At 35.0% G+C, this 143746-nt stretch overlaps 14 protein-coding genes and 1 pseudogene across 20 annotated transcripts; 6 read left to right on the top strand and 9 right to left on the bottom strand.

Annotated features, from left to right (window-relative positions):
- Positions 1-10060: 10060 nt before the first annotated feature.
- Positions 10061-11774, bottom strand: LOC140818222 (uncharacterized; annotated as a pseudogene).
- A 5932-nt stretch (positions 11775-17706) lies between these two features.
- LOC140818389 (uncharacterized) lies at positions 17707-20755 on the bottom strand. The gene is made up of 3 exons (XM_073178324.1): positions 20192-20755; positions 19105-19289; positions 17707-18379 (listed from the first exon to the last, which is right to left on the bottom strand). The coding sequence occupies exons 1-3, from the start codon at positions 20676-20678 to the stop codon at positions 17840-17842; spliced, it is 1212 nt and encodes a 403-aa protein (XP_073034425.1). The 5' UTR covers positions 20679-20755; the 3' UTR covers positions 17707-17839.
- Positions 20756-22038: 1283 nt separating this feature from the next.
- Positions 22039-27956, bottom strand: LOC140818121 (putative clathrin assembly protein At5g35200). Its single transcript, XM_073177978.1, is given in 17 exon segments — positions 22039-22781; positions 22903-23021; positions 23439-23514; positions 23630-23770; positions 24259-24324; positions 24326-24337; positions 24430-24510; positions 24620-24685; positions 24763-24828; positions 24923-24973; positions 25100-25183; positions 25547-25647; positions 25732-25873; positions 26741-26838; positions 26939-27008; positions 27096-27215; positions 27752-27956. Coding segments are annotated over 16 exon segments (1662 nt in total). The 5' UTR covers positions 27195-27215; positions 27752-27956; the 3' UTR covers positions 22039-22391.
- Positions 27957-45134: 17178 nt separating this feature from the next.
- Positions 45135-45946, top strand: LOC140818715 (defensin Ec-AMP-D1-like). Its single transcript, XM_073178758.1, has 2 exons — positions 45135-45186; positions 45534-45946. Exons 1-2 carry the CDS (start codon positions 45135-45137, stop codon positions 45701-45703), a joined length of 222 nt encoding a protein of 73 aa, XP_073034859.1. The 3' UTR covers positions 45704-45946.
- Positions 45947-57279: 11333 nt separating this feature from the next.
- Positions 57280-67409, bottom strand: LOC140818623 (putative chloride channel-like protein CLC-g). 2 transcript variants are annotated; one of them, XM_073178651.1, is made up of 8 exons: positions 67161-67409; positions 66022-66222; positions 65558-65735; positions 63299-63561; positions 61465-61734; positions 60215-61343; positions 59383-59703; positions 57280-57768 (listed from the first exon to the last, which is right to left on the bottom strand). In XM_073178651.1, the coding sequence occupies exons 1-7, from the start codon at positions 67358-67360 to the stop codon at positions 59569-59571; spliced, it is 2376 nt and encodes a 791-aa protein (XP_073034752.1). In that variant the 5' UTR covers positions 67361-67409; the 3' UTR covers positions 57280-57768; positions 59383-59568. The 2 variants fall into 2 exon arrangements, with proteins under 2 accessions (XP_073034752.1, XP_073034753.1); XM_073178652.1 differs by having other exon boundaries at positions 59431-59703.
- A 2287-nt stretch (positions 67410-69696) lies between these two features.
- LOC140817751 (bifunctional purple acid phosphatase 26-like) lies at positions 69697-76790 on the bottom strand. 2 transcript variants are annotated; one of them, XM_073177522.1, is made up of 10 exons: positions 76633-76790; positions 75823-76029; positions 75127-75327; positions 74768-74879; positions 72799-73025; positions 71931-72069; positions 71105-71325; positions 70671-70792; positions 70401-70562; positions 69697-70059 (listed from the first exon to the last, which is right to left on the bottom strand). In XM_073177522.1, exons 2-10 carry the CDS (start codon positions 75994-75996, stop codon positions 69981-69983), a joined length of 1437 nt encoding a protein of 478 aa, XP_073033623.1. In that variant the 5' UTR covers positions 75997-76029; positions 76633-76790; the 3' UTR covers positions 69697-69980. The 2 variants fall into 2 exon arrangements, with proteins under 2 accessions (XP_073033623.1, XP_073033624.1); XM_073177523.1 differs by having other exon boundaries at positions 76641-76787.
- A 1235-nt stretch (positions 76791-78025) lies between these two features.
- LOC140818615 (uncharacterized) lies at positions 78026-79596 on the top strand. Of its 2 annotated transcripts, none has more exons than XR_012115009.1 (4): positions 78026-78214; positions 78825-78996; positions 79085-79415; positions 79511-79596. XR_012115009.1 is itself a non-coding variant. In XM_073178638.1 (4 exons), the coding sequence occupies exons 2-4, from the start codon at positions 78868-78870 to the stop codon at positions 79554-79556; spliced, it is 324 nt and encodes a 107-aa protein (XP_073034739.1). In that variant the 5' UTR covers positions 78031-78214; positions 78825-78867; the 3' UTR covers positions 79557-79596. The 2 variants fall into 2 exon arrangements, 1 of the variants encoding a protein (XP_073034739.1); XM_073178638.1 differs by having other exon boundaries at positions 78031-78214; positions 79267-79415.
- Positions 79597-82041: 2445 nt separating this feature from the next.
- On the top strand, positions 82042-83472 carry LOC140818442 (arogenate dehydrogenase 2, chloroplastic-like). Its single transcript, XM_073178397.1, has one exon. The coding sequence runs from the start codon at positions 82173-82175 to the stop codon at positions 83301-83303; it is 1131 nt and encodes a 376-aa protein (XP_073034498.1). The 5' UTR covers positions 82042-82172; the 3' UTR covers positions 83304-83472.
- A 5709-nt stretch (positions 83473-89181) lies between these two features.
- On the top strand, positions 89182-91194 carry LOC140818506 (triphosphate tunnel metalloenzyme 3-like). 2 transcript variants are annotated; one of them, XM_073178487.1, is made up of 2 exons: positions 89182-90276; positions 90884-91194. In XM_073178487.1, exons 1-2 carry the CDS (start codon positions 89672-89674, stop codon positions 90909-90911), a joined length of 633 nt encoding a protein of 210 aa, XP_073034588.1. In that variant the 5' UTR covers positions 89182-89671; the 3' UTR covers positions 90912-91194. The 2 variants fall into 2 exon arrangements, with proteins under 2 accessions (XP_073034588.1, XP_073034589.1); XM_073178488.1 differs by lacking the exon at positions 90884-91194 and adding an exon at positions 90625-90836.
- Positions 91195-93180: 1986 nt separating this feature from the next.
- Positions 93181-95338, bottom strand: LOC140818437 (uncharacterized). Its single transcript, XM_073178389.1, has 4 exons — positions 95180-95338; positions 94963-95088; positions 93834-93886; positions 93181-93752 (listed from the first exon to the last, which is right to left on the bottom strand). The coding sequence occupies exons 2-4, from the start codon at positions 95062-95064 to the stop codon at positions 93422-93424; spliced, it is 486 nt and encodes a 161-aa protein (XP_073034490.1). The 5' UTR covers positions 95065-95088; positions 95180-95338; the 3' UTR covers positions 93181-93421.
- Positions 95339-98438: 3100 nt separating this feature from the next.
- On the top strand, positions 98439-105097 carry LOC140818237 (protein S-acyltransferase 24-like). The gene is made up of 13 exons (XM_073178141.1): positions 98439-98867; positions 99680-99820; positions 100326-100438; positions 101222-101301; positions 101407-101570; positions 101874-102012; positions 102097-102196; positions 102925-102982; positions 103076-103153; positions 103257-103355; positions 103647-103725; positions 103835-103983; positions 104437-105097. The coding sequence occupies exons 1-13, from the start codon at positions 98604-98606 to the stop codon at positions 104869-104871; spliced, it is 1899 nt and encodes a 632-aa protein (XP_073034242.1). The 5' UTR covers positions 98439-98603; the 3' UTR covers positions 104872-105097.
- Positions 105098-107776: 2679 nt separating this feature from the next.
- On the bottom strand, positions 107777-112261 carry LOC140818236 (protein PHOX1-like). 2 transcript variants are annotated; one of them, XM_073178139.1, is made up of 4 exons: positions 112018-112261; positions 109168-111897; positions 108853-109083; positions 107777-108110 (listed from the first exon to the last, which is right to left on the bottom strand). In XM_073178139.1, the coding sequence occupies exons 2-3, from the start codon at positions 111233-111235 to the stop codon at positions 108935-108937; spliced, it is 2217 nt and encodes a 738-aa protein (XP_073034240.1). In that variant the 5' UTR covers positions 111236-111897; positions 112018-112261; the 3' UTR covers positions 107777-108110; positions 108853-108934. The 2 variants fall into 2 exon arrangements, with proteins under 2 accessions (XP_073034240.1, XP_073034241.1); XM_073178140.1 differs by having other exon boundaries at positions 107777-108092; positions 109168-112261.
- A 3913-nt stretch (positions 112262-116174) lies between these two features.
- Positions 116175-118567, top strand: LOC140818461 (protein ALP1-like). 2 transcript variants are annotated; one of them, XM_073178416.1, is made up of 2 exons: positions 116175-117638; positions 118341-118567. In XM_073178416.1, the coding sequence occupies exons 1-2, from the start codon at positions 116335-116337 to the stop codon at positions 118357-118359; spliced, it is 1323 nt and encodes a 440-aa protein (XP_073034517.1). In that variant the 5' UTR covers positions 116175-116334; the 3' UTR covers positions 118360-118567. The 2 variants fall into 2 exon arrangements, with proteins under 2 accessions (XP_073034517.1, XP_073034516.1); XM_073178415.1 differs by lacking the exon at positions 118341-118567 and adding an exon at positions 118046-118333.
- An 11364-nt stretch (positions 118568-129931) lies between these two features.
- On the bottom strand, positions 129932-130414 carry LOC140818712 (uncharacterized). The gene has a single exon (XM_073178756.1). It carries the CDS (start codon positions 130412-130414, stop codon positions 129932-129934), a length of 483 nt encoding a protein of 160 aa, XP_073034857.1.
- A 10335-nt stretch (positions 130415-140749) lies between these two features.
- On the bottom strand, positions 140750-142981 carry LOC140818711 (uncharacterized). Its single transcript, XM_073178755.1, has 6 exons — positions 142905-142981; positions 142664-142793; positions 142281-142574; positions 142076-142177; positions 141721-141994; positions 140750-140868 (listed from the first exon to the last, which is right to left on the bottom strand). The coding sequence occupies exons 1-6, from the start codon at positions 142979-142981 to the stop codon at positions 140855-140857; spliced, it is 891 nt and encodes a 296-aa protein (XP_073034856.1). The 3' UTR covers positions 140750-140854.
- Positions 142982-143746: the final 765 nt, after the last annotated feature.

Here is a 143746-nt window from a genome sequence, read left to right as displayed (position 1 = left end):
ATATATTTCTGGAACAGTTGACTTAGGCTTGTGGTACACCAAAGAAACAAACACCAATTTAGTGGGTTTTAGTGATGCTGATTGGGCAGGAAACCTAGATGATAGGAAGAGCACCACTGGTGGATGTTTGTATCTTGGTAACAATTTGGTGTCTTGGTACAGTAGAAAGCAAAATTGTGTGTCCTTGTCCACTGCTGAATCTGAGTATGTCGCAGCTGCTAGTTGCTGTTCACAACTTTTGTGGATGAATCAAATGGTTAAAGATTATGGATTTAACAGTGATACCCTAATTGTATACTGTGACAACTCAAGTGCAATTGATATTTCAAAAAACCCAGTACAACACTCTCGAACGAAACACATTGACATTAGACATCATTTTATTCGAGATTTGGTTGAGAAGGATATAATTCGAATGGAATTTATTAGAACTGAGAACCAAATGGCTGATATTTTTACAAAACCATTGGACTTTGAGAGATTTTCCAATCTTAGGAAGTCTCTCAGCTTGTGTGCACAATGATCACTCACGGATGTTGTCCACGGTGTTACAACACCGGTGGACAACACTCAGCATGCATGTGAATTTTATTTTTAGGATGCTAGACATATTACATTCATCCTGTTTTGTGTGAAGACTGTACAGGTGAAGGATACTAAATGGTAGGCTCTCAGTTATGAATCAACCTTTCTGTCAAACTTCCCTGAAGTCTGGAGTGTGCTCAAACTTAGTCATAAAACTGTGAAGATGTTCATGTACTACATGATCTTGTCCCATGCAGATAATGACTTCGAAAATTTTTTTTACAATAAGGTGAAAAACAGAAAAGAGGAAAAGAAAAAAATTGTTTAGAAGAAAATGGAAAAAGCTACCTAGAGGAGTCCTATGAAGACCGTTCTTCTAGAGTGAGAGCTACCACTTCTAAGTCAAAATACAGATGGAAAAAGCTACCTAGAGAAGTCCCATGAAGACCGTTCTTCTAGAGTGGGAGCTACCATGTCTGAATAAAAATGTTCAAGAAAGGTTGAGTCCAACTTGTGAGTGTTGCCAAGAGGTGTTGCCAACACCTGTGTACAGACTGATCACAGTTTGATCACATGTGTGTGCATTTCATTTTCAATCATATTTTAGGCATAAACTTAGGTCATTCATTCTGCTGTTTTGTGAATTAATCATGTCCAGCGGGGTACCTGTTTTTTTTTCATGACATTCGAAAAACACCCTAACCAACTTAATCTTGAATATTCTTGATTTCTAACTGATTGTGGGGTTAATTTGATGTGGCGTTTTGTTCTGACTGGTTTCTTGAAATAATGATTACACCGGTTCAGAAAAAGTTACCGTTGGGTGAGCGAAAACCTGATTCGGAAAGGGCTGTAGTCGCGGCTTAACAAAATATTACCGTTGGAGGGTAATGCTTAAATTCTTACGGGGGTATAGAGACTAGCTTTACTGTGTACTCTTTCCCTCACATTCTCAATATTTCGCATACCCTTGCTGTTCATTTGTTTTTCGCGCAAATCATTTGTGAAAATTTCTGTGCAGTTCGAAATCTTTCTACCACTGTGTCTCGTGATTTTGCTGATGGCTGGTTTTGATCCTCAAGATATAAGGAGTGAAATGGCTGCTAGTATGGGTGGTGAGTCGCCGAACACAACACCCTCCACCGAAGTTCATGTCGAGGGACAGGAAATTGTGGCTCTATCAGACGAACCAATGCCACTGAAAACTATCATCCCTGGGGAACCTGGGAATGAGATTTGTGTTGAGAATCCGCCAGATTTCGAAGCCCTCAACAGAGCATTTCCCCCTACCCCCATGCGCAGAAAGTCAAAGAGACAAGCAGGGTTCGACCCTGACTTTGTTCCAACCAAGAAACCACGGGCATCTACAACTTCTAATCTTCTGGACACCGATTTCTCATCGGGGGACGACTCCGATGATGCTGATTTTGAGTTGGTGGCTCGTCCCAGACCAACTGCTGCAGCAAAGGTATCAAGTTCCACCTCTGATACTGGAAAACAAACCCCCACTCAAAATCCCCGAATCCTGCTGGTGAAGGAACTTCCGAGAAGGCTGAAGAAGATGAACAATCTTTGGCGGAATTTCTTGCTCACTTTAAGGAAGAAAAGGCTGCCCAGAAACGAATTTTCAAGGAGGATGAGCCTGACTCAGAAATGCTGAAGGAATTTGAACAAAATCAACCTGGAGCTCCTGAAGATTCCTCTTCAACATCTGTATCTGATTTTGAATCTGAAGAACAGAATGATGAGGGTTCTGAAGATATTAGTTCAGAGGGGAATGAACCTTTCGAAGAAGAAGCTGCCCCTGATGCTGCCGGTGTTGAGGACGATGTTGACAACACCGAGGACCACACTGACTCTACTGACTATGACTTAAGTAAGTCCTTTTCCCCCAAATTTTATTCCGAGGATGCCTTGGTGTTGTGGCCACTATTTATTCAGAGAGAACTGATAGAAGAGAAAAATATTGATGTGAATGCTTATGGGCGATACAACCTGATTGAGTTCCTCAAGAACAGAAGGTTGCTATCCACGGTTACCACTGCTGTACCATACTGCCGCCGTGTGGTGCTGGAATTTTATTGTAATCTCCTGAAGAGTGTTGGAGTTGAGGACTCAGTGAAGTTTGGAAGAGTGTTTGTGCGGGATAGCATTTACAATTTCTCTCCGTCAGTAATCAATGCCTTCTATGACACTTCCGATGTTGAGGAAGCTGACGAGGAGCTTGACATACATTATGTCACCTCTGTACTCACAGGAGGTGTGATCGCCGTTTTCCCTGACTATCCCAAGAAGCTGAGTGCTGCTAATCTCACTTCTTTCTACTCTGTCCTACATAAGACCGCCATTTGGAATTGGACCCCTTCAACTAATTCCACCACAGTGACCAGATCTCAAGCCATGGTACTATTTAATATTGGCACTGGAAGGCCCTTCAATTTTGGTAAGTTGGTGTTCAGGACAACATTACTGTATGCTGAAGGGGATTTCAAGAAGACAAAGCTGCCATATCCCTCACTGATCTATGGAATCCTGGAGTCTCAAGGGTTCATTCGGGATATTGATGAAGATCTCTGCCCGGTTAAAGATTTCTTGAAGATTTCTCCTGTGTATTTTAAAGGCAATAGACAGATTGATCTGCCTTGGGTAAGTTCTAGTGTTGCTCCAGATGTTGGCCACACTGGAAACACAACATCGACGCCCCAGCCTGACCCTGCTGATACCTATGCGTCTCTCGCTGCTGGTCTACCTCCTGCACCTCCTCCTGGTTATGTTACATTAGCTGTCTCCTACATTCGAGCTCAAATTGACTATGGTCGTCAACAGATTGCTCATGCCAAGAAGACTATTGACTATTATGAAAATCAAATTGCAGACTATGAGCTTCTTCTTGCCACTAGCCTCCATTCTGGACAAAAAGGGGGAGAAGATGCTGCTTAAACCAGTGGAGCCCAAGATGATGATGATGGCAGTCATGATGAATGAGATTTTGAGTTTTTGTGTTCTTTTTTCTCTCTGGATGGTTCTTGTACCCCTTACCTTTTAGTTGTCTTTTTATTTTTTTGATTTGATCCTCTTGATTAATGAACAATTTCGGTGTTATGACTTGAATGTTGCAACATCTAACATACAACACTGGCTAATTGTTCAGGGGGAGTCACTGAGTTATCCATTCAGGGGGAGTTCAGCCTAATTACTCACTTGTGGGTTGTTTTGTCCAGAAAGGCAAAAAGGGGGAGATTGAAAGGAATTTTTATTCCTTGAAATACTTTCCATGATTATTGTTGATATTTTGCCTTTCTAGTTTTTGATATGATATTATAATGATATGATCTCACAATATCTTTAAGATATTATCCTTATTTTTAAAGAGTTTGTTTCCTAATGAAATTGCTCTTTTGTCTAGGTTAAATATGACTCCAAGCAACTAAACGTGGGCGGCGTGAGAGAGAGGATTATTAGAGAGCCAAAGGTGTTCGAGAAGAGTTCGGAGATCAAAGCTAGCTCGTACTGTTGTTGCCGAGAAGTGCTTGCATCCTATGACGCCAACACCTAATCATTATGTTGATTAGTGTGTTGTTCTTTTGAAGACCTTTTCTTTCTCGGTTAATGCATCCATTGTATACCGGTTATGCTTTGTCAGAAGTTTTGGATGCAATTTGTTACTCACCTTTACAAGGGAGTTGTTTACTTCTTTCACTAGTATTGATTTTTGTAAACTTACAAGTTTTTCTAGTGAATTATTTTGCCCTGAGGCATCGCACAAGTATTTTATACTTGTGCATAATTTATATCTCGTCTCTCTTATTATTATCGTTATTCCAACTACGTTTAGGTGTGTTAAACTTATAACTTCCGCTGCATGTTGTCGTGAGTGTTACAACACCTACGCACAACACCTATATTCTGAAACACACAACTCTCAACTCACACATACACTGTGGAAACAGAACTTTCAATATCCATAAATTTTTACGCCAATAAACAAACAATTATTGCTTCTTAACATATTATATCACATCAAGATCTTAAATTTTAATCTTACTTGCTGTCTTTGGAAACAAAGATTTAGAAACGGAATTTACAATATCCAATGCAAAAATGATGGAATTCAAGTTGACCAATGCTGAACTTATTCATAATTTATTGGAATAGGAACTCCCTTAGCTAGACAAGCGACTGAAAAAATGGCCTGTTGATGATCAGGCGGAAAATGACATGTGAAATTGAGTAAATGGAACAGAAATACAGGGTAATTGTTACGCTTGATTTTTTGAAAACGCGATAAAATATCATTATTTCTGATTTTTTTCGGGTTTGGAAGCATTGTTGAATGCTATTTGCCTCATAAACACATATAAACGGAAAATTGATTTCACTATGAAAAATCAAGGTTCTGAAAAGCGTGAAGCGCCAGAAGCGCAGATGTCAAGCTCCAAGCTTTTTAAGCTCAAGCGAGATTAGCACGAGCTTAAGCGTGAAAAAACTTTTTTTATCTTTAGTGTAATTGTAATTATCTCAAATCAATAAATAGATAAAATAATACATAAATATGATAAATTTAAGTCTTATATATTAATTATATATTTATAAAAACATAAAAATATCAAAATTACAATCTTTATTTGTTTTTGTAACTAGACTACATTAAAAATTGCTGAATATTTGTCAAATCATTGTCAGACATGCTTAATCATAATTAAAATTAAAAAATAAACATCTAAATTATAAACATAATTTATTATTTTAAAATAAAAAGACATACTTTCAAAATTTAAAAAAATTAAAAAATAAACAGATGTGATTAATTGTCTTAAGTACGCTTAATTAAACGCTTAATTCGGTCAAACTACATTTTGACAACTTTTTTCCGCATTTCTCCTAAGTGGGACGTTTTTGTCGAACTTCATGCTTAAACGTGCTTAAACAAAGCTTAAGCGTGATTAGGGATGACAACTTTCCCCACGGGTTTGGGGCCCCGCGGGGAAAACCCGAAACGGGATGGGGATCCCAGATTTTTTCGTTTTCGGGTTCGGGTTCAGAGATTTTTTTTAAATTCCCGATGTAATTCGGGGCGGGTATGAGATTACTATCCCCATCCTCGAAATCCGCAAACCTGCCCTAAAATAATATCAATAATAAAATAATAATATTATTAATATTAATAATATAATTATCATATTAATATTGTCATATTAATATTTTTGAAACGAGGATGAGGATGAGGATGAGGATGAGAAGTTGATCCCCGAAGTTTCGGGTTTGGGGATTCCCCGAACCCGAAAAAGCGGGGATCGGGGCGGGTATGGGGGTGGGGATGGAATTCGTGGATGGAGATGGTAATGTCAAACCCGCCTCCGCCCCGGCCCATTGCCATCCCAAAGCGTGCTGTTTAGAACACAGCGGAAGATAATAGCTTCCCTCCCGTAATGACAACGTTGACGCACAATTGTTTTTGAGTTAAAGGGCAACTAAAAAATCAACAATATTCACAAAAATCTACTGAAACATTCCCTAGTTTATTAATGGATATACCTCTGTCTCTTTAGCTATCTTGTCCGAAACGTATAAAATATTTCAGGGCAAGTACATGCACTGAGAGGATATGATAATGAATTAAGTTCCTCCGCCATGCATGGACTTTATACGATTATTTTACCTTGCCCCAGAACGAGTCGTGCATGAAAGGAATAAACCCCGAGTTTATTTTACCTTGTCATCGCTTAGCTTGCTGCTATAAGTTTGAATCAGAGTTTTAAGTGCGGACAGATCTTAATAGTCATAAACTGGAAAATAAATGCCTAAACAACCGAATCATGGACATATTTTTCATTTTCCGTTAAGTAAATGAAACATTTTTCATTTTCGGTCACGTAACTTGCACATTTTTTTCTCAAAAATCACGTTACAAATCACTGTTGAAATGTAAAGAACTGCTCAACCGTGTGCTCTATTAATTATCCCAACTAAAACAAATATATACCCGGTGTCTGTTTTTACGAAATATCGGCGATGCCGTGTTCCGGTTTCGGAGAGTGACAGGAGGAAACTGGGAAAAAGCTTTCATCAAGTCTGGCAGGCACCACAAATTCGATTGAGGGCAAAGACAAATCAAGTTCATGTGCCCTTGACGACCTAACATGGAAATGGTCCCATAAATGTACCATTTCGAATAATGCAATCTTGAATCATCTATTTTTTTTTTATGATGGGAAATAATCTGGTTTTTATGATGTTCGTCCCGAAAATCTCGTCCAAAAATCGGGACCTTATCAGATGAGCGGTTGGGTGGGGGAGATGTTTGTTTCAATGTGGAATTATAATTTCCCGTGATACCATCTCTATCTGGACATAGTTTGATAAACATGATATGATAAACATGTTATATATAATATAATGATAAGTTAAGGATAATAATAGGTAGGATATTATATTTAATGTTTGATATGATTTTAATAAGAGTATGTGATTAAATTTATAGATTAGATTATAATGACAAAACTAATCTTATCATAATAAATTTTATAATTTCAAAATTGTTGCTTAAGTTCATATTTCTTATATGTTCGTGCGTAGGGATGTAAATGAGCCGAGCTGTTCGCGAGTTTTTCGGAACTCGGCTCGTTAAAAAGCTCGTTCGGGCTCGTTCGTTAAGCTTATCGAGCCGAGCCGAGCCCGAGCCTTATTTTGGGCTCGACAATTTTGTTGAGTCGAGCTTGAGATTAATGATGTTCGGCTCGTTAGCTTGTGAACATGTTCGATAATAGGTTCGTGAGCTCAAAATTGAGCTCGGCTCGTTAGCTGGCTCGTGAGCTTGAGCTCGAGCTCGGCTCGTTTAAGTGGTTCACGAGCTCGGGTTCGAGCTCGGCTATTTAGGTAGATCGTGAGCTCGAGCTCGGTAAGTGGTACGAGCTCGGTCGAGCTCGGCTCGTTTAGGTAGATCGTGAGCTCGAGCTCGAGCTCGGCTCGTTTAAGTGGTTCACGAGCTCGGGTTCGAGCTCGGTTCGTTTAGGTAGATCGTGAGCTCGAATTTGAGATAATTAATGAGTTATAATATTAAAATAATTATGTATGATAAATAATAATAAATTAAAAATCTATACATATTATAAAAGTGTGAATTAAGGTCAAAGTTTTTCTATTGTGTATTGTCAACTTTGTCCTTAGTTTGTACATACAGAAAAAATTTAGTAAGGATGTTTTTGTCAAATCAGTTATTATGATAAGGACAAAATTGTCAAACTACATTTATGTTAGATAATGATCAAGTTGCCAAAAAAAGCTGAAACTTTAAAATTCTTTGATTTTTATTTTCTTGTAAATGAATAGAACAAAGTTTTTTCACAAAAAATATTAATTTGAAAAGATTGAAAACCCAAAATATATTGGTTTTATTTGCTTATAGATGAAGTGAAAAAGAATTTTTTCACAAAAAACTTAATTTGTAAATTTTTTCACAAAAAAGTTAATTTGTAGAAAATTAAAATAATAAAATTCTTTTGTTTTATTTTCTTGTAAATAAAATGAAAATATTTTTTCCACAAAAACTTAATTTGTATAATGATATGATGTTAAATATCTTTTATTTTACTTTTTGGGATATGAGCTTCTCAAATATAAGTTATTAGGTTGGATTCTAATAAAATTATATCAAAAATATATGTTTACGCTCATAATATCTAATTAAAATTTATAAAGCAACTACATGTATCATATTCAATCTTACTTGTATTGATGATAGTACGTACCCACTTTACCATTCTGACTTAGGGGAGTAGGTTTCAAATTTGAGACTTACTAAAGATGCTTATCTCCCACTTTTCCTATAAAATGAATCGTAATAACAAAATTGAACACAAATCAATTAACTTTTCTCATATATGCGTGAATTTTTCCCCTATGAAATAACGAGGACCGCGTTTATTCAAATAGGCTAAGTTGAATGAAAACAATTGTTCATTCGACTTGTTTTCCCCCTTTTTTGCAAGCAAGCGCACAACCAGTGTTATGATAACAATTATTTTTCTTCCAACATAACATATCATTTATGCACTACATAATTAAAAAAAAATCGACATAGCTCCACTTGTATAACGAAGATGTATTTTTATAAAGATGGATATAAGTAAATCAATTATAGATTTATGTAATCTGAAATGACAAATCTTTGAAGGTAAATTTTTAAAATTATTATGAATAAATATTTACAAAAATTATTCATTATTGCTCAATATTTCTCTTTATGAGTTATGATTGATAATAAGAAATATCAAATTTATTTGTTTTTATTTGCTTGTAGATGAAGTGAACATATATTTTTCACAAAATATTAAATTGAATATGATTTGTTTTATTTTGTAAATCTATAATCCTTTATCATGTTGAATTCTTATTTGGTTGCTGGGTTTAATTAAGTTGTTTTTTTTTTCTTATTTGATCATTAGAAAAAGGAACCGATCCCAAAGAAACTTATTTAATTAAGTTTTTTTTTCTTATTTGTTAACGAGCCGAGCCCGAGCTCGCTTAACGAGCTTGTTTAACGAGCCGAACCCGAGCCAGGCTCATTAAACAAGATAAACGAGCCATTAACGAGCCGAGCTCGAGCCAAGCCCGAGCTTCATAAATTCCGAACGAGCCGAGCCCGAGCTTCAAACCCGAGGCTCGTAACGAGCTCGAGCAGAGCCCGAGCCGAGAAAATAATGAAACGAGCCGAGCCCGAGCCAGCTACTGCTCGGCTCGGCTCATTTACATCCCTATTCGTGCGCCGACAATACTTATATGATTTATTTATTTTACTTAATTTTATATATTATATAAATATGATAATTGAACCCTTGATTTTGTCGGTCAAGTCAAATATCAATTTTTAAGGTTAATTGAGTGATACTAATAATTTTATTGAGATTTATAAAAATCATTTATATAATTATATCGAGTTCATTTATATAATTATCATATTATATAATATATAAAAATAAATAAAAAAATTTATTTGATTTTAATTTTATATTAAGGTCGAAAGACCGAGGCTTTTTACAAAAGGAAACTTTAATATTTGAAAATCATTTATATAATTATCTCAAGTTCAAAACACCATTATTTTGATAATATATAAAAATAAATAAAAAAATTTGATAGGGTTTATGATTTTTATATATCGAGGACAATTAAGTCATTTGTAATGTTTTTATCATTAAATTAAAATTATCACATCTCATAAAATAGATATTTTATTTTTGTATAAAATTATTTAATATCATGAGCTTTCTAAAAAGATACCAAACATGAGATAAAGAGGACTATTAATCAATCTTTCTTATCCAGTGTACCAAACTATACCTTAATTGATAGTTAACGTATAACAGGAATATGTGTAATAATTAAATATTTTGTAGTAATATTCGATCTCAACCGTGATAGTTATTTTAAAAAAAGACTATAAATTCAATTCATATAATAATATATGTGGTCGGTGCTAAGTAAAATTTTTGAAATATATTAAAAATATAGTTATATCATACATACTAAAGAAATCTGGAAGCATACATCAATATTATTGTAACACAGTAGGAAACTTAAGTACAGGAAGTAAGAAAGCACGCATTATATTTAATTGCATCCTTGGACTATATATATTATATATATATATGATTATATATATGATAAATACATATTGAGTTTACAGAATGAAATAAATATTGGTGTCGAAAATTAATGGCAAACTACTTATAATTATTAAACTGGACATGCTCTCATGTCTATTAGTTGCCTTCATCCTTCAATTTGCAGTAAAACCTGCATAGTCAGAAAAAGAAATATCGTATTATGACCCTTTTCTTCATCATCAATCTGCGAATAATCAATATTTGTGTGTGTGTGTGTGTGTGTAGGAAAGTCACATTTTTTAAATATAAATCAGACATGGTATGTCTTGTCCGAAATCATGAGTCGTTTGGATGGAGAGAATAACAAGAAACTCATATTTTATGATCAAAATATAGCTTTCTTTACTTCTATTAAATATCATGAGAAAATTCCAAAAATCGTCCTGTAATGTAATGTGACCTAGATTAGGTTCGGTCCTCTAATTAGTTACAATTAGATCTTACTAGAATGAGTTGTTTTTTTCTTGAATATTTTGTTTAATTTTTTTGGAACACTGGCATGATGTTGGAAATGGTAGAATATTCGGCATCAATGTCAGGACGCTAAAAAAAATCGGCCTAAATATGGGGAAAAACAATCATTATATCGAAAACTAAAATTTGACAAATTAGATGACCAAGCGTTTGTGTCCGTCAACTTATATATAGGAAGCTGGAAGACTTTAGAATTTTTCCTGAATCGGCTTAGTTAATTAAAACTTATGAACTACTCAAATGCTTTTTTAGCTTTGGATGTTGTATGTATGGTGTTCTAAAGATATCCACATGCTTTGAAAAAATGAAATGCTAATAGAAGTAGGGGGTGGGGGGGGGGGGGGGGGGGTGGATTGGGGGCACGAGAACATACTTAGACAGCGCAAGTGTAGCCGGGAGGTGGTGTCTTGCCGCAAGTGACGAGTAGTTGAAGCGCCACTGGAACATATGTCTTAAGATTGAGGGTTTTTATCTTTAGAGTTGTGCACAAGCATGCTGCAGCTTCGGCATCCGCAAGCCCTGATATTATTGTGCAGCACTTGTTGACACCAGGATCTCCCAGACCAATGGAAACCGTTCCACCAAGAACAGTGGCACAGACACCAAGTTTGAGTGTGTTCACTGGGCAAGTAGCCTTCTTATGTGCCGGTGGTGGGCATGGCTTACCTTTCTTTGGTGTGGTGGTCACCACTGGTGGTAATGGTAAATTAGGAACGGAAATGGGAGGCAGATTTACCGGTGGCAGAGGCACGACTCCGACTACGGGTACTTTAGGTACCGGTAACGGGTGGCACGGGTAGTTTAGGTACGGTGACAGGAGGGACAGTAACGGGTGGCACAGGGTAGTTTAGGTACGGTGACAGGAGGGACAGTAACGGGTGGCACAGGTACAATAACGGGAGGGACAGTTACGGGTGGCACAGGTACAATAACGGGAGGGACTGTTACGGGTGGAACAGGCAATTTAGGTCCGGTAACGGGAGGGAGGGGGACTACGGGGACGACGGGGGAACAAGAGCCACACTCGGGTTCAATGGCTCGAGTGGCTGTGGAAATGGAGAGAAAATTGGAAAGGACGAAAAAAGCTAAAATCTTGAACGAGTATCCCATATTGAACAATTGAGTTAAAAGATGGGATTGGCACAAAGGAATGAATAAGCAGTGCATGTGTTATATAGAACGAGTGAGTGTCCAAGTGATGCAATAATACATAAAAGCCAAACCATGTGAAAATGGAGCAGCTGACAAAATATGCTAGTTGTCACAGACCATGCAAATACAATAAATTTTTTATTCATTATTTTTAATATTCAACTTAGTGCATATTTGTTTCGAATATATATATATATATATATATATATATATATATATATATATATATTTGATATGTTTTCATCAATCATGTTTATCCAATGATCATCAACGAGATGTTACTCGCCTATTATACGTACAACTTGGATATACTTCATTAAATCTAATATGAGTGTCATTCTGATAACAACATATTATTTATGTAATATATGTTGCTATATTTTTTTTATGTAGTTGGATTTTTATTAATAAATAAACGATCGGAATTCTTATCTAATAGACATTAGAGAATATCTATATTTATTATTATTATTATTATTTTGAGGATTTCATGTTTTTCAAAAGTTCTCTAACTCCCCGGGTTCGATCCTCCTCCCCTGCGTGATTTGTAATATAAAAAAAAAAGGTTCTCTAACTCATTTAGAATGTTTATATTTTTTGGAAACTATATAATTTTGATCCTATATATGATTTGACTCTTTATGTTGTTAAATTTCAGTATTAATCTCTTATTTTTATTTCTTTTTCTTCCAATTTTTGTGATTTTTCCGACGTGACGTTAATGCGACATCGTTATGTGACACTGACTTAGCTTGATACCGGCGTGATGCTCACATACTAAAATTGTCAAAATTTGAAAGATATAAAACTAATACTCATTTTTAATCGACAACACAGATGACCAAACATGCATTATGAAAATTGCAGTTTTTCTTATATTTTAAAGTAACATTGACAGTTCGAGAATTTAAATTAAAGTATGTTAAACATTGTTAGTGAAAAAATCTGATGGCAATTAACGGATCGATACAAAAGGAATTATTACTGATTGATTATATGGTTCACAGTCGAAGTTTTGTTGTAGAGTTTCACTTTATAGGTCCATCGATATTTTCTTCCGATCCCTTGCAACATCTTTGCCGATTCGCCATTCGTAATGCGCCGTCGACCCACCAAAATCCTGAACAACAGCAAAATAAAGATTGTCTCAGCCGGCCGGTGACAGAACAAATAGATTAGCTAGTATTGACCAACTAGCTGAGACAATATCCAGAAGAGACTATACCAATAAACGCATTTGTTGGTTGGTATTCTTTTATTTTGTCTTGGAAAATCGCGGAATAAAAATGAGTGAACCAAATGGCTATGAGAAAATAGTCGAGGCAAGAGTTTGATTCTTTTTCCTTAAAATGATATTGCCTCGTCCCCGTGCTCATGGTTGTTGGCAATTCGTTTCCCAACATACGACTACGGCTTCAAGATAGTAGCACTACAAATTTTAAAGTCACACAAACTTTGAAAATATTTAGAACACTATCAAGATGGTATTTAAATTTTCTAATTTCGAATTCTAAGCATTTGTGATTAAATCCGAGGGACACCTGAAACCAAAAAAGAAGGTGGTTTGCGACTTTTTTAATTATGTCCCTATATCGAGCGTCGTTAACCATTATCGTCGGATTTTTAAAAACCATATGTTTGGAATGGAGCTCGATCAATTGGTTGGAATGGACATTGGACCCTTACATACCCTATGGTTAATTTATTATCAAGCGCTTGCATGCATGTAAGCAATTAATGCACCTCGACTCACATGGAAGATGTACCCTAAACCACACGCTAATCAAATATAAATATATAATAAATATCGTATATATATACATTATATTATATTATTAAACTTGAAATCTTTTAATATCATTGGTCAGTCATTACCCTAAACCACACGACATCCAAATATAAAATATATAATGAATATCGTGTATATATATACTACATTATATCATTGAGAGCATCTCCAAGGCGAGCTTCCTCTGCGCCAAATTTGGCGCAGGGTCTTATTTTTTTTAATTTAATTTTTTTATTTTTTTATTTGTATTTATTTTAAATATTTGTATTAAAAATTATAAATATTATTTAAATAATAATATAATATTTATTTTATTTTATTAATAACTAGATATTTAATCATAAAATTTTTTTAAAAAAATAATTGTTGATTTTTAAAATTTTTATTTATTTATGTTAATTATTAATAGTTAAAAACTAATTTGATTTAATGATTTTTAATTAATATAATATAAAGTTGTATTCTTATTATATTTGAAGTTGTATCTGTATTGTGCTTGAATTTGTATTCATATTTTTCAACTTAAATAATTTTCGTATATTAATTCATATTATATATAAATTAATTTATGTTATATAATTAAATTATAAACTTAAATATTATTATTTAAATTTATTGATAATAAAACATTAGTCATAATTTAAATATATTAAATAAAATATAATAATTAATATATATAAAATAAAAAAGAATATTTCAAAAATATTCTTTTTGATGTAAGATTTGAAGTAAATGAGTTGGAGATGGATGTTGTATTTGGTACAGAAATCGCATTATTTTAGTGTACAATTTGCACCAAATAGATTTTGTGGTTGGATATGACCTAAGCTTGAGATATTTTAGTATCACTGGTCGATCGTTGCCCTAAACCACACGGTAATCAAATATGAATATATATATATATAACAAATTTATCTTACTACGCAATCATTATATCTCCTCTAGATCATAAGATAAACTTCTATATAAAGGAATAAATAGGATCGATGGAATATTAGGCCAAAGTTAATTATTAACGTTAAAATATGTTTTTTTTTCTCCTTATAAAAGATGAACACAAATACAAGTGAAATCGACGTTTGAGGCAAATGGGAGAAATGGTGGGGATTGTCACAACTCATAATGTGGTGTGAATTTGCATTTTTCCGTATATCAAGGCTGGATTGTTTTACAATTTTCGTCCTTTCTCCGTCGTCTTTGCTGCCATAGGACCCCGCAAATATTGTCACTCCACCCCTTCTTTGTTTCTTGGAAAATATTTCACCATTCACTACAATTTTAAAGATGATTTTTTTTTTTAGATTTACCCTTACTTCTTTCAATTTTCAGATAACCTTTGTTTTCGTCTAGTAAGGGAATTCAAATATACATTACGACGATACCAACTTCTCCCTGGGTCCGATCTGGTGATCTTGAGCTTCAGATCAACAACGTTTGAACCGGAGCGGATGGAACACCACCTGTTTTATACAGACTAAGGGGTACTGGAAGGTGTCGAAAATTTTCCCGACACGACCACTTCGTCCTTTTGATCGGATTTAGGAACAGAGAAAATGGGAAGGTACGATAGGTGGAAGTTAATATCCTGATGCCCTTGACCATGAAACATATATGGGTATTTATAATGGTTGAGAGAACTTCTTCCCATATCGTGCCGAAGTCTATTTTAGGTAAATTTCCTTATAAAATTAAATTTTTCTCCCATCACTGTCAGTCCAGGCCGGATTCCTCGTTTCATCTAACCATACGGCGAGATTTTAGCATATTTAAAGATTATTCACGCAATTCTTCTCCAATCACTGCAAGTCCGAGTCGGACTCCTCGTCACATCTAATCATACGACGAGATTCTATCCTATTTAAAGATTATTCACGCTTTTGACATGTGACGAAGTTCTTAGTATAGGAACAAGCTCGGGCCTGAGATTCATGTCAGAAGCATCTGTGCTTGACAGAACCCTGCTCCGAACGCTGATTGGGCTCGGACACGTGTGATTCGGCTATCCGGGCTCGGACGAGCAACAGGGCTCGGCCACAGGGGCTTGGCCGAGCCCTACCCTGGTGCTCGTGCTCGGCCACTAGTGCTCGGCCGAGCACTACCCTGGTGACAGAGCTCGACCGAGCACCAGGGCTCGGCTCGGTCATCAGGGGTGCGGCTGGGCTTGGTGCTCGATCGATGTGTTCAAGAAGAACGGCTGAGCTCGTTTATAGATGGTATCGAATTTGGACGAGTCGTGCTCGACGGGTTACGTTTAAGGTCCTCGAAATGAAAACTCAAGCGCGATGGAATATTTTGGGGGCATCACATTCCTACAACCTTTTAAAGATGAATTTTTTTAAATTAATTTCTTAGTACTTTTTTCCCTTTTACTTAATTTACGGGTGAATCAATTTTAATTTTCGATTAGAATCGAAGGAGGCAAAAAAAACCAAAATTAGTCATGCAAATTGATCTGTATAAGTTTTTAACCCTATACTTGATAAATAAAAAAATAAAAAAAAAATTAGTTTTCATGCATTACCTCGATCGACTTATTTTAACAATTTTAGTACTTTCGTGAGAGAGTTGATATGTATTCATATATATTTGTACTAGGATGAATGGATGATTTAAAAAAAGATAAATTATTGCAATATCACCAATTTCGAGTAATTAAATAACCAATATATTATTTAGGCCAATTTATATATATGACGAATTTTACTTTTTTCCCTATATTATATGTTGTATTTTTTCTGTTAAAAAATATATACAAATCCTTGAATTAAGATTATAGTCTTATGTTGGATGCCAATAAATATTGCATTTTTTTCCTTAATATATTCTCAAAGAAATTGAATGCATTTATGTTTCCCAGAAAGCTAAAACAATATCAAGACAAAAACTTGTATGAGACGATCTCACGGTCGTATTAGTGAGACAGATCCCTTCTTTAGGTCATCTATGAAAAGATATTAATTTTTATGCTAAGAGTGATATTTTTATTGTGAATATCGATAGGGTTGACTCGTCTCACAGATTAAGATCCGTGAGACGGTATCACATAAGACTCACTCAACTATCAAACTACTGCGACTCGAGAAGAAGAGCGTGGATAAGGAAAAAGAAGGGGAAATAAGTTTTGAGTGAGTCTCATGTGAGATCGTCTCACGGATCATAATCTGTGAGACGGGTCGACCCTACCCATGCATATTCACAATAAAAAGTAATACTCTTAGCATAAAAAGTGATACTTTTTCATGGATGACCCAAATAAGAGATTCGTCTCACAAATACGACCCGTGAGACCGTCTCACACAAGTTTTTGTCATAAGTTTTTTAGTACAGAACTTTTTAGTTTTTGATATTTGTAAGTCAAGTCTTCCATCTCTGGCGTTGGGTCGCTCCATTGGAACCGAGGCAAACCCCTTTTTTTTCCCCTGGTTTTGTATGAATGTTGTCCATTTTTTTATGACTTCGTTTTTTTCTCATCTCGTCGATTTAAGTTTTCTAGATGTCGAGATGCAATATTTATATCTGTTTGGTAGAGTAATCAAAACGCGGTGTCTGAACTTCTATACGATTTAAAATATCAAACTTGTATTGTTATCACCAGAAAAATGACGTTTGAGTTGTTGTATGTTAGACGACGACCTTAAGATGGTAATCCGTTGTCAAAGAACTCTGGATTCTGAAACTATGGCCTCAACCACGTGTGGTTAAGACTCCGTCTGTAACTTCAGCTGCCCCGATCGAGTTGACAGAGAATAGGGAAGATCTCTTCGGCGGCAGTGGTATGCAATCAGATTTCATTACATATAAAAAGTTCTACAGTGGAAAAAATAATGTTACAAAAAAAATGAGACTTGACCACTACGTGACTTATATATATATATTAAATTTAACCACTATTCTTACTTCTTTTTAATGAAAAATTAATAAGCATAACGTTTTGAAATATGATTTCTGAATAACTAAATATCTTTTATTCATTATTAAAATAAAGGGTATCTTGAAAAACTATAAAAAGACACAAGCATAAAGGCTCACCATTGAAGAAAAATATATTTTTGTTTAAATATATCCAAAATAAATTAAATAAATAATTGAAACTAAAAATATCATAGAGGTAAAGTATTTTGAACAGGGCCATAGCCCATAGAAAAGAATATTCACACCAACTTAATGAAATATCTAAAATTAACTGGAAGAAAATAATAAAAAAAAAAAAAAAAAGGAATTGAATATACACAACTTAAAACTTCAGATTGCCACCCACATTGTCAAAATCACTATCATCAACAGCAAGCCAATCATTTGAATCCTCACTCTCTGATTCTTTAGCTCGTAATGCAGATTGGCCAGCCTTTTTTTTACCACCCTGACCTCCAGAGTTGTCATTTTGTTGAGTCCATTCACTGGCTTCTCCTTTCTCGTTGTTCAATAGTCTAGATCCCAAAATATTTTTTGATAGGTCGTCTTCGTCATCTTCCAAATCACTAAACGAAATATCCTCGTTTTCAGATTGTTTCCGAGCATCAACAGATGTGCATGAACCTCTTTCTTCTTCAGAGATATTGTGCTCAGGTGCCATGTTATCCATCGGTTTGTTTGCAGCTACAATCTCAGATGATGTGCTCTTGTGCTGCATGTCGCTTACATCTCCTTCCAAGATATGGCCTTTATCAATGTCAGGGTTACTCTCAGGATTCCCGGAGTGGTTTTCAGATTTTTCTTGCATTGTGTTACTTTTATTCTGCAGTTTCTTTAAGAGCGTCTCCCTAGCTTCAATGACCTGCGTGGAACTAATATTAGCTTACACAGATTTGCAACTCATGAAATGCTGGAATCCTCTTTTACTATAGATAATGATAAAACATTTTTTTTCTATATTTTGCAAAACTTAAAATTTAAAAACAGGAAGAAAAACGCAAAAAAAGGGGGGAAAAGTAAAAGTCAATTATCCTTGGTATCCTCAACAAACGAAAGGAAAAAATAGCGATTGGCATGAATCTCAAAAGTGTTTCAAATTAAGGGAATTTAAACGTACATTATATATATATATATATATATATATATATATATATATATATATATATATATATATATAGAGAGAGAGAGAGAGAGAGAGAGAGAGAGAGGGGAGACGTAGCAAATGAGATTCGGGTGGTTTTTCCATGTGATAAAGTGAAAAATCGTCTGATTGTTGTCCAACAATGCCAAGAATCTGATAAAAGAGAGCACCATTTTAAGGGAGCATAATTAGAGAATTTGCTGTCATCGTAAATTATGTAGCACGATTGTCCACTTATCTTCTAGAGTTTAAACATACTTTTTTTAAGACAAATTTCAATAGAGCTGAAAAGGTGCGGATCTTGTATTTCTTATAAGTTAAGACACATGAAGATATGATGAAAGAAATATCCATATCGAGTGTCACTCTTTCATTGCTTAATTTATAGCTTCTCAAGATGCATGAAAGGAAAATAAACAGAAAAATGTTAGATAAAGCAGCCTTGCCTGTGGGGCTGAAAGAAGCTTCAAGTCGTCTTCACTTAACCTGGGAAACAATAAAATAAAATAGATAATCCAAAATTTCCCTTCGCTAATTTGACTGGAAATCTTCTGCCTTAGTGTCACAAGCTCAGGCACCAAATAGTCGATATTTGCAGCATGGTCTCTTTGATAGTCTGACATATCAAAGTCTACAACAGAATATTCCAAAGTTCAAGACCAACTCATACACCATCCTCAAGATAAAATTGTTTTCACTGATCAATGGATTCTACACAACACTATATAGTACTATTAACAGTCAAAATGCAATTACTTTAAATTGGCGAACAAAACTATCAGAACATATGCCAATGACATGTAGATGTAGATATCTGCTGGTCTCATGGAGGAGGTTAGCCAAATTAACGACTTCGGCAGTTACTAAAACCCAAGAACTGTGAAGCAGTGCTTCTATCTAGAGTTCAAGCTATTGGAAAGAGTTTGGAAGTCAAACACTGTTCATTTTACAAGCATTTGAACATGCTGCAGTCCGTGCACGAGAAAATTAATTCTTTCTCCTCATTTGTCTATTACTAGTTTATACGTTATTAAGTTAGACACTTTCTGCTGACACACATCACTAGACCAAGACGAAAGGATTTGAGCTACTAAGGTACTTTAGTAATAACTGTTAAAAAACAATCCTAAACAAAGTATCCATCCATTCAAATAAATTTGTGTACTTTATCAAAAAAAAAGGAATCTCCTTCCCGATCTCTTATTTATTTTTGCGTATTTTTTTTCTTAGACGTTAGCATACATTAAAGTGCTCTCAATCCCCTAAATTGAAAATCCTGACTTTGTCCGTTCAGAAACGAAACAATGTCACACAGATTCAAACTGAATTCCCCATAATTACTGAAAGTCGACACTATACAACTAATATCACTTAAAGTTGATCCTCTGAAAAACGAACTTGTTAAATACAATCTACAGTAAGATGTACTACCAGTATTCAAACAGATATCACAACAGCAGCATAACAGTTAATTGTGTAAAGAGTAACAAAGAAACAAGGAAAAAATAAAACTAAAATTTGCATAATTATTACCATCTGCTAAAGAGAGAGGAAAATCAATCCACAATTCTGGCCGTGTACATAGTTTCCTTACAAAATCCACCACTTCTTCTGTAATTCCCACCGCATCCTCATCCCCATCCTCATCCTCCTCTTCCACTTCGTCATCATCATCATCATTGAGCTGTCCTTGGAACTGCAATAAATTGGAGGTGAGCTTGGAGGAAATCAAAGAGAGGCCAGATTTAAAGGAGCCCTGAATTTCCGCCAAATCATTCTTAATCCCGGCAATTGTATCCGAAGAAGAAGAAGAGACCGCAGAACTCGAACTCCCTTCCCGCGGAGCAAGAAATGCGGCGACGCCACGGAACACAGCGGAGAGATCATCCTTCACGCCGGAAGCAGCGGCTCTGGGCGTCTGGCTGCGCGAAGAAGATGTGGGTGAGTTGGGATTATCGTAATCGGAATCGGGATCGCCACTATAATTGGGATTGAAAAGTGAAGGAATCCAAGATGACATTTTTTTCCCCCAAAATTGTGTAGGGTTTTGATATTGTTCCTTTATATACCTTAAGTTGAATCTAAACTTTCAGAAAAAAAAACGAGAAAAGCTTTTGGGGATGTGTCTTTTTTGTTGGTTTTGTCGCGCATCTCTTGAAGATAATTCTTATTTTTTTTCCCCTATAACAGAGATGTTATTACTCATTAAAATCTGACGCTACTCATTTACGATCTATTTATCCAATCAAATCAAACGACACAACGTCAACAATTTGACGCATGAGAGCATCCTAAGAGATTACTCATCTCAGTATTATTCTCATTTATATACAGTTGAACCCAACATTCTTCACTCTTGTATGCAATAACTGTCTCAGCTGAATAGAGCAATTGAAACATGATTGCAATAACTGTCTCAGCTGAGTAGAGCAATTGAAACATGATGTTTGGAGTTCTGTACGGTTTAAGAGATTTGAATTGTACCGTTACTACCAGTTAGTGATACTCTTGTCTCACGTTTTTAAAATTAAATATTTAAAATAAGTTTATAATGAGCTACAATGGACTTCTAAAGCAACTTTGGTTAATCATTTTCGTAAAACGATGACGAATATGAAATAGTTGTTATAAGGACCTATTGTGCAGTCACGCAGTCGCAGGCCCGGACAATAGTTTTTTTGTAAAACACCAAGCGCTCATGTCGTGATACTTGGTGTTTTTAAAATATTTATTAAAACACTTAAAAGTCGAAATTCTCATGAAATTGATCTCAATACCATGAGTTCTTGTGATATACCTTTCCTCTCTTCGTGGCAGGGCAGCTAACATGATTACGCCACCGTTTTTTTGACAAAGAAATATTCGTGGCCGTCTCCTTCAACGGTTCAACCCATATTCAAATTTCCTGCAATTCTGTTCCAAGGTTTACCAATTGATTGATTTGTTAAAAAAAAAAAGATAAGTCTTGCCGAAATACATACATGCTTCTCGGATAGTCGAACACACGTATATTGTGATATAAAATATTCTCGTTTTTCCTGTCAGTATAAACGGGCTACTCTACCAGCTCTTGTTTTAAAAAGCTCTTCGCAGCTAAATGCTTCGATCTTCAAAGACTCTTCCTTCATTGGTTTTTAGGACCAAGATTATGGTCGGATTCCTTGTAGTTTATTCACGATTAACATGCTGAATTGGGTATATTATGATTATTCTTCGTATCTATCACTTCCTTGTTGGATTGCAGTGGGTGGCATTACATGGAAAAAGGGACTACTTCCATCCATCCATGCAACTGACAAGTGACACCATCATTCTCGATGACGATGTATGTATATACCCAAAAAACAAAAACAAAGAGACAAACGCATCGAATCGTGAACTAAAAACAATCATTTGACAGATTTTATTGACGATAGACAAGAAGTTTACACTCACAGAAGTGTTGCCATTGAATCAAAAGAAAGAACAAGTTTACAATATGAAAGAATTCCTTGCTCAACCGAAGAAGGTAACCAAGATTCAATGCAAGCCCAAAAATGTTTATTTCCCACTTCTCTGATGCAAAAAAATAAAATAAAAATGGCGCACATAAAATAATTTCTTCTAATTATTACACAATGAATTTCATCTATCTACTTCAAATGCACAACATATGATTACATAAATGAACCTTGATTCATATATCGGACCAAAGCCTAACCTCGTTATATTTTGACGACAATATTTCTTGTATTTAAATGAGGCCGGAATATGGATTGTAGGCTTGAACCGGCATACCTGAGCCGTAGGAGTGGCCGGTGGCAACATGGGCATTTCCAAACGGATTCATGGCTGGTTGTTGTCCCATGATCATCAAAGGTTGTTGCTGTTGTCCCATAAACATCATTTGTTGTTGTGGATAAAACATAAAAGATTGTTGCTGATTCGCCATAGACCCCATCTGAACAAAATTTGGCGCAGCAACTGCGTTGGAGGAATAGAATGGATCGTGTGCGATCTGTGGCATCATAGAGTTGGCCATTGGAGCTTGATCCCATGGATTGTAACTCACATTCTGCTGGTTATTTCTTCTGATTGCATCATCGTACAGGCTATCTAATGTAAGTTTGTCCAGCCCTCCAGCCTTTGTCAACACGAGAGGAAAACACAGAAGAGGGGATCTCATAAGTGAACTTTTAAAACAAAAAATAAACATTTTATCTGTGAAGTAACAAAAGAACATTAAGGGAAGATTTGAGTGATACCAATTTACTAGAGGAAGTAGTGCTTTCATTGGAGCTTGGAGCCGTAACGAGTGCCAACTCCCAGCCTGTAGTTCCGTTTGTCAAGTTCGGTCCAGTGGAAGCTGGTTGTGGGGGAGAACCTACATTATCAACGAAGACTTTACTCATATGCACACCATTCAGAAACATATAAACCTTGATTGATGTCCGTATATGGAATCTGCTTTTCGATGCAATGAAAAAAAAATCTTCTTATTTACATTCTGTTTCTCCCAAAATATATTTAAACTGAATTTTCAAATCTCCAACGCAATAACTTACTTTCACCATTTATCAAGACAGTATGTTATCATATTTTAACACAACATAATCATGCTTTGATGGACAGCACTATGGGATAATTTCTAAAGAAGCATTTGCCGTTTACTGTAAAAATTATCATATACCAAACATATATCCTACTCCAACAAAACATTTTCTCGAAAGTCTTTCACCGGAATACAACAAAAGGACTCCAGAAAAGACCATAGGAAAAGTTCAATTAAAAAAAAACTCACCAACTGGTACAATGGCTAATGCCAAAGCATTCTTCTGATCTAACTCTGTTGCAGCAGGAGCAGGATCATTCAGACCCTGTATCAAAGACAATTGTGGTGATTGGTAAAGGCTTGCATTTCTTAAACAGGCATCTCCGAACTTACGGAGAAAAAATAGATTCAGGTTCTTCTCCTATATCTTAATCACTTACGAGCAAATCTGGTGGCGGTTCAACAGCTGGAGCTTCCACTTTTACCGGTTCTGGTGGAGGCGGGGACGGTCGACGCTCTTCTTTCACCTCTGGACTCTTTTTGTATTCTATTGCCAAGATCTCCTTGGGCTTATCATCAACCTGTTTAATATGGCTCAATTATTTTTAACTGTAAAATATATTTGGAAACGAACTTTCCAGCGGAATACATCAATTCAAGTAATGGGACAGCTTTAAGATGTCATAGAACTTCTCCACTAAACAAGATTTTACGAACAAAGTGTATCATGCAATATGCTCGCATGAGTTTAGACTTACAACCGAGACTCTACAATGTGGACTGTAAGCAAGTACTTCACATTTTACCTTTTTGCCTATGAATATGATCAGGAAATGTTGCTAGAAAACCATTTTACTCTTTCCGATTAACAGATGCAAAGACAGATGTTGAGTGATGGATATTATTTTTTTTATTGACAAAAAAGAAATTAATTAATAAATATAAAACGTATACCGAAAAAATAAGACATTCGTCTAGGAGGTCTCTCTACAATATAAATGACAGCCCATTTGAATACTATGTCTCCACATAAACAAGTTTAAAGATTATTGAGTGAGGCTAACCATACCAGACCCTTGCTAACTGCTGAGGAACGTGGTGCCTCTCTCACATACTCCTCCATGGCTAGAAGAAACTGATGCAGGGGGCTACACAACGCACAACGAAACACAGCAATGAGATAGATATATAGGTCATAATGAATTACAAGCATCACAAACAAGTAACTACGGAGTCGAACCTGTTCAATTTTTATGTATCTTTCTCCACGTTGAACATCAAGGTTTTTACATACTTCATAGAATTCGGACAATCTTTCAGCCTTGAGAAAATTGTGATAAAATTAAATATATCATGACCAACTTTAATTCTAGAGAGATTCCGAAAAGTGAAAATACCAATCAAGTTATCTTTAAGTTTAATGGTTGTACCTGCACGCTAGCTCTCCTGTATATATCCAAAGCCTTGAGAGCATCAGGCTTTTGCATCTCAAAGAACTATCAGAAACTAAATCGTCAGTACTTAGTAATAAAGTACTCAGAGAAAATCAGAAAAAGCAGAGTTCACAAGGTACCTTGTCCACCAAATTAACAGTACCATCACTAATGGCATTGTAAATTTTAATACTTTCCGAAGCAACCTAGAGATAAAAGAACATCAGATATGAGACATGTCGCCATGTCCACTGCAAGCTAGTTATTCAGAACATTAACATAAATTATGAATTAATTTACCATTGCAAGGGCCAACTGAATGACATGATTATGAATCGCCGCTCCTTGTGGCTGCATGAAGATCAACAACATACAAGTTCAACTATCTGATAGTCCACATATCGAACCAAGGTCATGGATCAGACCCTGAAAACCTATGTTACTAAGATGAAATTTATAAGAAATAAATAAATTTACCTGGCACCCAAGCACACGAAAGAGAAGTTGCTGCAAAGACGGTAGATGCTCGAGCAACTCTGGTGTGTCCAGATCTTTGGTTCTCTGAAATAATAATTGCATTTAGCAGTAATCAAGAGAACAAATGACAAAATGATTCGTTTTCATGCGTCACTGGTTTAGACACAACGAGATTGTGATTAAAGTTCGGGAAAAAAATCATCAATTACAAATTTCTGTAATTAGCACTGGCCTCAATGAAGTACATATTCTAACTCATACCATTACTTGACCTTAATATTAATCAGAGGCTTCAACTTATTCTAATGTGATAGGAATATAGATGTTAAAACAATTTCAAGCGGAGAGATTTTATTGGAATTAACAAAGAAAACAAAACACGACAAGAAAAAAAATAGAGTTAATGTAAAATATAAATAAAACGAGAGAAAAGGATAGATATTTCACCAGACGATCAGCCTCTATGTCATATTTCAGTATTCTAAAACACTCCAGCCTCTCCTCCAAATATAACGCATAACAGCGGACCCAAGCAGAATAATCCCAGGCTGTCCAAGTGATGCAGATGCATTTTATCGATAAATAATTATTTCGTGTAACTCTGAAGGACTAATCCGAAGTAAAACCCATACCATTTGGACTGGAGTCATCCTTGAAATGCGCTAAGTTAAGAATGTGGCCTCTGCTCCGACCATAATTTATAAGTTCTTCCTGGAACGTAGGATCTACTTCCCTTAATGCACGATGAATAACAATCAAAGTTTTCAAGGCCACCTGCAAAACAAGATCCATGAGACTAAGATAGAGAACAACATATTCAAGAGCATTATGCGGAAGCTCAATAATAATTTTGTTTCTCAAAATTAGAAGCAGAATGCATATGTGAACGGACATACACAACATGTACCTATACAACTAAACAGAGATATTAAAAATACTTGGCTTCTTAACCATTTACCATACATATAAACCTTCAGAACTACCAATATGGTAGATCTAAACCTACAAAAGCATCCTTTGCTTATCTACATCACTATTCTCAACTAAATACATAATGAGTAAAAGCATTTCTTAGAACAAGCAACAAGAAAAGATGTTTCATGGAGTGACCACTGGAGAGCCAAATAGCTTAGTGGAATAGCTATAGTTTTCTAGAAAGTTAAATATTAGGTTCAAGTTATCACGGATGCGTGTTGAATTGTTTTTTCTTTGAATAGAAAAACAAACTAGTTCAAATGCATGCTAAATGAAAGAAGGATCAAGAATCTATGTGTCACATGCATTCTAAGTCTACATGTTTTGCTTGGGCGATTGATTTTAAGATGCCTGAAGGTGAGATGCCCCAAATTTCCCATCTTTTCCCAGTAATCATTTGAACGAAAATTGTGCTCTTGAAAAATGATCATATCTTTCCCTTTATATCCGAGTTTTTAAGTCAAAACATCCTATAACTTTCCCCATTAATATTATAACAAGAAGCAGCATCCGCTGCATAATAGAAGTAAAATCATACACCCAACTCTCGTTCTTAGTTCAACAGCTACACCAAACTATCACTGTTAGAAAAGGTTAGAGAACTTAATATTATAATATATTAAACAAAAATCGCGATTAATGATAATCATTTCCACGGACGCATACCGCCCAATTTTGAGTCTTCGACAACCTTCTTGCAAGAGCATGTATGCAATATGCAACATCTGCTCGTGGCCGTGTCCCCAACACACAAGAAAAGACAGCTGAAAATAACAAACCATGGTCAGCAAATGAATCCTCCTTTAACATCCAATCATCAGGGAATAAGGGGCAGATGGGCAATATCTTTTAATGAATGCCCACCTCTAACGTGTTTCTCTTTTGCAGGAAGTTCGACGTGATTTGTCGCCCTAACAACAGCAATGTCCACTTCCTGTATGAGCAAAAACCGAACTAATATCAGGAACCTGATGATTAAAAGTACTAATTTTTTTTTAAAATGAAAAATATGGATAATAACCTTGTAGTCACTATTAATTTTTGCCAAATTAACAGTGGTGGTATCCTTAAGTGCACCAAGAGTTTTTCTTAAACTGCTCTGTGTTCCCCCGCTAGACATCCTCTATCTTAACTATGAACTCTGCAGGAAAAAAACCCAGAAGATAAGTAATTACCACTCCCAACTCCCTTTAACCAATCTTGACTTACAATTAACCAAAAAAAAATGATCATAATCAATTATATGAAAAAAATTCAACAAAACAGTCTGTTCCTGATACATGAATAAAAATATAAGCTGCCCTCATCAAAATTAAGAAATAAACCCAAACTATCAACACAAGATTCCAGATTATTAATCTTTTAGTACATCTTTACATAATAGATATAAAAGCATCCACTTACACAACAAAGTAACAAGAAGAAAAACAAAGATAAACACACAAAAAGCAAGCAATAATAGGAAAAAAAATAAGCAGCAAATTTAAACTAAACAACACAAGAAAACCACATAAAAAATTTCTACAACATAATTCAACAAAGCAACACAAACACACAAAAGATAAAGCACAATACCACCAAGAAAATCAATCTGATCATGAAACGCTCCGTCAACAAGAAAAAACCAAAAGATCGAACATAGATCAGAGTCTTCCAAGTATTAGCACATCAACCCACCTTACTGAATCAATCTTTCAACTCCCACACACACGCAAACAAAAACTCAAATTTTGAATGCAAAGATAAAATTTAAAGACAAAAAAACCAAGAAAAGTCAGACCCTGAGCTCAAAAATGAGGGACAGAGAGAGAAACTTGGGGAGCTAGTCTTTTTCGTTGTTGGCTGTCAGTCTGTACCGAAGAATTTTATTCTCATAGCTCGTCGGCGTCAATATTCTGAATATTATATTTTATATATATATATAGATATAATAAACACACACACAATGTGTGTCTGTGCATATAATATACATTTTTCGGCAGGCTATGCAGATGCAATCAGCCAGTTAACACGCGCATAATATACTTGAATTTTGGCAAATCTTCCAAATGGCTCGTAAATTTATTATAGCTTTCGCTCTATATATTTATTGACAATTTGTGTGAAACGATTTTACGGGTCGTATTTGTGAGACGAATCTCTTATTTGAGTCATTTATGAAAAAATATTATTTTTTATGCTAAGAGTATTAAAAGTCAGAGTCAGGCGTGAGTCAGAATTATTTTCAGTGTTCAATAATATACTTACAATTTAATAAAAAAATGTGTTCTAAATTAAAAAAACGGAAAATTTTTAAACATAGAAACCATAACAATTCTAAGATTAAATTTCAACAAGCTACACAAAAAGAAACATCTTGTTTAGTTGAGGAATGAATTAACATCTAGAAAATTAAAAAATATTAGCAACAAAACTACTTATTAAAACTATAGAATTTAATAATATTTTTATATGTTAATAAAAGATCATTTTACAAACGAGAAGATGAAATATTTTGTTTATAAAAAAATAGTATCTAAAATTCAATGGGTCTGAAGTATATGGGTAGTTGGCTCTAGTGCAAGTAGGAGATTGTTAGAGTAGGTGCACGTCGAGCCAAGTGTTGGCCGACTGTTCACGATGAAACTCTTTGTATAAACGATCTTTATTTTAATAATATTTGAATTTATTAATTTGGCGCATCTTTATCTTTATACCCATGCTAGTTGCATAGATAAAGTCCTTGAATATACATATAGTAGAAAGAATATGAGATGCTCATATGATGAGTATCATGAAACTCATATTTGGAATACTGTATATTCTAAACGGTTCCTAGTCGATTCAGCCGCCACTAAGAAGGATAAAGGCCGCTCGAGTTAGAGACTAGTATCTGCGATGTGAGTACCATGTTTCATTGGTAGGGGACATTGTGATGTCCGAGCATGCAGATAGGTGCTCCTTGTAGAGTGCACTGAACAACCCTCTATAAAGGACTTTCCAAGTGGTTCTCACTTATCGAGTGGAAAAGTCCTAGTTTATGGTTGTACACCATTAGTCCTTATGACCCGGGACAACATTGAGACTCTATGTGCTAGCGTTTCACTTTGACTTGTTTACCGACTCTTGTGGGGTCATCAGATGGCAAGGTTGGGTGTTACGGCGAAACATATAGGAGTCGATGCATTGTAGCCGGGGATTCACCGCTTACCTACGGGTATGGATATCCTATGTGTTTTTCATGTATGTGTGGGTTGAAATCTCTGATCAGAGTATGGTGGTAATTATGAAAGGGGTTTCATAGATTACACCATCGATGCAACCACAACATGACACATAGTATCGATTCATTGACAACTCTCGATAAACCAATAGTTGTCGAATCGGTCGGGATATATGAGTTGAAGGGACCGTATTGTACGCTAACCATAATTGAATGGTTCTTGCAGACACTATCATGTGATACCTAGGGAATCACGTAACTCGATGCTGCTAGGCGTTTAACGTGATTGGTTGGGTACTATCAGACTTGAGTTCTGACGTTCTTATTATCAAGGAGTTGATAAGTAAGAATGGAACAATTGGGGTATGCTCGAATAAGGACATGTTTGGTCCGAATCACATGGAGATGTGAACCCACGGCTAGTTGTATCAATGAACCATTGAGGGCCACACAAGTACTAGCTTTCTAAATCCCGATGAGAAGAAAATAGTTCAATGGGTTGACACTTATAAATGAGTTTATAGGCTAAGAAAATAGAAGTATGACTTCTATGAGAGAAAATAAATTTTCTTTATGGATGTTCCAAAATTAAATTTGGCCAAATGAATAAGTATTGAAAATGTGATTTATAAACATTATGGACTAATTAATTACAAGTTTGAATAATAGACACTGTGGACCTTGTAGAGTCCAATATTAATAATTCAAGTGTGAATTAATAAATAATATGAGTCTTGTAGATAATTAACAAAATATAACTAGTGGGACTTGGGTAAATTCAGTATAATTAGTCTCAAATGTTTAGATAATTAAATTTAGTCCAAATCTTTATGTTCAGATTGAGTTTATTTTAATAAAATAAATATTTCAATAATTTATCATTATAATTAACAAAACATATTTTTATTGTCTGATACTCGCTAAATTAGATGATTTTTTCCGACACCCGAAGCTAATTCGTACTATTGTTTCTGACTTGGGATGACCCTAAAATGAAGAACGGAGTATTAAAAGGGGTCGGGAGGGTGTTCCGCAATAGTTCCTCTGATTTTCAAGTTAAAGACAAGATATATCCTAGAAAGATACCTAATGGCGCTGCTAAAAATCAATATAATGAATTCCAAATGAAATCTTCAAACTTGTAATTGTATGAGAAAAATGTGGGGACCACATACATATAACTCACGCGTCTCCTCGACCGGGGGACTCGCTCTCCTAGGGCTAGCCAAATCGAGAATAGCTAGCCCATGGGGCGAGACAACAACTAGGAGCTCGCCTGCTACAGACGAGCCTCTACCCTTATTAATTTCATAGGCCATGTACTTCACACCTTTAACTCTTCGTTCATTCACTCTTAGCACACTCTTTAGCAGCATATCTGCTCCTAGCCCCTCGGCATGTCGTCAACCTTTTTTATCATCATTTACTCCTTAGCACCTCAAAGACTCCTTATCTCATCCTTAGTTCATTAGCACATTCGACACCTCTTTTGCATACCTCTTAGCTACATTCCTCACCCTTCAAACTTCATAGCTCGCCTTCTTACCTACCAAACCTCCTAGATCACTTCCGCACATGCCACACCTTATGTTCATCTCCATCTTTGTCACTTCCCTTGGCTACAATTGAATTGACATAACTTCAACTCCAACTACTTCACCACCTTCTGTAAAGATCCGATTTTAGCCATGCAATTATAATTGTAAGGAAATTATTTTTATTGGATTTTTTGTATAAGATATGCTGAAATCTTGGTCAAGCCAATTTAAATCTACACCTTGCAAGCATATTTTCGAAATTAGAAAGGAGATTCTTGCAAAATTTGAATATCCTACAAATTCAAAGAATTGAGGCATGATATTTGCTAGAGAAATTTCGAGATCCTACTAGATTGCATGCCTAGGATTTGAGATGGATAAATACAAGGAACATGGAAGATAAATCATCAAACTTGGGCACAAAATCCTTACTCTTGGCCACATAGATTTCGAATCAATCAAGGACATTGGATCAGGATATAAATCTCATAATATAGGAAGCAGAATTTTCGAAATATTGGCAAGAAATTGGAGTCAAATATGGAGAGATTTGGAGCAATTTTCGTATGATTTAAGTACCAAGTTTAGACCCACCATCCTCCCCTATAAATACCCCATCAGGCATAGCCATTATCACACCCATAATTTCGAAATCCCTTGCTGAAGTTCACGAAATTCAGCAGCCTCCCCATAGCCAAACTCTGCCCGAAAATCATTCAAGAATTCAAGCTGAAGGTCTGTCCGAAGAAGGAGCAAGAAACGACCCTATTTTCGAGCCTAGCCACCACGTTTTTAGCATCAATAATCATTGTAAGTGGGCTATTTTTAAACTTTAAAATCTCGAATTTATGCATACATGTTTTCGATTTTTACAAGAAAAATAAATAGTCGAGTACAATTTTCTTTCTACTCCTTTCTTGTATTGTCATACGATTTTAAATGCACTGTGAGGAGTCGACTGTATACGGGTGGGAATCCCAACCACGACGTACCCTTACGCGGTGGGGGACATAACCGCTATACGGCCTCGCCCTCTTAGAGGAGTAAAAATTAGGGACTGACGTCAGTAAACCGTAGAAAGTAGATGAGTCGCAGTGCCGGGTCAATATTATGCATGTTTACGAAGTACGTATGGAACTCATGTTTTATGTTCGAAATTTTATGCATGTTGTCTTTATTGTGCTCGATTTTCCCCCATTTACTGAGTATTCCCAAAATACTCACCCCCTCTTACAACCCTTCTCAGATAAGCCCGAAGAAGAACTCGAGGATGAGGAGTCCGAACAGTTCTGGGGATGGTGAACGCTAAAGGAATCTAGTTTAAGTTAATTTATTTCAGTGTTTACGTTTCCGCATTTAAAACTCTGTCGTCTTATTTATTTCGTTATTGTAAAGACAATTTTATTGGAGGTTATGATTTATAAACTGGTTTCGGTTACACTGTGCTACGAAAGGCTTGTTGTTTTTAATTGTGTGATTGATAAACAACGCCGATGTCGACTGTCACGCCCCGAGCTCGGGCCCGCGCCTGCGTGACTGCACAAGGGGCCCCTATAGCAACTACTTCATATTCGTCCTCGCTTTACGAAAATGATTAACTCAAGTTGCTATAGAAGTCCTATTGTAAGCCATTATAAACTCATTTTTAAATCTTTGATTTTTTCGATGTGGGACAAGGGTATCACAATCACCCCTCCTTCAGAACGCGACGTCCTCGTCGCGGCCTGACCCCTCGATCCACCAGCACCGAGAATCTAGAGGTAGGCTCCTACAGGTTCAAGAGGTGGCTCCCGTAATGCAGCACTTTGTCCCGCAGGTCCAAGAGGTGGCTCTCATGCACGTAGCACTTTGCCATGTATAGCACTTATTTCTCGGTGTTCCATGCCGGTGACCGGCTCTGATACCATTCTGTCACGCCCCGAGCTCGGCCCGCGCCTGCGCGACTGCACAAGGGGCCCCTATAGCAACTACTTCGTATTCGTCCTCGCTTTACGAAAATGATTAACCCAAGTTGCTATAGAAGTCCATTGTAAGCCATTATAAACTCATTTTTAAATCTTTGATTTTTTCGATGTGGGACAAGGGTATCACACCTTCCACATCCTAACTCCTTAGCACACCTCTAGCTCCTCTACAAGGTCTCCTCTCAACTACCCACGCTAGTGGACCAGTTCTTCAGGTTGAAGATGGGCTTGATCCTACCATCTAGTTATGGACACATTGTGTGGCCCGAAGCATGCAATAGGCTCACTTGCATGGTGGGGTATCACTAGTATCCTCATCCCAAGTCGAGCTAAATCAAAGATTCAATGCTTCATAATTGCAATTCTATAGCCAGGACCTTGATAGTGACTTGAAACTCCGAGTTATAGCTAACAATGCATTTTTCCACCCACCCTCATGAATTACCGAAAAGGATAAGAAGAAGTAGTAATTTCTAAAAAACTTCCGTGCATCTTTGGTTGCATTTTATACCATCCATATGATTACCTGAATACTTATTGAATGAAGTACTAATTAAAACATGATTAAAGAGTTGTTAATTAAGCAATATTAAGGGATTGATTAATTGAGGACCAACATATTGGGATCCATCGAATTTAAAACAGATCAGCCAATCTACTTCAGATTATATTATCTCGAGAAATCTAACTAGACGAATGAGATTATAACACATGGTAGATAAGATTGAGTTCAGATCTTCTGAACTAGTCGGATGCAGCCTATAAATAAAAGTTGATTTCATTTGTTTCCAACACTTCCCTTCCCTCATTTTCTGTCTCTCGAGTTCTTACCATATACCGTAATTTTATTAGCCAGTTTCTAGAGTCGTTTAGTGTCGAGAAGCTTTGGAGCTAGTGTAGACTCGAGGAGGGGTCGGTGAACGGGAAACAAAGGTCGAGACGTCATCAGCAGGCTGACGACATATGTAGGCATAATTCTAAAGCTTTACATAGACATTCAAGAATTATTAGGAAGGATTTTGAAGCATATTTAATGATTCTGGATCTTGCTTGATAGTAATTTCAATATGGTGGTATTGTCTAGGTTTAGACAAATAAACTTTCGGCCATATTGTTTTAGTAAGGTATGTGATGTACTGACTGAGATATCTAAGCATAGTATACACACTTATATGTTGCATATTTATCTGTTGCATGATACATGTTTTATTGTTTTGACACATTATGCATGACATATCACATCGGGTCTGATATATTTTGATATATACCTCGTTTTTTAGGGCCGTTCGGCCCTATTTTGTATTCTGGACGATTGGGTATCAAGAGCTACAGAGTCCAACGAGACTTGTGGGCTCTGATGACTCTGTACTTATTAGGCCCACGTCTTGATGATGAGTGTAGGAGCCAAAACATGCCTAGAATATATCAGAGACTACACACTTAGGTGTCTCTAGACTGATCATGATATTCTTGTCTTGATCCTTGATATCCAAGTATATTGCATTTCACATGCATTATATCAGTTAATATACTCGTACATTCTCGTATTGGGTATTTTCGTTCATGTTCTTGTTTACATATTGGATCTCCATTCCACAGGGCATGTCTTAGGTTAGACGGTGAACAACTAGGACATCAGCTAGAGTAGTTGGGATTTCGGTAATGATTTAGTGGAGGTTTTATTTGGTTTCTTGTATTCTTGTGCATGATTATGCTTTTGATTTGATTGTATTAATGATTAAGACTAGGATTATTGTTATATTTTTTGAGTTGTAAGATTATTAAATGATTTGGTTTCCGCTTTTTAATTTTTGTTATCAAGTTTAATTATGCGTGTTTATTAGTCTGTTTAGTAATTGCTTGGGTAAGAGATCTACAATCTACTCTCTATCTGTTTAAAGATTAGATTTCACCGGGACTCTCTTTATAAATATTATTTATCACAAATGGCGCCGATTGATATTCAGTAAAATAAGACGGTTCTTTTCAGAGACCTAAAGACAAACCGTACCAATGTTCCTGACACAAGGAGAACCTGAACAATCTACTCTCTATCTGTTTAAAGATTAGATTTCACCGGGAATCTCTTTATAAATATTATTTATCACAAATGGCGCCGATTGATATTCACTAAAATAAGACGGTTCTTTTCTGAGACCTAAAGACAAACCGTACCAATGTTCCTGACACAAGGAGAACCTGAAATCATGAACATAGTGTTAGGAAAGAACCCAGAGTGTGTCCAACCGTAGCACACTCCACACTCCTCATCATATCCACAACACCTCAGCAAACTCCTAGCTCCTCGACTCATCCTTAGCTCACTAACATATCCTCAGCTCCCCAGCTCCTTCGGCATCCCTAACTTCTTAGCACATCTTCAACCCATGTGCTCATCCTTAGTTCCTTAGAACCTCAAAGACTCCTTAACTCATATCTACTTCTTTAACACGTCCAACATTGCTTAGCATACCTCTAAGCTTCACTCCTCACCTGCCACACTTCAGAACTCACATCTTTATCGGTTGCATCTTATCATCATCAGCATCAGCATCATCTTTTTTTATTAATCATATTACTCGTAAAATAAAATATAAGTAGACCTATAAATACATATTTTCTTTATTTTTTTCGAAAACTAAATCAGAGCAATTAAAATAAATAAAAGATTTTTATAAATGGTACAATTTTTTTGAAAGATAAACTGTCAATATTTTTAAAATAAAAAAATTATTAATTTGAAAAAACAAACAAAAAAATAATTGGACGATAGCATGCACAATATCTTTTGCTACTTTTGCAACTCTTCTAATGTTCGTGATATTTTTGAAACAACTTTTTTTATTTTTGAAGTAATTATAAAAAAACCCGTTTTATTATGTGTTTTGATTAGATGAAGAATCGAAGATGAAGTAGTTTTTCAAATTTTTTGGGGTATTTTTAATTTTAAAAAAATTATATTATAACCCCAAAATTAACTCTAGGTCCAATGTTTATTATAATAATAAATAATAAATGGCGGTTTAATGATTTTTCGTTTTAAACGAACGGCGTGAGATTTGACCAATAGAAGCTTCCACAGTGGGCCGTTAGATTTGACGGAGAAAAGACGGGTAATCAGATGTCGGACCGAGGCTGGTTAAAACTTTTGTCTTCACTATAAGATAAGATCGAGCCGTGTGTAAAAATATTTTTCTTTATTTTTTGGCATATTACATTTTATAATTAATTTGAAAATTTTCACGAAAAATTAATTTAGCCCCAAATTTGACGGGGAGACTTTTATTAGTTTTGTAAGATTTTCAATATTATTCTCCAAACAATTTTTTAATGAAAATTTACGTTTGTGTCAATATTTTCGGATTTATCACTTTTAATCTTTGAAAAATCTTCCTTATAAATCCACTTATCTAAAGACATCATAAAAGATTATTTATATTATATATTAAATATATGTTATTGTTGGAGTGTAATAATTGTCTCTACTGATATAACGATCGAATTTTAGCGTTTGAGCTGTTGTACGATTTAAAATATTCGAGTCGTAATAACTTTTAATAAAACCACAAACATTCATATTACGGTGATATAATTATTAATGTTACGAAAATAAATAAACAACTTTTTCGCGAATGCAATTGATGAATTTGAATTAAAGGATGATTTTGAAATATCAACTGAACTATTTTTAATTGTGTCCAACTTTCATTATGTCCCACAAACTTTGTCTCATCTTCCTAGAACTTAGATTTAAATTTTAGTGATCGCAATTTTTACTCACCTGGGGTTGATCAAAAGTTGAAAAGGGAATGAAACAGATAGTCGAGCTTTCACGTAAAAAAAATAAAATAAAGAATTATGTTACATTTGAATCCAAAAATTTGAATTAATTTGATTTAAAATTCACTTTTCAAATCTCTCATATGAATATCAATTTGACAGAAAATTAGAAATAAGGAAGATTTGAAATATCTTGTGTTGTTCGATCAAATATATTTTTTACTTCATTTTCAAAACTAATCTAAACTTAGTCATTTGGAATTGAGTAGATCTTTTGTGAAACGGTCTCACGAATCTTTACCTGTGAGACGGATCAACCCTACCGATATCTGCAATAAAAAGTAATACTCTTAGCATAAAAAGTAATACTTTTTCATGGATGACCCAAATAAGAGATCTGTCTCACAAAATATAACTCGTGAGATCGTCTCACACAAGTTTTTGCTTTTGAAATCACCCTACAAATCTAGACCCTTCAATTAAATATTAGTATTTTCTGAATGGGGAGTTCATATTTACAATTCATTTCTTGTTATTTTACTTCATTTGTGAATAACTTTGACACGTATTTTAGTATTTTAGGCGTGAAGTTGAGTTTGTTTAACACAAAATGGAGGATAAATATAAACTATATTCTGAATAATATCTCAATAAAATATTTTTAAAGTTTGATGGCATACATTGAACTAATCCTATAAGTTATATAATCAAATAGGGACGTCTCATACATCTATTTCCGTTAGATGAATCGATTCGATCTATACTTGGAGTAAAATACTATACTTTAGGCATAAAAATCAATACTTTTTTATGAGTCCATTAGGGTAGGAGATATGTCTCATAAAATTGGCTTGTGAGACGGTCTCATAGATGTTTTTGTATAATAATGAAAAGAGGTTTTTCTGAATTTGATATAAAAATATTATGTACACAAGTAAAATATGATTTTTAGATCACAAAAACTCATGAGTCAATTTTATGAGACATGTATTTTACTTGACTCGACCAATGAAAAATATTATTTTTTATGCCAAAAATATACTTTTCACTTCAAATATAAAGACTCGTGAGATTATATCACAAAAAAAAATTTATATTATTGCTTGAAAAGCTAATTCCCTTCACTAAACGTCTACTTGTGGTGAAATTAGGTTCGTATATTTTTGTGATTGATGAATACGTAATTGTATTATATTGTATTAATCACGTAGTTTGCAAAATGTAGATATTTTTCCCAAAAAGCGTTACTTTAATGAGCACGCGTTTTGTCTATATAACTCTATCATTCATATTATTTGATACTTACTATAATATAATAGTTTAAAATTGGGTGTCATAGTTTGTTTTTTATAAGTCAAAATTATTCCCATTTATAATTCTATATAATGTCCAATATTGAAACAAAAAATGTAAATTTATAGTATCTCAATATTATTCAAATTTAACAGTAAAAAAATTATTACAAAAAAATAAAACATCAGAAATTTAAAAGTTGATGAAATCATCATATTTAAACGATTATTTTAAATAATTATTGGATAAAATCATCTATAGACTTTTTAATTTTAATATAATCTCTATACACAAAATTAATTGTTATTACAATATTATGCATGAATCATGAGCCAAATGTTAATGTAGTTTTTGTTAAATAAACATAATGTTTATTTGTAGAAAAGAAAAATCAGAAGTGTGTAGGGATGTAAATGAATCGAACTGTTCGCGAGCTTTTCGGATCTCGTCTCGTTAAAAAGCTCGTTCGAGCTCGTTCGTTAAGCTTATCGAGCCGAGCCCGAGCCTTATTTTGGGCTCGACAATTTTGTTGAGCCGAGCTTGAGATTAATGATGTTCGGCTCGTTAGCTCGTGAACATGCTCGATAATAGGTTCGTGAGCTCGAGCTCGAGCTCGGCTCGTTTAGCTGGCTCGTGAGCTCGAGCTCGGCTCGTTTAAGTGGTTGATGGGCGAAAAAAACGGAAATATCAGTGGTAAACCGTCGCTATATAGCGACGGTCTTTATTAAAACCGTCGCATATTAAATTAAGCGACGGTTTATTAAAACCCGTCGCTATTATAGCGATTGTTTACATAAAACCGTCGCTATAATAGCGACTGTTATGAATAAACCATCGCCGATGAATATAAGCGACGGTTTTAGAAAACCGTCGCTGATGGCAACGGTTTTGGGGTTTAGGGTTCAGGGTTCAGGGTTTTAGCAAACTGTCTATAAATTGTCGCGTTTAGAGTCGTTTGTAACATTTGCATTTAGTCATCCTGAGTGTTTATTACATAGATATATCCGTTGTCCTTACAATCGAAAAAAATGTCAAAACAAACCATATTTAGACAAAATTACAAACCATTTGTGTTTCCTAATAAAAAGTACAAAATTGTTGATGTCAATCGAAAAAAGAGTCTTGGATACTACGAACCATTTGTCTTTCCTACGCAAGCCTCGCAAGTTGTGTATTTGACTTATCCAACAACGAAGAGAGCAGAATCAGATTGGATGCATGTGAGTACTCTACGTAGGCGAGCTTATGTCACTGATGTTGAGCCAAATACTGAGCATAATCAAATTGATGCGAACGATGCATTTCAAAACAACGAAAGTGGACCTCATGACATCTCAACTCAATTTCTTTTATCGTCTCAAAATCTAGTCGATGTTAATGTTATGTACGACAACGAAATTGATTTGAACTGAAAGTGAAACAGAAGAGGTTCAATATTCGAGCGACGATGTTCGTGACATTTATTGAATTGTACTTTGGAAAAAATATATATTTCATTAATTATAAATGTTAATGTTTTACAATTATTGAATTTATTTTAGCGAGCACAACATGGCAGAGATCCAACGTCATGAGAGCTATACGTTCACACACATTGACATGCAGATGGATCTTTCGTTGACACGCGATCCTGCCTGCTCCACGTAAGTTTATTAAATTTCGTTATTCTCATCAACGTTACATTAAGAAAATTCAATTTGATTCATTTTAAATCAACATCACAGGAGGAGATGGAGCGCTACATGGCTAATTCATTTTGTATGAAACACTTGTATTATTATTTGCAGATTAATAATATGATTACATTTCTCAAATTTTGTTAATTTTTTTTCGATTATACAGTACAATATATTTTTATTTCAGATTTAAATAATTATAACATTTAAAAAAAAAACAATTAGCGATGATTTTTTGTTCAAACAGTCGCGATATTAGCGACGTTTTATAAAATCCGTCGCCATTGTTTAACATACCGTCGCTAAAATAACGACGGTGAAACGTCGCCGATCTAGATAGGCGACGTTATGCATAACCGTCGCTAACGTCGCCAATAGCGACGCTTTTACTCAAAACCCGTCGCTATTAGCGAACCGCCATTAGCGAGCCGAGCTCGAGCCGAGCCCGAGCGTCATAACTTCCGAACGAGCCGAGCCCGAGCCAGCTACTGTTCGGCCCGACTCATTTACATTCCTAGAAGTGTGCTTTAGATGTAGAGAGTTTAAAAATCTTAAATCATATTTTCTTCAAATACAATTGTCTCAACTTGAAAAACGATCGAATCATGAGGTACAACTGGTATCAAACCCAATATCATAGGGACAAAAACTTGTGTGAGACAGTATCACGTACTTATTTTGTGAGACATATATTTTATTTTGGTCATCCATGAAAAAGTATTATTTTTTATGCTAAAAGTATTACTTTTTATTGTGAATATCGGTATGGTTGATCAGTCTCAAATAAAGATTCGTGAGACCGTTTCACAATATACCTACTCTATCACATGTTCATTTCTCAAGATTGCAAAAGGTTCAATTATTTGAAAGAGATTGATAAGTTATAATAATTATATATGTTCAAAGAGCGATTGAATAGTATATCGTTTGTGATGTTGTATAATTTTTTTAAAAATGACATCATTTTCACAAACTATAATTTTTGATAAAATAATTATCATTTGATGGAATTACAACCAATATATAGTCCTCTAATAACTCAAATGCAACATAAATCACCTTTTCATTTACATGATACGATAGTTATAACAAGCTGAACGTTTCAAATTCTATCTGTTTCCCTAAAAAAATAAAAATAAAAATAAGTTTTTTTTATTAGTTTCTTGCATAAAACGTAATATCTAGAATGTTATAAATCGTTTACTTTGCCTTTATCTTCTAAACTTGTCCTTGTAACGATAGTAATTTTTGGAAAAATATATTTGTTCTTCAGGTTGACTTCGAAAATAGGAACTATATATTATTAATGAGCACACATAGTTGGACTTTGTCCTTTCAAAAATAGTGGCAAGAATCATATTATATATATGGCTGATAAGATCACGATAATTAAGGCCCATGTCCCCCTAACGACATATTATTATTATATAAAAGAATAGGTTTCGTGTGAGACGATCTCACACATCTTTATCTGTGAGACGAGTCAATCATATCGATATTCACAATAAAAAGTAATACTCTAAACATAAAAAGTAATATTTTTTTCCCTGGATGACCTAAATAAAAGATAATTCGTCTCACAAAATACGACATGTGAGACCGTCTCACACAAGTTTTTGTCTATATAAAAATATTTAAATATCATGAAATATTGTTAAGAGTTCACGAGTCGTGCTCAAGCCTATGATCCGTCTTGGACCTCGAAATCTTTGTTCTAATTAAAAAACTTTTATCTCCATGTAACTGATCAAAAAAATCGTTGTTCAAGAATATATATATATTTGTTTTTCACGGTTGTTCTATTCAAATCTCTCGCGAGTACCCTCATCATGTAGTTGGCCAATTCTTCTTTTGGGAAAAACTCGTTTGTGGTTTTGTGCTAACATAATCAACCAGTCGATCATGAAGATTATTTCGAACCATTTAGTTTTAATGTCAATTAAATTAGTTTTAATGTCCTCAAAGAATTGTGTTACAAGTACAACTACCATTTTAATTTCTTACCGAACTCACTATTTGAATGACTTTTTGTGAAAACCAAGAATCTTGCATTTTTCTTGCATGCATGACTCGAAAACTTTGTAGTCGTGTATGCCAGAGAACTCGAGCACAATAAATCTACACGATAAAAATATAAATAAATAAAAAATCAAAGGCTAGAGAAACATGCAAATTTGTAACCACCCTTTTATCGCACACTTTGACCAAGCAATTCAAACATGGAGGGATTCGAAAATAAGGCCTGAATTGGAAGGGTTTTAACCACCATATTAACTTCCAATAATCAACTATTTAATGGTGGTTTTGACTCTCCTCCTTTCTTTAGAGGAATATCATAATGTGTATAAAACTGTTATATGTTACCACACCTTATTTCAGTGCTATATAAGTCCTCACGTTTCATTTGTTATATGTTTTAGTGCTTCTTTTCGAGTTTTGACCATGTCATGTCACGTTGTGACCCATGTCGTGACATGTCCCACGACATATCACTTTCATAATTATGCCTGTATGTATATTCTACCTTTGGTAAATCCTGAGTTTATATGCATATATGTTTTGGTGTGTTCGATCAGCCCCTACTAACTGATTATTTCTCCAATCAATCACCCCTTAGTCTAATGTCAACAGATAAGAACGAAGATCAAGTATAAGAGGATGAAGAAGACGTGTTTTGGGGTTATTCATGAAGTTTCGAGACATGAAGATTACTCGATTGTATTCTTCCTAAGTTTTGATTTGTGTTGTAAAAAGTTTCCTCATATTTAATTTCGTTTTGGGAATTTATCGTTGTAAATACAAGATTATTTTGAGTTAATTACAAAATAGACTGGTTTTGGTTTATACTGTACTACGAGTCTTGTTTTTTGACGATTATGTGATTGTTGAATAATACTGATGTCCGCGCATGACACTTTTGAAAGAAATATACAATGAAATTTAAACTTATTTTATAGAAGTTATCAAGATTATAGACGATTTCAGAAGTGATGTTATCAACTGTCATATTATAAGACGCGTGTGAGATTAATGTTTGTGGTAAAATGGAGGTTGTGTTAAGGGACATATCAAAGAATTAGAGTAGAGATAAGCTTGACTTAATACAATAAATTATATATGTAACAAAAAAAATTCATTAGATTTACTGTTCAATGATGTTGTGCCATAGAATTAAAAATATATACACACATAATATTTAAATATAGATACATATATATATTATATATGCATACTATATATATATATATATATATATATACACACACACACATATATACATATATATTGTATATATTTCGTCTAGAGTCCAACCGAATTAGAGGCGTCAAAATTTAGGCGGGCCGCGCCACGAAACAATTCTCTCTTTTTGTGATTTGTATGGCGGCCATTAGTGGGCTGGGCCTCAGGGATTAAATATTTATATAATGCGGACAAAAAGAGACGAATGTGTGTGTGTATATATATATATATAATATTTGATGTCGTACCTCAATTGAAATAAATTTTTTAGAGTTATATATATTTTGATGATAAGCCTAATTTTGGGATAAATAAACCAAGATATAAGATTTGATATTATACTGATATCAGATAAAGATCTAAGATTTGATATGATAATTATCTTAGATTTAAAGTTTGATTCAAAGTTCAAACACGAGGATAATACACGATCAGGATAGCAGCCAACCCTATAAATAGAAGAGTAATGTCATTAGAAATTCACACCTCCATATTTTTTAAATTTCCTCCATAGTTCTCCCTAGGAATTTTAGAGACTTTGCTCTCTTAGTGTGTTGAGTATCGAAACTCTGCTGCAGTCCAGATCCAGGCTCAGTTTCGAAATCCTATCATCACCAATTCTTTTTTTTTTCGAATTATTCAAGTAAGTGATTTTTGTTATACTATAATTTGCACACTTCTCCTTCGTAAGTGCGCGTAAGTGGGTTTTTGCTATATTATAATTTTCACTCCTTCGTAAGTGGGCTTTTGTTATGTATATATTCTTTCGTAAGTGAGTTTTTGTTTGTCACATTTATTCTTTAAAGTGGGCTTGCGTTTAAAGAAATTATAATTTGTGTACGAATCTCCCTTCAGTTTTTGAAAGTTTGTTCGAGCGTAATTCATTGTTCATGATATATTTTCTTCAAGATTTGTCAAGTTATTATGTTCAAAGCACTGTTAGGATTCGATTGGATATGAGAAATGATTTCCGAACTATGACCCTTATACGGTGGGATGGTAACCGTTGTACGGCCTCACTCCATAGAGGATTAACATATTGGACATGGCCTCACTCCTTAGAGGATTAACATATAGGAGACTAATATCAGGAAACCATGAAAATGAGATGACTTTCAGTGCTAAACAAGTATGCTATACAAGTATGATATGTGATGACATGTTATGATTATGAAGTATGAATATTCGTTCTTATTCAAGTTATTCTATGTAAAATTTGAATTCAAGTTTATGTATATTTTGTTTCATGTCTCAAACGGCCCCCACTTGCTGAGTATTTCCAAAATATTCACCCCTTACTTCCTCCCCACCCAGATAAGAACGAAGAGCTAACGGATGAAGAGGAGTAAGAGCAATTTTGGGGATGGTAGAAAATCTCGAGTTATTCCAGAAGTTTTAAGGCTTACTTTATGTTTATCGCTTCCGCACTATTAAAACATTTTAAATCAGTTTATTTTGGTATTGGAGTTGTAAAGACGATATATTTTTTTTATTAATTATGAAAAATAAATTGAATTTGGTATATACTGTACAAAATTAACACGTGTGATTTGTATGAATGAAATTGGTTTTATTTTTATTTTACGCAACATTCACAAAATTAAGTAGATTTTGATATTTCGATATCAGTGGAAAAAATTTAACATTGGAATTTTAATGGATGAAACGACTCTATTTTGTTAAAATTCTGAAACACATTGATTTATGTACAAAAGATTCAACCATAAATATTTTTATTTTTTATGTCAAAAACATTACTTTTATTTAATAACTATAATTTTGGTCATTTGTTTTTCAAATTCAAGTCCTAGTCATATGTCCATTTGATTTTTGACAATTTTAGTCATTTTTCCATCGAAAGTATTGATGTGACACTATACACATTAGTATTACGTAGGAAAATAACTAAAATTGCTATATATATATATATATATATATATATATATATATATATATATATATATATATATATAGGAATTTGTTACCCTGCACACCAGGTGTGCAGGGTATCATGAGCACCGCCTACGTGGCGGTGCATGATTGGTCAGCTTTTTTTAAAAAAACAAAACAAAAAATTTTGTGTGGTTGTGGGCGTGCCACGTAGGCAGGCGCCCATAGGTGTGCAGGGAAGATGTGTGCAGGGTATCATTGCTCATATATATATATATATATAAAAGAAATTTTCTGCAAAAGAAATAATGAGTAATATGCCCACACGCATGTACTCTCCAAATATCTCCACCGCACCCCACCCCACCCCACCCATAAAACCTTATAAATGCATCTTACCCATCCTCACACCTAGCAACCCACTTCAAATTTCCACAAACAGCTCACAATAATTTCCCCACTTTGGTTTTGTAAGTAATGGGGCATTTTGCTAATTTTTTCTTGGTGTTCATGCTTGTCACGATCATGGGTTAGTTTTCTTGCCTAGTAATGATTGAGCTCATTAATCGTATATTTTTGCTACTTGCAACACTTTTTTCATTTTTCATCTCAAGTTTATGCAATTTTTAGAACTCGTTCCTTTCGATAACTTGATGTTTTCATATATAAACTTTTAGTCTTTTTAACTCGTCAAAAAGTGTGTGACCGAAATCCCACACCGATCATTGCTGATGTTCTTCGGCTAGAATCGATCAGACCAAATGTATTTTCAAAATATTGTATTAAGATCAACTTTTCACGAGACGAAAAAACTATATAGACCAACTTTAAAGGACAATTTTTTTGCTAACGAATTGATGTAACGTTGCATAATAGGGATAGGGCCAATGGTGGGAGAGGCGAGGTTCTGCGAGTCCCAAAGCGTGCATTTCAAGGGACCCTGCGTGAGCGATACCAACTGCGCATCAGTTTGCCACACCGAGGGCTTTCCCGGCGGAGACTGCCGAGGATTCCGCCGCCGTTGCTTCTGCACCAGGCCTTGTTAAAACCTTAATGATCTCCTATAAGAATATAATATAATAAATCAAGTTCTTGTCTTGATTTGGTTATGGGTTTTGTATGCATGCGTATCTCTCTTTCGCGTGAGATATTGATTTGTCTTTTCGTTTGTGTTGTTAAGGATCCATGATAGTCTCTCGTGTGGAGACTAGTTCATTATGAGTTGTAATAATAATCCATCTTTATGATGGTTGATATTGTAAGATCGATGCAGATTTTAATTTTGGATATATCCCATTAATCTATTATAAGGGCATCCGCATCCGTAGTCATTAATCTATGTTATTAACCTTCCATCTCTTCAAAAAAGTATGGGGTTCACGAGCCACATAATCATTATATTAACACTTTCTCATTATTAATACACACTCACATTCATTTAATATCAACTTTCATTATTTATGGGTCTCAATGTCCACTTATTCATCTTTTTTTATTTATATTAATTAAATATCTTTCTAATTTTGTTTAAAAACTTACAATAAATAGTATTATTATTTTAAAAATAACTTAATTTCAATATAGATTAAAATATTATTAAAAAATGAAAAACCAATTGGACTCTTTGCTATCATTCTTTAAACTTATAAATTATAATTATTTAATATAATTGTAAAAATTGATTAGTATTTATAGTGAATAAATTATAGTTTTTTCATATATAATTTTTTTTAAATTACATGAAACAGCCGTTTGGATTTTTAAATAAAATATTTGTTTTTGGAAGGATTTATTTTTCAGAACAAAACAAAAAGAATATATATGTATATAATATATTATTATATATATATATAGCCATTTGGCTTTTTTGTCATTTTTTTAAAAATAAGGTATGTGAATTAATGAGATTAATACTAATGAATTTTCATGCTGAGATGCTAGCCAAAATTAATAATTTATATATCCACATTGGTGCATAAATATTAATTGATGTTAATAATTACCCATTAATGTACCAATGTCTTTAAATAAATTGCATAATGCATGACTTGTACTTATTAGGTAAAAAACTTGAGTAGGTCTCTTGTGAGACGGTCTCACGAATCTTTATCTATGAGACAGGTCAATCATACCGATATTCACAATAAAAAGTAATATTCTTAGCATAAAAAGTAATATTTTTTTATGGATGACCCAAATAAGAGATCCGACTCACAAAATACGACCCGTGAGACCGTCTCACACAAGTTTTTGTCCAAAAACTTTGTATAATAATAACCAAAATAATTCTCGAAGTTTTATTTTAATGTTTTGGTCTCGTAAATATTCAAATTCGAGGTCTGACCATGTAACAGTTTTATTAAGTTCTAAAGGACTAATAAAATCGTGTTCGGAAATTTGCCATGTATAATATACAAAAATATATAAAAAAAAGAGGTAAATAATTCATGATATTATCAAGTACTTTGGACAAGGATGTGGCAGCTAAGGCTCGAAGGTTCGGACTCATTTTGATGGGACAATTTGTCTTCAACCACCGAAAGTTAAAGGTGCCTTGGCATCATTTAGAAAACGAGGTACCAAAATATTTAGTGAAAGGTCTCGATGCTGGTGTACGTGTAGGACATTGACAGTTACAGAAGTAATTAGAATATGTTAGAATTGTTTCGTCATATAAAATAGATGGATAAGATTGAGAACTAGATTCATCTCGTCGTATAAATCAAATAGATGGATAAGATTGAGAATTTTAACACTACCAAAATAGAGGGTCGGTACAACTCTTAAGATTAGACACAAAAATGGCTAATCCATCGGGTCAATCCACCACATTACTCAAAATAGATGAATTGGGTCGATAATATCTTGATATGATCCACCCACTTGCATGTTGAATGCCAAAATTTTAGTTATCAATCATGTCTAGCTCTTAGTAAATATATACATTGAAACAAGTTCTTAATAAAAGAAATAATGAAGGAATATGCTCAAATAAATGGAATCTCAAATTAAATAATGAAGGAATATGCTCAAATAAATGCACTCTCGAATTATATCTAAGTGACCCAAAATTCACCAAAGCCTCAAAACCGTACAAATGTGTGTTATCTAGCCACACCTAGCAATCAACTTTAAACACCGAAAGCGGCTTACAAAAATTCACGACTTTGGTTGTGTGAGGAATGGGGCGTTTTGCTAACGTTTTCTTGGTCTTCATGCTCATGAGTCATGAGTTAGTTTTCTTGCTTCCTAATAAAACTCGCAATCTTTTACATTTTTGCTGCTAGCTTGCAACACGTTTTTCGTCAAAAGTTTATACATTTTAATCAACTCGTTCACATTAATTACTTCAAATTACTTCATGTTATGATATGGACGAACACGTATATTTCTCTTACCATGTGTAAACATACACATGAGACCTGAATTTTCCATGAATTTTATATGATACTGGCACGCCTCAAGATCGATGCGTATTGACACGTGCCTTGTTTCATAATTAAAATTTGTAAAACAACAAGGCTCGTAATACAAACCTTGTCAAAATACGTCTGTATCATAATAAAATCATTGTTTTCACAATACAGTCGAAATCAAAAGAGTGTATAAGCGTACAACGTGAAAATGAATGAAAACATAATTAAAAATATGTTCTTGATAGAATATGGCTTCACCATCACCATAAGTGCTCTTGCTCTTCTTCTTTGACTTGCTCCTCATCATCATTTAGGGAGGGGGTGTAAGTGGTTATTATTTTGTGAAATACTCAGAAAGTGAATATCGATCTAACAAAGAACTACAAAATAAATTATATATACATACAAAATTTGCAAATATTACATTGCATAATGTGTTGCAATAGAAACTTAGACATATATTTCAAAATTCACTAAAAATGGTAGAATCATCACATAAACTTGTGCATATACTTATAGTACATAAATTCATCTCATATTTCATGGTGTTACTGATCAGACTCATATATATAATTCATCTGAGGGATGATGTCATATATTGATCATTATTACTTACTGCATCAGGGCCATAAACTTATCGTGTTTCGGAAAATTTTATTTAGCATTTCTAACTTGAATCACAATTGTGCTCTTAAACTTATAAACATACTTGTGACGAAAACAAACATACTTTGCATAACAAAACAAATCGAAGGTCAAATAGAAAAAATCCTATTGTGAATGATTGATTTAAACATATGTATTTATTTCAAAACATAAGCCCACTCACATAAAGATATTCCAAAAACACGTGAAAAACGCTCGAGTTTCTTGGCCTGAAGTGTTGAGTACTAGTTTTGGAAACACGCTTTGTTCTTATTCCCACGCTTTCTTAGTTGATGTTTTAGTATAAATAAGCACAGTAGCTATTCACTTCATTGTAACAAACTCAGAATTCTATATACAAATACGGTTACCTTCGTGTATTTTGACATGGTATCAGAGCAAGGAAATTCAGATCCAAGCTCTCGATTTTATTTTGGATCGTGAAATTTTGTTGAATCGCGACGTCAATTCCAGCTTCACTGTAGCTTCACTACTGGATTGAAGTTCAACAATGGCGAATGGGCCCAGCTTTAATGATCCGATGTATATTCATCCCTCTGATACTCCAGGTATGAATCTAGTCAATGATCACTTGGTAGGAACTGAGAATTATGGCATCTGGAGCAGAGCTATGTTGATAGCTTTGCAAGCTAAGAATAAGATCGGATTTATCGATGGTACGTGTAAGAAACCTGAAGCCGGCAGCGCATTGGTATTGCAATGGGACAGATGTAATGCTCTCGTGTTATCATGGATACTGAATACAGTTTCTCGAGAAATTTTTGGTGGAATTGTTTACGCGACCGAAGCTTCTGTTGTCTGGTTCGATTTGAAGGAGCAGTTTGATAAGGTTAATGGCTCTCGTATTTTTGCCCTACATCGGGACATAGGACGATTGGTTCAAGGACAAAGCACTATTTCCGCATATTTTTGCAAGCTCAAACAACTTTGGGATGAATTGGCTTCCTTAGTCATTTTGCCATCTTGTGAATGTGCAGCAGCTAAAAGATACGTTGAGCATGATCAACAACATCGATTACTCCAGTTTTTTATGGGCTTGAACGAGAGTTATGCTGCCATACGAAGTCAAATACTGATGATGTCGCCTCTGCCTACAGTTGGGCAAGCTTTCTCAATTGTTTCTCAGGAAGAATCTCATCGATCACTGTCTATTGTTGACCCTTCACCAACCGTGTTTTACTCAAATCAGAACAGGATGGATGACCAACGTAAAGATAGCATGAAATGCGATCATTGTAATCTGAATGGACACTTGAAAGAAGATTGCTATAAGATTGTTGGTTATCCACCGTGGCATCGCCTCTACCGAGGACAGAGCAGAGGCAATGGGAACAGACGCTTTGGGCGAAGTTATGGTCGAGGACATAGGAATGTTGCTGATGTGAACTTGGTCGAGAATGTTGCAGCCCATCCTCTGCCTCTGAATACTCCTGGTCCTACTCATGATACTCATAATGCAGCTCTTAATTCTGCTCATGTATTCACTTCTGCACAATATGCAGAAATATTGAAGCTATTGGGGAACAACAATCTTCAAACAGGTGCTGAACCTGTGGTGAATATGGCAGGTAACTTGTATTCATCTCCTGTCTCTAAGCCATCTTCCCTTTGGATACTTGACACCGGTGCTAATGAACACATGGTTGGAGATCTAAATTTGTTGCAAAATCGTAAGCCATTGCCTAATTCCAATAGCTCAGTGAAGTTGCCTAATGGTAGTACTACCCTTATTGATCAAATAGGTTCAGTGACTTTGTCTTCCTCCATTACTCTTCAAAATGTTCTCTACATTCCAGATTTTCAATTCAATCTTTTGTCCATATCTAAGTTTACAAAATCCCATAACTGCCTTGTCACATTTTATCCTCATTTTTGCCTCTTTCAGGACCTCAAAAGTGGGAAGATTGTGGGGATTGGTAAAGAAAAAAATGGACTTTATTACCTTGAAGCTTCTCATTCCTTGAAGACTCTCTGTCACTCTACCAATAATTCTTGTTCATTTCTTCCCCACTGTAATACTATACTGTTGCAAAAAGAGGTCCTTACTAGTACTCCTGTTAATGATTTTTTGTGGCATAAACGACTTGGTCATATGTCTTGCTCGAAAATGCGTTTGCTGTCTTTTTTGCCCAATAATTTGTCATTATCGCATTGCCCTATTTGTCCGCAATCTAAGCAAGCACGGTTGCCATTTCCTTTGCATAGTAATACTAAATCTTTGCATTGTTTTCACTTACTTCACATGGATATTTGGGGGCCATTCAATACCCCAACTATGAATGGGGAGAGATATTTTCTGACCATTGTCGATGATTTTTCTCGTGGCACATGGGTGTATCTAATGCACTCCAAATTAGAAGTGCTTCGACATCTCAAGTCTTTTTTTGCCTTGGTTCAAAATCAATTTTCCAGCCAGATTCAAGCTATTAGGACAGACAATGCCTTGGATTTCTTCAAAACCGAGTGTCAAGATTTGTTTTCTTCTCTTGGCATTGTTCATCAAAGCTCTTGTCCTTATACCCCACAACAAAATGGGGTTGTAGAACGCAAGCATAGACATATTCTTGATATTGCTCGTGCCTTACGCTTCCAAGCTTCTCTTCTTCTCCATTGTTGGGGCGAGTGTGTGTTGACCGCCACATATCTCATTAATAGATCTCCTATCCATTGTTGGGGCGAGTGTGTGTTGACCGCCACATATCTCATTAATAGATCTCCTAGTCCTCTTTTGCACAATAAAACTCCTTATGAACTGCTAATGGGCAACCCACCTTCATACATTCATCTCCGTGTCTTTGGTTGCTTATGCTACGTAGCTTCTTTACCACTAGGACATAAGTTCTCTCCCCGAGCTAATCCTTGTGTTTTTCTTGGATACTCTAACACCCAAAAGGGATACAAAGTTTTGAATCTTCATACCAAGAAACTGCTCGTCTCTAGGGATGTAGTCTTTCATGAAGATATTTTCCCTTTTGCTGATACTGGTTCTAGTCCACCAATTTTTCCTTCTCATTCATCCTTACCTGATGATATTTCTGATACTCCTGTTATCCCTCCTTTCGTACCTACTGTTCCTGATTGTCCGCGACGTTCTTCCCGCTCCACCATCCCACCTATTTGGACAAAGGATTATGCTTGTTCCACCCTATCTAATAATTGTCTATATCCCATTTCTGAATTTCTTAATTACTCTCATTTTTCTCCTTCCTATCAAAGTTTTCTTGCCTCTATTTCTTCTGTTAAAGAACCACAGTCCTATCATGAGGCACTAGCTGATCCTAGATGGAAAGAGGCCATGGCTTTAGAAATTGCGGCCCTTGAGTCCAACAATACTTGGGACATTGTTACTCTTCCTCAAGGAAGTGTTTCGATTGGTTGTCGATGGGTTTTTAAGGTGAAGTACCATTCTGATGGTTCCATAGATCGTTTCAAAGCTCGTTTAGTTGCTAAAGGATATACGCAACAGCCCGGTATCGATTTTCATGACACCTTCTCACCCACAGCCAAAATTGTCACCATTCGATGTTTGTTTAGCTTGGCTGCGGTTCATGGTTGGCCATTGTATCAAATGGATGTGACTAATGCCTTTCTTCAAGGGGATTTAGATGAGGTTATATATATGTCCCTTCCACAGGGATATTGCGTCGAGGGGGAGCGTAAAGTGTGTAAACTCCGCAAGTCTCTATATGGGCTTAAACAAGCCTCAAGGCAATGGAACAATAAGTTTGCTAGTATCATGGTTGCTGCTGGTTACACTCAATCTGAGCATGATCATTCATTATTTGTTCGGCGCCATGGTACCTTTGTTACCCTCTTAATTGTATATGTGGATGACATCGTAATCACGGGAAATAATGACGCCGAGATCAATTCTCTGAAAGCCTTCTTACATTCGAAAATTCAGTTGAAAGATCTTGGTTTGTTGAAATATTTTCTTGGGATTGAAGTGTCAAGATCTGCAGAGGGTCTTTATTTGTGCCAAAGGAAATATACATTGGAACTCATAGCAGATTCTGGAATAGCAGGAGCCAAACCTTGTGAAACTCCGATAGAGCAAAATCTCAAGCTCACCAGCTATGAATTTGATGCTGTAGGACATGAAAATAAGTCTGCTGCAGGTAGGGATGCTTTACTAGAAGATGCAGGCTCATACAAACGTTTGGTTGGGAGGTTGATATATCTAACCATGACGAGACCGGATATATGTTATGCGGTTCAACATCTAAGTCAATTCATGCATGCTCCAAAGAAATCCCACATGGATGCTGCTGTTAGAGTTGTGCGATATCTTAAAGGATCTCCAGGACTTGGTATTACATTTCCAGCGAAAAATGATTTGAAGATATCGGCATATTGCGATTCGGATTGGGCGAGTTGTCCAATGACTAGGCGTTCTCTCACTGGCTATTGTATCAAAGTTGGAGAGTCCTTAATATCATGGCGCACAAAGAAACAAAGTACTATCTCAAGGTCCTCGGCAGAAGCTGAATACAGAGCCATGGCGAACACAACTTGTGAAATCGTCTGGATCCTTGGTATTTACAAAGATATGGGAGAAAATGTGCCAACTCCAGTAACGTTGCATTGTGACAATAAAGCAGCGATGCATATAGCTGCAAATCCCATGTATCACGAGCGAACCAAGCACATAGAAATCGATTGCCACTTGGTTCGAGAAAAAATCAAGAACGGAATTATTTCAACAAGCTATGTTCCAACGAACCAGCAGCTGGCAGACGTCTTCACCAAAGGCTTGAACAAAAACCAGCATGAATATCTCATTTCCAAGCTTGGTGTTCGAAATCGACACAAGGCTTGAGGGGAGAGTGTTGAGTACTAGTTTTGGAAACACGCTTTGTTCTTATTCCCACGCTTTCTTAGTTGATGTTTTAGTATAAATAAGCACAGTAGCTATTCACTTCATTGTAACAAACTCAGAATTCTATATACAAATACGGTTACCTTCGGGTATTTTGACATGAAGGTTGGTAGAAACTTTCTTAAATTCAGAATTTACAACCTTCTCGCTCGGACTTTAGTTTTAAATATGAATATTTTAGGTGTGATTTTTTCTCTAGCTCGATATACAACAAGCCGCCAAAACAATATACAAAAGAAAGAGAGTTGCATACTTCTGATTTGCATATGTCCGGAATTCAGTCAACTTGCAGAAGCGACTGCTATATATCGAACCATTGGATTGAACTACAATTTGGTCAGCCTGTTCACACAAAAATGAAAAAAAAAAAAATTGTGAATGGTAAAGATCGGCTTTATATGACATTTGAAGCAGTGTCTAGACAAAGAGCAACAATTGTTGGTTTCTAAAATAGAATCTGCACAGTTTGCTTGTAAAAGTCGATGTCAGAATTGTAACCGTTGGATTGAGCCGAATTTTGGAAAGAACATATAGAACGTTGTCTGGTTCAGAACGGTATAGATCGAATTTTATGTTTTGTGTCAACAGCAATATTAATGCACATATATCAACATTGCTGCTCTTTGGCTCTAAAACCTCGTTAATTCTTCAATCAAATGATGCTCGATTAATGCACCAAATTCACCTCATCTAAATCGTGGCACCCCATATTGAATTTCTTATAATTTCGTCTGCTTTGTTATGTTCAAAATGTAATGGACATGACAAAGCCAATTTGGCTTAGTGATAACACACACTAACTAATGTGAGAAAGATACATATTCTAGTCTTCCCCACACTCCAAATCAAAAAATGTGATTGCCACTATAATATAGATGACCAAACCAATCTTGAACAAATAATAAAAAAAATATTTTGCGTGCACACAAACATTTCTTGTAACAGAGACATTCGATGACTATCCTACATTCGGAAACCAAAAGGATCACCTAAAAAGTCAAATAAATGTATAGCACAACTACTATTCAAAAGAGTTTTCCAACTGACCCCATCTAAATTCACCCTAAATCTCTTTATAATCAAACATGAATCATTAGATTCAACCTCAGAAATTCGAGCAATCGAATCACAAAAAAAGCATTATCTTGGTACATATGATTAAATCATCCTCCCCATGCAAAACATCTTAACAAGAAATATGATTCCAAAAAATGGTAGTACGAGCAAATGAAGTAGTTATGTCCCGAGCCTGGGGTTAGTCGACACCAACATTGTTTTACAATCATACAATTGAAAACGAGCATCGTAGTACAGTATAAACCAAAAACCAGTTTATTAATCATAATCAATCATAAGATTGTTTTTACAACGTAAATTTTTAAAACAATAAAAATATACGGAAGCGTTTACAACTTACTAAGCGAAAACTAAAATAACTTCTTGATTCATCTTAATATCAACCTCAAAATGGTCTTGTTCATCTTCTCCGATTTCCTCTTATGACTTATCTGGGGAGAGTAGAGTAGGGGGTGAGTGATATGATCGTCACTCACTAAGCGGATGTCATTTGAGCACATACTTAAAAAATGCACATGAATTTCAAAAACCACATATCATATCATGCATAACATGATTTTCATAACATGTCATCATCATAATCATAAACATAATTTTGGTCAAGGCACAAAGATTCCTATACTTTCCATAGTTTACTGATATCAGTCCTTAATTTTTACTTTTTTATTGATTATTTGGCTACCCGTTATGCTACGTGGAGCTGTCAGCGAACCGAGATAAAGAGTGTAGCTCGGTACGAGTCAAGATAGAGTAGCACCTCAAGACGAGATCAAGCACTGACGTCTCAGGCCCCCGTCTAAGTATAAAAAATATTTCATATAAAAGCAGCTGGAGCAACTTTGTTTTTAGATATTGCCTAAATCGCTAATATTTTAAGATAAAATTGCGTGCCCTAACTTGTTTTATAGAAGTTCATCGAGATTTCGTAATTCTTCAAACAAATATTAAGCTTTATCTAAAAAAATTTGAGCTGCTTGAGTTTAAGCCCAAGTTACTCAAAAATGCCCGAATCAAATGCATGCTCGAAAATTACTGCTCAATCAAGTTCGAGTTCAAACTCAAACTGTTTTTTGATTGAATTTGTCTAGTTTTTTGTTCACTTGTACTACACTTAGATGTAACATATATTCTCAACTTCTTATTCACTCAATTTATAACTTGCATAACTCACAGACTCCACGGTCGGTTCGAGTTCTTTTCAAAGATCCATTCATTCGAGTAGCTGCAGAAGTAACCAAAGCATTATTGGAACTAGCTGAAAGTATTAAAAACCATCGCCAATGCTCGCCCGAGATTCTATCCGAACCACCTACACCAGGCGCTGCAAGACTTACATAAATCCCTAAAATCCCAGCCGAGGCTCTACCCATGCCAAAACCAATATGTATGCCTTAGCAGCGGCCACTGCCAGAGAAAAGTCTTCCCAAGGCTAAGGATCCCTGTTATCTAGTGTTAAAACCGATACGTCAGCATTGCTCAAGTGGAAGTCACAAAGGGTAAGGGAACAAGGGAAGGAGGCCGAAAAAAAGATGTTGAGGCCAACCTTGAGCAAGATTTCAATCATGAGCCTCGAGTTCTCGGAGGCACTTCCATTTGCTGCCTTTGCCTCCTTGTTAGTCGAGGCAGTGGCAAGGCTCGATCTCGTGATAGAGGAGGTTGAAGAGTTGGGGAGGGTGGCTAACTTCAGGGAGTATAATTCCAGTAACGATCAAGTGGTTGTGATTTGCAAATAACCTGGGATGGGGAATTCAGCACCATCGAAGAACAATTTGCCTTCCCATGGATCAGAATGATGGCAACATTTAAAACACTGCTAGCATACTTATCAGTTATCCCAATCCATATGGGTTGTTTTGGAACTTATGAAAATTATTCATCTAAAACATATTTATTATAAAGGTAAAGGTGCAACTGCTAGTCGAATCAAATAACTTGTTATGGTGTTTGAGTTGTTGACATATTCCTCTTGTCACATCTTCAACTCTTGCATTTGTATAACAGTGAGTAAAAATTACATAATCTTTTAACATATGGCATGATCCAAAAAGAATTGAAACTACTTAAAATGTTATTATCATGCACCAAGATTTTATTACGCAATCGATTATTCATGTGTAAAAGGAGTCTAGCTCTATTCATTAAACTCTAGCCCATACCAAGTTTCCCCTGAACATCTTACAGGAGATGGAGACTAAAGTTCGAGCTAAACTAGAGCATAAGTGTAAAATGATCTGGTAAAAACTTTACTCTAAGTCTCTTACCTTGCTTGGGCCAATTTTATTTCTCTATCTACACATTTTATGGCCCGTCTTGTAGAATCTGCACAAAGTAGACATGATTTAAGGTGGGAGAGAGGGTCTGCCCTGCCCAGTCCTTCCCATCTTCATGCCTATCAAAGGCAAGCTAAAAATAGCACATAATGACATTCTTGGGTATAACATGTTTCTCAGCATATGCTAAGGCGATATTTATACACGTGAATATGTAAATGTAAAAAGAATTTAGTATGATAGAAATCTAACTCAATAAGCATACAATAATGATGTGTTGAGTCACCAGATACTACCTGAAACACTTTGGACTATTGAACTGAAGAAATTGTCAAGAAAAATGTTAAAGTTGATTTCCCGAAAGCATTTGCAAAAAGAAAAGAAAGATACATCGACAAAGAGAGAGACCTGCAGGCATGTGGACTTCACATAAAACAACAACCTAGATGGCTAATTCAAGAGGCTTACAAAGATTACATGCCTAAACAGGGGAATTCGCAAACCATCACCGTCAATAGTCAGATAAAGGAGTAAACTAGCAAAACATTGGATTATAAGCACAGACAATGGCACTATTGTAAACAAACTTCTATTTTAGTAATGCCAGCTGTATGACAAGGTTCAAGTGCCATTACACTTCATAAAAATGAAAAAGAATTTAAGTGAAACAATAGAAGCACGGTCCACAGAAAGTTGAGCCATATCTTCATGGAATACATTGATCTTGAGATGGTGATACTGTTCCTTTTGTTTGATCCAATGTCCCAGTTAGGAGACAGCCGAGCGATTGCCTTCGGATTCATCTGGTCATTGAGATTTGTGATGATAAGTTTATTTAGGAAAGATTTGTTCGGAATATGATTTTATTTTTTCATAGGAATAAAATATTTCACAGATTTGGTAGGATATTGTAACGATCATGGGCCATTAGGCTGAACCAACATGGGTCGTTAAAATGATCCAACATGAGCCTTAGCTCAGGTCCATGCACCGCCACTCATAAAATATCTCATCCCTGGAAAGTGGTTTCTTTCGCCTCCCCCAACACTTGAACCCAGAACCTCCAGGCTTAAGTACCTAGATTTTTAAAGTGTTGGTACCAGTTGGGCTAGCCAGTAGTTGTGCGTGGGTATGGGCCGAGACCATGGGTCATTAGGCTGAACCAACATGGGTCTCGGCCCATACCCACGCACCACTACTTGTCATGGATCGTTAGGATGGTCCAACATGAACCCTAGCCCATGCCCATGCACAGTCACTCATAAATTATCCCATCCGTGGAAAGTGGTTTCTTTCGCCTCCACCAACACTTGAACCCCTGCCCTGGTTTCTTTCGTCTCCCCCAACACTAACTCAGGACCTCCAGGCATAAGTACCTAGATTCTTAAAGTGTAACGACTCATGACCAGTAGTGGTACATGGGTATGGGCCGAGGCCCGTGTTGGTTGAACCTAATGGCCCATGATCGTTATAGATATAATCTTGTAGATTTGGTGGGATATTATCTGGTCGTCTTTGTCTATTTAAAGGTGTATCAATTGTGAAGTTTAAATATGGACAAAAAAGAGATGATAATTTTCTCTTATTCTATCGTGTAGTGTAAATTCTATAATCTGCTCTCAAAGGGCTATGGAGTTCGAGGCATTTGCTTCATGGAGTAAGATGATATACACAGTTGTATGGTTGTCGTTTTTGCCTCGTTTAGACATATTCAGAATTCATAGATTTCTCCACAACTGTCAGTCTAGAATAATATAATACAGGTGGATGGTCAGGAGGGTGCCTAGGTGGGTTGGCTCGGATTTGGCTCAAGGTAGCTCGGGCGTGGCTCGAGTATTTTGGGAGATAGCTCGGTGTGTTCCTCGAAGGGTCAAAAAACGAGATTTTAGTAACTAAAATTGAATCCATGGGTCCACGGGGGTGGCTCATGACTTGGAATGGTAGAATAAATAATAAAAGTTTATAAAATTAGTTTCCATAAAATAATTTTTGATATTTTAAAACTTCTTGTTTGTCCAAAACCGGCTTCCCGGGTAAAAAAGAGCTCGACTCGTAAAATAATTCGAACTCTAACATTTTTAGAAAAATTAAATCATTTTTAATCATATTAAGAAGTCTTGTCATTTTTTAAATAAAAATACATATTCTTGTCTTGGTCGTCCCCGGTCTCTTTTCCCCTCCTATTATCGAATATTCAGGTAAAATCCTTAATTTCATGTAATCATGTCATATAATCATGCAATCATAGATTTAATCATATAATAAATATCATGCTAGCATTTAAAATCAATTAAATAAAACAATTAAGTAATTAAAATAATTTTGCATGCATTTGGTTTACGTGGACTGATTTTTCGGACGTTACATGGATGGTGTCAATTTATTTTAATAAATAAAACCAAGAAAAATAATAGAACCTGTTCATAATTAGAAAACTGGCATCTTTGCCAGATCTGAATGCATACCAGGCCAACAGATGAAGAATGAAGGTACTGTATGCTGCTCTTGAATCCAAGAAAAAGAAGAAATTGGAACAACATTTGATTCGGAGCCAAGGTGATTCGTAGAGCTTCGAAATCACTCAAGGGATTAGCTGCAATTCCCTAGATAAGCTTACGTGATTGAGGGAGCTGAAATCTCAATCTTTTCCATCTGCTGGTCACCAAATGTGGGTATAAATTAAGGATGTGTTCTGGCATGAAGTCATGCCTAGTCAATATACCAACAACAGGAACTCCCTGCAAAACAAATAATAAATAAATAAATGGCATTTTAATAAAACTGGTGAAGTAGTTTAAAAAGATCGAAAGTGAAATATTAAACTTAAATTATATGTTATCCTACAACACTGAAATACCCGTGAAAGTAAGATGCTCGATCAATACATCATGACTAGCCATGTACTAAGATGGTCACAAATAATTTGGAGTCACATCCCCCACAAGAAATAAAATACATGCCCTTGAATCTTGATAGGCTTAGAAATTAGTGAACTTCCAAGCAAACAGTTACATTTAATGATAAAGATTAGCATGTGTACTATGAAGGCATTTTGTTCCTCAACATGTGTCAAATGGAAGATTAGTTCATACTCATAAATGCCCAACTGATATTTTTTAGACTACCTGGCAAAGGAAAATAGGTTTTATAAACCAAAATAACGTAGAAATAATATTGTTTGTAGTTACCAGAAAAAGAGAACAAGGATCAACAAAATGGTGGATCATTTATAAAATAAAAATGTCTTACCTCAGAAATCTTGGGAATAACCAACAGGTGCCTCAAACCAACTTGACGAAAAAGAATGAGAGCCTTAGCTAACGACAGAGTCTCTACAACAGTATAGGGTGATGTATTTGTAAAGGGGTGCAAGTCAATGAACATTTCCATCTCTTCCTCAGACAAATCTACATCTTCAATTTTGTCACCAAGGCCCAATCCCTTCTTCGAAAAATCATCAGCTGAAAACTGTGTAGAGGCATCTGAGCCAACAGGTGCCGGGGTTCGCAAGAAAATCTTCGTTTTTAATAATGTGATAAGATGAGCGCGGAGGATTAAACCAAATAAAACCGGAGAAACAGAGAATGGGGGCTCATCCACCACTGGAAATCCATTGTGCCTTGTCGTTTTGAGGATATGGACTATATTACTTACTTTCTCCATTCCATGGAAGATCTGAAGAGGGCCGGTAACCACATCACCAACTGTCAATTGCCTCATATATGGCTCAACATGAGATTCTAAGTAAGGAAAACCCTTTGATGCCACAATGAGGTCGTATATATTTCCATTGAATGCATCAGCAACAGTTTTGGAGATGAGAAGAACGAGCATACTAAGTGGTAGCAGTAATAAATTATTTGTGAGTTCAAGAATAATTACACATAAGGAAACTGTTGTCCTCATAGTCCCCCCAAGAAGAGAAGCAGAACCAAGAACTGCGAAGAGGCCATGGTTGAGATTCGAGTTAGAACCAACTAACATTCCAACAAATCGTCCATATGCTGCACCTGTCACAATAACTGGCACAAAGAGGCCCGCAGGAGCCACGATACCATAACTGAAAATGCTGAGAAAATAGCATGTGACGAAGAAAATAAACATTGATGCAAGATGAAACTCGGAGTCTGTGTTTTTGCTGAAGAGATTTTTGATAGCATCATCATTTGTATTAAAAAAGAGGCTGGCAAGATCATTGTAGTGACCGGGCTGGCACTGAAACTTCTTGTAATTTCCAGAACGGCCAATCGTTGGACAAGGCTCTGAAGTATCAAATGGGCATGGACGACAATATGCAAGCCATGGCAATCCAAATAGAAGACAAGAAGTGAAAATGGAGATAGAGCAAGCCAAAATTATCTTGTAAGCAATTCCCTTCCTGGCACAGACAAAGAAGAAACAATTACAAATCCCTATGAGTATAGGTTGGTGGATTAAAAAGGACATTTAATCACCTCACTATCGAATTGAAAAACAAATAATCAAAAGCAAAGACATACTCATTTATAACATTATAGAACCGGAGAATTTTATTGAGTAAAAGATTGTAGAAACTTCCAACAATGCCTCCAATAACTCCAAGAAGAAGAACAAGAGGTACATCCCTCAGGTGATAGGATATATTTGCTGAGGTGACATCAAACATTATGAGACCCCCTTTACCAAATAGTCCGCATTCACCCCTCAAACAGACATCAATCAGAGCTCGAAGGACAATTGCAACAACAGCTGTAGTGAAGAAAGCTCTCCACAGCAGAGCACTTCTCCACCTGAAGAGAAAGTCAAGTATAACTAATCTTAGTAGCACATGATACAATACATTCTCAGAACCACACATTGTTTACCATTACACATACCTCCTGCCCAATTGTCATGTCCACATACATATTTGTCATATAGCTTAATAAACCATTTTTTTTCTCACTTGCACCTCAGGATAAGGCTTAGTATGACCAAATTGCAAAAAGTATATGTACCAAATATTGATTTTTAGCTAATTTATAGTTCAAAAGGTAAATCACAAATTGCTAAATTAATCCAGGCTCCAAAGTTTTCAAATTAGATAATTGAAAGTTGGCTAAATAAGAAATTAAACGGAAGCAGTTAAGTCGACCAAATGAATGATAATATCAAGTAGAGACAAAGTAACCAGTAAGGACAAGTCAAACAAAAGATAAAAGGTAAAAGAGAGACAAGATAACCAATATGGATGATGTATCTGGTAGGAATGGAAGGAGTTGGAACACTGGCAAAACCAACTTAAACAATGGAGACGATGCACAAAGCGGAAGCAACATGGCCTATAGAGCCAATAATGCTTAAGGTGGGTGGATGAACGATCGACCATGATCAGCCATTTAATGACTCAATGATGACCAGTAATGACTACGCAGCAAACATGTACACCACAATAAACACCGTTTCACAATAACAGTTTTCTCGTAAGTATTTAGTAGTACTGACATGTTCAGATTTTACAGAACTAAAACATGGGCACCTAATGATAAGACCTATGTTTACTAAAAATAACAATCTTTTACCCTATAAATATGGGATCGTTATTTCACATGTGAAAACTCGTTTCTTTGATCCTCGTATACAGTTTATACACAAGAAATAAGGAACGAGACACCTCAAAGTCACAGAAAAACAGCAGTAAGCAAATTTCAGGGAAATTCTGATATTTTAAGTTTTGGTAAGCAATTATGATTACACCTCTAGAACTTTAGGAATAAGATACCAGTTAAAAGATAAAATTGCCACATTAGTTACTGCATAATTAATAAATAAACACCGTAAATGTAATAATACCGAATAAATACAGATAGAATTTACGACACACATAGAAACATGACATCAAATACATGCTAAAGAAGCATCGTCAATAAATTAAAACAACAATGTTAAGAAAACCACAAATAACAAACAAAATTCCACCCATAGAAGCATAAACAAGAAAAACAATCCATCAATTCTATTCACACTTATTTTATCCTCTCAGTCCTGACGTTTTGAAATTTTTAATTCAATAAGTAGCACTTTCGATATAGATAATATGTATGCCATATAATCAGAATGCCTAGCATGATTACATCTTTCGGAGATATAGGAGGAGGTATATTGACCAACTCGACCGTATGACATCAATTTTCAATCTAACAAGGCAAAAACAACAGGGAAACTTAGGAAACTTTTTGTCCGAAAATTTAATATCGATCCAGAATCCTAGGTGAGTTAAAACAATAGCACCCTTGATTCTTGAAATAGCACCGACAAAATCCTAATCTAGATTTGGGACTCAAGGAAAGCTAAAGGACATAAGTCAAGTTATACCAAGATGCCAATTCCTCAAGAGCAAACAACAAACCACCAACTGGAGCACGAAATGCAGCAGCTATTCCTGCAGCAGATCCACATGTAACAAGATCTCGCCTGTCTCGATCATTGTTGAAAACCCGCAACCACTTCCAGGTAAACCCAAACTTATTTGACCCACCCTCACCTATTATTGCAGCTACGATGGCACCTGTATGAACCATTGGCCCTGCCTTTCCAATGTTAAGTGATGATGACACAGCACATATGCTTCCAATAATCTGTGCACGTGTAAGACATTTTAAAATTTTGAAGAACACTTAACGATACTGGATATTATATCTCAAGCAATTAGCAATCTACACAAGATTTTCTATTCACTTATGAAGTACAATTTAATCATACAGATTTTTAAAAAAAATCTTAGGTTCCATTTATTTGGCTTTTCAATAGAGATTATTTTCCACAAAATACAACTGTTTAGTATTATTACCTTTCAAAATCAAGTTGCTCTCACTGTCACCATATCATTCCTAAATATTCATCCCACAATTTCAAATTTTATAATATCTCACATTTAAAATCTAAACCAAACACATTTTCAAAATAACAAACATTACATCGACTCCAAAAGTTTCCAAATAAAAATTACTTTTCAGAAAACTTTCAAAAACTTCTAAAATTGAGTCGACGATTTTGATCATTGACATAGCCCAGCTAATGCCAATTAAGTTATGAAATATGGTTAAAGTGATTTGCACATCATTTGGATGCTAATTTCAGTTAGCAAATTGTTAATTTTAAAGCAATTTGGAATCATATTGAAATACGATCATGAAATCCAGTAGGGACAAACTAAAAAGAAATATAAACAGTATACCTAAATTGAAGAGGGCATAAAATTAACTTAGAATGGAGTCATCAAGAAAAATTTAGGTGATTTGGTGACAAATGAAACTCTGATTTTCAAACTCAGCACGATGAAGAAGAGAGATAAATGTAGAAATCCCAAGCAGTTTGATTACAAACTCTGTAAGGTTATTGATGATGATAGAATGGCAGCTTCAATAGCATGTATGGTCTCCTTCTCTTGACAATAGGAACTAATAATTCTACCATAGATTCAACGGCCATGTCAGTTTTTTTTCCGGCTAGAAAAAGGAACACCTCTCAGGCTTTTGTTCCTTCACACACTTAGAATTGCACGATTTTGATGCTTAAGAAGGGTATTCACAAAAAGGGTGGGTTGAATCTTTGGGGTTGCACATGAAGATTAGAAAAGAAAGATGGCACAGAACTGAATAATAGCGGCTCAATTGGTACAGAGGGGTGAGAAAACATAGGGAAACTGAACTAACAAAACAAGCAGAAAAATGTCATTCTGAATCTGAGTGAATGACAGCAATGGCTAGCTAAGAAGCAGAAAGCATGATTGTTGTAAACACATGCTTATACAACTTTTTCGAAACAAAACTTTCCTAGTCAGAGGGGGAAACGGCTGTCTAGCCTGAAACTTGAAACAATATATATATACCTACACCCAGCCCACAGGTGCAGGCTGCATTTGGCACTCAATATCCATAACCTTGGCACAATATTGGAAGAGTGTCGATATATATTGTAATTAAGTAATATTTCAAAGTGAAACTGGTGGAAAGAGCTTCGGCCAAATGTTTAAGAAGGGGCAGCTTTTCTGCAAACTGACTGACGAGTGTTACCAACAATGTATGAGGATGAAGCATATAACTGGAAACGAGTATTTCTTTGTAATCGGCAAGTTGTGAACAATGGGAAACATAATTGGATATTTATTATGTACATTGAGTGAAATTGTCCGATACTTGAAAGATGCAGGAAAAGGATCCTGCCAAAACTGCGATCAAAGAGCTAGAATTACATAGAAAACTTCCAGAAAACATTTCAGTAACACATAACGGCACATTCCTTTGAATACTATTATGAGGAGAGTATGTTATCAGTGCAAAAATTATTCTTTTTGGCAATCATTACAAGTTTATAGTAGTTTGTGTTGATCTGAAAGACTAAAGAAATGCCAATCCAGGCACTTGACCTAAGCAATTGGAATTGTAGCCTTCTTTCACTTAACAGAATTTTTTTCATTTTCACAAATAACTATTGAATCCAGATATCCTCACAGAGTTGGCTGATCAATTTTCCTATTAACACAAATTCCTAATAAGAGGCATAGAGAGAAATAGGAAGATAGAGAAAAAGAAGCAAGGTAATTTAAACCCAACTATGCAAATCCCAAGGTACCTTGATGAGCAGAGTTCGCAACGAAAATATTGCTGGTGCATCTACACCATTCAAATAAGCCTTAACCTCTGGTATTCCTGAACCGGCAGCCTCAGGTGCTATAAAAGCAGTGATCAAGCACGCAAACAATGTCAATCCAAAATTTGACAATGCAAATACAAGGAAAGCCACCGTGTACCTGATCCAAACTCAATATATATGCATTAGTTCAGATGCAAAACCAACAAAACATGAGAGAGGTGGCAAGGAAGAAGCAAACAAAAATAAATAATACCCAGTTACCATGGAAAAATTATTGATTATAACATAGCTATAGGTTTAAAAGTTTTAAAAGCAAAACATGAAGTAATAAATCCATATTATTGGATATACCAAAGCTTACTATAAAAATCTTTATCCAAACATAAGTACCACGATTCTAACTTTCCGGCCAACTTCACTACATAATGTGCCAAGATTCTTACTTTCTGGCCAACATCATGTTCGAGGTAACGACAAACTTGATTCCAGCTATATTTTCTACAGCAAGGTTGTTGAAGAACCCAAGCAGACCGACTATAACTCCAATAAGAAAACAAAATATCCATTTCATGAGTATATATTGAAATATCTGGATCTTCTCTCTGCTCCTCCAATCTTGTCTGAAAAAATCGTTCTCTATGATCCTATACAAAAAATTACTTCAGTTAGACCTTGAATTGCTGCAAAATCATCAAGATCATAGGCAAACAACGCGACACGGTCAATGAAACTTAAACTACATTCTCTTTATGATAAGGTTGTATTATTGTGAATAAAATTATTTGATAACAAAATAAAATGAGAAAGGAATCACATGGTACAAGGGGAAGCAATTCAAATATGCATAATCACAATCATTTCTTGCAATATTATGATATCGATAAAGCTAAATTTCAGTGGATTCATTGAAATTTATCAGGCTACAAAGCAACAATTTCACCCTGCATGTAGTTTCGAAAATAAAGTATAAATCTTTTAAACAATTACCTTAAAATCATATTTTGACATGATAGTACGTTATTATTTGGTTAACAGTATATAAATGAGGTAATTTGAGCATACAAACTTCTTAACACAAAATCGCTCGATAAACTTCATAAATTCCTTTCAGCTTTAAAATGTAAACTGAATAATCGAACAAATAGTGAAGTCAAGTATGCATACACAGCAGCATATATTTTCAGCACACGTCATTTTCTATGTAATTCTCCGTTGAACTAACTCGTCCAACATACAATGCTCGTATTTCCATGAAATAACAAAGCAGTTGAAAGTTAAACCATTTTATCCCATCACAGGATTCACATAATTCTTTTTCAAAATCAAAATACAAAGAACGTCAGCGTCGACTAGATCAATAAAATATCTGTCATACACTCGTAAAAAATAGCAAATCTATTGAGGTTTATCCTCCCACACAAACTTCAAGTCATCGTCCAAATCAATTGAAAAGCAGGGCATAGTATACGCCTCTCTTCTAACCACTGCAGCAGTATAAACATACGAACAATAATCCTACACAAGCTGACAAGCATCCGCATTCACATACAAAAAGAGATCGTGCATGAACAAGAGAGGTTACTCGTAGTCAAGGCTTTCAATTGGACAGAGATCAGAGCCGACAATGGCAACTTGAGAGGACGTATTAGACTGCGATCGGCGCAAGCGCAGGCGCGTCGACTCCTGCTGCAGCTGCTGTTGATAACGTAACAGCAACGGCTCCTCCATCACCGCCGGCGACTCCTCGTCCTCGGCCGAAGTCAAGCCGCTCGAAACCGCCATCTAACAGTGTGATCCGCGGAGAATAAATAGCATTGACTGAGAAAACGTATAATAAAATCAATTATCCGTAAAGAATCAAGGTGTGACCATATTGCCAAGAAGTGGGGCCCGTTTTCTTCCGTACATTAGCCACTTTCTAATATAATTATTATCAATAACGACACTGTAATTTTGATATATAAAATAAAAAATAAATTAAAAATAAAATAATAAAAAATTGATCTCAATAATTATTATTAAAACAGACTATGATATCATAGTTAGTTATTATATGTGTCTCAAAATTAATAAAATAATATAGATTTTTATCATTATTTATCGCGTTAAGAAATAACAAAAATTTCTCTTAAATTAAACGATACAGGAACTCTAACCCAAATTTCAACATGACTTTCCTATGAAATTCCTTGCAAAAGCAGATAATTTTGTTCTCAGGCTAAGATCGTCGGCTTCGTAAAGTGTTAAGCTTAAGATTTAGAGATTTTATTTCTCAGTATCATCAGCTGTTCGGATTATTTCACCCTACCCCTGCAGACACTGCCTGCAGGGGTACATCCAAGGGCCAGAATTTTTTCTGGCCCAATTTTTTTTTTTTTTTAATTTTTTTATTCCCCATGATCTGAATCTCAACTCTTGATCATAGGGTGTGGGCAGTGCCCACACCCAGGATCGAACCTTCCCAGTTGTTCGTTTAGTAATCATTACATTAATTTTAAGGTTGTCACTTTAATAAGAAGATTTCCACAAGTGGGACTACAACAATATGTACTGTAATGATCTAGTTGTAAACTTTGGCCCACACCATTTTTGAAAATTTGTCCTACATGTTCGATAACGTTCTTTTTGGACTAAAGCCCATAAATTATTTATTATTGTTCCGAGTTATGACTCACTCTATAATAATCCATAAATACACTAAACTCCATAACAAGAATAAGAAAACTTTGTGAATTATTGATTAAATATATATGCACTAGATTTAATTAAATTATACTAATTGTGATTATCTCCAATTACTTCGATGAACCCATGAGATATAGCCCGTATTATTATAAGTAAGAAAATAAAGATAATTTATATTTTTTTTTAAGTGGGAGAAGATAATTTGTTATAATTACGTTCCGATCGAAACCTTATGTCTAACTTAAGATTTTGATGACAGATGAGCTATATGACGTCTTTTTTTCGCTATGATGAACAAATTTAGTGTTGTTCAGAGACATAAAATCACGAAATAATAGTAGTAGTTTAAAAAAATCATAAAATCACGAAATTTTTGTTATGTTATGAACGTATATTTCGTGAAGAAACTCTAAAAATGGAAACTTCTTTTGGTACTTTTCGCGTGGATCCCTTTCTGAATTTGCAAGTATGTATATTTCCAATAATTACGAAAGCAATCATGTCACCAGATACCACTGCCATGTACAAACTTGACTGCTAGAAACAAATCGTGTTTACCAACATTAATAATTTTTTTAAAAAATTGTATTTTTCATCTTATACACATTTTATTTTTAACAACTTTAGTATCTTATTTTACCAAATTTCAAACTTAATTGTAGTTTTTGACAAATTGGGTCATTTTTTTATTATAGTATTGACGTCACATTCACACATCAGCTATGTGTAAGTGACACATTAGAGCCACATCGCTATCACACCATAAAAATACTAAAATTGCACATTAAAAAACATAAATAGTTTACTAAAACTGAAATTTGACAATATTGATAACCAAAATATGAAAGAGGTAGAATATATAGGATCGAGAATACATTTTTCCCATTTCTATTACTGTTAATAGTCAACTAATCAAATTTTAAATAAAAATTAACTCGCCGAATAAAAATCTAAGAGTTTTAACGGGTTTTTCAATGCTATATGTGGAAAAATTCTCCCACGTGACATGGCAAAATAAGGATCATTTGATCCTCATGAAGAAATAGAAAGTGAGCGAAAAGCTCAAGTCGCAGTATTGTAAAACTGAATAAAGAATACAAAGAAAATATGTTTATATAGTTAGGGTAACACAAAAATAATAAAATGACTTATCTACTCTTGAGAGCTAACAATAATATATTCTAACATTCCCTAGTGGAGTGAGTTTAGTCCCTCTAATTTTAAGGGATTCTTGGGCTTTGTTTGATGAGATACAAACTAGAATTCGTTGAGTTCAATTTTAGGAGGAGGGTGATAAACTACCATACAAGCAATCCATATGAATCTGACTAAAACTTGCACATCAAGGTCATGAAATCGACGAATGAAATGATATTCGAGATTGGGGAATCCATTTCTTCTCGAATGTAACAAAAATTGCCACAAGGAGAAGGTGATGCACCAGAAGATACTTCACTTTATTTACTTAATACACACTCCAATGACATAAAAATCGTCCTACCAAAAGTGATTTGTTAATAGGAGCGAATAGAATGAAGAATATAGTGGACCTATAAGCATAAAAGCATTGATGACAAATACAAGAATCATGATACAAAGCCATTTTTTCACTCAAATATGACAAAAGGATTGAACATAGCATCGATCACACGCTCATGTAGGCTTTTAGGATCTTATCAGGAGATGTGACCTTGTGTCCATAAGAAGCAAACCGCTATCATTGACTTTGTGCCATTATGGATATGATTGAATGGAGATAGTTCTTCTTCAGCTTTCTTCTTCGATGATTGTCTCCCCTGCATCACCCCAGTCATTTGGCTCAACACATTTTTTTATGAATAAACAGATAAGAGGTGGGCTTTCTCATGATCTGAGCTAAGAACATAATTCTATATCCTGATGGTACGTAACTTGTACGATATTGAGAGAACAAGCGAATTTAACTTGGCACGAAGTTACTGAAATATAATTTAAATGACTTGGGGGCAATTAAATTTCAGCCAAAGCATATTGAAGTGGATAGATCCATATAATGACACCAACTGGTTTGGAAAAAAAAATTGGATTATGACGGTCTACATGCAAGCAAAGAAAAAGATATCTCAACCTCAGATATTATGCACTTTACTCAAATTACCAGTACTGATTGTGTAGCACAAATGAATCTGTTGGCACTCTTTTGCCATCATCATTCCGATTCCAGTGGTAAAGTGCGTGTGTTCTGTTTTTTATCTCTAAGGTGGAGTGTCCGTAACTGGCTTCCCGAAAAGCAGAATAATCTGGTTGGGGATCTCTAAATCTGCAGAAGCATAAAATTCAATTAAGCATATAAAAAAATGTAGTGCCGATGTCAAGTGAAGATTCTGAGGAGAGACCAACTAAATCAATCTAACATGCTATGTTGTACCTTAAAGCCAGACCTTCCTGATTTCCTCCATCTCCAACAGTAATGTACACAGGAGCCGATTTATCTGGCACGGGGTAGGAAGCTCCAGTTGATACATTGTATTGTATGTTTGAGATTCGGTACTGAGTAGAAAAGCCCATCAGGTAACTCAACATAAACACGAGGTGAAATGATAACAATGTGGGGAATGGAAACTTTTTAATAAGAGACAAAACGGTAGTAAAGAAATAAGCAAATAAAGAGCCTCAAAAATGAATCATGTGAGGGCGAACAACCTTTCAGGTTTTACTAGAATAACCATGAGACAGTTTGACAAAAATTATCTGCCTTGGCAAAAAAAACGACATAAACTTGTATGGATGGTCAGCTTTGCATAGATACACCAAGTAAATGTTAGAAAGGAAAAAAAGGTATAGTTGGATGAAGAGACAAACCGATCTTTCGTAGGCGTGGACATGACCAGCAAAAACAACATCGACTTTATAGTGACAAAACCAGCTCTCAAAAACAATTCTCATGCTTTCTCCCTCCATGAAATGAGCAGCATTGCTATTGTAAATTGGAGCATGCATCAGGACAATAAGCCAAGGCGTCTTCTCCCTGTCTACATGTTTCAACTCTTGAGCAAGCCAATTCCACTGAGGAGTATATTTAACTGAAATTAAGAGACATAAAGTGAATTATTCATGCATAGAAATTAAAGGGAAAAAAATCGATGCAGGAGAAGACTATCAGAGGAAAATGACTAATAAACCATTAATACACTACCGCAAATAACTCTTTTTTCAAGTTTATTTAAGAATAACAGATAGAAGAAGAAAGTTAGAATATAATCACAGTTGTCACAACAGTCATCAACCTGTTGGAGTTCAATGTACTAAAATTACATAAAAACCAACCATCCCTTGCCATATGAGATAAATTCATTGGAAGCATGAATGTGAAAATGATAATGCTATAGTACATTGTAACATGCAGTGAATAGTAATCCACAAGGCTGAAACATAGGGCAGATTGATAAATTCTTATGAAACATGATACGTAACCTAATAGAGTGCATTTTTGAAAGTTGTGACCGTGTCAAGGCTTTCCTAACCAGACAATGATTACTCAGCATAGGAGGGACCAAACGTGCTAGCATCCAAGCATATAAGAAATGTAATAGATGCTCATCAAGCTGAAACAAGATTCCAAACTCTTCTAATCCTATTTCATCTAAATGAAAGTAACACAACTACAATCGTGGCAATCAAAACTTACCAAATGGGGAGTAGCTAGACAGGACAATTATGTGAGCAGACGCCCGTCTCACGGCGTACCAAAGTGGGCTACTGCTCTCACTAGCAACATAAGGTGTGGGGTATCTATGAAGATAATTTCGAAATGGAATTACTTCCCGCTGAAAATTTGAAAAATAAAGGACATTAAGTTAAGTTCTACAAATAGCATATGGAAGCTGTTATCATGTCGCCTCTATTTGAGACTATTGTTTATGCAATATATAATGAAAATAAATTATGAGAAGCTACAGAGATTAGGGAATGAGATAAACACGGGGAGAGAGAGAGAGAGAGAGAGAGAGAATAAATTATGAGAAGCTACACAGAGAGAGAGAGAGAGAGGAAACTACACTATGTTTTCTCACAGTTCTCGTAAGAGAATCGGAAAAAGCATCTCAGTACTTCACAATTGAAACAAAAAAAATCTGATTTAGAAAACAACCAGTGACCTTCAATACGAGATGCCTACATCTTTGCTCAATCGGTAGAATCCAAATGAAGATAATTTTTTGACAAGAAACTGTCTCTTCGGTAGTTATTTTTTTCTAGTGGTAAGTAGACTCTGACAAGAACAGAATATAGCACTAGATATTACCTATCTTCATTGAATAAAAAAAAATTACTCATCTTCAGGCAATTAAATTCAACTGGCAAGGATTTTGCAAAAGGGATATATGTTCTGTAGAATCACCGAGGGAGTGGAATAAAAAGGTTGAAATTAAGAAAATTAATATCAATAATAAGAAAAAGTAAAGTCATCATCCCCCACTCCCTCTCCCCACAACAAAAATCTTGGATAATTATTTTTTCCTAGCTGTCTTTAGTCTCTGCATTCTGCATATTATTACCAAATGTGGAAAGTACTCTATCTCATGATTTCCCGCCGACCAGATCCATGGACGATAAGCTGCACTACGCTCAACAAAACGACCCCATGAATCCCAGCGGATACCAACATCATTATAATCATATCTATCAGCATAAGAAAGATCGCCAACAAATAAGATAGCATGTGCATCAGTCTGCCCACAATGCTCAATTGTTGAAAGGGAATTATATGTTTGACCAAGATCACCTACAATATATAAAGAATATGATTCATAAATGAGCATTCCATAAAGAAAATAAATGTAAATCATTTCATTAAAAAAATTTATTCAGCTCACACGCCATGTTAAAAAAACTATAACATAATGGTGGCATAAAGATCAAGCTCAAATGCAAGTATATGCCGCCAACAATTACAGGTTTGAAAATGATGAATTGTATCCCCCAAATTATTCCATGAAATTTGCTTGCGTGATTCTTGGCTCTAAGTCAGTCATGCTTAACTGAGTCTCAACAGTTTGATTGGGTCAACAGATGGGAATGTCACAAATGAATTTTTGGTCATACAAAACAAGATGATCAAGCAGGTAAATGAACTTCCTAAGGAACCATCGCTCACCCAAATGTCATCCCAAACCCCTCCATACCTACCGAAATCCCTCATTTTCACCAGGGTCGATTTTGGACGAAATAAAAATTAAAAAGGACTCATCACAACAAAGTTCAAATCTTTATCAAGCTGTCCATTTTAACCATTCCAACCCAATGCATCATTCTCAAAAACAGAATGCTTTAGATAAACAAAGTTCTTGACTTCTTGCTACTATAACTAGAGGAGATTTCATGAACCAAACATCAATCAAGTAACATTAATAATTTTGTAACACCTCCTTAAATTTGCGAACTAAAATCAAATTGGTAGCATAAAAGATAACTGAAATATGATGAGCACAAAAGACTGAAGATGAATGAGTGCTTTGAATGCAAGAACACATATAATGTTTTTTTATAGCTTATGGAAAAGTTGTTCAAGTACACTGGCAATTGAGCACCCACCCACCCCACTCCCCTTACCCCCTCCCCTTTTTTCATCTCTCATTAAGTCAAAAAATAATACAAGTTTCGTGAAGCCTTACATCTCCAAAACTGCGATCTCATTAATACTCTGTTAACCACTAAATTTTATATATTTTTGGTTCTCGTAGACTCATTTCCAGAGGACCCACGCTAAAATTTCTTATACTTCTAGAAGACCTTAAAGTCCAAATTATTTTCCTTAGAAATTTCTATATTTCATTCATAATATCAAGAGCATCAGATTTCATTCCTGGAAGTTCTTCAGGGAGAGATGATGTATGGAGGAATTTAAAGTATTTTTGTCCAATCAAGTTTTCTGTGCCTGTCACAGAAACGATAGAATCCATAATACAACAGATAGATGAGATAACTCAGAGTTCACTTCTTTACATTCAAGATAAACCACAACTCGTTCACCATTGAACATGAAACGAGCTTTAAGTAAACTGAAAGTTGATTTTCTGTCCGTGCAGAGCACATTGTAACAGACTGTAATACATACGGAGCGGAACTTCAACATAAACCTTTACATCTTTGCGGTTTCATCTTTTCTCACTCGTACACCTAATACAGATTTTTCACAAACTCTGGGACAATCTCAAAGTGTACAGTGTATCCTGGACAGTTCAGCTCTTATTTGCTTCCCATAGCTGTTTACCATAACTAGATTGGGGGACATATTATTGACCTTGTCTGTGCAAAGACAGTTTTCATCAAATACTGAACCGGCTTTTCAAGGTACAAAAGCCTATTGCAGTCTGCTGACGCCAAAGGTTGTACGTAGACTCAGAAAATCCTATCAAGGATCTAGAGAGATGGATAAATTATTTTCTAAGCAGTATATTTCCTACCCATCATCTCTCAAGAATGGCGTTAGCTAACTTGGGTACATAATATTAAAGAAAAACTTACCAATAATTCCAAATTTGTAAGAAGCGTCTGGATCAATATCAGGAGGTGTTTGGAACCAAAACCTTCTGGAAGAATCACCACTCCCAATCTCATAGTAATACTTTGTAGAGTACTGCAAAATAACAGCCATCTTAAATGAGTAAAGAGAACCAGTTGTGCAATAGACTCCAATATGAGTACTTTGGGGCATCTGTTATCTACTGAAATCACCAAATCTAGGAAAGCAAATTATCTTCTGATTCAAACACATACATGCCTACCGTGTTTTACAAGAAGAGAAGAAAGAGCTTCTTTTTTTATTTTACTGAATCTAGGTGTCAACGTGTTGCTGTAAATAACAAAATTCAGTTCACTGGTACCTGAAGACCATCAACTAGACACTGATGAATATATCCAGATTTATAATTATAAAAGGTATAGTTTTGAACTGTTCCATCTGCTGTGAATTCATATTTTCCCTCTGATAATCCATATCGAACTGTGTTGGGCCCTGGCTCGTCAGTTGTCACCCATGAGATTATGACAGCCTTTCCATCATAATCGCCTTGTGTAATGTGCACCTGAAAATACAAATCAAAGCATGTTAAAACACCATTAAAACATTAGGGAAACACTGAGTAATTCAAAAAAGAAAATGGAACTGAAAAATTATTCGTCCGATTGAGTGAGTCCAATATTACCAAGCGTATACATTCAGCAATCTTCAACAAATGATTTGAAGTTAACCAGAATTTTCGTGCGGAGAATCACAAAGACTTGAATCTTAATCATTCTGTATGGGCACCCTAATACTTTAGAGAAAGTTATTACACATTCATTTTATTCATATTTTACCACCATCCTGTTGTAACCCTGAAGTACAGGTTACAAAAAATTATACAGACGGTGCTGAGTAACAAAAAAAACAATAATGTCCTTGAAATCTTTTGATAAATATTGTTTCTCTGATTCTCGAAGCAGTCAACACTTTTTTTTTGATAAGATCTAAGCAGTCAACACTAGTATACTCTTTGTCAAATGGGACCATGCGAATCATCTAGAACGCGCACGCTTACCTGCTGTGGAGCATTGTAACCTTTAGGCACTACAAAAACTTCATTGTCCAAAGGAATATCAACTGATGGCCACTCATTACGAACAAAGGCACTAGTCACACCAGCATTTGCATTGCTTATGAAGCTGTACAAAACAAAAGTCGAGAGCAGAAGAGGCACCAACATCGACCCCATCCCCTTATTTTTCACTCAGTCGTGATTATACATCTACCACATCCAGAAGCAAATACTAGAATCATTACCACGAAAGACCAACTCAGGAAACAAATTAATCATCACAGAAGAATGAAAAGATTTCCGAAAATTCATAGAATCTCATATAAAATAACCATAACCTTCTGTAATCAGTGGTTACAGGTTTCATACCCAATAGAAATCCTGGAATATGTAATGTCAAAACCATTCTGGCAGAATATTTACGATTATGCCATAATCCCGCAATAAACAACCCAACCCCCACTCTCATTCCTGCAGTAAAGTCTTTTTCCTCAACATCCAATTGCTTACATTCACACAGAGAAAAACTTTTAGCTCCCAAAAGGACATCTAGCATTAATTCATCAAAGAACATAAGGAATTTCCAAACAGACATGGAATCAACACTCGAATAGCGACAACTGACAAAGTAAAGAACAACCCTCGATTTCCCAGGCTGATAAAAACTAAATAGCTGAAAATAAACACAAATACAAAATTTTCACCCGTAAAAAGTTAAATGGATTGCATGGACACAGATGCAGCTGATACTTTCACAGATGCAACAATGAATAATTTTTACATCAAGCAATCGCAATAAAATGTAGGGATTACCTGAAAACATTCGCGGGGGGAAGGCTGATGACCTCGCTTCCAATCTAAGCGAAGAGATGATGATGATTTATCCGCGGATAATAAGGTGTTAGCTGGGGTACAACGCTGGATCACTATGTAGACTCTTGCCCGATTCTCATTGCTTGAAAAGGGGGCCAATGATTGAACAAAAACTGAGCCAATTTTAATACGGATTTCAAAACTGTGATAAAAAAAATTAAGCAAAAATTTGTGTGAGACGGTCCAAATTTTGTGAGACGGATCTTTATTTGGGTAATCCATGAAATAGTATTGCTTTTTATGCTAAGAGTACTACTTTTATAATGAATATGGGTAGGGTTGACCCGTCTCACTGATTAAGATCCGTGAGACGATCTCACATGAGACCTACTCAAAAAATTAATATTAAAAATATGAATTACTCGATTTGTTTCACGAATATATAAAATTAATTATTTAATTTTATTCATTTGATTTAGAAATATGATTTTAATTTTTTAAATAATATTGGTTAACATAATAAAAATAAATAAATCAATTTATTAATTTAACCACTTCTTAAAAAAAATATAAGAAGACTATATTAGCAATTTCCAAAAAAAAAAATATTAAGTTTTGTATAGGTTTGTATTGAACCATGAGCTTTACATTTACCTAAAAAACTAGTTCTCAATTCTCATTCAAGCCTATTTTGTGGAAAAAATTGAAAATTTGTAAATTCTGTTACAAGCCTAATTATCCAATTTTAAATATGTTTGGTTTTCGAAACGGTTAGTTCGATTGAGAGTCGGTAATCGAAACAATCAAATTTGTATATCTACATATAGTCAATCTGATACTAATGTTTCAAATTTGGGAGATCAACATCCAGTTGTAAGTTACAACAAACTCTACTAACTCGATAATGTCCAAAGAGTAGGTTTTTTTGTGAGACAGTTTCACGATTCTTTATCTGTGAGATGGGTCAACCCTACCGATATTCAAAATAAAAAATAATACTCTTAGCATAAAAAATAATACTTTTTCATGGATAACTCAGAGATCTGTCTCACAAAATACGACCCGTGAAATCATCTCACACAAATTTTTGACATGTACAAAATATCATTCTTTTGTTTTTTCATATTTTTAAATATGAAAGTTGAATTTTTTATTTTAGTCAAAAGAGTTCGTCCACGTCCCATTTCCTTCTCCCCCATTGTCTTCTCCACAACTCCAACATTTCTCTAATCTCTTCATATTCTCGCTTTTGAGATATTTCGAAGATCAGTTCTCATTAACTTGGGCTATTGGACTTTGAATTTACGGCCCAAATCCACTTGGTCCAAAAAACTTGGGCTATTGGACTTTGAATTTACGGACCATATTCACTAGACCCATGTGAGTCCATTTTTTGGCCCACAAACCTCGTTCCCAATCTCGTTCTTCACATCCTCCAACTTCCAAGCCGATGCTGCTTCTGCCCCTATTCTTTCCAAATCTTTTCAGCCCTAATCTGAGTATTTAATGAATCCTTGATTGACGAGTGAAGACGAACGAAGAGTTATTTCCTGGTTTGGTTTGGGACATTTTACCCGGGAAAGTGAGTTATGATTTGGTTGAATTTTGTTACTATGTGAATTGTCTGGTTTATGTTTGAGCTAAATTGACTTAAGTGGTGTTCCTGTAGATTTTCTTGATTCATGGGTCATCGTCTTCTTCGTTGGGTCCTGCTGTTAATTGTCTCCTGTATTTTATTATACTGAGATTCTGCGTTACAGTGAAGAGTGTCAGTCGTCGTGGTCTTTTTGTAGTTTTTACTTCACATGATTTTCACGTCGTGGGGACCAAATAATCATTGTGGGATATCGTTTGCTGTAAGAATGCCTTGAGTGAATGGATTGTATAATGAACACCTGTTATTCAATGTAAGCGGCAGACTGATTCTGGAGCATTAACGTGAATGTGAAATTGATGGGACTCAGACCCATGTATCTCTATGTATGTATATGAAGGAGTGCAAACGGGGTGATAAACAAATGAATAAGCTTGCCTTAAGTTAATGTAAAAAGTTAAAAGACCAACAAGATCTTCCGATGTGTTTTATTGAACTCGAAAGTGAGAAATGGGTATCAAGAAACAGGGTGGTTTTGCTGTTTAATTGTATCGTGTGGCATTTTGAGGACACAGCTTTCTTTTGCTTTCATTTGCAGTTAAATTTGTTCTGAACTAAATACAGAAGAGTTGCTGTTTCAAATGTCCAAGGGTGGTGTTTCTCGACTATTGCGCATGTTTGCTATTGTTGCGGCTGCAGGTCTTGGTGGATCTTTTGCTATTGGTTTTCTGACCTCTTCCGTGTCTGAACAAGCTACCTTGCGTAGAAAGGTTGAAACTGCTGGGACGGAGTGATACTCTAACTGCCTTCTTCCTTTAGAACTGCCTCTAAAAGGATTTCTGTTCTATATTCGAACAGGGCATCAAAATCTCTGGTGTTTTCGATATGCTGCTCTTTCCCATCATATCAAGTTCTGAGTTTTTTGTTATGTTTTTTGCTGCTGCTGCTTCTTCACAGTTGTGATCTATTTTAGCTCAACAAAAATAATAGGTATCGCGTTTCTTTCCAAGCTATATTGTCATACAGGTTTACTTTTGCAGAAGAAATATGGAAGGCCTTGTGGGAGTTGTAAAGGAGTGGGATTTTACACTTGCAAGCTTTGCAAAACAAGTGGTACAATAAAATGGTCTCCTCTCTATGATCCTTTGGTCATACATCCATGTGTTTGCCCTACTTGTGATGGATTCAAGTGAGTGATTTCCGAATAAAAAGCTATTCCTCTTGATTAAATCTGCGAGACAATGAGACTGCAGAACTGTTGTTCTTCGTTTCTTGTTATTTTAGGGTTCAGCGTTGTCTCAACTGCTTGGGAGGCGGCATCCAAGGCTAGGACGTCCATATGTTTTTTCTTACCTTCCTGTTTGTAGGATGCAAGGGATATGAAATCTGCCTGTATACTACTAACTCATCATGTTTTTCACATTAATTTCATTTTGTTTTTGTTATGTAAATTATTAACACAGTAGTTTTTTAAAGAGAAAAACAGCACATAATAGTTAAGAAATGAAAAAAATAATTTAGTTATTTCTTTCCTTAGATGACTTGAAAGAGTTTGGTTTATTTTGGTAATGGTCACTTTCTTTGGATTTCACTATTAAATAAAAAAAACAAAAAATTATGTGAGGCGGTCTCATGGGTCGTATTTTGTGACATAGATATCTTATTTGGGTCATACATGAAAATGTATTACTTTTTATGCTAAGAGTATTATTTTTTGTTGTAAATATTGATAGAGTTGACCCGTCTAACCGATAAAGATTCATGAGATCGTTTCACAAGAAATCTACAAAATAAAAAATGGATAAGGATGTCGATAGGGTATCCGGCGAAGCCCCTAAATGGTCAACTTAAAATAGGGATTTTTATTTTTATTTTGATGATCTAACGAATAAAATTTGACCACATCATACATAGATAAATATTATAATCCTTAACATATGGTACTAATCTCAATTCCCAGCCTATTTCAACGGACAAATTACAGTATAATTCTCGGTACCCAAGATATGTATCAAATCTATATATTTCATTATTTCCCGATTCAATTTATCACACACACTTGTCAATAAAAAAAAAGAAAGAATTGAATTGAATCGTAGAAAAGTTGCCTGTTCTTGACAAAGATATACATAATATAATGATATAATAATTAGCTTTTAATTTTTCGGTATGATTTTTTTCCCATCTTCCGAGGTAAAATACAAATTAAAATATATTTTTTTTGTATAATAATGGTTCAAATATCTTCTTAATTATTTTTAATTATAAATTTATTTTTTAAAAATAGTTTTCCAAAGATCTTTTCAAATCTAAAAACAACTTTTAAAACAATTTATAAAAATAAGTTGTGAAAACATTTAGATAAAATAAGATCATAGAGTTAAATCCAATAATTCTATGGCGGCGAATTCAATGAAGTCGGTTATAGTGATCTGCAAATTTGATTAAACTTGATTTTTCTGAATCGACTTAAATGTATTCTTAAGACACAATCGTATTATATGTAAACATCATCAGTTCGTGTACTGTAGAGTGATTGGATTATGTTGATCTTACATGAGATCCATTTGATCCAACGATCGCTTGATCATTAGTTAATGATCCAAAATATTTAATTTTTAATGGAATCCTAATAAATTGAATTATGGATCACCAATATTCATTATGGAACTCACAAAATCTAGTTTATTTGTTTAAAAAAGTTAAATAAAAATTGTTAGCCACGTTTTAGCTCAAAGTCATAAAAATAATTTTCTTTGAATATTTAAATATAATATTGTGATTTTATGTAACTGTATTCAGTATCATTTTCTCCTTGTTTGATCTGTTTTTTAACTCGAAAATAATTATTAAAAAAATTATAAATATTTATTACTATTTCCAATCATAATTACACAATTACATAATATTATAATTATATATGAAATGTGCATAATATATTTTCAATTTAATTAGTCGTGATGTGTGTGTGATATAACACGTGAATCATATTTTGCATGTATGTATTCAAATGTTACTTTTAAAATGATTTGATTTTATTACAATGTCCTATTCGATCGACGAGATTGGCTCGACAATTTTGATTTATCAGCTTTCATCGTCTCAACTCTCAAATATGAAGTTTGTATTTTCTTTTGTATTTGTCTCGAAATAGTTTTCATTCATACATATTATTTTTTTACCGCTTTTACCAATATATAGCTAGTAGTAATGGTGCAACTCAAATCTTTTAAACCGCACAGCAGCACAAAGCACCATGGTTCGATCGCTCTACCAAGCAAGAACAATTGCCAACATTGACAATCATTTCTATATACACTCCCATAGTATTAATTAAAGATCCTTTATAATAAGAGTAAAAAACCCAGTTTACTTTTCCTGATAAATATGTAGAGTAATTCTAGTTAGACGTCTCCGAATCTTTACCTGTGAGATCATCCAACGATATTCACATTAAAAGTAACTTCAACATAAAATATGTTTTTTCATGGATGACTTCAAATAAGATAATTCGTTTCACAAAATACGATCCATGAGATCGTCTCACACGAGTTTTGGTCTAAATATTATATATACATACATACTTACTAAATATATTATATACATAAATTGTAAATGTATCATTTATAATTATATAAAAAATACGATATTATGAGACGATTTTATAATTTTATATTTGTGAGGTTGATTAATTTGATTAATAATTCTTCTATTACTAATACCTCTTCACCACCGTCCACCTCACTATTATATAAATCAAACCAATTCATCACTTCCAATATAAAAATAAAAATCAAATCATTTCCCAACAACCACTAACTCATAAACTCACCTACACACACATTTACATATATATATATATATATATATATATATATATCGATTGCATCTTCATTTCGTTATTTGATCCATTGATTGATTCATCGACTGAGCACTCCCAGCAGAAATGATTTCGATTTCCGCAGTCAACCCTGCCGCCGCCGCAGCCACTTCCGCCGCCCTGCCCTCCCTTCAACCTCTCGGCCCCCAAAAACGACTGTTCTCGTCGCCTCCCCAGAGCCACCATTCCCGCCGCTGCACCCGATGTCTTACAGTCCGGGCAATCGATGCTGCCCAGCCGTACGACTACGAAGCCCAACTCAACCACCGATTCACCCAGTCAACTAAGCTCAGAATTGCCATTGTCGGGTTCGGCAACTTCGGCCAATTCCTGGCGAAGGCGTTCATTCGGCAGGGGCACACGGTCTATGCCTTTTCTCGATCCAATTACTTCTCGATCGCGCAATCGATGGGTGCAGTTTACTTCTCCGATGTGCACGATCTCTGCGAGAATCACCCTGATGTGATACTCATGTGTACTTCCATACTTTCGACTGAGCAAGTTCTCAAATCGTTACCCCTGCAGCGGCTTCGGAGGAATACTCTGTTTGTAGATGTTTTGTCTGTCAAAGAATTTCCCAAGAACATTTTCCTCCAGGTTCTCCCCACCCACTTCGATATACTCTGCACACACCCCATGTTTGGCCCCGAAAGTGGGAAATACAGCTGGCAGGATCTGCCATTTGTGTATGATAAAGTGAGAATTGGGGATGAAGATTCTAGATTAAGAAGGGTTGATAATTTCTTGGATATTTTCAAGAAAGAAGGTTGCAGAATGGAGGAGATGTCGTGCTCGAAGCACGATAGGTATGCTGCCGGATCGCAGTTTATCACCCATACAATGGGGAGAATTCTTGAAAAGTTGGAGCTGGAAGATACTCCGATTAACACTAGAGGCTACGAAACCTTGTTGGATTTGGTGGAAAATACTTCTAGTGACAGCTTTGATTTGTACTATGGGCTATTTATGTATAATAAGAATGCAATGGAACAGATAGAGAGACTGGACTTGGCGTTTGAGGCATTGAAGAAGGAGTTGTTCGGGCACATACATGAAGTCCTGAGGAAACAATTGTTTGGGAAATCCGAGGAGGGAGGTGTACAAAAACCGACGCTGGCGAAACTTCCCAAGAATAATGGGACTCCATTGTTGCCATCTCCATCGGAGAGTGTTAGCAGCGGAGGCAACAGCTGTTAGGATGGCAATTCTTTGCTATGTTTGCCTGTTCTTTTTAACGTTGTTTCTGGTGTGAAATGGTTTCTAATAAATTATGACCAATGGCATAATTCTCCTATTTTGATGTCAAGAATGGAACTTGGAATCTCCTGTTTATGCCACTGCCTTTTCAACGAATGGGGCATTTTTCTGAGGATCGGATTTGAATAATAAGAAAGATTGTGTGGAACCAACTAGTTTGATCACATAAACTTTGTTTCCATTCTTGTGCTCTCTTTAGTTTGATCAATATTTTCTAGATTGCATCATTGAAAAAGATGGATTTTTTAATTTAATGGCTTTTAGTTATGCTTATTGAGACTTTCTAGCACTACTAAGGAACACTTGTTTACGCATTCATCCAAATAAAGGAGGCTCTGATGATCCACAATTTTCTATGCTGGAAAAACTCGAAATAGAGCGGGTTTGGGGATATATTTTCGGGTGTAGGGATGAATTTAAAGTTTAGTTGCTTTAAAATACTAATTAATTAATATTAGTTCAAAAAAATACTAATTAATACCGAATTGCTTCTAAAAAGTTATATAAAAAAATTCTTTAGAAGAACGATTTTTTGATAAAAATTTTGGAAGAAGAGGGGAAAATAAAACACAAATACTCAATTTGAATAAATGTGTTGGTTCTTGAATCTTTAATTGAAAAGGGAAGAAGAAAAGTGGAGATAAACAGAGAAGATAGATGAGAGGAACAGAGTCTCCAAGTGGTAAATATTATTTCTTGACGTCCTAAATTATATTTATTCATTTGTTTTAAGTTTTAGGTTTATGGCATGTTTGGTATATGACAAAAATAATTTTTAAAAAAAAATCGGTTTTTTTGGTTAAGTAATCGGAAACCAAACAGATAAACTGTGTAAACTTAACACCGAAACTGATCAAATACCCAAAAAATAACCGAAATAATTGAAATTTTCTATTGGGCCGGGTTTTTCTAGTTTTATCTGAATTTTGAACACTCATAATTATAATGCACATAAATCAAATGATAATATGAACACAAAATTTTACAATGTCGTTATTTTTTTTTAAATTTGATCAAATGAATCTGAAATTAATATGACATTGTTTAATCTAGAAGAGTTGCATTTAAAAAAAAAAAAAAACAATTTATTTAGGTAACCGTTTTTCCATGTAAAAAGTATAGTTAGACGAGGGAGAGATTTTAAATTTTAAGTGAATAGATAGGGTAATTATATAATAAAATATTTTGGTGTTCTTCAATGTAGGTAGTTTTTATGAAGATTTCGTTTTTTAAATAAATAATAAAATATACATATATGTACACACACGTAAATACAAAAATTCTTCTGAAATCGCTTCATGATTCATCTTTTTTAGATAGATCCGTGTCTACGTCGTCGAAGAGATGGTCTTATTATTTTTCATTGCATGTATGATTCTAATTGACTAGTCTTAGAAATATAGATTTGATATATCGTCTCACAAGAAACATACACATACACACACACACACATATATATATATATATATATATATACATACATGTTTATCCTTTTTTTATTGTTGATCACACCATTTATGTTGTTATCATATCATCAAAATTGCAATTTTGATCATTTATTCATTTATACGCGAATTTTTGTGATCTTGACATCTAAGTTTGTCAAATATCAATATTACTATACTCTATTAGTTTATTTGTTTTTTGAGAAGCTTTGTAGTGATACGATCTTATAGAAATAATATGTTTGACATACAAAATAATATTTTTTACGGATCAGATTATACAAGAGATCTATCTCATAAAATTGATATACGACGCATTTGATAAAAAGTTTGTCTTGCTTTTTAAACTTTATATGAAATTGATATGATGGTAATGTGATATTGATGTGTCTAGTTGCATAATAAACACTCAAAACAAAAAAAATGATTAAATTTTCAAAACAAATCACAAAGTCAACATATTACGTAATAATGCCAAGTAAACACGGATCGAGATGGAAATTTTTAGAGCCTCTTTTCTTACATGATTTTGCTTTTATTTTTTTAAAAAAACTATTTTCTTTAAATAACAAGGAATCCATTATTGTTAAGATATAAATTTATAGAGTAAGTTTCATGTGAGCCGATCTAATGGATTTATATTTGTGAAAGGTTCGATCTGGTTCGTACCTATAGTGAAAAGTAATATTTTTCATGAGTCGAAGGTTCGTCTCGTAACATTAATTGGTATTTATCGTATTAGATTGATCTTAAAAATATATTATATTATAGTTACAGTACATTGATTATGATGTGATACAGCAAATTATGCATAAATAAATGGGATAAAATAAATGTTTATTTCGTTGGATGCACATGATAAAGTCCATGTGCCTTCCGAATTTGCCAGCAAGTTTTAAATCAAACTCTGTACCTTGGAAGTGAAATATATATTATATTTGGACAAAAACATATTCTCTTATGATAACAATGAACGTGCTAAAAACTATATTATTTTTATTCAAATTATCATTTTATTTAGATTCATTTTGGATCTATTTTTATACAATATACATAATAATTGGAAGGAATTTTATCGTAGCAAAATTATTTAGACAAAAAATCAACCGTGTTTACCGTTTGTTGGTACTTTTCGTGTGTGTGTGTATATATATATATATATATAAAATCAAACATATTAAAATAGTACAAATAATTGAGTTGGTATAATGTGAGACGGTTTCACGAATATATACCTATCAGAAAGGTCGATCTGGTGTATATATATACAGTGAAAAGTAATAATTTCTGCATAAAATAATATTTTTTAATATCTGTTTCACAAAATTGATATATGAGACTGTCTAATAAAAATTTTGGTACAAATAATTATGGTAATTTATACATGATTTTTCCCACGTTTAGGTAGCGATGTAATCAAGCAGAACATAAATGAACTTAATAAATTATAAACTTAAATATTCATTAAATTCACTAAAAACTAAATTATATATTTAGAGAAAAAAATATAATATTTTTATTAAAATTTGTAATTTTATTCTAATAAATAAATTTAATAGTTTTTTTCCATAAGTAAAGTATATAATTGTAAAGTCGGCGTTTGATTCATTTATCTTAACGACTCTCATTAAACGAGTTCAAAAAAACTTTTATCGACACATGCAGCTTGAATGATTTATATGTATGCTTTTAGGCCTAAACAAGTATCTGGTTTTATTTTATTTGAAGAAGATAAGTATCGGATTTTGGAGAGCCCATTGGCATTGGGGAACGGATTCACTCCCACAGCCCATCAGCAACATTTTCTTTTTTTTAAAAAAAATAATTTATTTTTTTTGTTTTTTATATTCTAATTCTTATAGTTTTCTTTTTTTTTTTACGAAAAAATATTTTCTCCTCTTTTTATCTTGTCAAATTTTCTTTTGTTATAATTTATACTTCTATACTACATAAGCATACACCAAATCTATAGAGTACTCTTATAAATAATCTTTCATATGCATTTTTCGATTTAAAAATTTAATTTATTTTTTATTTAACATAAATTACTTCTCGTGCCTGGAAACAAAAACATTCTAAAAATTTGGTAATAATATGAATAAAACTGAACATATAAAATATCAAGAACATCGAACTTATATATATTCGAGCTTTCCCCTCTATTGTATATTTTTTAAAAAAAATGAATGGTAGAAAAAAACAAAAATATACATAGGCACAAAATCAAAAGCAGAATACAAATCCAATAAAAAGGTCAACAAGATTTATGACTTGAAATTTCATTTTACATAGCTATCTATTAATGTTTTAATTACTCTGTTGTTCCAAATTGACCATTAAAGATTGATAAATGAGGTACATATCCACAAGATACGAATGCCCTTTTAATTTAAGCTAGACAAAAACTTATGTGAGACGGTCTCAAGAGTCGTATTTGTGAGACGGATCTCTTATTTGGGTCATCCATGAAAAAATATTATTTTATGCTAATAGTATTATTTTTTAGTGTGAATATGGGTAGAGCTGACTCGTCTCACAGATTATGATCCGTGAGACGATCTCACATGAGACTCACTCTTTAGCCTAAACCCAATAGCTAATTATTCACACTAACAGATAGATTAAATTTTCATTATTCAAGAATGAATATTCTTAATCATGAAAAAATCAAGGTTTCATTAAATACTAACATAACTAAAAAGTGAAGAATTTTTTTTTTTTTTTATGTAGACAGAGAATCTGATATTGGAAGTTGTAGAAATTTCAGAGAATTAAAATAGTATTTGCAAATGCATACAAAAAATGATTACAAACTTTATTTAAAAATGTTTTGCAAATTTATAAATTAAAGCATTTGCGAATACAACTTAAATCAACCTAACAAGGTCACCGGCAAGAACCGTCCAGGTCGGTTCCTTCTTACTCAGACCGACCACGAGGAGATGGGAGCAGCGACAAATCAATACCCATGACAAGACCAGGAATCATGTGGGTCGCCATGCCTATTGTCATAATCGAGGTCATCTTCTTCTCTATAAATATCTCTGCGCTACAATCGAGGTCATCTTCTCCCCTATAAATATTCAGGTTTGCTTATTCACTTGGACATGAGATATTGTATTCTATAGCATTCAATAAATTTTTTATCTACTTAGTGAGCCCTGTACTAACTTGAGTGTCAGAGTGACCATACCGAAAACTCTTCTAGCGTCCCACTGATATTTTCTTGTTTGAGTGTGCTCAGATTATCTGACCCTAGCTCATCCTACCCGATCAATAGGGCTCACATTACAGGCCATGCCACTTGAGCTCACCCTACCCTGTCGAGTACTCACAGCGCAGGCCAGGCCATCTGGGCTCCGCCCATCAGGTAAAAAATCTTTACATGAAATGTACACATCTCTGCCAGGTAGATTATCCACCTAGCTCACCCAATCGACCAAGTCATCATCATTGAAGATGTATGTGAGAATCAGATCTGTAGACGCAGATAAGATTTTCACTCGAAACTCAACTCACAGAGATCCCTCCGGAAAGGAGACCACAGACTCAGGGGTCCCTAGGGTAATCCGCTCTCTGGTGACCCTCAACCAATCATCATCGTTGCTCCGAAAGAACTGGCCTAGTGGATAGCAATGGCTATTCAACAAGCAACGACAGACAGGTTCCCTCCTCATTGAAAGCATCCACAGGGGGAGGAAAGGGCGAAGATAGTTCCCATTCATCCGAGAAAACAACCAAAATATCCCTGGAGTCATGACACCCGATATGATTTTCATTTCAATAAATATTATGCTTAATTCTTGTATACAACATTTGATTATCAATAAAAATTCATTTTATCATTTTTAATATGAGTGAAAGTCATTTATCTAAGTTCGGGAGATATGAGGCCCCGACACCTAATTCAAGCCTGAGATACATGAGATCTCGATACTCTATGTAAGCCCGGGAGCATAAGGTCCCGACACCTTATCTAAGTCCGGAAGTGATGAGACCCCGACACCTTATCTAAGCTCGGGAGACATGATGCCCCGACACCTTATTCAAGCTTGGAAGACGATGCACTGACACCTTATCTAAACCCGAAAGACATGGCCCTGACACTTTATGCAAGCCTAAGAGAAATAATACCCCGACACCTCATCTAAACCCGGGAGGAATGAGATTCCGACATTTTATTCAAGTCCGAGAGTCATGAAACTCCGATAATTTCTCACTTGGGAAATTTTACAAAGTATTAAGGCTACTCGGTCTTCGATCAATGATCAAGAACCTGCATTTAGCCCGACTAATTATAAATAGCAAAAATTCAAGAAAAAAATGATTGGACAAGAAAATTTGGATTCTAAAAAAAATGTTTTTTTTTTTAAAAAAAAACAGGGGAGTGAAAATTCGAACCTTACCCCGAGGACGCATCCATCGACCTAGTCGGCTACCGCCAAAACTAAGGTCGGGTCGAATTTATCTTCAGTGGAGCATTAATTGGAAATTTTGATTCCAAATTCGAAGCCATGATTATGAAGATGCTCGGGTTTTGAGATCAACCGAACAGGCGAGATGCTTCGAAGGAAGCCCACAAAAATAGAGGTCAAAGTTGAAGACAAAGAGGAACTCGAAGAAGCCCGCAAGCGAGCCGCCGCCGCCGCCGCCTCATCTTCATCCTCCTCTGCAGCCACCACCGCGTCGTCCTCCCTCCTTCACCACTTCGACCGCTCCTCCCTCGATCCCTCCTCCAAATCCCATCGTATCGGCCTCTAGTGACACCCCAGATCATATACCCACATCATTTTCTCGTCAGTTTTCATTAAAAAATAAATTGGTTATTTTTCAGTCAATAAGGCATCGTTATTGGCAAACTTAATGGAGATTGAAGTTAAGCTGCGACTACCGAACAAAGCCTCCTATCAGAAGCTGCTCTCGTTACTTTCTCCATTTCATGTCGTCACTCATCATCAGCACAATACATTCTTTGACGGCTCGGCTTCTGAGTTGAGCTCACGCCGAGCCATATTCCGTCTTCGGTTCCACGAGCAAACTCACCTCCCTAAATGCTTCGCTTGCCTCAAGGCTAAAGCAATTATCATCAACGGCGTGAGCCGTGTTGAGGAAGACGAGGAGGAGGTGGACCCTAACATAGGGAGAGCTTGCTTTGAGGACCCTGGGAAGCTAACGGAAATGAATTCAAGGGTTCTGAGGAGAGTAAAAGAAGAATTTGGCGTATCAGGTTTTATGGGGTTGGGAGGGTTTAAGAATGTGAGGAACGTTTATGAGTGGAATGAGGTGAAATTGGAGGTGGATGAGACTAAGTATGAATTCGGGGATTTGTACGAGGTGGAGTGCGAGAGCGTGGAGCCTGAGAGAGTTAAGGGAATGATCGAGGAGTTCTTTAAACAAAATGGAATCGACCACTCTGATTCAGTCGTGTCAAAGTTCGCAATCTTCCGGGCTGGAAATCTGCCATCCTAGTAAGTATTTCTTGTTGGCTGCTGGTTAGTATATTAAGGTGTTTTGTCATGTTCTTGTTTGCGGTTAGTTATCTTCGTATTAGATTTTAGTGTCATCATCTGAAGTGATGCCTGTTTGTTTATTGAGTTCGAATATGACATTGTTATTGCAATGTTTGCTAAAATTGATTTTTTTTTTCTGAATTGTCAACTTTGTTATTAATAGATAATGTCTTGCTATTGCGTCTGTTTTGTGTCTGATCAGATCCTTTTATCAAAAGGATTTTCAAGTGATAACTTATAAGCAACAGTAGGTTCGTTTAGTTATAAAATTTTAGAGTTCTTAGCTCTGTCTTGAACGGTGCACAGATGTTTGTGCGTACTGGATTTGTTATACCCTGCTAGGGATCCGGAAAGCAACACATGACAAGATTTAGCATTTAAATTATGTGCGACTTTGATGTTTTATCCAACATCGTTATTGTTCTCTAAGATTTTTCATGCTGCAGAATTCATCTGTGATATGGTGAATAATCCATTATTCCATTATCAGTGTTTTTTCAACTTAGCTTATCAACCATAGTTCAGGTGTGTTTGATCTTTGTTTTGCCATTCTCCGAATATGCAGTTTCGACTTTCACACCGCCTTAATATGATACGCATTGACTTGCAAGAAAGAGATTGTGCTTATGATGTTGCTCCATAAATTTGAATATCCAAGGGTTTTACATTATGTTATGATTGATGGACCAGTCATGCATTAGTTGCTGGTATAGCTAAGCATCGATGGGTAAATAGGCTGGTGTTTCCTCTGTCTTCGTCAGTGAAGGCGCCAAGTTAATACTCAAATCACAAATCTGTGTTTTGGAGTTGAAAACTCAAAATTGCCATTCTTGTATGCGTACTACAGTCTGGATTAAGGGGACAATCACTTAGCAACTCTATCAGAAATAAATATTTAAGTTGTGAAACACCCAGTGCAAGGTTTGCTAACAAATCTTATCATATATAATAAACCTAAATAAATCACGGCAAAAACTTGTGTGAGACGGTCTTACGGGTCGTATTTGTGAGACGGATCTCTTATTTGGGTCATCCATGAAAAATTATTAAATTTTATGCTAAGAGTATTACGTTTTGTTGTGAATATGGATAGGGTCGACTCGTCTCACAGATTATGATCCGTGAGACGGTCTCACATAAAACTCACTCGTAAATCACATAAACCCACTAGAAGTTTCCAATCCCAAAAAACGAGAACGCCGCGAGGTAGAATCGAAATTAAAAGTGAAGAAGATTAATCTTAAAGGTTATTTATTGTAATCATTTTCATTAAAAATAATAATAATAACATGCAATGTCCTTGTACTACATATCGAATTATTTTACATAAAATAGGTTTGCTTAGACAGTGGCTTCTAATTAGATTGATTGATGCTATAATTTATATCTACTAACGTGTCCAATGATCTAACAGATATTATAGTACCCAATAAATGTAAACAAAATTTCTTGTTGTCTTTATAATCGTGACTTCGTTTGGACAAATACTTATAAAACATTTTATAAAAATAGTTTTTAACAAAAAAATTATAAAATATGTTAAAAGTTGTTTTAAAAATAAATGTGTTTTCGATAATTATTTTATGAAAACGTTTTTTAAAACTTAAAGTGCCATAAGTTTTAATTTTTTCCATTTGTTTCTATATCAATGAAATGATACCTAAAAGGTCACAGAAAATACAAGTGATTTTAGAATTTCAATTGAAATATAAACATGAGAAGCTAGAAGAATACCAGGGAAATGAAAGTGTGAGAAGAGGTTGTGGGGGAAACCATCGTATATGATGACAAAATGAGGGACGAGGAAGTTAATAAATAAGAAGTTGTTTAGTACGTCATGTATAATTCTGTCTTATGAACTAAAAACATGCCGGGATATGAACGAACCAAGTCGCTATTACGATAATCGTGGAATAACAAGAAAATTTAGGAAGTTTTGCATCAGGACTTTGCTATCTAATCTACTACTCATGTTCATGGTGGATCAAGATTCAAGAATTTGAAATGGGTATGGGGTGGGACAAAATCAGATGGCGAATGAAGGTAAAATGCGTATTATCGAAACAAATTATACATACAATTTGATTTTCTTTCCTCCTACCTCCTGGTTTATGACAGCCATTGAATCAAGACAGTCACTTGTAGTTCCACATGATTCGGCAGAATTAGAAAAGTAATATACAGTCTTGATAGCACATAGAATTTGGTAGTCTTACTTTGTTGTATGAGTGTGATATACTGATATTCAACCCGTACTTGCAATAACTAACCTTGTGAAGAGGTGATTTTCACCCCTATTTCCGACAATATTAGATCATATGTATCCTTCGTACTTCTACGAACAATCATAAATACATCGGAGATTCAAAAGATCCTTTATATTTTTTTATAAATGATCAAACATACATCGGAAATGCAAATGGCAGGCTGTCGGAGACACTCGTGGAATGGCAAAGACAGTACCATAGTAAACGTTTTATATGGCTGTCGGAAGTTATCCAAACAAATCGAGATCTTTTAATTTTGATATTAGGATTAAAAATTGTATAAGCTCCAAAATATTTTTCCTCTATGAACTTGTATGATGTTTCAAATGAAAGTTGCCCGTATCGTTCATAAGCCACTTCCGAAAAGGCTATATCTCCGAGTGGCAATAAATAGTGTAGAACTTTCCCGAAAGCAGGAAGGATGATACGCAATCTCATGCTTTGTTAAGAAACATCTTTGTCGACGCATAACCCTCATCGAAAACAACAGAAGAATCGGGAAAATAAATTATAGAACTTGTACCCGAGTCACCACGTGCTGGCTACAATCCATGGAAATGAACTAGCGACAAGTAATTTCAAACAGGCAGTAAACTTACTATTCTAAACACAAATATGGCATTAATAAATCATACAACTAACATAAGATCCAGAATTCTCATCTCTCCACAAAATGGAGCAGATGAAATTCTATCAAATAACAAAACATAGTTTAATCCAAACAAGTACGATCCATTTCCTACTCGATTATAACAAACAGAGCTAAATTATCCTCATTCTCTTAAACACAGCCAACCAAGAAAAAAGGAACTAAAGAAACATCATCTGCAGCTACTTCACTTCCTCTTCTTGGCCGGTGGTTGATCCTCCTCTTCCTCCTCTTCCTCATCTCCCTCATCCTCATCGCCGTCCTCATCATCATCCCCATCATCATCATCCTCCTCATCATCACCACTACCTCCGTTACCATTGGCTTCCGGTTCGTCTTCTGGATCCCCTTCCTCATCATCTCCACCTTCTTCGCCAGCCGAGAAATCTTCGTCACCAGCATCATCATCGTCATCAGGCTCATCAGCATCGTCATCTTCATCATCATCCTCTGTGTCGGATGCATCTTTGTTTTCGGGGCCAGGCTTTTCCAATCTATGAAGATCGTCAATCGGGAACCTGCCAATGCTCAACATTTATTCACTTTATACACGATATTTTTTTGGTAAGAAATATTCTAGTGAAGAAAACAAATATTACCTTTTCTCCGTCAAGTCAGGTAGCCCATTAATGTTGTTCAACAGAGCTCCCATCTATAGAAATCATTTAGTTAATTAAGAAAGTACATTGTTTCACTCATTTCACTAGATCAGCTCCATGCTTAAAAAACACAAAACTGGAAATAGTGTGATTCAAGATAACAACATAAATATATAAACTGTAAGTAGAGGCCATACACCCACAATACTCAGCGAGAATGTTAGGAAACAGTCAATCGGAAGATATTTCAAAATGAACATATATTTACTTGAAAGAATTACTGAAGTACAAAGCAAGGGTTTTCAAGTAAAATGTAAATTACGAATGAGTACCACATCCAAGCACAAAACCAAAAAAAAAACGAAATTTTCCTTCCAGTGAGCGGCTTTGTCCAGCCTTTCCTATCCAGACCCCCCTGAATTTGTTTTCTAGGGTAATAAAAACTCACTCGAGTCAGCAATATCGCCGAAACTGTGGTGTGATGTTTACGAGTTTTGATGTAAACCTCCAGAGAAGTGTTCAAACTCCATAGTTTAGTCACTGGAATGTGACAGCAAAGTAATTTACTTGATTGGAATATATTAACCATATCTAGACTGCGAAAATCCTCACAAAACAGATTACACGTGGCAAAAAATATATTTTTTAGAATAAACCAGCCTAAGGAAAGACATCCTGAACGTAAACACAAGAAAACTTGGAGACAAATTCAATAGTTACAAAACCAAATCTTGAGTTGCAGTGTTCCTGTCACAGCCGTGGCTCAAGAAAGTCCTCTTTCCGGTTTAACTCAGACGAAAAACAACAAAATAAGAAAAGATAAACAACATATCAAACCAGAGCACAACAGTCAAGTCAAACTCTTAACGAAAAAGGATTCCATAATTCCACAAGAAAAAAAGATTCAGACACCATATACCGATAATACAAAAGATACTAAAATGGGAAAGAGGGAAAGGGAAAACCTAGACTCGCCCATTTAGCTAAAAGAAACCACACAAGAAGCAGCACCACCAAATCTCAAAATTCAAAACTAAAGCAAAGTCTCAGAAACCCAAATCACCAATCCGAAATCCAAAATAGGAAAAAAAATGCAAATCAAACTCTAACAAAAAAAAAAACAGAGTACCAGCAAAAGAAAGCAAGCAAGGGACTTTTGAGCAGCCAAGATAGTTTGAAGCGCTGCAGCCTCAGCAAATCTGCACACTACGTCAGAACTCACCACCTCCATGTGACCAAATAAAAGAAACTCCCCCTAAAAAAAGTCACTGAAAAATTTAGAAGAACAATGGAGAGAAGTGCAAGTTCCAAGAACGAAAGAGAAGGAAAACAAACGGCTATCGAACCAGGAAGTAGACGCAGGCAGTGAGTGCTTCCTCTGTCTAGGGTTGAATTTGGTTGTCCAAAAGTAATTCGATAACATAAAAATACTAAATACGTTTGACTAGGGTTTTGGTCTGATGACTCTAGGGTTTTGTCAATTGGGGGTCTGGTTGATATTTCACTTTAAGGGGTTGATTTGTAATTATTTGAAAAAAATTTCATTAAATGAGATGGGTGCGTGGGGGTGTTACGGTAACTTTATCCAATTGTGGATGGAAGAGACTTTGAGCAATCATTGATAAATGAGGATAATTGCAATTGGGTCCTTTATGTCTATTTAAAGAGAGATAGTGTGTGTGTGTGTGTGTATGTGTGTTATTTTAGATAAAGTAAAAAATATCATGTAAAAAATGCATGATACTATGTGTATAATAATTCTTACAAAATATAAACATATAAATCAAATATCGGAAGGCGCCATGGGGTGATCTCGTAGTTCTTATGAGTGGAGATTATTGGCTTAGTATGTGGATTTTCCTTTCTTTCGATTTGATGTTTATTTTTTCGTACTCTTGTTACAGTATATCGATCTTTTTTTTTTTTGATAATTCGTCCAACAAAAGATGGTGATATTATATTGGAGAAGAATGAATTTCTATAAGAACGTGCAATTCGAGTTGTGAGATTATGAAAACGATTCGATTTTATCATTTGTTTCTTTACGAGATGTGTGAAAGAATATTTGTACTTTTCGAGAGTGTTGTCGAGTGATTAAAAAAAAATCAGAATTGAGGTTTTGAAGTTTAGAATCTAACCCCCATATTACCATTTTTTAAGCTAAAAAATTTCTCCAGGCAAAAATATATAAAAGGATGTCATATTTTTATAAGCATTTTCATAGATTCAAATCAAGGAAATAATACCATATTTTAAAAATCGAGCTGAGGAGCACATTTTACAATAGAAAATTTTGTAATAATTTATATGCCAAATTTCCCCTTTTTTACCCAATAAAAAATCTTATTGATTATTTTAAATATTTTGAGAGTCAATTTTTAAATTTGGTTTGATATGATACATGGCTTAATGTTATTTAAAACAATCAAAATAAATTTATTTAATTGCACAAATTATTTTTTAACTTTTTTTAAATCATTTTTTTTTAAAAAAATATAATTTTACGGTTTCAGCTCTCAAAGAAAAATGTATGGACCAGATTTTAACAAATTTGTTTTTTTTTTTTTTTTTTTATCAAATAGATGAATTAATTGTAATGATACAACATACCATCCAATTAATGATGAAGGTGGGGAAGAATAGTGAAAACCAAGAGGAATGTCAATTTTGTTTTCCCTTGTTTCCTTTTATCAGATGTAGAAGATGCAATATTCGATTTTAAGCTATGCACTGTACTAACTTTAAACAAAGTGAGTTTATGTTATATAGATGGTTCTATTGTCGATGTGTTTGTATAAGATGATCGACCGATCATCTCATTATAAAAAAAAAGTATTAATAGACCTTGTTTTTTTTTTAAGTTAGATGATCAGCCGATCATTTTATACAAAACAAAAACCGAGATATCTACTTTCGATGTAACATAAACTCAATCATCTGAACAGTTGAATTCTGTATTCTGATGTATAAGTTATCAATGTCGATAGCTTTTAAGCAATTACTCATATGAAACGTTTTTACGATCCTTCAAAATAGGGATAAATACAAATCTGACCGTAAAAATCTAAATATAAAACCTTTTGGTAACCTTGTAAATGGAGTAAATATACCTAATTTTAAAAAATGCATGATCTAAAAAAATATTTAATTTTAAATTACGCCTTTTATACTTTTTATAAATTAAATTTATTTCGAAATAGCTAGTCTTCATCATAGCTTGAATTTCTCTCTATTTTTTTTTTTAAATTAAGGTTTCCAAAAATATTTTTTCTTTTTCGAAAAATCTTCAAAAACAATTTCATTGACTTTTCTCGTGGTAGTCTACAATTTCTTTTAAATTTTTTTTTAAAAAAAAGGCTATGAGTAATGTGTTTATATAATATATTCCATAAAAATAAATTGCATTTGTAATTAATTATCTTCATCGATAAAAACTTGGCCATACGGGTCACCCGTAATACATATTTTATTTAAAGTCAATTTCAATTTTCAAATAATACCAGCTGTAAACTAAATAAGACTCAGTCTATTTAAAACTCTCTCTTTTTAGATTAAAGGAGTAGATATTTTGTGAGACGGTCTCACAAATTTTTATTGATGAGACAGGTCAACACTACCATATTCATCATAAAAAGTAATACTTTGAGCATAAAAAGTAATATTTTTTCATCGATGACCCAAAAAGATATTTGTCTCACAAAATACGACCCGTGAGATTTTTTCATTGATGAACCAAAAAGATATTTGTCTCACAAAATACTACCCGTGAGACCGTCTCACATAAATTTTTGTCTTTTTTAAAATCATTAAAGTACAAAAATTCCCACAACCAACCACCTAATTTGGGAATAAATATGGGCAAAAACTTGTGTGAGACGGTCTCACGGGTCGTATTTGTGAGACGGATATCTTATTTGGATTATCCATGAAAAAGTATTACTTTTTATGCTAAGAGTATTATTTTTTATTGTGAATATGAGTAGGGTTGACCCGTCTCACGATTAAGATCCGTGAGACGGTCTCACATGAGACTCACTCATAAATATGTTAAGACTTTATTTTATTTTTTTTCAAAAAAAACTAGGAAGCCATCATATTTCTCTCACTCTTTAAAAAGAAATTGAGCTCTTGTTCCTTCTCATGTGTAAGAATAAGAATATGACTATGTCCGAAGTAGAATTTTAAAATTTAGAATCTTTTAATGTTTTAAATTAATCTACTTGAGCTAACATATTAATATAAAATTATACAAAATTTACATATAATTTTTTTTAAAAAAAAATTGGACTACCCGGGTTAAAGTCCGGATATCTCTATACATGTGGCTTCGCCACTGCCTCTCTCATTCTCGAGATCAATGGTAACAAATTATGGATAAAAACTTGTGTGAGACGGTCTCACGAGTTATATTTTTTATCGTGAATATATATAAGATTGACTCGTCTCATATATCGTCACAACGTCTCAAAAAGAAAAAACTTTAGTAAGATGTACATATATAATCACTAGTTTAATTTTTTTACTAATATTTTCTCAATCAAATTTGAAAGATTTTTCGAATTCAAAACTAGTAAAAATATATAAAAAAAAAATTGAAAATCTGACCTCCGAGGCCCGTACATGCTGCAGCCTAACCTTCCAAGAAAAACCTTATAATTGGCAGAGAAAACCTTGTGATAATTGGTCAACAAACGACGCCTTAACACGCATTGTTGATCAATTCGTTATATTGAATCCAACCGATTTCCGATTGCGCAATCCGATTAGCAAATGGCATCGGAGATCGAGGTGGTGGACGAGGTGGAATCCGGAGATATTTCCTCGAATGGTGGAAAGACAGCGGCTGTGGTTGTGGAAGACGAGAGCTTGAGGAACGACGTGTACACGGCGGCCGCTTATGGTGACATGGAGAAGCTGCAGCGGCTGGTCGAGAGCGAGGGTTGCTCTGTTTCGGAGCCCGATAGCTTAGGTTATTATGCACTTCAATGGGCGGCACTCAATAATCGGACTGCCGCCGCGCAATACATCATAGAGGTATCGGAGGTTTTGTGAGCGTTTTTGTTTTTTGGGGTTTGATTTGCAATTATTTCGACCTTGTAAATTTTTGTTAAGAGTTCAATTGGTATTTTGGTATTGGTTTTGCATCATTAGACTGTTGGATATGGTTATTCACAATAATATGAGGAAATGATTTGATGAAGTAACGGGTTGACTTTGCTTGGTATAGTGAGTTTAGGAAACTGTTTTCGAGGATGTGAAATGTGCTGGTTATTTGATTGTGAGAAGGTAATATATACCTTTGCGGGGAGCCTGTGACTGAGGCATGTTTAAAATCATGATTCAGGCCTTTCTGTCTATTTGCATTGATTGCAAGAGTGTCTATAATGCATACTCACAAATGATATATCTTTAGAAACATGTTGAAGTTGTGGAGTTAAGTTTTCTAATGTATCATCAGAGCTTTGCAGACTGACTAATTGGATTTACTTCCAAAGTTTAATGAAGTTTCTGGTTTACATAGTGCATGTAAGAGTTTTGACCGGCAAAAGTAAATGCAAGATTTTTGAGTAACAAAGTTTTCACATTTTATTATTTTTCTTCTTTGTGGAGCTACACGCCTTAAATTTCAGTGGCCTCAAAAATAAAAGAGGGGGGTTAATCCGGGGGCAGGTGATTGATGACAAAAGTTAATTTCTCAAAATTAGGGCTTGGATTACAATTTAAATGGAAGAGGAGGACGTGAGTGGTACACATTCTTCAATTTTTTTTTCCATTTTTGTTATGCCTTCTTGTAAATTGTTAAGAACTTGAGGCGTTCTGATTATTTTTTGTGGTGTGATTGACAGCATGGAGCTGATATTAATGCCCGTGATAATACGGGCCAAACTGCTCTGCACTGGAGTGCTGTTAGGGGTGCAATCCAGGTTGCTGAACTTCTGTTGCAGGAGGGTGCTCGGGTCAATTCAGTTGATTTTAATGGCTATCAGGTGTACTTTGAATCTCGTGGTTTTCATTGCAAGTATTTATTGGTTAGTTTGTTTGAATAGTTATTATGAAGGGTTGTTACAGGCATCAAACTATTTGTCACAGGAATTCTTCACATCCTAGAAACATTTGGAATTACTTCCACATACCAATGTCTTTATCTTTTATTTTTTAGAAAGTGGTCTTCAGAAGAATTTATGATGGTTGACGTGTCAATTATGATGAGAGTCTAGTATACAAGTGAGAACTTTTAAGGCACACTTTCTGCAAATTATTCAAGGTGATGAAAGCACTAGAACATATTTTCCAATCGAGATGTGGTTTTTCCTGAATATTTAACCATTGAAAATTTGCCTGATTTATGTGCTAGTGGGTTGAATATTGTATTGGATTTGGTCTTGTAGTCTGATCCTTTTGTTTATATTTATGCTATTTTTCCAAATAAATTTGTTCTTTTCTAGCTCTCAACCTTTTCCCGTGTATTATGTGCACTTTCTGTATTTGCAGACAACACATGTTGCTGCGCAATATGGTCAGACGGCTTTTCTTTATCACATAGTCACAAAGTGGAATGCTGATCCTGATATTCCTGATAATGATGGAAGAAGCCCTTTACACTGGTACTTGACAAATGTAATTGTTATTCTTTTGTTTCAGCAAAAATTGGTTTTACTTTTTTCTTCCCTTTATGTTATCTCAATCATCCAACTCAATTATCCAACATTTGATATAATTTGCTCAATGGAACATGATGTCTGAGAACATCCACAATTAATTTATGGGGGAAAGTATGTTGCTTGCTTCAATTTTGTAGATCCTGGATTTGATTTCTGTGAACCAATTTTGCTTATTGAAAGTTTAACATATATTTTACTCTTTTAAGTCTTTTATGCTGTAGTTAATTTTTAGTTCTAGCACACGATTGGTTTCTATGCAACAAATTTTTCTCCTGAACTAGACTCTTTAAAGACACAACTAGATGGAACTTCGAGCCTTGTTTGGTAACAAAGGTACCTAATGATCCCCTTCAGATTATAAACTTGATTATGGTTTACTAACAATCCTAGCTATTGCTTTTAATTTTTTTCTTTGCTTTCTTCTATGTTATTATATGGTTTAATTGTAAGCAGCGACTGTTGGATTAATTTAACGATTGTGAGAGGTGATGCTCCTAAAGCTCATTTTTAATGTCATTCATCATATCTTAATGTTTCCCTCTCTAACTCTTGTGCCGTTAAGATTTATTTGTAAGGTTAAGATGCTAAAATAGCTACATGTAATTAGTCTCTAATTCCCCATCTAGTTTTATACAAGCTAATGTTAAGTGTGTTTGAATTTGATTGACCTGATTTTTGAGGAATTAATCAATTTTGGACTTCTTAATTTTTTTGGCACAACTACAGGGCAGCTTACAAGGGCTTTGCAGATTGCATACGTCTTTTGCTATTTCTAAATGCATACAGGGGACGGCAGGATAAAGAAGGTCAGTTGAAATGGTTCACATGCTGGTGTCGTTTTATGTTTTTTCCATTTTTATTGTTGTCCTACAAGCATATTATCCTGATTAAAAATATTTTGATGCTTATAGGTTGCACCCCCCTTCACTGGGCTGCCATTAGGGGTAATTTAGAAGCATGCACTGTTTTGGTGCAGGCTGGGAAGAAGGAAGAATTAATGGTTACTGATAATACTGGTCTTACACCTGCTCAGCTAGCTGCTGATAAGAATCACAGACAAGTCGCGTTTTTTCTTGTAGGTATTTCGCAAACTATTTAATCATGTTTTGTTTCGTCAATGCAAATTGTTGAGATAATGATGATGAAATTAATGATTTTGACTTAGTTCAAAAGTTCTTTCTCTAAAAGTAAGATAATTATGAGAATTTTAATCATTTTGGCATCAGTTCATGAATGTAGTCTGTACGGGTCAACAATGTTATTTTCCCTTCTTCTTTTTTCTTACTACCTATTTTCCATTTAAGCTTTAACATTCAGGATCTTTGTTTATATTTATGCTCCGGCATATTCTTATCAATTGCTTGAATTTGATTTGCAGGGAAATGCTAGAAAGTTGCTTGACAAAAAGTGGGATAGCAATAGCTTCCTTGGCAAACTTTCAAAATTAGGACTTGCTCCATTACTTTGGTGTGTGATCTTTTTGCTGCTTGTGACATATATCCACTCAGTTGTTACAGGTATTTCTCCTGAATTGTATTACCACCTGGATCATTGCCCTTTTGTATGTAATTATTCTTTAAAAAAAATGTTTGTGTTCACAGCTTCTAATTTGCCAAGATTAACTGCTGGTTTTGGTCTCTTTGCTTGGATGGGTGTATTCTTGGCAACCTCTGGACTAGTTCTCTTTTATAGATGTAGCAGGTAACTCTTCAGTTATATGGAATGTTTAAATTTATCAAGATAGTTTTCTAAACATTTTTTAATGAACAATAATCGGAGAAGTAGTTGACACGCGTGATGGAAGTGTTTGTTTAGTTTATTATTCGGGCATGGGTGGAAACTGGTCCATTTGCTCACCAACTGCAATATTGAAATTTGATGCAACCAATTATTAGTTTCATGATAATATAAACCCTAATGGATGAAATTATACATGTATTGAATCTTCATTAGTTGTGTTGTGTACCATAATTGGTGTGAGAGAGAATGATATTGTTTAGAAAGCTTTGATAGGTTGACGAATTTTTGGGCAGTAGTTGTTGTATAAGTTTGCGGAACCTGGTGATCATAAATATGTTTTATGTTGGTGCTAAACTAATTATATAGTTAATTCATTGTTGACGTGCAGTCCAGCAGCTGTTGATTTTGTGTAACTATTTCTTGTTTATCCATGTAAAATTCGAGTCAGTATCCTTTTAGAAGTCATTGTAATCATTTTCGTCGATTGAACTTTTAATCTTGCATTCTTTGTTTAGATGTAGATTGCGATTTCCATTTGACTGAAATTTTTTAAGTATTCATGTTTCCTTGATAGTTATTGTTTACTCTGTCATACGGTGAAAGACAGTCAAACTATGATCATTGTAGTTCTAATATGTATTATGTATGGGGTTTGTCCAATAGCGTAACTCTGGACTTTGTAATTGTAGCAAGGATCCCGGGTTTATCAAAATGAATAGATATGATCAAGAAAACATGAAAGATGATGTAAGTTGCCCCATGTTCAGTTTTAATATGTTTCAAATTACTTCTTGTTCTCTAAATTAGCAAATATTTGAATACAACTCATTGATTTTGTAGGAACCTTTGTTGAAGGTTGAGGTAAATAATCCTGCTTTGCTTGCTGGGAATTGGTCACAACTTTGCTCAACCTGCAAGGTACTATTTCTTTCTTCTGACTGCGATGATGCATAACCCTCCATTAATGAGTCCCTGTATAAATTATTTATCTGCTCTATCATACCTTTTTTTCCTTTATTAGATTGTTCGTCCTCTTCGTGCAAAGCATTGCTCCACCTGTGATCGTTGCGTTGAACAATTTGACCATCATTGCCCATGGGTGTCTAATTGCATTGGCAAGGTGCTTCAACACTTTCTTAACTCTGTTTTATGCTACTGTTGTGAATACATCTATGAATTTCTTGTTTGTGGGGTCAAATCATATTGGCACACTTTAATGGAGTGATTGATGGCGAGATTTCGGGTCATTATCTTTATCATTGCAGCTTCTAGTCTCATAACTGCTTATACATAAATGCGTTAATTTACATTTCACATGTAGTTCTGTGCTCTTTACATTAATAAGAGAGAGTGGGAAACAAGGTGAGAATTTACTTGTCGTGCCCTTACCCATTTTTTATTTCTTGAACAGAAAAATAAATGGGACTTCTTCTTGTTTCTTGTTCTGGAAGTTGTTGCAATGCTGATTACCGGAGTAGTTGCACTTATAAGTAAGATTTGAATTTAAGCTTCTTTTCTCAGTTAGCCGTAATAGACATTATATGTGGCTGTGTCTTTTATGCCTTTTTATCCACTTCTAGCATTTTCTTATCATTGCAGGAGTGTTGACTGATCCAACGGCTCCATCTACCTTTGGCGCATGGTTAAGCCATGCTGGTAATCAGCATGTTGGTGCTTTATTATTTTTGGCTGCAGACTTTTTCCTCCTTTCCGGTGTTGCAGTCTTGACTGTTGTACAGGTCTCTCAGGTACACTTCTGCTGCTGCTTGTGTTTGATGTTTTGCTCGTGAGTCGTTTTTCTCTTGTAGACTTCTTTCTCCATACACATCTGCATGGCCAGCATCTTTGTCGTGCACTCTGCGGACTTCAGGATCAACAGATATGCATTGTATAGTTCATATATTATGTGTTTACATTTTTTTTTTCAGTTGCATGGGGATTGTCTTGATTGCTATTTTGATAGCAATTGTTTGTCCTTCGTTGTACGCATTTCATATGCATTTTCTCTAATTCCCGCTTTCTTGCATAGAAAGCATTCACGTTTACCTGATAGATAAAAGTTTGTATTTCTGCAAATTTCCACGTTGCCTTACCATACATGCCCTAGGAATGCCAATTCTTTTCTTATAATCTGACGAGAGGTAGTTAACTTCTGATACAGCCTATAGTCGACTCCTAAATGATTCACTTTCCTGATATAGATTTCTCGCAATATTACAACAAATGAAATGGCAAACATGATGCGGTACAGCTACCTAAGAGAACCAGGTGGTAGATTCCGTAACCCGTACGATCACGGGTGTAAGAAGAACTGCACAGATTTCTTGATAAATGGCTATAATGAAGATATCGAGCGGCGCCCTGAAGAATCGGTGAATGAATCTGAAGGAATTGGGATGATGCACATGACACGAAATGCCATCCATTCAAATGGATCCATCGATCATGCTAGTCGAGCAAATGGAAATGGCCAAGTAGTAATTGATGTGAACAATACCTCAAACTCGCTTCATGGTCATGTCCATTCTTCTCATTGTAGCCATGGCCGTAATCACAATAGAAAAACCGATTCGATTCCTTTAGGTTTGGGAGTTGGTTTAGGGCGAAATGCTGCCCATTCTGCAGCGGTTTCATGATGGAACTTCGTTGTATTAGTCTCAAAAGATGTCTGGGGCAAAAAGGATAAATCTTTGCTAGTACATTACATTAGAAAAATACGAGGTGCCCAGTATGTAAACGGTGATTTTGGTATCTTTGAAGTTTCTTGTATTTCTTATTTCCTTTCTTGTACGAGAATGTGTACAAGGTTAAATTTATGTGTGCTGTGGTTATGTTTGGGAGATGAGAAAGCACGTTTCTATATTTTTCCTTTTTGGGATTATTCGCTAGGATTTGTAGCTTTTTAACCTTTAGTTGAATTTTAAACATCAAAATATGGAATGCTTCTAAATCAATCGCGCTTCGGTTATTATTTTACATTGTGCGATGATAATTTTGAAAAGTTTGTGTTTGTTAAAAGTAAAAATTTATGCTAAAAAGTAAAAATCTCAAACTCATAAAATATATTAAACTACACATTTTATGAAATTTTGTCTACTCAATTATGTCTTTCTTCACAAATTGAGAAACTTATTTATAGAATTTTTTTTGAAAATAATCCAAAAATGAATACATCGTTACAAACATCTTCACATACTAATTTTCAATATTTACAACTCTTATTTCAATACTCAATCTTTTATTTTCAACACTTCCCTTGTGATGATGATCAAGATACAATGATTGTCTTCATTACGTGTTTTTATACTGTCTCATTAAAAACATCACTAGGAAAACCCATTGGGATAAAAATCCTAGTAAGGGAAAAAAGTACAGTCACGTAAACTCCACCTCGTGTTAACACGAACAATTCTTCACAAATTTCGTAGATTGCGCATCCCAATATTATATATATGATTTTTTAATATTGTTGTATGAAGTGCATTTGTGAAGACATCTGATGAGTTTTCACTTGACTGAATGCGAAAAATATCAATATCTTTATTCTTCTCAAGCTCTTGGGTGAATGCGAAGAACTTAGGGGAATATGTATGTTCCGTCACTTTTTATATATCTTTCTTTTATTTGAGCAACACATGCACCATTATCTTCATATAATGTCACATGCTTCTTGTCGAATGATAATCCGAATGAGATTTGGATATGTTCGGTCATTAATTTTAGCCACACACATTCACCTAAGTAATTTTTGCTGGGCCCTTATCGCTTGCTTCATATAGTATAATAATCTCGACGTGATTTGATGAAGTTGTTACAAGTGTTTGTTTCTGTGAATGCCAAGAAATTGCAGTGCCTCCACTTATGAATAAGCTACGATAACATCCATAAGACACATTTCTAAATTTTTAGATACCGCCAAACTAATCAAATACTGAAACGTAATTGCATTCATCACAGGAGAATACGTTTCTTCATAATCAATTCCAGATTTTTGAGAAAAACCTTGTGCAACAAGTCGAGCTTTATATATTACTATTTCATTTTTCTAATTTCGCTTTCGAATAAAAATCCATTTGTACCTAACAGGTTTTATACATTCAGGTGTAAGGACTATATGTCCAAAAATGCTAGATTTATTTAGCGAATCCAATTCAACCAGGATTAAGTTTTTCCATTTTATCCAGTCATGTCGATTTTTACATTCATCAAAATATTTTGGTTAATGATCTTCATTGTTATTTATGATGTCAAATAAGACATTGTAAGAAAATATCTCATCAATTTTTTTATTATATATTTTCGGTTCCATATTTTTCCAGTATTAATATAATTGATAGATATTTCATTATTATCATCATTTTGTGGTTCTAACAGAGCATTTTCATCATCATGTATTTCTGCCGGAATATCATTCTCTATTTTGTGATTATCGTGTTTCTCTATGCTTTTTTCTTTTTCGGTGATTTTTATCTTTGGAATCGATTGACCTTCTACGCTTCAAGCATTTTATGACATCATGAGTGTCTTCAATTTGTTTATTTGGAATTTCAATTCGAGCAGGGGCGTTTACAGTATGTTTATATAATATATTTACCCTTTTGTGTCTGCAAATACATCTGGTATTTGATTTGCTATTATTTGCAAATGCACAATTTGTTGTACATCCTTTTCACATTGTTTAGTTCTTGGATCCAGATGTAACAATGATGGTGTATACCATATAATTTCTTTTTCGATATGTTTCTTTTCTTCCCCTAACATTGGGAAGATTTCTTCATTAAAATGATAATGAGCAAAACATGCTGTAAACACGTCGCATGTCTGAGTTCAAGTTATCGAATTATTGATGGACTATCATAACCAACATAAATTCCGATCTTTTTTTGAGATCTCATTTTTGTTCGTTGAGGCAATGCAATAGGTACGTATACCATACATACAAAAATTCTCAGATGAGAAATGTCTGGTTCTTTACTAAAGGCAAGCTGCAATAGGAAATATTTATTATATTAACTTGGTCTGATCCGAATTAATACAGCAGCATGTAAAATTGCATGTCCTAATATAGAAACACAGAGTTTTGTTTTCATAATAATTGGTCTTGCAATCAGTTGTAGATGTTTAATCAATGATTCAGCTAATCCATTTTGTGTATGTACATGAATAACATGATGCTTAATAGTATTCTCATTGACGTACAATAATCATTGAAAGTCTGAGAATAAATTCATCAGTATTATCAAGTCTAATTTTCTTGATTGTATGATCAGGAAATTGATTCCGCAATTTTATTATTTGAGCAAGTAATCTTACAAATGCCACATTTCGAGTTGATAATAAACATACATGTGACCATTGCTGGAGGCATCGATCAATACCATAAAATATCTAAATGGTCCACATGGTTGATGAATTAGCCCGTAAATATCACCCTGAATATATTCAAGATTTGGATTTTAGCAGATGATTGTTTTATAATAAATTTTCCAACAGAACATGCTTTACATTGAAAATTATTATTTTGAAAGACACAACCTGATAACATGAAACAAATGATAACTAAACGCTTCTATCCATTGACAAATATTAAACTCTTAAAAACCAAATTACGATTACACCAATCTCACAGGCAAAACACTATCCATGTAAGTCTTTCAAAAAAAAAAAAAAAAACAAGAAGTGCAAATCATCTAAAAATTAATTTGTAACAAAAACAACATACATTCATGTTCTAAAAAATTACAGTGATGGGGAGATGCTAAGATGACGCAGAGATTTGCTCCCTCGAAACTCATCTCATGAAACTTGAAAAGCAATCAGTTGACTAGTTTTCCAGTGTAATTCATCACAAAATGCCCTGCCAGAAGAAGGAAACCTGCAAAGAGATATATTATCATCTAAACTTTGCCGGTAACGACTAAACAAGAATACAAGAGATTTCCACATAAACCAAAGCCTGTTATGTTTTATGTGTATCTATTTGCATCCAATTGCTCATTCAACTATTGCATGTTTACGAGCTTTTGTAAAAATATATGATTTAACAAGCACGTTGAATTTAGGTGAACACAAAAACTCACTTTTGATCCAATTCCCTCAAGCTTATAGTTTTCATCATCCTTTCAATTGTGGTCGAAAGCAGACAATTAATAAGGCATCCCACATAGAATGAAGCACATAAATCCGAAAAGCCACATTTCGACAATCACCACTGGCATTTGAACCACGAGATCAATTGATGGATCAATTGTCATATAAAGTTTTCCTCTTATCATTATATGTTTAATCGTGGCACGGTGCCTTGAAGCTTAACATTCACAAGCTTAAAATTACATCGATCGGAACTAACTTTAGCACAATTTATTACCTACTTCAGATTCGCCATCTAAGCTATATTACAATTTACAAATAACTGGTAGGCATTAGTGATCATTCTAAATCGTTTGAACAAATTTCTGGTTTCCTTAACCAAAGCTGTGGTAAATCCATGAGGTCACATGTCATGTAAATCTTTAACCAATAGAGAACTCAGGTCATTTATACTATTCTTACAGTTAGGATCCAACAGAAAAATCATATTATTAGATCATAATGGTCAATATTTTTATCATACTTACCAGATTGCAATAAGCACAAATTCTTGCCAAGGGATTCTCCATAGTACGCTTCGATTTCTCTATGATACAACGACCTGAGCTGCTACGCATGTTCAAGAGCATAATAAAGTTTTGAAGCCCTTCTTCGAAGTAGTGGCTCTAATCGGAAACAAGGAATGCTTCTCTGCCACGTTTTAGCTTCATACATCTCATTCCATGCCTGAACAATCTCATCGATATTGAATCCCAAGCCTGAAACCACATTTTGATGTTAGAAGACTTTCAAGTAATTATTTTAATTCAAAATAATCCTGAGATGCGAAGTCTATGCATCACCTTTCGATGTAGTGTCTATGGAGCAATGGTTCTTTATCATAACAGCAATATCGGTGGGAGAAGCTCCAGCAAGTTCAAATTTTTCGACAGCAACCTCCAAACATTCTTGCCATACAGGAAGTCCTAATTTGAATTCCATAATGGATCTTTCGTAAAGCATGGTACCCCAAAGCACAAATATCTGTGATCTAACATTTGAAGCCTGTTCCGAGGCCTCATTTGCAGAAATATGTTTGAACAAGTTATCCAGTTTCATTTTCTGTAACAAGGTTTCAACTTTCTTCGGCTTGGACAGTTCATTGACACGGCGTTCTTCCGCATCTTCCCACATGAGCATACCCTTTTCCATGTTTTCCTCAGCATTGTTGTAAAGCTGAAGAACTTCTGTTGAAGGCCATGATTCTAGATCAATATTAGTACCGACTGCATAATACCAAGAAAGTTTGGCCTGCTCAAACTGTTGCTGCCCACAAGCTAGAACAGCTTCATAGAAATTTGGTTTAATTTTCAGAGCCTCTTCATATTTTTTCCCAGCTTCTACATACTCCTTCTGTGCCCAATCATACGCGCACTTGATCTGCATAAGAACAGATTCTCTGGAAGAATCATCAGTAAAATAAACCTTCTTTCTTGCCCTGGACATGTGAACATTGCCCCAATTAAACAAAGCCAAAGCTGCGAGCTCTTGGAATGTATCTGCCGCGGTGCTGAAAAGGTCTTGAGCCTCTTCACTCGTGATCGCCTCCTCCATAGCTTCAGAATAGAGTTTCATTCCAACCTCATGGAGATCTAGGTAAGCATCAATGTCGAACCCAGCATAGTTCTTGAAGAATCGAGCAAACTCAATGATCCAATCACTGATACAAGATGACTCACTCCTTACCTCTTTTCTTCTTCCCACATGCCCATTTTCAGTAACATGCTTCGTGCCAAGCTGGGCTTCTGTTTGAACCCTTTTAACCTTTTGACGCAAGGGATCTTGATCTGGATTAACTTCAACAATATATAGTTTAACAGAACCATGTCCTGAAGCCGCTTCTGCCCACCTCAGTTCTTCTGCCGTGGCAATTGTGACCAGATCACCTTCTTCATCTCTATACTTGACATGAACAGCTTTGGAGCTCGGAAACCGATCAGAAATAATTTCTCTAAGCTTCAGCATGTTGCAGTTGAGTGGAATCTGAGCCCATCTTATGTCTTCTCCAAATACCAATTTCACAGTTCTTGTAGGCTCTTCACCCACACCATTACTAATTTTCTCTTCCTCCACGACTAATTTGTCCTCAGCCTTCTTTTCATCAATCCGTTCATCATACTTCCTTGTCATAACAACATCATCATTGTTTCTTTCTTCAATTTTTCCTTTCATTTCCTCCTTGTCACTTTCTTTCCCATCCTTATTTTCTTTCATCTTGTCGTCAGCTATCTTTTCCACTACATGGTTGCTTTTCTTTTTCTTAGTCTTCTCTTTGGATGCCTTAATTGGAGGCGAAGGAAGAGGAGGCTCCACGTATTCAGGTAAAGGAATCAAGTCTATAGGAATTTCATTTGCTCTTGAGCCTTGTCTCGCTAGAGTGTTTTTCACCCTTTCTGCAATTTCACTTGCCATGATATTATTTTGTTCCGTCTTCAATACTGTCCCAACATCTCTCAGTGCCAAATCAAGCTTATTCAATGCTTCATAACACCGAGCTCTCTTCAAGAGTGCCTTACTGTATTTTGGTGTGACCTCAAGGGCTAAATTGCATTCGTGGATCGCCCTTGGATACTCACTAATGCCTAACTGCATATAGCAAGCAGCCATATTACTCCGTAGACAGGATACATCTATATGGTTTCTTGGAAGCAATTTTATGGCTTTCTCATACTTTAGCATTGCGCCCTCATAGTCCCTCCTCTGAAACAATATATTGCCATCGTTCTTTAATTCTTGTGACATAGAAATAAATATGGCAGTGTCCTTATCAAAAGCTCTTGGACTATTCTCACTAGCTTTACTTTGTCTCAAATTGGATTCCCCTGATTTATCTCCCAATGTTTTCTTGTTTGTTCCTCCATGTTTCCCCATATTAAAATTCAAGATTTCAAACCACCAAAAGCTTGAATATTAACATCTGACACCTATCTTACCCGTAAAGTTATACGAGCTTAGTCCCAATCGAATTTCTAAGAATAATAATTTGCTTGAGGTTTCCTATTAAAGAAGGATATTAAAACGGAATCAATCTGAAAAAATCTGAAGACTAATTTAGCAATCTAATCCAAGCTTTATATTTCAGACCAAAAACCACATTCAATAACACATACGCACCAATTTGTATCCCAAAATACGAGAAACAGATGAAAGGCAAACCAAATCTTCACCCAGAAAGCTCAGATAAACGCTTCACAATCCCACAAACTACCAACACTAACACGAAGAAATGAACGATCCCACCAAAAAGTATTTCTTTCCCCCCCCTCAAATCCCAATCTAGAAATGGTACAGATGTAGAATAAACCTTAATTCAGCTGCAAGCAAAGATTGAGGATTGTAGCCCTTTTTCTTTTTAAAGGATACAAAAAGATTGAAACGATTTGATTCGATGACGCAACTTCTGAAAGGGTCGATCTTCGTTCAAAATATTCTTGAATTTTCCCAGGAAAAAAAAATCAAGAATTTGGATTGCAGATGAACGGCCCCGGTGGAAACAAATGATATGAACCAAGAACAAGCAAAGAGCTCAGGAGCTGGCATAAAAACCATAAAAGTAAAGGAATCATCAATAAATTATTACATTATACCATGTCAATACATCGGAAAAGAATGAAAAAGAAAGCCTGCAGCATTTCTTTTTCGCCATAAATTACTTCAAATCGAAAGTGGGATTCTTGATATTTGTTTTTGGGGGAATTTCAAGAAAATATTTTTGTCACGAGAGACGACAAATAGGACCGACGGGGTTTCCGTGTATTCCAAGATTTGTGGGTGAGTTTCGTTGGCAACTGTCAGGTTTCATTTGACTCTCCCTTCACTTGTCAAACACTCCTCCTCTTAAAGGGCCTCACCAGCTTTTTCAGCTCTCTCGCATCACTTGCCACCTTTTTTCATAGGAAAGAATTAAAACAAGGATAAATTAAGCTATCAGAATAAAATATCTGGAATAAATGATTCCATTTAAAAATAAAATAATCATTTTATAAAATAATATTAATAATTTGATATATCTTCTATTTTTTTAAAAAAAAATCAAATACATTTCACTTTTATGTTATAAAAACTCAGATACATTTAAATTTAATATATCTGAAAGAGTGTTTTGTGTTTGATTTTAAAAAAGTAGTTGATATTTATACTTCATTTCTGAATGCATTTGATACATATTTTATGCATGAAATAAAATCTAGATGACACAAAATGAAATCTAAATATCAACTCTCGTTTAAGAAACACAATATCTAAAATGCCATTAATTTTATATAAATTGTTTTTTTTTAAAAAATTTGATACACAAGTTGACATATCTGGTAGGGTGTTTTACACAATTCAGGACATATATTAAATACTCAAATCTTCAAAACCAGAAAGGTGTGTGCAACCCTATATTGAACAGGAGTGTCAATTCAGATGAGTTGGGTTGGGTTGAGCATTAGTATAATTCAAAAATTGTTCAATCCGAACCCGAGTCAACTCGAAAACTCTTAACTCGAACCTGAACCCGAATCAACCTTATTTGGAATTTTTTAATTTTTTTTAAAGAAAGATTAAGTAAAATTCAAAAAAAAATTAATTTAAACATATAATAACAAAATCTACCTCGTATAATAATTAAATTTTGAAAATTTAATTGTAACAAAATAAAATATATTTACTAAATAAAATAAACAATTATTTAAAAAATAAAAAATGTTCAAAATAAATATTAAATTATGAAAATTTATGATATAAATATATAATAAATATTTTCAGACATATAATATATAAGAATGTAGGTAATATTTATTAATTATATTTTAAAAAATAAATAAAATTTTCGGGTCAACAACTCAACCCAATCATTTTTTTCAGGTCAGTTATCGGGTTCAACCCGATCTAACCCGAACCAAAACCCTAAACTCGAAACTGGTTTTTTCCGAGTGGAACGATGTTGAGTTAATGGGTCGTATCTGATTTTGACACCCCTACATTTAAATATAATTTCCAACTCTAATCATTTCATTTCTTACATTTTAATGCACATTTTGACATAATCAAATTTATAAATGTATGAAATAGCTGAGCGAGTTGGAAAGAGATGGGGTCGACCCATCGCGACAGTTGAGAATGATACAACTCAAATTTTATTAAATTTAAACTTTGGTTTATTGATTTAGTTATTGTATGATTGGAAAGTAAATTGCTAAATAGTTTTCCATTACCAAACGAATACGTTTGTAAAAAGAATTTCAATTTGAAATGAATATAGATTCTCTCTTATTTGCTAATGATTTTTTTCTCTAACTATTTTTTTAGAACTTTTAAACATAAAATTGGTACGTTTTTGTTTGATACACTTGTTAGGATGTTCTATTAAACTTATTTAAAATAACTTTTAAATTTATATATCTTATAATATGTTTTACGACTTTATAATTTTTATATTCTTATTTAAAATAAGATGTTAAATTGTTTTGATAAAATAATATATATATATATATATATATATATATATATATATTATTTTATCAAAACAATTTAACATCTTATTTTAAATAAGAATATAAAAATTATAAAGTCGTAAAACATATTATAAGATATATAAATTTATATATATATATATATATACCTTCTTTTGTAAGCCAACTATTCATATGTGCTCTTTTATCTTTCGTGGCCTTTTATTTTCTAAATTAATTAAAGTTTGTACCGTCTTTCCAATACTACGTAACATTAATTTTTTTTTTTAAAAAAACTAATGTTTTAAAAAAACAATTATAAAAAAAAAATCGACAATTTATTTACAAATACCCTTAATTTTTATATTAGTCAGTTACTATTTACTAATTGTATTTTGCTTTTTATTACATCAGTCCATTGTCATTTTTTCAATAAATCAATTAATCAAACAATATTCTAATTTAGCTCAGTTATGATAAGGTTAGCCCAAATCAAAATTGGTAGACATCAGGTTTGGTCCAATTTTGTTCATTTTAATGCATGGAAAAAAAATAGAATAAATTGAATTTATCAAAATAAATAATCATTTTCTAAAATAATCAACAAATAATAATATATTAAAATTTGAAAAATGAAATTTTATATAAAAAAAGTTGGGAATTTATTTTTTTAAAAACATTTAACCATTTATGTGATAAATCTTGTAGTAGGCGAGACATATAGTAAAATTCTGAACCATCCATGAGTGCAGGCTATACAAAAGGAATATGTCTCTTGTAAGATGGTCTCACGAATCTTTATCGTGAGATGGGTCAATCTTACTGATATTCACAATAAAAAGTAATATATTTAGCATAAAAAGTAATATTTTTTTATGTATGACCCAAAACTTGTGAAGAATCTAAAATATTAGCATAGAACAAGAAACAAGACATGAAATGATAGTTCTTCATTCTGTACAACAGGAGGAAAAAAAAAGGATGGATTTTTAGAAAGATTATTTTTACACCAACTTTTTAACAGTGTTACTCTAAAATGTCTTAAAAAATTGTTAATTCTGTAACGATTCATGTGTGTCCAGAGGCATGAATAAAAGAGTTGAACTATGTGCTTCTAGTACAAGTTCAACACCCATATTCGGAAAATGATTTGGATAAAAACTTGTGTGAAACAGTCACACGGATTATATTTTGTGAGACAGATCTCTTATTTGGGTCATCCATGAAAAAAATATTACTTTTTACGCTAAGATTATTACCTTTTATTATGAATATCGGTAGGATTGACCCGTCTCACAGATAAATATTTATGAGACCGTCTCACAAGAGACCTACTCAATAATTTGAGCTAGTTCTGCGAGACAACTACCCAAATAAGTTGAATTACTCGAGTGGGTTCGACACACATATATATGTTTTATAACCCGAGTGTGTTTTTTATTCTATTTCAATATTATTAAATTATATAAGTTTTTGATATTTTTATGAAAGTTGATATATATGTTGACGATTGAATGACTAATATTTGACCACGTTATTTGAGAAAAATATCATAAAATAATCTAAATTTGTTAAAATAAAAAAATTAGTTAAAATCTATATTTTATCCTTTATATTTAACCCATTTATTTCACTTCTTTACCCTATTTCATTTGTTTTACACTCAATTCTTTTCTTATTTCTTGTCGATTAAAAGTTGTGGATATAACCAGTGTTCTAAAAAGCGGTAGACGGTAGACAGACGATCACTTACCGCCTAGCGCCTAGGCGTTTAGGCGGGGCCTAGGCGGTCGCCTAGACGGTTTTTTTTTAAAGCCCAAAAATCTTGTGATTTTCTATGCAATAATAAATTAATAATATTTAGTATATAGATATTAATACGTTTTTATATATTACTATTATTGGTCCATCACTCTCATATGTTTGCTACAACCTTCGTATCATCCATGATACTTCAACATTTTTCCGACAAAATATATAGATATTAAGTCTAAATATCTATTTCTTCTTGTTCATCTCCATATTTTTCCAACACTTTTTCTGTATCAGATTCAAACTCAAAATCCATGGCGTCTTCCTCTTCTTACATTAAATTGTAAGCTCTGTCGCTGTTGCTCTTTTTGTTTCATCCCTAATGGTGGTGCTTCTCATTCCTCTCTTAAGCCCATTTGAAAACATTGAACATTGGATAAAAAGTAAGATTTTAAAGGTCCAATTTTTTTTTTTAAAAAAACAAATCCGCCTAGGCGCTATCCGCCCAGGCAGCGACCATCCCGCCCAGGCGGCCGCTTAATGTGACGGCGCCCAGCCAAAAATCGAGGCGGTGGGCGGTTTTTTAGAACACTGGATATAACATTTTATTTCATTATCGGTAATGAATTAAATATTAAAAATGTTCATTGGAATATTTTCGGTATTATGATTAAATAATAATCACCGATTGCAGCGATTAAATAATTCCGGCAGCTGCGAACTGCGGGCTCGCCGTTCACCCACCACTCAGAATCCCATCAACACCGCGCCGTAACAAGAATGGCTACCTCCGGAGGAGGTACATCGAGAACCACCAAGAGATGCCGGAAAAGGAAATACAAGAAGATAGCCGAATCCAAGACTAAGTTCATCAAACCCGAAATCACCGACCGTAAACACCTCTCCGATGTCATTCCTCTCCTGAGCTCCGCCACCTCCGCCGCGCACTCCTTCCTTCTCCGGAACGATCTCCATCTCCTTCCCTCTCAATCCCTTTCCTTGGAATCCCTCCTCTCCTCCACCTCCCGCTCTCTTAGCCATCTACTCTCCCTCATCTCCCTTCCCATACCTTCCACTGCCCCGCTCCCACAGCCTCAAACCAATTGGTTCGACCGATTCCTAACTTCTTCTCCTGATTGCGACCCCAGATGGGTTCATTTCTTTAACCTTTCCGGGTCTTCTTTCACTCTCCTGCTGCGCCTCCTTACAGCCTCTTTGACCTCATCTCTTCATCCCTTACCTCCCAATGTCGCCCTAGCTGCAACACTTTTTCGATTGTCTCACGCTGCATCGTTCTCCGCAGTCGCGCGCCGGTTCGGTCTTGACTCTTCTACTGCATGTCGAGCGTTTTACTCCGTCTGCAAGGCCATTGTGGAGAATCTTGGCCATTTGTTTGAACTCAGCTCTGATATCAATCGAATTATTGTTGGGTTTGGCTGGATTTCTTTGCCTAACTGTTGTGGTGTTATGGGGATTGAGAAGTTTGAGTTAGAAGGCCCTTCTGTTGGTGAAAATGGTTTTTTATTAGTTCAGGCTTTGGTGGACTCTGAAGGTAGATTCTTGGATGTATCTGCTGGCTGGCCTGGTTGCAAGAAACCAGAAGATGTGCTGAAAAGTACGAAGCTCTTTTCAGGGGTTGAATGCTCCAAAGAGTACTTACATGGACCGTCTTTGGAATTAAGTACTGGCAATTCGATCCCACAGTATATTTTGGGTGACTCGTTCTATCCTCTTTTACCTTGGCTTTTGACTCCCTTTAACAAGACGAATGGAGAATTGTCTTCTTCAGAGCAAGCCTTTAATGAGGTGCATTGCAGAGGGATGGAGTTCATTAGAGTGGCTTTTGGTAAGGTCAAAAAAAGATGGAAGCTTGTGGGGGGTAAATGGAAAGGACAGTGTTTTGAAGCTTTTCCCTTTGTTATTGTTGCATGCTGTTTACTGCACAATTTTCTCATCAAGTGCAGTGAGAGAATGTCTGAGGAGAATGTAGAAATTTCTAGGGACAGAGAGTTTCCGTTGTTTGATGGACTGGATGATGATTGTGCAAAAAGAAATAGAGACGCACTCGCTTTACACTTGAGCGGGTGAGTTTCAGATGATAAATGTTGTAGAATCTTTAATGAATGTAGTGGTAATGTTCTTAATTTGAATGAGTCTCGGTTTCAATAGCATTTCCAGTTTGGCTTCTGTATTTTATCCCTTTGTCTTTGATCATTGCTCGTTCCAACTTCGTGATATGAGAATCGGAAAATTTACCTTCTCACGGCGCTATCATTCCTTAGTAAAGGGAGTTTGCTGAAGGAGGTGAATTTTGAATAGACAGGTGACTCTGTTATCTTTTAGTAGATTATTCAGTTCAAATTGGAACTTGAGACAAATACTTTCAGCGTGGCTATGTGACTGAGTTGTCCTAAGGATGAAAACCCAAACTTATCATTAATAGCAAAAAATTTACTGATTGACCACATGTGCAATGTTGGTTTCTCATCAGGGTTTGTGTGGAAAATTGTGTTCAATCATGACCGAAAGATAATGTTATACACTCGAAGAGAACATTGTCAGTCTGCTGGATGTCATCCTTCTTGCATTTTGTTGGATTAATGTTCGTTTGCAATGGCAACCCCCTTTTGTTGATCGGATATCTACCAAGTAACTGATTACCCATGATATGCAAGCACTTTCAGTTTCTTTTATTTGAGAGTTGAGACTGCTACTTAAATCTTGAGCTAGATTCAGTCCAGTGATTTTAACCATACAAGTTCTCGTGGTTTATTACCAATGAACAGGTCGAGAGAAAGGTCGTGATCTGATGTAAGAAATCTTCACTTGTGTGTTCGAGGCTTTCCGAGAACGCGTCGTCATTTGTGTCTTCAAGGCTATTTTCATCGAAATCTAGTTCTTATGAAACAGATGATTATGATACAGAAATTCCATTTTATCTTTCCTTTCTTTGGTGACATGTTTCCACTTGCTATTAATTTCAATCAGTCGTTTGCAGATGCAGATATCTATATCTAAATTTGTTCTAATATTAAGCCATCTCTCTTTCAAAATGATTGCCTTTCTAGTAAAAAGATGTTATCCTTGAAGTGTGGAGATCCATTTTCATGTTAAACCATAGAAATTACTTCCATCACCTGCCTCAATAGGTATAGTTCTCATGTGAAGCTCGAGTAATGGTACCCGTTAGCTTGTTTCTTTATCACAACAAAGACATTCCATGTTAGATGGCCTGAAGGGGGGTGCATAGATCCGGGCCCTGCAAATTAGTCTGTTTACTCCAGGTAACAAAGAAGTTCAATGAGTTTTGAGAAAGAATGGGCATGCAAGTTAAAGAGCGGAACAATGGTGTTTTGAAAATAAAATCTCACATAAGCTAGGAATTCAGATTTGGATGGTGATGGCTTTGCTTTACTTTCTCTGCTTGAGCTCTAATTATTTTACCCATCCATCTCAATATTATGCTTTGCTTTACTTTCTCTGCTTGATATATTTAGGTTAGTACAAGACATGGAAACTGGTCGAGTTCTTTTCCAATGATCCAGAGTTGATTTGAACAGAACATGTCCATAGGTGTGAGGGTCCGTTATGCTAATCACGATTTATTAATATGCGATGATGATTAATTAGTATACAGCAGAAATGTGAGTTAAAAATTTGTTTTTGGCCTATAAAATTTCGGCATGACAAGGTATCAGATCCAGTTTGTGTGGACGACGCTAAGTGTGACGCGTTTTAAAGTCGTGCAGGTCATAGACCAAAGTGGACAATATAACAAGTGGATTGGACCGTTACTATAAGTGTAATAACTAAAATAAATTTGCATAATCTTGTACGAGGTTATTTTTTCAACTCATGGACACCATGGAGCTACATGACATCTATGTTCAGGCAAAACAAAAAGAAAATCCCATCATAAAATAACATATATCATCATATTAAACTGTTAAAACCCTCAAAAAAGCTTGTTTTTAAATAATATTTTAATTTAAAATAAATGTCGATTACAAAGTAAAACAAAAGATTTAGTTGAGTTACACCCCCACCAAAATTTGAGGGGTCGAAGCAGTTGGGGAATAAATGAAATTAATTGCACAAATATAGTTGGACTTCTTATTCCAATCCACTTTTTAAGGAATTTAATACAATGTAAGAATAAAAAAAATAATATAATATTATCCTCTCTCGTATTTTTATGTAGTAAAAGTTGCCCATTTCAGAAAGTGGTATCCGCAGACCAAATATTGAGGCAAACTTCCATAATTTAATGAGATTCAATGCAATTTTAGTTGGTCTATTAAAATTCACACCAAACAATTAGGCCCGCATTAAAACCCATCGATCTATTCGTTATAACAAGAAAATAAATAGTCATTGAAGTATATATTTCAAAAGGACAAATTGCCCATGATCCTTCCAACCACCTTTTTCCATTCCATAAAGTGAGAAGATAAAAGAAATTTAAGTAGTCATCTGTATCATCATACCCACCACATTCATGTATATAGTTCCAAGCACTTTTCCACCCTAAAAAACCTGAATTTTGTCAAAAGCTTAGTTAAATTCACATCGGTATCACGATTCTAAACTTCGAACACAATAACTTTTGTGTGACGAATCTATAACTTTACTCAACTCATGGAAAAATATTATTTTTTTACCGCAGTTTTTCATGATACTTATGGCTGACTAGACTCGTCTCACATTTATAAATCCATAAGACTGTATTACAAAAAGATTAGGTCTCTTATGAGACGGTCTCACAAATCTTTATCTATGAGACATGTCAACCATACCGATATTCACAATAAAAATTATTATTTTTAGCGTAAAAATTAATATTTTTTTATGGATGACCCAAATAAGATATCAGTCTCACGAAATACGACTCGTGAGACCGTTTCACACGAGTTTTTGCTTTACGAAAAACATACTCAACTTCGAAACATATGGTTTCATTCTTGATAGTAATGACTTGGTTGTAATTCGGATTGATGTTAATCGGAATCTACCGTTTTCAATGCTGAAGAGATATATGAAGTTGTTAAACTATCAAACTAATAAAGTGAATTCGAGGAGACTTTTGAGTTGATAAGTCTATTTTAATGACCTCATAAATTTTGAAATCTTTTTAGCACAAGATAAGGGATCGTTCGATGTTACCTGTGGGGGCACTGTCCCACAAGATTTAGATGATCCAGATTTAGCCATATTTGTGATTTAAAAAAAAATAGTGGACCTCATGTACTTGTGGCTCAATCTGGACCTCGGATCTACATATGTGGCATTGCCCCACATGTAGTGTGAAATATTCCAAGATAAGTATATCATCTTGTTATAATCAATTCTTTAATTCACAAAGCAATATTCTTGAGCCTCCCAATTAAAAGCCACTATGTTTCCACTCGTAAACCTTTTTTCCCCATTTCTTCTTGTGTGTGTATATATATATATATATATATATATATATATATATAAGCCTCGAACTTGAACACTAACTAGTTGACAAAATTTAACCCAAAAAGAAAAGGAAAAGGAATCCAGGAAAAAAGTGCAAAATAGTTCAGCTGTAATATCCATGGATTGGCGCTCTTGGTTATCGAAATCAAGCCTTGAACCGACACTAGTGTACGAATATGCTCTAAACTTCACCCGAAACGAGCTTCAAGAAGATGATCTAGCCTACTTCAACCACGAGTTCCTTCAAAGCATCGGCATCAACGTGGCGAAACACCGTCTCGAAATAATAAAGCTCGCTCTAAAGGAGTTGAGAGGGAAGCCAAATGGGATCTCGAGGATCATTTTGGCCATGAAAAATGCTAAGAATCTCTTCACAAGCAACATTGTGAAGTGGGGTTCTCACAAAAACCCGCCGCAGTATCCGGTATCCGGGTTCTCGCCTTATCGAACTCCGTGTAACCGTTCACACCGGAGGATCAACGGCGGAAAGGAGAAGGGAAGAATCCACATGAATATCATGAGATCAGGTCCTTTGGAAAGGAGGGTGCAAGAGAAGTTCTTGGTGACAAGCAAGAGTATGAGTGGATCTGGGCCGATAAATGGCAAGATTCCGGAGAAGCTTTGGTACCCAAATTGGAGCCCAATTGTTACCAGGCCTATGGAGGGAAAAGGGAGAGAGAGAATGAGCTTTATCTGCAGAAGCCCCGCTGTTTCTGGTCCGATAGATAGGTTCGGGCTGAGCCCGAAAGTGAGCCCCTTTAATGCATATGATAACAGTGAGAATCTTGGTGTTGAATATGGGGATCAATCACTATGGTATCTAATGTTTCAAGATATCAAACCAACTTGAAGTGGAACAAAATCTATCAAGAATCCATCAAAGTGTGAGCGATTTACGAGCTTTGGCGCTTGAATGAACTTCAATCAACAACTCATTGTTGTTTTCTCATGTTAGTTTAGTGTTCTATTCCATTTTTTGTTGCTAAGTTTGTTTAAGGTTGTTGCTTCTAAGGATATGTTCTGTGTTATGGTGGTGATATATAGATTTTCCCTATATATCCTCATTTAAGGGCCATATAGAAAAACTTGAAGTTCATGCGACTAAGTTTCTTTAACATTTGCTTCAACTTTGTTTCTTTATGCTGTATACACTTCCCTTCAAGTTCACAATGGCCTTGGCCCTCGATAAAATTGTGTAGGTTGTTTCGTAAAATGGAGATGGATGCGAATTAATTGTTAACACAACGAATCTCGTCGGCCCGCCTTATCTTATATAGACCAAAGCAAGTTTCAGACAGAAAACATGACAGAAATGTGAGGCAGTGGGTTAATCACATTGTTGATATACAAATGTGTAGGATTGAGCAAAAATCTGTTGTCGGAGAACAACTATTAGCGAGCATACAACACATTAACATCACAAGTAAAAGAGACCAATCATATATCTGATGGAACATCTCGACGGGGACCCTCCCCCCATTAAATTATTATCACGTCCGTCCAAGAAGGCCAGTTTGCTAAGAATATGATCTTCATGGGGGACCCCTCCCACACATAGTTGTCATTATGTTTGTCCATGAAGGCCCAGTTTGCTCAGCCACTATACTTTAATCATGGTTTTTAGGCAACTGTCTGCCGAGCCCACGTGTAGTTTCGATCATGAGTTCATATATTCGACCAAACATGGCCCCTACCGAGCTCCTAGGCCTGCCAAGAAACCGAGGAGCCGGGGTTTTAGCGGAGCCAGAAACCTTGTCCTCGACATTCATGCTGTCGTGTATTAGCTGACTTGATAAGATACATTTTCTTGGGAATGGTCTGGTGGGCGTTCATTCTCGTTACATCAACATTGCAGTTCTTTTCACGTTCAATACGCTTAGAGCGAGTATTGACATAAAATTTCTCCCAAGCTAACAATACATGTCCTCGAGAATCTCGAACGACCCCGTGATCCCTGCCACACATGATGAAGCCAGAGTCTCACTTCTCTGACACCATACTCGAGATATACTGACTTACCCCGCACATGATACCATATTTCCTAAAACTACTTCTTTCGAGTACTTTTGGTCTCTTTTACAAACTCATCGACATCGAATTTGAACCAAATATGGAGCTGATTTATTGCAAACTTGCTGCTAATTTATGCACAACATCACTGCGCAAATCATAGCCTTTCAAGTATACTCACTATCATACAAAGCATTACTATTTAATTTTCCCAATACATGATGCCAACCATAACATCCAACAAACAGATAGCTATAATCAGTATTCGCATACAAGGGGGAAATGGTTTTAAACTTCTAGATATGTTGCCAATATTGATGTTTCAGCCGTATTTTTCTGGACACCAACCGAGTAACACCATTTCCAACCTATACCTGTTTTTCTCGCGCCTTCTTCGCTAGCCCCTCGTCTTATTTTCATTTGACAATAGCAGCAAATGATATTATGCTCGTCAAAATGCTGCTTACACAATGTAGTCGAATCAATAATTGGTTCAAAGGGTGTTGATTGTTTAAGTTGATTTATGAACTACACACATTAGAATTAAGTTATGACAAGGTAGAATACATGAACATGGTATTAAATTAATGTTCACCTTCATGGAGATGCAAACAATTAGGAACATGCATGTATTACTTTAGATCCATGCGTGATTAATACACCTATAAACACACATTTTATAGTTATTTTACGATATGAAATTACATTTTCTGCTCCGTTATTCTATCTTTTTCTTGCCATGAATTCATGCTTATTTTTTGAACGTATATTTTATATTTTATATCATATTTTGCTTTTATTTTGTATTTTGTACTTGCTGTTTTCATTTTTCTGACGTTTTACAATCAATTATCAATGCTACTGGATGTGCGTAACTTGTGCTCAAACTTTATGATACATTATTTCTAATTGTCGATCAATTAGTGCGCTTTTTTTTTGCTTTATTAATTATAATATGTTGTTGTCTACATTGACCAAAAGCACGTCTCCGCCGTGAGACTGGAGCATTTTAAGGAAAAAATGTGCACACTAGACTATCAAAAATAAGAACTTTTCACCAAGCAAGACACCTGAATTATAACATGATCACGTTAGACTGAAACATTTCAAAAATGAACAATATCACATATAAGGTTGATTCTATGCTATGCCCGTTGATGAAACGACATAGAACGAGTCAACGTGAAAAATCACAGAATGTAAACTATTGTATGAACCCTTAGAGCATTACCTTAAGAGTAGCCTCGAATAAACCAGCACATAATAATCACATTAGTTCCAATGGGTCACTTGCAATTTTTAGGCTCATGTGAAACAAAATCTTTACAATGATTTTTCATTGTAATTGATTAATTTAATCAAAATTATATATATTTAGTAATTATTATTACTTTCTCGACCTGATTTATAACCCCACACCTTTAGCCTAGTAGGACATGCCATGTGGTCTATGTGGATATATGTTTACCCCAACCATGTTTTCTACCTTAATTTTGCTTTCTATTTGTTCTTATCAGTAACCGATGACTGATTTGACCTTTTTTGTAATGATAAAAATTTGTGTGAGACGGTATCACAGATCGTATTTTGTGAGACGTATATCTTGTTTAGGTCATCCATGAAAAAATATTATTTTTTATTCTAAGAGTGTTACTTTTTATTGTGAATATCGGTAGAGTTGAACCGTCTCACAGATAAAGATTCGTGAGACCGTCTCACAATAAACCTACTCTTGTGTAATTATTGATTAAGAATTTATTATTATGATAATCACACAATTTGATAAATATCTACATTTGAGGCTGCCTAACGCGACTTTTATAGGCCCAATAGTTTCTGCGAGTGATACATAAAGTGGTCCGTAGATAAAAATCAAACATCCATGTTTGGATTAATTAAATTTAACAAAAATCCAAAAATTAAATCACGAACTATATAGAATTATTTAATCGTTAACTAATTATAGCTACTTGCCTTTTTTTTAAACCCTAATATATATATATATATATATATATATATATATATATATATGAGTATCGATGAAGTGACACTCAACTATTAAATTAAATGACTTTGTTTATGAATTTAAATTGTTTGTTTATTTCTTGTCATCGGATTGGACATCAATTTCATAAGTCGACGTCGATGAGTGGCAGATACACGCATTTATATGTATAGATCAGTAGCACATGGCTTGTCTAAGCGGGCCTGGAGAGCTACTATATAAAAGATAGAAAAAAAACTGCATTCTCACTCCTGTGAAATGACCACTTTTCGTGTTTCTTCTTTTTAAAGGTAAAAATTTGTGTGAGATGGTTTTACGGATCGCATTTTATGAGATATATATCTTATTTGGGTAATTCATAAAATAATATTATTTTTTATGTTAAGAGTATTACTTTTTATTGTGAATATCGGTAGGATTGACCCGTCGCACAGATAAAAAGTCGAGAGACCGTCTCACAAGAGACTTACTCCATTTTAAAAACAATTTCATTCATATGAATTTTGGATTTTTGAAACTGTTTTCACTTGTTTGTCAATTATGATGACAGCCTAACAAGTCCATCTTATATTTTTGTCTACACTTTGTTTCTTAGTATTCAATAAGGATACAATAGTCAAATAGTGGACCGACTTATTGTAACAAAACTTGGCTGGATTAGTACACTGGTCCGTTCGAAATTTTGAGATTGTACTTGGATGAAAATATTTGAAATTGTTTGATTTTAAATCAATTTGATTGCTTATATGTATTTATGTTAGATGAATTTCAAATATATTACATGCTAATCTACGCAGATATCATGTTAGTTATGGTATATTTGAAATTACATCCGAGATCACACATATTAAATGTATTTCAAATCCATCATTCAAATCTTTATCCTAGTCGAATCTTTCCTCTCAATTCAAACCATCTCATCGAAACTCAACCAAAAACTCCTACGATTATTCAATCAACGAGTTCCCAATGATAACGAAAACGAAATGGCAAACTTTCAACCTTGTTAACTTGCAAAGTTGGAAAATAAGCCACATTGCAATACTCATCAAGTAAAAGCCAAAATGAAGTATTGGATAGTCAGATTTAAGAGTAGGTCTCTTGTGAGACGGTCTCACGAATATTTATCTGTGAGACGGGTCAACCCTACCCATATTCACAATAAAGAGTAATACTTGTAGCATAAAATGTAATACGTTTTCATGAATGACCCAAATAGAGATCCGTCTCACAAAATATGATCCATGAGACCGTCTCACACAAGTTTTTGTCCAGATTTAATTATACATAATCGCCATTCACATTTTTTTACTCGGTTACTAAGAAAGTGCAAAAAAATTTAGCCTTGAGGATCACTCGGCATGCTAATTATCTTTACAACTATTTTAAATTATCAGTACGTACAAGTAAATCTTTCATCGGAAAATAGTAAAGATTTCATTTTTGTCGCGGTTGTATGTATATACGACCACACTTCGTCTTGATCTTAACAAGAACGATACTAAAGTACAATTATACAACAAATTGTTCAAAAATATATGGTCGGAAAGAAATCTCTTGTAAGACGATCTCACGTGTCTATAACTATAAGACGGATTGATCCGATCTATAACCATAATGAGAGGTGAACTCACGACTATACATATTTATTTCATTCAGCGTTTGATTCAAATTATAAAAAATATCAGAGTTACGTTATATATAATTACAACATCCCTAAATGATATATCATAATTCATTATCTCATCTCACAAACCAAATCATGTTTATTATGTATCATTAAACAAGATCATTAAAATAAAATTGATAATATGTTGTATAATATTCTACTTCGGATTGGGGATGCAAACTTCTAAATAAACTTAAATAATTTTTTTATAGAAAAAGAAATTAAATATTTTTCAATTTGAAGAATGGACATGGGATCCACAAGTGGTTGGACTAAGTATTAAAATAGTAAAATTCATTTATATCGACAGGAAAGTTGGGATTCATTTTATATTATTGCAAGTTGTTTTTGTAGACATCACGAGTAAGCAGAATTGACTTTTATAATTTGATTTCGCTTTCATTTTTTCATCTTCCATTCCCCTTGTTTATTTTGATTCTCTTCATCAATATTTTATTTTTTCACCCTTTAGTTTTCACCTAGCCAAAATTTAATATTAATTTCACAAAAAAAAAAATCATATATTAGAATAATTTATGATATGAATTTGGTACGTGCCATCACCACAAGGTAGATTATTATACGATTTGATGTAAAAAAATATTCTCAAAACAATAACCAGATGTATAACATAATTTTTTTTTCCAAAAACTAAAAGATACCTTATTCTCTTCACCACTTCTTATCTTTTAAATTTAAATTTCAGAATTGGAGATAAATATGTGTATGTATGTGAATTTATATTTTTGTTCTTTTATGTTTGTTTGTTTGTTTTGTTTTCCAATTTTCCTTTTTTATGATTTTTATATGTTATCAAATTTTAGTCTTAAATATCATATATATTTTGATTTTTGACAATTAGTTTTTGTCAAAGAAAATATTGGTGTTACACTATACACGTCAGCGTCACATTAACATCACATATTTGTTTCATCAGTAATATGAATAGGCCAAAATCACAAAGAAATAAATAGCATAACAAATATACAATTTTTTCATATAAATATGGCAAAAATTTGTGTGAGACGATCTAGCGGGTCGTATTTGTAAGACAGATCTCTTATTTGAGTCATCCATGAAAAAATATTACTTTTTATGCTACAAGTTTTATTGTGAATATCGGTATGATTGACCTGTCGCACAGATAAAGATTCGTGAGACCGTCTTACAAGACACATATTCTATAAATATAATGTAAAAATAACTTAAATGTTGTTTGACTAGAGTAGCTTGCATTAATATTGTAGATTAGAGAGGAGATTTTCCATGTGAGAAAATTAATGAGCAGATTAACAGCAAAGTGGAGTATCCATTCAATCCTATCTGCTTAGCTCCTCAAGGCCCCAACCTCTCATTGTCAACCTTATCAACAACATAAAGTTTTATTATTTATTCGAAATTGGAGTCCGAAGAAAATGACAAGTGCCTCATATTTCCATGAAAGGCCATTATTTCATAGTGCTTTATTATAATATATATATATATATAACTAAAATTAAAATATAAAAATATTTTTTTAAAAAAATATAATAAAATAATCAAATTATAAAAATTTAAAAGTAGCGAACCAGTCGGACCGATTTTTAATTGGTTCACATATACTTGATCAGTTTTGATCGTAAAAACGATTTATAGACTGAGTCCAGACGAGACCCGTGGCCTGTTATCTGTCGAACCACCTGCTCCGGTCCGGCTTTAAAATAATGCAAAATTAATAGATTCTTATTTTTTTTAAATTTTTTTATTTTTAAAGATATACTCACCATATTCTAAATAATTATAAATAAATGAGTTTAAATGAATGTGTGCTGGTCAAAGTGCACGAAAAATTAAAATGTATCTTCGGTAGATCAATTAATAAGGTATGGTTTGTCATAATGATTTTAGTTAACGATAGGTATTATTTGTATGGTTGATAAGATATTATTGATTTATTCATTCATTCATCGATAACACGACGAGTAATCATATTGCATAAATTGATACATTATATATTTCAATCAATTTTTTTAAAATAAGTCGTAATATACGTCAACTAATCAATATCTTTTCATCATCACGTATTAAGTATCAAACAATACGAAAATTTCAATACTACAAACTTCGATTTCAGCAAAACTTTAAATGTTTAGAAACCTAAAATTTTTCATACATAAAACATTTTTCTACAGGTACCACTAGAAATTCCTATTAATCATCATAGTGTGTCTCATGTGACACCGTCTCACGGATCTTAATATGCGAGATAGATCAATCCTATCCATATTCACAATAAAAAGTAATACTCTTAGCATAAAAAATAATATTTTTTCATGGATGACCCAAATAAATGATTGGTCTCACAAATACGACCCGTAGAACTGTCTCACACAAGTTTTTGCCTAACCACAATCTCTTTTACCATTTTGTTGGTCTCAAACCATCTCTTTATCCATGAGATTGTGGGAGACTTTTAAACCATACTAGGCATTTTGTTTTGAAGGGCCATCCTATCCAATTTTTATGTTTGAAAAACAAAATAAATAGGTAAGATTGGTAAGTTTTGATATGTTGTCTACTGATAGGTCTATTGTGAGACGGTTTCACGAATCTTTATATGTGAAACGGATCAATTCTACCGATATTCACAATAAAAAATAATACTCATAACTTAAAAATTAATATTTTTCATGGATGGCTCAAATATGAAATTCGTCTCACAAAATACGATTCGTGAGATCGTCTCACACAATTTTTTGTCGTTGTCTACCACCATGTCCATCAATGAAATAATACTATTTTATTAAATATGATCAAATAGATGAATGACAACTTATTGATAAATTCAAAATACTGTCAACAAAAGTGACACTGTTAATAAAGCTTGTGCAAAAAAAAAAAGGTGATTATATTGATCCAATTTAATTAAAAAAATTAGAAATAAATGAAGGTGATAATCTGATTGAAATAATTAAAGTTGTAATAGTGAATAATATATGTTTTTTTAACCACAAATGCCCAGATGTTAAAAGGGTCACTATTTCTTGTAAAACAAAATATATTATTTAATTTAATTTACAAAATTTTACTTTGATTTGATTAAAGTTGGAAAAAGTACAATCCCAATGATTTAATTTTAAAAATTATAGAAATATTATTTTTATTCACATAACATCCAAATCTAATATCTCGGATGGTTTGTGTTTTCCGTCGGGCCGGCCATTCGAGGGGTCGGAACCCGCCGTGTCGTGACGTCACCGGGACATGCGAGAGAGGCGGCTAGCGCACGGCTTGAACTGGTTACGGCGCCGCTGCTGATGCGACGACGGCCGGATCAAAGCCGCGAGGGCTCTCCTCACCAAATCCCCTTCCACGGTTCCGATTCGGACCAGAGAGTTGGTCATGGCGGAAAGCCTCATGCTCAGCCTGGTCGAACTGGCGTACGACGCCGTTTTCGAACTCCTCGTGACATTGTTTCCGCTGAACCCGGCTTTGTGAAGGCTACACCGGAACGAGCCGGGGTGGTTCGTCGGCGAGCACATACACGTCCTCTTCTGAACTACAGGGGGAGACACGGAGATGCGGCGGTTCGGGGTAACGGGCCGGTCCAGGGAGAAGCTCACGGCTGGGGATGTCGAGCGAAACGACGGCGTACGGGAGGAAAATGGCCGGTTAGACGGAGGTGGGGTCGACCGGTGCGCCGGTCCGCTGGATTTCCGAGCAGAATAAGTTGCCATTTTGATAGTGATATAATATTAAGATTATTTACTAATTTATTTAAAAATTGGGAATTTGAGTATTGAAATTGGCAAACAGAGCTTAACTCTGGCCGCTTATTTATAGGAGGAGTTTCTTGTAATTGCATATTGGCCCCTCAAAGTTAAGAATATTAATTAACCCATTTATGTTAAATTAGTTGTCAGCAGTGGCGGAGTCAGACATATAGTTCTGTCCGAGCTAGAATTTTAAACTCTACAATCTTTTAATATTTTAAATTGACATATCCGAGTTAATATCATATTATTCCAAAATTATACAAAATTTACATATAAAGTTTTTTTAAAAAAATTGGGCCAACCTGGTATACAATAGTGTGCCTCCGCCCTTGGTTGTAAGACCTTGGTTTCAAAAATATTGAGTGGATAAATCATGACAACTCATTCAACAATAAGAATTGTATATATAATCATGATCAATAATTCTACACACATATATAATTAACCTTTACCAAACCAAGAATAAATTAGCTGACTGCCACGTATGCATATGTAGATTAGTCACACAGACTGTATAGATCCCACGTACTGTATCTGTGTACTTTATTTTATTATTATTTATTATTATTATATGATGTACTAATATTCGACACTTGACCTAACAAGCTGACAGACTTTAAATATAATTTTTTTAAAAAAATATATAAATTAATGATCAAATTTACAATCTAATAGATAATAATGCCCTTCTTTGTAATTTTGGGAAAATATGTGAGATAAAAGTTGAAATAGAGAGCAACGGAAAAGGCGAGTCAAGCGAGATGAGGTACATAAGTTTTGTTCAATGGCCATGAGATATTTCTAAACAAGTCCCGTTGGATAGTCCGATTCGCAATCGTCGCATTATTTTGACGGATCGTTGAAATTATCAACGCAACACACGTATTTTAAGTGGTGAGCCACTTGTATGTCTATTTTAACATTTTGGGTCGGACAAGTTGAATCGACATGTCTAGTTTATTTTAACATCTTTTAAGTGAATCACATAACTTTTGGTCATATATACATATGTAAATTTTCGATTTTACTATTTTATATTATCAAATTTCAATTTTTTTACAATTTTAATCATTTTTCATAAGGTGAAACCGGGACATTTACGGTAACTACTAACTACCTACCACTCCTGCCATCAAATTCTTAAATTCTCGTGGTTCCCAACATATTTCTCCAATTTTATATAGACCACGATTATATTAATATAAAATAAATTAGTTCGATTTTAATTTGCATTAAAAAAAATGCCAAGTCGATGACGTGAATTTTTAGAAGAATGAGAATTGGTCAAGAACCCGGTGGCTCGAATGGTTAAATAATGGGTAACTTGGGATTCAGTACCCAATTTTTATCAAGTTTGGTTTTGATACCTCATTTCCCAAAATACCCCTCAAGCCTTAATTTTGAATAATTGATTTTATTTTCAAATAATGGCCCATCATGCTTCCGTAAAATAAAATTAAATCTTATACCTTTTTGACCGGAGTACCACCGGGTTATATCCACCGTATTTTACGAACTGCTCCTCACAGTTCAACCACACGATCGCAACCGATGGTTACAGACGCAGATTCCTTCAGCAGCACTCGGCACAACTCTAATTCGTTTCCTACCTTAGAGTGTACAGTATAAAATAAAATTTTTGAAAATAATACATGAGAGGGGCTAGAGCAAAGATCTCTTTTATTCAAACACAAACATTTATTTATTACATAGTAACCTCCTGTAGAGGAGGAGAAACTTGTTTAGCTACTTATCGTAGCTGGACTCTTAACACACATAAAGCTTGAAAGAAAATATTACAACCTTGTATGAAAGAAATGGAGAAAATATTTGATGATCTTCACTTCCTTCTTCCTGCCTTATTTATAGAAGGCTTTTTCGGATTTGAAACTCGGATTTCAAATCTTCATTAGCCTTTACAGCTTGCTTGGGGACCATGTAGTGGTTGAAGGGTCCCTGTCTAGATTATTAATCTGGACATCAACTTCTCATCCTCTTTTATCTCTTTCAGGTACCATTGACGATGAGTTTCCAGGATATCGGCAGTAATTTCGTCTTTTTTATACTCTTTAAAATGATTTACTAACCATTTAAGAGCTTCTGCCTCTTTCCTCTTGTATGTTATTCTTCTTTTCAAAACTTTCAAATATACTCGATACATTTTTAAGTTTTGATTCTCGTATGTTAACTGGTTTTCATTCTGTCCTTATTTATGGATGAATTTTTCGGGACCAGTTAAATTTTCATTGGATTCCTTTTAGATTGGTATCCAATGCTTGCTGAGTCATCCACCATTTGTTATTGGTGGTCCATTTGTCTTTTACTAATTAGTGGTTGTCTTGGTTCTATCACTCACATGATAGTGGTCCTGCTTTTTGTAATGGAGGGTCACATGTCCCTTTTAAGTTTGTCGAGGAATCTTTGGTTTTTTGTATCCTCGAGGAAAATGTGCATGTGGTCCTTCTTTACTTGTCCTTGCTTCGGTAAAATGTTTCCAATCAGATCTCGGTTTGAAACCTTTACCGAACTCTGGTTCTTTCTGAATTTGGCATTCAGGACAGATGTTCTCCGACCATCTTCCTATGTGTGCCATATTGCAGAACTTTCGGCGAGTCTCTTTGCTTGCCGGTAGCTTGCTGTTCCACAAAAGATTTCTTTTCTTCTCAAATAGATCTTCTGCAAAACTTGTTGTTTTTCCTGTCATGGTATTTAACAGGAATGATCCGTTCACTGAATGATTGTAGAATTTGAACGGAAACTTAACTTTGTCCATCTCAGTGAGACAGACCCAAATACCCCAAGCTCTTCTGGTAGAAATATCATCTTCGTTAATCGAAGACACCAGGGGTGTTTCTTCTGCCGGAGGGTCCTTGATGAATTTCTGGACGTTTAAATCTGGCCTCCTTAGCTTGATGAAATGAAAGGCTTCATGTGTGCCTTTCCCTGCTGGTTCTGGTGCTGCACTGAAAAAATACAACTCCAGAATATCTCCTCTGGACAAATAATCATTATTCGCCCAAGTTTCGTGAACAGCTTCCTGGATCCATTTTGGTAAACATGAAATCTCCGGAAAGCTGGGTGACGTAGTATAAACTGAGGCAAGAGCCCCAAATTCATACCAAGCTTTAACCTCCTTGGGATATGAATTAGGTTTCATCCATACCCTTGGATATTTTCCTGAAACATCAACCCTATTTGTAGCTGGGTTAATGCCAATACGTGTTTTTAATTTCTCCCATTTCTGCTGATAATCCTGAATTGGAGAAATTATATCTTCATTAGTACCAACCTTAGCTTTGCCTTTGTCAATACGAGGCCTAAGGTTGATCTCTCCCTCTTCAGTCCCCGAGGTGAAGGGTTGACTTGAGGACTCAAGATAAGGATCAGGAGTCTCAATTTTTGTTTCAGCCGACTCATCTCGTGATGATCCCGACTTAACACTTGTGCAAGGGGTATTTGAATCCCCTGCTCCAGGTATAGAGCCCTGTACTCGAAAACTCTCCATTTGCGAAACCAGTGGTCTCTCAATGCCCTGGAGGATATGCCTTTGCATTACAGACCATAACTGAGTATATGCCTGTAAACATCCTGTAATTCGATCAGAGACAATTCTCTTATCAGCTTGTTGTAGCCTTCCCGCAACTTCTGCGTTAACAGCTAACTTGTTGAACTCGGTTTGAAGCATTTCAAGGTGTTCCCTTAAATGCCTCTGCATCTTGATAATAGCATCAATGTCAATGCTGTCCATCTCTTGTTAAAAAATCTGCAAGAATATTTTCATGAGATTTTATTATCATAATATCAAAAATATAATTTTGACACAAAGCTTGCCATCGTAATAATCTAGCCTTCTCAGGTTTAGACTCAATTTTATTCCTTAAAAAGGCTTTAACTTGAGTGTTATCAACTTTCAAAGTGAATTTCTTTGCAAGTAAAAATAACGGCCATTTTTCAAAAGCCCTCTTTACTGCATAAAATTCTTTTTCGTTGATATGCCATCTTATGGCTTCTGCATCTGAGAATAACCCACTACAATATCTGCATGGTTGTTCTCCATCTGGTGTGAGCTTTGTTAATACTGCAGCCCACCAATGATCACTGGCATCGGTATACAATACCAGATCATCCTCGTCTTGAGGAATAGCCATCTTTGGAAGGTTTTTGCAAACCTTCTTTAAATGGATAAGTCCTTTTGTGTGTTCGTCTGTCCATATAAATCTAGCATCTTTTTTCAACAATGGACTGAACACTTTCCTGTGTTTTGCTAGGTTTTTTATAAACATCCCAGCAAAATTAACAACTCCTAAGAAACTTTGAAGTTGCTTCTTGTCTTTGAGACTTTCTGGAAAATTCTGCACTTTTTCGACTATGTGTTCTTGCAGAATTATTCCTGACTCATCGATTTCAATTCCGAGGAATTCAATCTTTCTTGTAGCAATGACTGCTTTCTTTTCAGATAAAACCAGTCCTTCTTTCTTGCAAACTTTAGAGAAAATCTCCAAATGTTTAACATGTTCATTCATATCTTTGGATGCTATTAAAACATCGTCGATGTAAACAAACATAAACTTGAAATAATCTTTGAAAAGATTATCCATCTTTCTTTGAAATATTTGGGGTGAGTTAGCCAATCCCATTGGTAATACTTCCCAAATATAATGTCCTTGAGGTGTGGAGAAAGCTGTGAATTTCTTGCTTTCTTCCTGCATCCGTATTTGATAGAATCCAGACTTGCAATCAAATTTAGAGAATATCTTGGCATTGCGAATGCAACTAATCAAGTGTTCTCTACTAGGTATAAAATACCCATCAAACTCCAGAATCTTATTAATTTCTTGATAATTAATAACCAATCTGGGTTTTCCTCGTTTAATCTCACCATGATTTCTTACCAGAAAACCTGGACTGCTATATGGTGACATACCTGCTTTGATTAATCCAAGGTCCAAATGTTCCTTGATTATAATCTGCATATCCCTCTGATCAATGATGTTCATTGGGATGGGTTTACAACGGACAAATTCATACTCTTTGCCTTCCTTAATCTTAAGGCAAGCTCTGAGTTGATTTTTGTCCCACCATGCCAAGGGATCTTCATTGTAATTTTCTTTGATCCTTTTCTTGACATCTTCCAGCGATACCTTTGATTCAAACTCTACTTCATTTGTATGTAGAGTTATCTTAAGGCATTCTATATCTTCTGGTTGGAGTTCCTTATCTGCTCTTAACTGGAGCATTGTTTCTCCAAACCGTCTTGAATCCTTCATTTTTGGGTTCAGAAGTTTTCCTGAATCACCACGCTTGCTGCGAAACTGGATTGGCAATTTTCTGTAAAATGCCTCCCTAAGTCTCTGGACTATGATTTTGTGAGCACATGGTGTTGTGAACACTAATCTTCTAGTCTCATTTTCTTGTGTATAGGACTTGAACATTTGTAGGAAATTATTTCCTAACAATATGTCAGCTCCTGTATCATGAAAATAAATTGGTGGTGTCTTTACCTTGTACCAAGGTGTTTGTCCAGCACCGCCAATCATGATTTCAGTCATCTTAATTCCTTTACATAAGATTAAGATTCTTCTGGAAAAATCTCTTCCAGCAATCTTGGGTAACTCTTCTTCCAAATTATTTGGAAAAACTCCTCGTTTTGCTGTACATATTCCAGCACCTGAGTCAATATATGCAGCAAAGTATTCTGCCTTATATTGTTCATACAACATTCCTACTGGAATGTATATGGAGAATGGACTTGTGGTCATTGGATTTTCCACATTTTATCATCTGCCATAAACTCCATTCCATACTCTAGACGTTTCCAAGGTTTATGTCCCTCGAGAAACTCTAGTCCAAGAATCAGTCGATCTGATTCTTTTCCTGAAATTCCTTGAATATGAACCTCCAATTCTCCGATATTAATCAGTCCTTGGTAAGTTCCTATCATTGGTTGTTCCAAATAGTATATTGAATTACAAGGAAATTGATTCATTTGCTTTGTAATGTCAAATACTATTTCTACTTCCTTCCACCCTTCTGGGCATCTAAGTTTTCCTATTGTAGAAAAACTTTTCAGCTCCTGTTGGGTTTCTATGACAGGCCTTTTATCCCATCTGTAACTTGTGATTCTATCTCCTTGAAAAGATAGTCTTCTTGATTCCAATCTAAGACTTTGATTCCTCTGTAGAATCGGTTTGTCTTGGATCTGGATATCTGTTTCCTGTATTAAAGGAAACTCAACTCTTTCTGGATAAATTGCCTGAGCAACCTTTCCGAATATTTCAGGGATTTCGATAAACTCGTTTCTAATAAACAATTCAGAATGATGTGTATTAGATAGAGCATATGAAATTTGATAGGTAATAGAATATGGCCTATTACCTTCTTTCATCTGCCTTTTTTCCTTGAAGTTCTGATGTAGTGTCAAGGCTCGGCTGAAATCTCGATCTGCCAGGTTGTAGGCTATCCTTGGATAGATTACCCCTACAATTTTTCCTGCACAGAGGTTTCCTGAGATTGTTCCCAGTACTGAATCTTGTAGATTCCCCATTCTTTTATCGCAAATAGCAATATCGATAGGTGAATCTATTCCTTCTTTGAAAGTAGCCTTTATCATAATTTGGATTGCTCCGATATGAATCCAGGACATAGTCCTTGCTACTTCTATCTTGAGTTTTTGTAATTCCTCCTTAATTTCTTCGGAAGGAATTAACTGCATCTCCATTCTATTTCCTGTAAGTTCCATCGGGATTGCCATTTCCCTTCTTGAAACTTTATAGATTAGGTGATGCTTTCTGTTTCTTAGGCCAAGACTTCCTAAGAACTTTTCTACCTGTCCTGCAGAGAAACCTTGGTATCTCTGTAGACTTGGATTTTCTCTCATGATTCTTTGAACCATGTTATGAGATATTGTTGTCTGGCTAAAAAACCCGGACAGATCTTCATGTGTTTCGTGTCGAAACACCTCGTCTTCAGTCAGATTCCGATTCTGTTCCATCAGATTCTTCCTGACTTAAGACTTCTTCTTCTTCATATATACTCTCATCTGAGGCAATGTCCTCAAATCGGTATACTTGAATGAGATCTTGGTAATAAACTGCATCTTCTATATCCGGAGTAGGATCGAAGCGTTTAATGCCTTTTTTCTCATTTTCTGGACAGTTGGTCGAGATATGACCTCTTGCTCCACATGTCCAGCAATTACAATCCTTGAAGCTTTCATTAGCTCGCGTATGAGCTCTTCTGAAAGTTTTCTTTGTAGGTGTTCTTCCTGTGCTTCGAGATGAACTCGATGCCTGGGACGATATCCTACTTCTTGATGGTCCGCTTCTCTGTCCAGATTTATAAGATCTGGCTTTCTGTCTGGACCAAACAGATCTTGGTTTCCAAGAACTTCTTCCACTTCGTGCATAGGGATGAGTCCTAAAACTTCTCCTTTTATGCTTCTGTGGTTTACTTCCAATAATAGTTGGAAGATCATTTTCCTTACAACACAAAGGAGTTCTTTTATTGATACCCCTTAGGCGTTTGTAATTCTTTTGTAATGCTGCCATATGACACCATTCTGCCAATTTTCCTTTAAGGAAAGAGGCTCTTCTTGCCAATGTATCTGGATTACCAGGTACGTATTCCCTCATGAGCATTTCTCTCCAAGGACTTGGCATTTTTGCGAAGAAAAGCTGCATAGCTATATCTTCTTCGACTCCTGAATTCCATCTATATTTGGTGAATAACATAATGTATTCATCTACCAAACATATATCATGTAATTCAAGACTATACAGAGCTTGAGTATATTTTTTCTTCTTCTCCGTATCTTGACTATTGAAATAGTCTACCCCTATAAAGTGTGCTTTGAATAGGGTAGCCATCTTTCCAGCGATCTCACTAAGAGATTCCCCAACTAGGACTGACTCTTTCATGTCTGCTGAAGTCATGTCCCAAGCAATTTTTACTGATCCCATAAGACTCATTTCCAAAAGTTTAATGAATCCTTCTTTGTTGAGATCAAGTGTTCCTGCTGCAATCCTCATAGCAGATGTCCAATCGTCTATGAGATCTTCTCTGTTTTTGAAGTCCAATACATCAAGGTTAAGCATAACCCCGTAAGGATGTATAGGATCTAAAACAGTTTTTCCATAGGGTGTTTGGTGCAAAGGAATTTGTGCTCTCCTTGCCCTTGTTCCTGCTGGGTGTGATCCTCCACCAGTATGGAAATCAGTCTGAGATTCTCTCATATTTACATTATGAGATCCCATACTTTCCCTTGGTGGTTCCTGAGAAGATGACCAGGTTATTGCAGGTAGTGTTTCACCTACTGCTGTATTCATCTTTAGATCTACTACTTTGAGATTTGCGAAAGACTCCGCAAGTTCTTGTAGATCTTCCAAACCAATCCTTTCTAGAGTTGTCATCAGATCAATTTCTTTTCTGAGACAGACTTGATTAGATTGATCATCTTTTCTTCTTCAGTTAAAGGTTTTGACACCACTCTGGACTTCCCTTGTTGATGTAACAAAGGTTCGGTACCAAAGGATGGTGGTAACCAACCTCCTGAAGATCTTTTACTAGAACTTGGTTGTTGTTCTAGTTTCTGTATTCTTGTTTGAATATCCTTTAAGATCTCAAGAATTTCTTCTTGTTTCTCTAGGACCTTTTCAACCCTTTGAGGTACATAATATAGCTCATTGCCATAATTTTGTACCGTTTTCTGTATTTCTCTAAGATCCAGAGAGAGCTTAGAGGAGTCTGGTACTATTTCCAGAAATTTATTATTCTGAATCATAAATTCTTACCTAAGGGTGCTGTTGCTTCCCTTCATAGATCTTTTGTCTATACAGATCCGTTGTTCTCTGAAGAATTTCTTCTGAGTAGATTTTGAAGTATGTTTTTACGGTTCTTTAGACCTTGTAAACGCATACCTTTCGTTCCGAGTTCAGTGAAGCATGTACTTCGCTGTAATTCTTGTTCTAATTGAATTATTTCCAGGGAAATAAGTTCAATTTCGAACTGGATGGTAGTCCCTGGCATATTTAACAGATCATTGAAGATCTGGTCTTTTCGACCTGTAAGAGTCTACCTTTTGTGTATGCAAGGTTTTGCAAACACTGCTGTCTTTCATCAGGAGATAAATTTCCTGATTCAATGAGTTGTTTCAGATGCTTTATAGAACATCTGAATAGCTCTATTCGGAAACTAATGTTTCTGGAATAGAGATTGAAATGATTTCGGGGATACCTAAATCCTTTCATTTCTTGATATATGACATATACCGTCATATGTCTGATGTTTCCATCAGATCTATACCATAACTTGGTGGTCACCATTGGAACATACCTTTGTTCTCCTGTTTCTGATATCTAACAATAGTTAGATTTACTTGTGTATTTTCCAAAATATTGGAATAGTTCTTGTAAATTATTCTTCTCGAACTAAAGTTCGGATTCATAATTTTTTCGAAATTCTCCTTCTCATACATTTAGTTACTGGTAATAATAAAAATTTTGTGTTTGAAATAAATTAACCATGCTCTGATACCATTTTCGAATCAGTGCCCCAACTCAGAGCTCCACCTTTTGCATCAGGAGATGAGGGATCCAAGGATCAATCACAGGGTGACACCCCAAAAGGTACCTATCAGTTTGCTAACCTCATCTCTGTATCAGAGCAAGGTTATCCCCTACGGAGAGTCGTGCTTCGTGTCAGATCACACGATAGAGGCTCGGGGCTTTTTATAAGCTCTGATACCATTTTCGAAAGCGCGAGGATTAATTAAACTTAAATAGGGTAAAAGGGCAAATTTGGCAATTTAGAAGAAAATTTCTCTTTCTATGTACTAAAACCCAATTCCATTTTTAAAATGTACTGAATCTCAATTAACCCTTAAATAATTAGCAGGATATTTCGAATGGTTAAGTATCTATATATAATTTTTACCTTCGAATCAACAATGGTGTGGAATGTCCTCATCTCTTTGTTTGTGGGCCAATTAACCACTAGCCATTTCTAGGGATATTTTTTTTCTCCCATCTAATTTATGTGATCCGGATTTGTACCAGTCAAATAATATCGTATACCGTACTTAAAAAATCTGGATATCGGAAAATGAATATCGATACAGTATCAAAATTTCGTTATTCGGTATGATGTTATACCGAAATTTTGGTATGACATTAATTCCATACCGTTCTTACCAAAAACTTCGGTATACCGAAAAGTTGGTATGGTATCAGCATAATACCATCTATCACTACAAAAAAAAAAAAAAAACATTTTGCGACGGCTAAAACCCTTGCTAAAACCGTCGCAAAACGGGTAAGGCGACGGTTCTAGCGACAGTTTCCTGAGCCGTAACCGAATGGCTCATCGCCTTAGCCAAGCGACGTATACTCAAAAACCGTGACAATATTACGACGGTTTAGCTGTTAAAGACCGTCGCTATTTTAGCGGCGATTACAATAACACCGACGCTAAATTAAGCGACGGTGTATGTCAACCCGTCGCTTAATTAAGCGTCGGTTTCTGAAAAACCGTCGCTCTATGAAGCGACGGTTTTCAAGAACAGTCGCTATAATAAACGACGGTTTTTGAATAAACCGTCGTTTAATATAGCGACGGCTATTGACAAAGCCGTCGCTTATTATAGGGACGATTTGCCAAAACCCGTCGCTTAATTGAGCGACGGTTTGACCAGAACCACGCTGAATTAGCGACGATTTTTACGTACCCGTCGCTAATTAAGCGACGGTTTGACAGTAACCGTCGCAACATTAAATTTTTTTATTTTTTTAAAAACCATCCTTAATTACGTACTGATTTTAAACTATATTGTGCTACATAATTGACAAAAAAGTAACAACAAAGTTTGCGAAATGTAATCATATATTACTAATCGAAAAATAATACAAGTGTTAACTACAAATCTCATTAGAAAACAATCACAAAAAAACGTAGCTACGTTGACTGAGTCTCGTCATCGTCCTCGTCCTCCTCGTCGTCGTCGTCGCCGCCGTCCCCGTAGCCCTGCGTCGGAGGAATATCAGTCTGTGATAATCTGTGTCTACGAGGTGAAGAACCAAGTGTTGCGCCACATGATCGACCCTTGTGCGAACTGCCTGGTCCAAACAGCGTGCGGCCTGAAGTGTGCGGCGTAGCTCCCTATGACATGCCTGCAACTAGGAGTCTGACATGCTCCTCTAGTGAGTTCATGCGATCTCTTAGCATGGCGTTCTCCGCCTCTGAAGCCTGCATCCTGTGGTAAAGCTCATCGTTACGGCGTAACGATGTGTCTATAGTCTGGCGCATGTCTGCCATCTGCTGGGACTCAGACGACTGACCGACACTCGATGACCCACCACGTCGACCCGGAGCCATCTCATCGGGATACAAGGTGCTGGCCTTGGACCCACACCCATACATCCTCCCCTTCTTCTTCCCCCCAACAACAAGCTTGAACATGCTGTTTACCGACTGCGGGCTGGGCACATCAGGCTCTGATCCATCACCTGCAGGAGTTACCGACTCAGCCATGGAGCGCTCCATATCCTCCTGTGATGTTGATTAAAAATGAATGAAATCAAATTTTCGTAATGTGACGTTAATGAGAGTAACGAAATCCAATAAACTTACGAGGACCAGTCGGGATCGCGTGTCAACGAAAGATCCATCTTCAAGTCGATGTGTGTGAACGTAAAGCTCCCACGACGTAGGATCTCTGCCATGTCGTGCCCGCTAAAATAAATTCAATAATTGTAAAACATGAACATTTATAATTAACGAAAAATAAATATATATGTTAAAGTAAAAATGAAAAGTATTAAAATGGAAGAAATACCAAATCATGCCCGTGAGCGCTGTACGTCTTCGCACCTGCAATGTGCTTCGACGTCCCTGTACCTACACATGCAGGCTCGCTGTTACTGTTGGCCTTGTTCTTCGCGGCTTTGTCCTGCCAGTCCTGCTGTTGCCATGCATCTGTCCAAGCAGCCCATCTCTCAGGCGTGACCGTCGGTGGATGCTTGTCCGTGCTCCTCCAGCTATAAATGGTCCGTCGGTATAGGGTGGCATTGGTATGGAGCCACAAGTCTCGCACCTGGGCATCAATATCAGCAGCCCATCTATACCTCAACTGCAATATTTTATATTTAACATAAATTTAAGTTTAATAAATTTTGAAACATGTTCGTGTAGAAATTAATTGTTTTAATAAAGACTTACACAGAACTGGTCCCAATACCACTGCCGCTGCTCAGGTGTGACATGCCTCCACGACCAGCCTGGATCACATGTCTGCGCTGAGAAATGTCTCGATATGTATCTCGATACACTGCTATTATTTGGGTTAAATCTATAACCAGGGAAAAAACATGTCATTGTAATATTTTTCCTCAAAATATTCAATAATTACCACGAAATTTTTTCAATAAATGATTTTAAATTTTAAAAAAAATTTACTTACATCTCATCTAACATGGTAAGCTCAATCCTGTGATCAGGCGGTGGAGGAGGAGGGGAATCATTCTGTTGTCCAGACATAATACTTAAACTGTAAACCCAAAAATTTTGTTATTACAAATGTCTTTTACACCAACACAAAATACACCACTTAAAAACTCATTCTCCAACCTACGATACATCCAACTTCTATATCATTTGTTACATTTTTTAGCCTACAAGTGTTTAAATATTAATTTAATTAAATTATATTGTAAACTCTAGTTTATAAGTATCTACACAAATAACATTAATTCAATTATCTTGTACAACAAAATCATGCATGCTTTACAAAATAAATAATCTACAACGCTACAATTCATAAACAACATATTACGCTAAAATTCATCACAAAACTACGACGCGAAAATAACAAATACATGGCAAATTTTCAGTAAAGAAAACGCTTTAAAAATCTCACTTGAACGAAGATACGCAGATCTACGTAACGCTGGAAGTTCACGAACGAGCGAATCTACGAAATTAATACGAAGAGATGTTTGTAAACACCAAAAACCTCAACTGCACGCGGAAAAAATGATAGAGTTTCGATACTACCAGAGAAGGAAGTCGAAAATCGCTGAAGAAAATGTTCTCGGAACTCAGTACATATAGAAATAATAGCGACTGTTGGTCAAAACCCGTCGCCATTTAGCGACGGTTGTTGAGTAAACCGTCGCACAAAGCGACAGTTTATGTCTTACCGTTGCCAATAGCGACGGTTGTTTCTACCTGTCGGCGACGTTTTTGGCACAGTCGTCGCAAAAAGCGACGGTTTTTAGCGTCGTCAACATCGCGACAGTAAAA

Source organism: Primulina eburnea, chromosome 17, assembly GCF_022965805.1.
Source record: "Primulina eburnea isolate SZY01 chromosome 17, ASM2296580v1, whole genome shotgun sequence".
In the NCBI taxonomy this organism is placed as follows: Eukaryota; Viridiplantae; Streptophyta; class Magnoliopsida; order Lamiales; family Gesneriaceae; genus Primulina; species Primulina eburnea.
The sequence above is the reverse complement of the archived record's forward strand: the minus strand, read 5'-3'. Positions and strand labels throughout refer to the sequence as shown.

What these genes read in the sequence shown, in the direction of transcription:
- LOC140818711 (XM_073178755.1), bottom strand. Translation starts at nt 142,981, where the DNA reads ATGTCTGGACAACAGAATGATTCCCCTCCTCCTCCACCGCCTGATCAC. An exon ending in CTTACCATGTTAGATGAGAT is followed by an intron (nt 142,794 to 142,904) that starts GTAAGTAAATTT and finishes CCCTGGTTATAG; the next exon opens with ATTTAACCCAAATAATAGCA. An exon ending in GCGCTCACGGGCATGATTTG is followed by an intron (nt 142,178 to 142,280) that starts GTATTTCTTCCA and finishes AATTTATTTTAG; the next exon opens with CGGGCACGACATGGCAGAGA.
- LOC140818623 (XM_073178651.1), bottom strand. Translation starts at nt 67,360, where the DNA reads ATGGCGGTTTCGAGCGGCTTGACTTCGGCCGAGGACGAGGAGTCGCCG. An exon ending in ATTGAAAGCCTTGACTACGA is followed by an intron (nt 66,223 to 67,160) that starts GTAACCTCTCTT and finishes TTTTTTGTATAG; the next exon opens with GATCATAGAGAACGATTTTT. An exon ending in TTATTCCCAAGATTTCTGAG is followed by an intron (nt 59,704 to 60,214) that starts GTAAGACATTTT and finishes TTTGTTTTGCAG; the next exon opens with GGAGTTCCTGTTGTTGGTAT.
- LOC140818437 (XM_073178389.1), bottom strand. Translation starts at nt 95,064, where the DNA reads ATGGAGGTGGTGAGTTCTGACGTAGTGTGCAGATTTGCTGAGGCTGCA. An exon ending in TTGCTTGCTTTCTTTTGCTG is followed by an intron (nt 93,887 to 94,962) that starts GTACTCTGTTTT and finishes TGATTTCTATAG; the next exon opens with ATGGGAGCTCTGTTGAACAA. An exon ending in CCTGACTTGACGGAGAAAAG is followed by an intron (nt 93,753 to 93,833) that starts GTAATATTTGTT and finishes GAGCATTGGCAG; the next exon opens with GTTCCCGATTGACGATCTTC.
- LOC140818389 (XM_073178324.1), bottom strand. Translation starts at nt 20,678, where the DNA reads ATGTCATCTTGGATTCCTTCACTTTTCAATCCCAATTATAGTGGCGAT. An exon ending in TCCTCTCTCTTTAGCAGATG is followed by an intron (nt 19,290 to 20,191) that starts GTAATAATTATG and finishes ATTCTGTTGTAG; the next exon opens with ACTTTGATATGTCAGACTAT. An exon ending in AGCTTCTTTCAGCCCCACAG is followed by an intron (nt 18,380 to 19,104) that starts GCAAGGCTGCTT and finishes AGTTCCACGCAG; the next exon opens with GTCATTGAAGCTAGGGAGAC.
- LOC140817751 (XM_073177522.1), bottom strand. Translation starts at nt 75,996, where the DNA reads ATGGGGTCGATGTTGGTGCCTCTTCTGCTCTCGACTTTTGTTTTGTAC. An exon ending in TTACAAATTTGGAATTATTG is followed by an intron (nt 73,026 to 74,767) that starts GTAAGTTTTTCT and finishes TATATATTGTAG; the next exon opens with GTGATCTTGGTCAAACATAT. An exon ending in GTCTAGCTACTCCCCATTTG is followed by an intron (nt 71,326 to 71,930) that starts GTAAGTTTTGAT and finishes TCTTAATTTCAG; the next exon opens with TTAAATATACTCCTCAGTGG.
- LOC140818461 (XM_073178415.1), top strand. Translation starts at nt 116,335, where the DNA reads ATGGCTACCTCCGGAGGAGGTACATCGAGAACCACCAAGAGATGCCGG. An exon ending in CTCGCTTTACACTTGAGCGG is followed by an intron (nt 117,639 to 118,045) that starts GTGAGTTTCAGA and finishes GTTTCTCATCAG; the next exon opens with GGTTTGTGTGGAAAATTGTG.
- LOC140818442 (XM_073178397.1), top strand. Translation starts at nt 82,173, where the DNA reads ATGATTTCGATTTCCGCAGTCAACCCTGCCGCCGCCGCAGCCACTTCC.
- LOC140818715 (XM_073178758.1), top strand. Translation starts at nt 45,135, where the DNA reads ATGGGGCATTTTGCTAATTTTTTCTTGGTGTTCATGCTTGTCACGATC. An exon ending in CATGCTTGTCACGATCATGG is followed by an intron (nt 45,187 to 45,533) that starts GTTAGTTTTCTT and finishes GTTGCATAATAG; the next exon opens with GGATAGGGCCAATGGTGGGA.
- LOC140818615 (XM_073178638.1), top strand. Translation starts at nt 78,868, where the DNA reads ATGTCCAAGGGTGGTGTTTCTCGACTATTGCGCATGTTTGCTATTGTT. An exon ending in AAGCTACCTTGCGTAGAAAG is followed by an intron (nt 78,997 to 79,266) that starts GTTGAAACTGCT and finishes TTACTTTTGCAG; the next exon opens with AAGAAATATGGAAGGCCTTG. An exon ending in CCTACTTGTGATGGATTCAA is followed by an intron (nt 79,416 to 79,510) that starts GTGAGTGATTTC and finishes TTGTTATTTTAG; the next exon opens with GGTTCAGCGTTGTCTCAACT.
- LOC140818506 (XM_073178487.1), top strand. Translation starts at nt 89,672, where the DNA reads ATGGAGATTGAAGTTAAGCTGCGACTACCGAACAAAGCCTCCTATCAG. An exon ending in GCTGGAAATCTGCCATCCTA is followed by an intron (nt 90,277 to 90,883) that starts GTAAGTATTTCT and finishes CCGAATATGCAG; the next exon opens with TTTCGACTTTCACACCGCCT.
- LOC140818237 (XM_073178141.1), top strand. Translation starts at nt 98,604, where the DNA reads ATGGCATCGGAGATCGAGGTGGTGGACGAGGTGGAATCCGGAGATATT. An exon ending in CCGCGCAATACATCATAGAG is followed by an intron (nt 98,868 to 99,679) that starts GTATCGGAGGTT and finishes TGTGATTGACAG; the next exon opens with CATGGAGCTGATATTAATGC. An exon ending in CGGAGTAGTTGCACTTATAA is followed by an intron (nt 103,726 to 103,834) that starts GTAAGATTTGAA and finishes TTATCATTGCAG; the next exon opens with GAGTGTTGACTGATCCAACG.
- LOC140818712 (XM_073178756.1), bottom strand. Translation starts at nt 130,414, where the DNA reads ATGGCAACTTATTCTGCTCGGAAATCCAGCGGACCGGCGCACCGGTCG.
- LOC140818236 (XM_073178140.1), bottom strand. Translation starts at nt 111,235, where the DNA reads ATGGGGAAACATGGAGGAACAAACAAGAAAACATTGGGAGATAAATCA. An exon ending in CATAGACACTACATCGAAAG is followed by an intron (nt 109,084 to 109,167) that starts GTGATGCATAGA and finishes ATGTGGTTTCAG; the next exon opens with GCTTGGGATTCAATATCGAT.